Here is a 144179-nt window from a genome sequence, read left to right on the forward strand (position 1 = left end):
CTGGATTCCTGTGTGTTGCTCCCAATTCCAGTTGCTGCAGTTTCTTGTCTCCTATGGTTATTCAGTGATGTACTTCTGTTGAATTTGTAAGAACCTAGAACAGTGCAGCACACATTTAACCAACTTCATGGTCAACTGAAACCTTCCCTCCCACAAAGCCCTACATTTTCTTTCATTCATGTGACTAAGAATCTCTAAAATGTAACTAATGTTTCCCCCTCTACCAATACACCTGGAAGTGCATTCCACGCACTTACCACTCTCTAGCTAAAAAAATCCATCTCTGACCTCCTCCCTACACTTACCTCCAATCACCCTACTCATATTAGCCACTTCTGCCCCACCCACTCTATCTATGCCTTTTATCATCTTGTACACCTCTATTGAGTCACCGCTCATCTTCCATTCCAAAGAAGAAACCCCTAGCTTGCTCAACCTGTCCTCATGAGATATACTCTCTAGTCCAGGCAGCATTTTACAGAGCTGCAACATTACCTCATCACTCTCGCACTCAAATTCCTGTCTAATGAAGCCCAACACATAACCACCCTCTCAAATTGTGTCTGCAACTTTAAGAGTCTATGGATGTGGACTCCAAGATCACTCTGCTCCTCCATACAGCTAACAATTCTGCCATCAGACTTGCTACTCTGCACTCGTATTCAACGTTTCAAAGTGCACCACTTCACACTTAATCCGATTGAACACCATCTGCCATTTCTCAGCCCAGCTTGGCATCCTATCAATGTCCCTTTATAACCCGTGACAACTTTGTACACTCTCCATAGCACCACTAACCATCACGTTATCTGCAAGCATATGAACCCACCCCTCCACTTCCTCATCCAAACCATTTCTAAAAATCACAAAGAGCAGGGCCCTAGAACAGTTCCCCGTGGAACACCACTGGTTACTGACCTCCAGGCAGAATATGCTCCATCCGCGGCTTCTGCACCTTCTGCCTTTGGTGGGCAAGATAATTATGAATCCATGCAGCCAGGGTCCCCTGGATCCCATGATTTTGACCTTACTAAAATTGATATACTGTGCACCCCGCTACTCTACTTCAGCCAATTTGTTTTGTTACTTCCTCATATAATTAATTTAGGCTCATGAGGTATGACCTGTCCCTCAAAAAGCCATGCTGACAATCTCTGATCAGTCTATGTTTCTTAAATCCTATCTCTAAAAATCCTCTTCAATAATTTTCCCACTGGTGATGTATGACTGACAAGTCTATAATTCCCAGGGTTATCCCTATTCATTTTCTTGAACAAAGGAGTAACCTTTGCTACCTTCCAATCTTCTTGTACTGATCTTGTGACCAGTGAGGATGCAAAGATCATCAGCAAAAGTGCAGCAATCTTTTCCCTAATTTCCCATAGAAATCTAGGGTATATCTCACCTTGCCCTGGAGACTTAGCTATCCTATCGTTTTTCAAAAGTTTCAGCACATCTTCTTTCTTAACGTCAATGTGTTCCAGCATATTGCCTGTTCTGTGCTGTTCTCACATTTGTCAATGTGCCTCTCACTGGTGACTATGAAGGACCTCATCCTTCTCCCTGACTTCTGTCTGCTCAGCCTCCCCCTTGAGAATACCGTCGACCCGATCTGTGTCATCCTTTACCCTGGAACCTGGGAGACAACATAACATGCAGGACTCTCTTTCACATCCTCAAAATCTCCTTAGCCATTGAATGTCCTGTCACCTCTTCTCTCCCTTTCCCTCCTAAGCCACAGAGCCAAACACTGTGCCGCAGATCTGGTCGCTGCAGCTTTCCCCTGGTAGGTCATCCCCAAATGGTATCCAAAGAAGTATGGTTGTTATTGAGGGGAAGGGCCACAGGAGCTCTCTGCACTATCTGCCTATTCCTTTTCCCTTTCCTGACAATCACCCATCTACCTCCCTCAGGCAACTTAAGTGTGACTATCTCCCTGTAGCTCCTCTCTATCACCTCCTCGTTCTCCCGAATGAGCTGAAGTTGTTCCAGCTACAGCTCCAGTTTCTTAACATGGCTTGCACGGTGTTTCATGTGTCTTTTGCATGTATCCCTTTAGCAGATAAACAAAAATATTATGAAATTCCTTACTTTGAAATGGTTTCATTAAAGTATGAGGCAATTTCTTTAAATCTTTCTTTACATTATAAAGAACAAATTGAACTTGGTCAGCAGAGTGGAAATGAGGATGGTAACAGGCCTGAAGTAGAAACATAGAAAAAAACTATAGGACAATCCAGGCCCTTCAGCCCACAAAGCTATGCCAAACATGTACTTACTATAGAAATTCTCTAGGGTTACCCATAGCCTTCTATTTTTCTAAGCTCCATGTACCTGTCCAGGAGTCTCTTAAAAGACCCGGTTGTATCCACCTCCACCACCATCGCCAGCAGCCAATTCCACGCACCCACCATTCTCTGCGTAAAAAACCTTACCCTTGACATCTCCTCTGTACCTACTTCCAAGCACTTTAAAACTGTATGTAAATATTTTTGAGGACTGCAAGTTCACTGTTAGATTCTACAGCAAAACCATTCAGCTTTCGTGGTTAGCCTGGAGGCGGTAAGGTGAGACCTCACAATGTGGGAGTAAGTTCTCTTTGAAACACTCTTGCACGCTGCACAGAAAACAAGCGTCCCAGCTTCCCAGCCCTACTGACTGAAGTTAGCCAGCAGACCAACTAATTGGCCTGAAACTCACAGTCATTGTGGAAATAAGGCCTAGCCTTTGAAAATGGATCAGTGTTCTGCCCACGGCTCATCCTATCAGCGGTGACAGCACCTCTCTGGAGATGTGATGTTCAGCTGCTTATTGAAGGTATAGACATTATTTTTACTGAAGTATGAATATACCGTGGGTTAGTCTGAGGCTTCAGGATTGACTCATTTGTGGCTTTTAGCTTTCTAAAGTACTGTCTGATTCTTCTATCCTTCATCTTGTTTATTTTCCAAGAAGCAAGTAAATCTACGCCCACACTGCATGAGGTCAGCTAGTAATTTAGTTTCAATTTAGTGTTCATGTAAGCACAAGTTTGACATTGTGTTCATTCTGCGGGGATACTGTATTCTCAAACAGTGCAGAATTAGCTTTCTAATGATATTCAGCTGCAGTGATTTTGCAGACTATATGGTTTCAGACAATATTAACTAAATATGAACTTCATTGTTAAATGTTAAACTGTTGTGGAACGTTGCAACCTATTTATTTTAATAATTCAATATTAAGAAGTTTATTGTAGGCGCTAAAGAGCTCAGCAGGGAAAAGAGGTAAGGAGAACTCAGGTAAGGAGAGGTGAGGAGTCAGCGATGGAAAAGGTGAGCAGTTTCAAGTTCCTCAGAGGATCTGTCTTGGGCCTGACATATTGCTGTAATGCAAAGAAAGCACATTAGGAGTTTGAGGAGATTTGGAATGACGCCAGAGGCTCCAGCAGATTTGTACAGATGTACCGTGGAGAGCAGTCTGACCGGCTGCATCACCATCCGGAACGGAGGGTCCAATGCACAGGATCACGAGAGGCTGCAGAGTTAACCAGTTCAGTCATGGGCGCAAGCCACCCAGCATCGAGTACATCCTCAAAAGGTGGTCCCTTAAGCAGTCAGCATCCATCTTCAAAGATTCTCGCCAGCCAACACATGCCCGCTTCTCATTACTTCCATCAGGGAGGATGTGAATGAGATGAAGAAACACATTTAGTGCTTTAGGAACAGTTTCTTCTCCTCTGCCATCAGATTTCTGAATGGTCCAAAACACTACCTCACTATTCCTCTTTCACATCACTTATTTATTTATTATTGTAATTAACAACACAAGAATATTTTTATGTCTTGCATTATGCTGCTTCCACAAAACAAATTTAATGACATATGCCATTGATAATAAGCCTGATACAGATTCCCAAGAGTTTGATGAACTAGATCAAAATGGCTATGACTGACAGCTTACAAGTTTGACTGCCTCAAAACAAATGTATGAGAAATCTATGGCTTCAGGCCTTATCATTGTAGGTGGGGGTTGTGGTGAGCAAGCTGAAGGGAGGCTAAGCTCAGCTTTAGTAGTTCTATAAAGCAGACGAGTAACCAGGAAAGAGCTAGGTGGGAAACATATGGAGTTAGTGGTTGGGATTAAATTGGAGGCCATCAGTACTTAGAACATAACTGGTGATTGAGGAAGTTGCTTTCACTGATTGGAGTGGCCTGATGTCATGAACTGGCAGGATGTATATTGGCGTCAGCCACGTGGTCTAACTGGTGGGGCACACAGCGACGTAATATTTTATGTGTGAGTATTAGGGTCACAAAAAGTTTAGTGAGCTCACTCATGTGGTTTGCATCAGGGAATGCATCTTCAGATGCTGAATCCTCTCCAGTGCATATGCCAGGCTTTCACTATGATCATTACACCGTACGCTTTGCATTCATCTGTCAACAATCTCTGTTATTAGGACGTTGATTAATGTTTACATGCTCCACTTTCATGTGGCACTGCACCAAACCTCCCATAGGTGGCAGCTCGTACCCGGATATTCAATCATAGCTCACACATGTCCGAACTATATTTTGTGGCACTGACTGACAATCATTCCACTGACCTACAGAAGAAGTTAATAGAACCAACTGGAGGCAGCAGAAGCTGATGGTAGAGGCTAAGATGGAGGATATCCAAAAGGCCGCTTTAGATGTCTACAGCAGCGTCTACAGCCAGTGGAGGGCAAAAACTAAAGAAAGTGACAATCATCAACCCACCTTTATACAGTTCAATTCTTTATTACCCTGCAATCTCTTTTGATTTACATGTTCTAAATCAGGGGTTCCCAACCTTTTTTATGCCATGGATCAATACCACTAAGCAAGGGGTTCATAGGTCCCAGGTTGAGAACCCCTGCTCCAAATGGTATAAGCATAAACCTCTTCTTTGTCTCCCCATCCAGTCACAATTATCCCCATACCTTTCTTCTTTCAACAGCCAGCAACTGCAACTTGCCCTCTTCTCAGTACTTCCATCAGGGAAACAGTGAAGGTGAAGTTGTCTGCTTTCTTCATTGAGCACTCTCTGTCTCCAGGTAAAGTCAAGGGACTTCATTTAGCCTAAAGGCAGGATCTGCTTGGCGTGAGTTGGTAGGAACAAATGGCCTCATGGTTGCCAGCTCGTTGGAGCACAATGTTGAGCAAGGTGTTCTGAGCAGCACACAAAATGTTGGAGGAACTCAGCAGGTCAGTTGGTATCAACGGAGGGGAATAAACGGTCTAAGTTCTGGGCAGAGACTCTTCAAAAGGACCCTGCTGAGATCCTCCAGTGTTTTCTGTGTTGCTTGGACTTCCTGCATCCGCAGAGTCTCTTGTGTTTATGTCTTTGTGTTCTGTTGAGGAAGTTGAGGGGATAGATGGTAGAACATGGCTGGTATTGTATGAATAACGTAATGCTTGGTGCGTCAGTTGGCTTTCACAGAGTGTGCATTGCGTCAAGGAACATGGAACAACCTGGTGGTAGTGTTGCTTAGGCTTATAGCGCTGACCCTTGGTGCTTAGTTCCAAACAGGCAAAGAGAGGGAATAAAGTGAGCCTTTTCTCTTTGTTTGCTGGTAACTTGTGAGGTCAGAGTTGGGACCACTTCATTTCATATTGTATGTCAATAATTTGTGTACAATGTCCTGGGTATGTTACTCAAAATGGCCTCTTTGGTTTGTTACAAGTAGGAATGTTTCTTTGTCGGATAAGTGTTTCTCTCGCCGTTGTTTCACTTTAGAATGGCTGATATGGTAATTGTATTCATTTGTTAATCAATGGGGAATGTCATTGTGTCTTGTGATGCTGGGAACTTGGGGGAGGGGTTTTCGCGGGTTTTTTTGGCGAGGGCGAGGAAGACGCTGAGGAAGGTGGACGTGTGCTGGACTGCTTGTAAGACCACCGGGGTGGTCCCAGGTGCGACGGCCGGATGGGTCGATTGGTTCGTTGATTGAGCTCCAACGAGTGCACTAAACAGACTGAACTTTGATAAGTTGGCGCCTTTTGTTTTTTTCCTTGTATATATATATATATATATATATATATATATATATATTGTATTGCCTACTATTTTTTTAATTTTAGTAAACTCTTTAAAGTGTATTTCATAACGGTATTTGTTGTGGGTTTGATACTGTTGGCGGGCGCGAGGCATTAACTCGATTCTCACAGCACCTGCGTGTACGGGAGGTGGGTTGGAGAGTGGCTGGATCTCCTTTTTCCCCTAGACATATACCAGCCTGTTGGGTAAGGGTTACATTTGGATGATGGAATTAATGGCTTTGTGGTCTAGATTGTGCATGATATGAAGATATGTGGAGGGGCAGGTAGCATTGAGAAAGCAGGGAATCTGCAGAAGGATTTGGACACGTTAGGAGAATGGGCAAAGGAGTGGCAGAGTGGGAGTGGGAGGTGTATGGTCATACACTTTGGTAGATGAAATAAAGGCATAGACTATTTTCTAAATGGAGAAAATACAAAAATCGGAAGGCACTTGGACGTCCTTGTACAGCATACTCTGAATGTTAACTTGTTAAGGGTTGGTGATAAGAAAGACAAATGCAATGCTTGCATTCATTTAAAAAGAACAAGACTATAACAGCAAGGATGTAATGCTAGGTCTTTATAAGGCATAGCTAGACTTCACTTGCAGTATCATGAGCAATTTTGGGCCCCCTGCCTAAGAAAAGATGTGTTGGCATTGAGACAGTTCAGAGGAAATTCACAAGAATGATAAACAAGAAGCTCTGCAGATGCTGAAAATCAAGGTAACACACTCAAAATGCTGGAGGAACTCATCAGGCCAAGCAGCTTCCATGGAAAAGAGTAATAAGTTGATGTTTTGGGCCAATGAGGTGAGACATCAGAGTAAGAAAGTAGGGGGAGGAGAGGAAGAAATACAAGATAGTAGGTGATAGATGAAACTGGGAGAAAGGGAGGGATGAAGTAAAGAACTGAGAAATTGATTTGTGAAAGAGATAAAAGGCTGGAGAAGGGGGAATCTGCTAGGAGAGGACAGGAGGCCATGGAAGAAAGGGAAGGGGGAGGAGCTCCAGAAGGAGGTGATGTGCAGGCAAGGAGATACAGTGAGAAAGGGAATTGGGATTGGGGAATGGAGAAGGGGAGGGGGCAATTACTGGATGTTCAAGAAATCATGTTCATTCCATCACATTGGAGGCTATCCTGATGGACTGTAAGGTGTTGCTCCTCCAACCTGAGTAAGGCCTCATCGTGGCAATAGAGGAGGCCATGGACTAGCATGTCAGAATGGGAATGGGAAGTAGAGTTATAATGAGAGCACACCGGGAGATCCTGCGTTTTCTGCCGATTGGAGCATAGGTGCTCAGTGAAGCGGTCTCCGAGACTACGTCAGGTCTCGCTGACATGCATGAGGCCACACCAGGAGCACCGGAAACAGTATATGAATCCTAACAGACTCACATGTGAAGCGTCACCTCATCTGAAAGCACTGTTCGGGGCCCTGAATGGTAGAGAGGGAGGAAGTGTGGGGGCAGGTGTGCTGCTTGCAAGATAAGTACCAGGAGGGAGATCAGTGGGAAGGACGAATAGACAAGAGAGTCTTATACTGAGTAATCCCTGTGAAACACAGAAAGCTGAGGGTGGGGAGGGGGAGGGAAAGATAGGCATGGTGGTGGGATCCTGTTGGAAATGGTGGAAGTTGCGGATAATTATGAGCTGGATGTGGAAGCTGGCGGTAATAGGTGAGGACAAGTACGCAGAATTATGCGCTGGACAAGTATGATCCCAGGAACGAAAAGATTGACATGCGAGGAACGTTTGATGGCTCTGGGCCTATAGTTGCTGGAGTTTAGAAAATAAGTGTGTGGGGATCTCACTGAAACCTATCGAATATTGAAAGGCCTACATAGAGTGGGTGTGAAGAGGATGTTTCTGATAGTGAATAAGTGTAGGACTAGAAGGTACAGCCTCAGAATATAGACCATAAGACACAAGACATAGGAGCAGAATTAGGCCATCTGACCCTTTGGATCTGCTCCACCATTCAATCATGGTTGACCCTTTTTTCCCCTGCTCCTCAACCCCAGTTCCCGGCCTTCTCCTTGTAATCTTTGATGCCATGTCCAATCAAGAACCTATCAATCCCTGCCTTAAATACACCCAATGACCTGGCCTTCACAGCTGCATGTGGCAACATATTCCACAAATTCACCACCCTTTGGTTAAAGAAATTTCACTGCATCTCTATTTGAAAGGGTGCCCTGCTATCCTGAGGCTGGGCCCTCTTGTCCTAGACCCTCTCACCATGGGAAACAGCCTTTCCGCATCTACTCTCTCTAGGCCTTTCAACATTTGAAAGGTTTCATTGCGAGCCCCTTAATCCTTCTGAATTCCGGTGAGTAAAGACCCAGAGCCATCAAACGTCCCTTGTATGATAAGCCTTTCATTCCTGGAATCATCCTTTTTAATCTCCTCTGGACCCTCTCTTTTCTAAGACAAGAAGCCCAAAACTATTCACAATTCTCAAGTGAGGCCTCACTAATGCCTTATAAAGTCTTAGGGATGAGGAGGAATTTTTTTAGCCAGACTCCACCATAGATTGCAGTGGAGGTCAAGTATGTGCGATATTTAAGGCGGCAGGTGATCATTTCCTGATCAGTCAGGGCATCAAAGGATATGGTGAGAAGGCAGGTATATGAGGTTATGTGGAATTAGTGAGCCATGGTGCAAGGGTGGAGCAGTCTCGTTGGGCAGAAAGGCCTAATTCTGCTTCTTGGTCTTATAAGACATAGGAGTAGAATTATGATATTCAACCCATCAAGTCTGCTCTACCATTGCATCAGGGCTGATCCAGGAACCCACTCTCTCCCACACACCTGCCTTCTCTACATATCCTTTGATGGGCTGACTGATCAAGAAATTATCAACTTCTGCCTTAAGAATACCCTGGACTTAGCCTCCAACACAGTCTGTGGCAGAGCATTCCACAGATTCACTACTCTCTGGCTAAAAAAAATTTCTCCTTACCTCTGTTGTAAAAGGTCGCCCCCTCAATTTTGAGGCTGTGACCTCTAGTTCTGGATACCCCCACCATAGGAAACATGCTCCCTATCTAGTCCTTTCAACATTTAGTAGGTTTCAATGAGATCCCCTGCATTCTTCTAAATCCCAGTGAGTACAAGTCCAAAGCTGCCAGTGCTCCTCTTATGTTAACCCCTTCATTCCCAGAATCATCATTGTGACTCTCTCCTGGACTTTCTGCAATGACAACAGATCCTTTCTGAGATATGGGGCCCAAAACTGTTGACAATACTCAAGTGCTGCCTGACTAGTGTCTTATAATGGCTCAGCATTATCTCCTTGCTCTAATATTCTATTGCTCTTGAAATAAATTCCAACATTGAATTTGCCTTCTTTACCACAGACTCAACCTGTTAATTAACCTTTTGGGAGTCTTGCACAAGGATTCCAAAGTCCCTCTGCACCTCTGATGTTTGAGCCTTCTCACCATTTAGATAATAGTCTGCACTATAGTTCCTTTTACCAAAATACATTATCATACATTTCACAACACTGTCTTCCAACTGCCTCTTTTTTGCCCATTCTTCCAATTTGTCAAGTCCTGCTGCAATTGCATTGCTTCCTCAGCACTACCTGTCCCTCCACCTATCTTCGTATCATCAGCAAATGTTGCCACAAAGCTATCAATTCCATTATCCAAAACACTGACAAATAATGTGAAAAGCAGTGGTCCTAATACTGACCCCTGAGGAACACCAGTCATGACCAGCAGCTAACCAGAAAAGACCCTTTTTAATCCCCCTTGCTGCCTCCAGCCTGTCACCCATTCTGCTATCCATGCCCGTATCTTTCTTGTAACGCCATAGGATTTAATCTTGTTATGCAACCTCATGTCTGCTACCTTATCAAACACCTTCTGAAAATCCAAGTAAATGATATCCACTGTTTCTCCTTTGTCCACCCTGCTTGTTACTTCCTCAAAGAACTCTAACAGATTTGTCAGGCAGAATTTCCCTTTACAGAAATCATGCTGACTTTGACTTATTTTGTCATTACTCTCCAAGTACCTTGAAACCTCATCTTTAATAATAGACTCCAACACTCTCCCAACCACTGAGGTTAGGCTATCTGGCTTATGATTTCCTTCCTTTTGCATTCCTCCCTTCTTAAAGAGTGGAGTGACATTCGCTATCTTCCAGTTCTCCAGGACCATGCAAGAATCAAATGATTCATGGAAGAGCATGACCAATAAATCCACTACCTCTTCAGCAACCTCTCTCAGGACTCTGGGATGTAGTCCATCTGGCCCAGGCGACTTATCCACCTTAAGACCTTTGAGTTTGCCTAGCACTTTTTCCTTTGTAATACCAATGGCGTTCACTCCTTCTCTCTGGCACTCAGAGATCTCTGGTACACGGCAGTGTCTTCCACAGTGAAGACAGATGCAAAACACATTAAGTTCATCTGCAATTTCTTTGTCCCTATTACTACCTCACCAGCATCGTTTTCCAGTGGTTCAATATCAACTCTCACCTCCCTTGTACTCTTTATATAACTGAAAGAACATTTGATAAGCTGCTTTATATTATTGGCTTGTCTGCCCTCATATTTCATCTTTTCTCTTCTTATAGTTTTTCTAGTTGCCTTTTGTTGGATTTTAAAAGCTTCCCAATCATCCAATTTCCCAATCACCTTGGCTACCTTACATGCCCTTTCCTTGGCTTGTATGCAGTCCTTAACTTCCTTTGTCATTCACAGCTGCCTATCCCTGCCATTTGAGAATTTCTTCCTCTGTGGAACATATCTATCCTGTGCCTTGTGAACTATTCTCAGAAACCATCATCTCTGCTCTGCTGTCATCCCTGCCAGATTCCTCCTCCAAAACACTGACCTGGGCAAGCTCCCCTCTCATGCCTCTGTAATTACCTTCATTCCATTGTGATAGAGATATATGTGTATTATGCTTCTCTCTCTCAAATTGCAGTATGGTCTTACAGTCTATCCAGTAAAGAAATGATAGTTGGCTCCATCAGCAAAATTTGGAACCCAAACACTAGTGGAAAGTCAGCAGCCTTCCACCTACCATGATGGGCAGTGTTTATGCTCATCCCTTTGGAAAAAGATCAGTATAAACACAGCTGCAAAGAAACATATGTGATTGATGACATTTGGCATATCATGTTTAATTTTTTTTTTGGCTTTGGTAAACTTATTTTAACATTGAGGCAATTAGATTCTGTGACCAACAGGAGAGGTGATGAGGAAAAATGTGATTTATTGGTAAATGAGGAAATTGGGGAGTTGCTTTTCATAGTTGAGCATCTACACCAAATACCAGACAAGTAAAAGATGTCAAGGTTTCCTCATCTTCTACTGCGCTGCATAGCTGGGACGTCACCAGGACTTTGGGAGCAATGACTGTTTCCTTTAGAAACTCGCTGCCTGAGAGGATAGTGGAGATGGAACCACTCACCACATTTAACCCTTACATACTGTTCAGGTCAAATTTGACCCGTTTTGACATTTGACTGCAGTAAAAACACCCTAATGCCATTTTTTTTTAGCTAAAATGTGATGACTTTTCCTAGTGATCCTGTTACGAAATTCCTGTAACTGGATCACTTACCAGCAAAGATAGAGAGGTCCGTTGAAGTCTGATGGTACTAGTTTTGAAAGTCTTTATTTATAAAGGGGCACAAAAATAAGATTAATACAGACATTCAGATAATATACATTGTCAATACTCAATCTAAAAAACGCGGGTATAATAATAATCATCAATTAAGCAATAGCTCTATCATTTGTCTAGGGCAGGGGTCAGCAACCCGCAGCTCCGGAGCCGCATGCGAATCTTTCATCTCTGTGCTGCGGCTCCCCATGGTTTGTTAGTTTTTGAAATGTAATTCGAAATTTGAAGATTATGGTGATCTTGTACAATCTAAATAAAACGTTGTGGAGACCCCATTTCCTGGCACATCCGAACCGGCTCACAATTAGCCACTGTTCCAGCTAAGGGAGATAGCCTACGGGGGTTTGTGAGTACATGTCTTTTGGAGCATCCGCGCCCACGGGGATGGGTTGAGGGAGGCTTTAAAGCAAGGCTGATTAGTTCGAATAAAGTTATCTTTGACTGCAGTCTCGTTATTTTAGCGCTGTGTGTAGCACACCGTTACAACGTTTTTTTTTATTGCTATTAATATACATCACCACTGCCAATGCCTGACACCCGCCAGTGCGCGCTTTCTTTTAATTCTTCGATCCAAGGTAGGCTAACTGTGGAGTAACCTTCAACCCAACGTCTTTTTTTTGGAGTTCAAAATGTTTTTGTTGCATGCAGAAATGTAATTTTGTTTTCTCTGCAGGAGTTCATCAATTTCATAAATGCAACACATTATAGTTTGTTTATACATAGCATAAAGGCAAAAAAAAAACCATTGTATGCAGTGTTATTTCATTTTAAACGTCAAATGGGTTTTGTGGCTCCCAGTGTTTTCTTTTCTGTGGGAAATGGGTCCATATTGGCTCTTTCAGTGGTAAACATTGCCAACCCCTGGTCTAGGGGATATTGTATTGTCCGATGGAAAGATAAAAGTCACTGTCCTTTCAAGCTGCAGCTCTTTGGGTTTAAGAGAAACGGTTTTAAACTTGCCCGGGTCTTTTATGAGGCCAATCCATTGCGTCGGGGGAGTTGGTTCCCCGTTGTTAGTTCCAAGTCGTTTTCCGTGGTACCAGCCACCAGCCCCCAGGCAAGGGAACCGAACGCACGTGGCCTCCTTCAAATGGCTTCCCGCTATTATGGGATCGCTAGCGTTTCTTCTGGTGCATCTGAGGGGTTGTCCCTACAGCCCCCCTTTTATCTTAACTCGCCGGGTAGTAGATGTCAATCAGGTTGGGGTGATGCAATCTCTCTCTCAACCAGCCCACTTTGCCCGAGGGCTTGCACGCAGCATAGTCCCCAATCCACAAACGTTGTCTCCAGGAGACAATGGCCATGTCTCTCTCTCATTTCCTGGGTCCTCTGACCCAACCCAATAATGCTCTTACGATTCTCACAAAGGAGGGGGCTACCCCGCACTCTTCAGCCCCTCAGAGCTGGGGTACATTTGTAACAATCTAAAATGCACAAAAATGAAAATATTTTAAAATGTTATACTTTTGTACAGGTGCTACAAATCTTTGTACATTGAGACTGTTCCAGGTCAAATTTGACCCGCATCTATTGAAATGAATTTTAGACACTTGTTACGAGGGCTGGGTCAAAATTGACCTGGACCATATTGTGAAGGTATAGAATATGAACAGGTTGCCTGGGTTAAAAAAAGCCAGAATGTTCACTTGAAGAGTTGTGACTGACAATGTTTCAGACCAGCCACATGGGAAACTTCTGAGACATGCATTTGGATGATCCTTCTTCTCCATTTCCTTCTGCTAATCATTTCACGGCATCTTGAAGCATAGAACTGGTAAGTCCTGTCTTGTTTTAACATTTCATTCAGATGACGGCATTATTTCAACCCTGCACAATTTTTGCTGTAGATCTGATCTGGAACATGAGCTAATAATGCTCGATCCAAAGGTGAAATTTCTACTATCTGAACTAAATTTAATTCAGTCACCTTGCTATCTATAAAATGTAAGTTTAAACGGCCAAATCTTAATTCATTGTATTTTTCTCCACTAAGTCAATAATTTAGTTTTAATGAAGTACATTCACAAAATTAGCTTGGCACGAAATTGACTTAATTTCAGAAATAGCTGAACCTTCTGGGTTCAGTTAGGTAATACAGTGTACTAGTCAGAATTAGAATTTACAAGGCTCAGATTGAAATACTTGAGGAAACTGATTTATACTTCCAAAATTGTTTAAATATTTGGATTAGATAACAGCTAATTTGTGAGTTGCAGTTCAACAATGAGTTTATCCAAAGTTAATTGAAGTGCCTATATTTATCTGCACAATAAAAACATTTTGCTTTAATAGTTATCTAATACTATTAGAAAGTATTTGAGATGAGGAGTGATTTTTGTTTTTGGTAATTTACTTGTCAGAGTGTAACTACCCCTTTTCCTGTGAGACTGCAGTGTTTACCATGTTGTATGACAGCTGAGTCTCTGTGCACCTCTAGGTTTGACTGTTCCTCGACATCACATTATTGCATGCCATCATAAATGTGGTCTGGTTCACCCATTTCCTGAAGCATAAATATAGTTTTCACCATTGTGCAATTCCAAATAAACAGTATCAACTTACTGAAGCGAAGCCAACCATCCATTTCATTTTCCTTGAGCGGATTGGTTGGCCTGCCGTGAGTTTTCATCTTCATGAGTCACATTATGTCATTTAAAGTGATGTACACAAGAGTCAGTACAGATCTGCCAACGTGGCTGCCAAATTAAACTGCTGCTGGCTTTCATTTGACTTACCCATAAACCCCTTTGGAATTTGTTTTCCATTACATGGTCTGTATCAAAAACAACTGCAGCCTGGAGGAAAACCACTGGAAGCACACATTAAATGTTTCTTGCACTTCTTAATGTGCGTTGAAAGCATGGCAGCCTCTCTAAACATGTATTGAATGACTGTTAACAGTTAGACTAAAATGTCTGACCATAGTTAATTTTCGGAGGAATGGTTTTAACAGCAAATACTTGAACAGATAAATTAGCTTGCTGGCAAATGATACAGAGGCCAAAGAACCCAAGTCACGGGGATGATTGATCATCCTTGGAGAATACTCAGATTAAGTTTGCATAATACTTTAACAATGAACAAACAATACAAACATCATAAAGTTTACCTCAAAGTTAATTTCATATTTATGCTTTACAATGTATTTCATTGCAAAACTATAGCAGTAACTGAATTATGAAACATAATAGTGAAAAACAAATGTTACATAGTGATGCCCACAGGAGCCATATCACCCTAAAGTACAAGTGAACCTGATATGTCATACTAAAGCCTGCTAAAATGTTTAACTTGCTAAGTATGTTCAAACAATCAAGAAACAGTGGGCCAAGCCAATATTACTGCAGCTTCAGGAAATCGGAAATAAACATACAAAAAAAAGTGTCGGAAATAGTTTGCAGATCAGGTAGAGGAGAAACAGAAGTAATGTTGAAGGCTGGTGATCTTAAAGACAACTAAACATTGACTTATTTCTGCCCAGTTAAAGTTATGGAAGTAAAAATTATCCTTTACATGAGTAGGTCTGGATCTAATTATGCATTTTAGAGCTCAGCCCTTCCTGCTTAAAGTGATGACTGCTTCATGTTAGCATTTCAGAATCAGAACCAGAATCAGTATTATAATCACTGACATACAGTATATTGTGAAATCTGTTGCTTTGAGGCAGCAGTACAGTGCACTACATAAAAATTACTAGGTTGCAGTAACAAATACATATATAAAAAAAAGTGTAAAAAAAGACCATAACGTCAGGTATTGTTTATGGGACCATGGTCTGTTAAGGAGGAGAAGAAACTGTAGCTAAAATGTTGGGCGTGTGCCTTTAAGCTCCTGTTCCTTTCTGCTGATGGGAATATTGAGAAGAGGGTACGTCCTGATGCGTGAGGGTCCTTAATGATAAAAACCACCATCTTGAAGATGTCTTCGATGGTGGGGAAGCTAGTGCTCATGATGGAGCTGCCGGAGTCTCCAATCCTCTGCAGCTTTCTGCGATGCAGTGCTCCCATACCTGTCAGAAACCTCTCCTTGGTACGTCTATAAAAATTGCTAAAGTCTTTGGTGGCATACTAAGTCTCCTTGAACTTCTAATAGAATCTATCCACTGGCTTGTCTTCTTCATAATTACATCGATATATTGGGCTCAGGATTGATCTTCAGAGGTGTTGACACCCAGGAACTTGAAGCTACTCCCCTTTTCCATTGGTTACGCCTTGACGAGGGCCGAGTGTGTTCTCCTGACTTCCCCTTCCTCAAGTCCACAAACAGTTCTTTGGTCTTACTGACGCTGAGTACAAGTTTGTTGTTGCAACACCACTCAACCAGCCAATCTCCTCATCATGGTGTGTGACATCTGACAACAGGAGTCAGAGTCTAGCAGCCACATAAGTATCAGAGCTGCCGTGTAAGCTCAGTCATTTGCTTATTCCAAGGGGCTACAAACAGGCTAGTTTAAATGACTGAGGACATGGTAAACAGAACATTTGTGAGGAGGTTGTCAGGACTAGAGGACCTGAATTATAGGGAGAGGCTGGCCATTGTACCGTGGAACGTAGGACGTGAGAGGTGGCCTTATAAAAGGTGACCTTTCAAATTAGGAGTGTGAGGAGTAGCGGAGATGGTCATCATTTCCTCAGGTTAGAGGAATCTAAACCAAGAAGGCATAGATGTACGGAGAAAGAGGAAAGAGTTAAAAGGGACCTGAGTGGCAACTGTTCATGCAGGGGTTGGTGAGTATATGTAAGGAGCTGCCTGAGGAAGTGCTTGAGGCAGGTATATGGAGGAGCAGGGCAAAGAAAATAGTAACCGAAGGCAGGAAATTGGAACTTGAAAGGTGGGCACCAGTAGAACATAGAACATAGAAATCTACAGCACATTACAAGCCCTTCAGCCCACAATGTTGTGCTGGCCATGTAACCTATTCTAGAAACTGCCTAGAATTACCCTACCGCATAGCCCTCTATTTTTCTATGCTCCATGTACCTATCCAAGAGTCTCTTAAAAGATCTTATTGTATCCGTCTCCACCACCATCACTGGCAGCGTATTCCACGCACCCACCACTCTCTGTGTGAAAAACCTACCCCTGACATCCCCTCGGCACCTGCTTCCAAGCTCCTTAAAACTATGCCCCCTCGTGTTAGCCATTTCAGCCCTGGGGAGAAGACTCTGGTTATCCACATGATCAACGCCTCTCATCATCTTACACACCTCAGTCAGGTCACCTCTCATCCTCTGTCACTCCACGGAGGAAAGGCCAAGTTCACTCAACCTATTCTCATAAGCCACCCCCTCCCATCCAGGCAACATCCTTGTAAATCTCCTCTGCACTTTCCATAGTATCCATATCCTTCCTGTACTGAGGTGGTCAGAACTGAACACAGTCCTCCAAGTGGGGTCTGGCCAAGGTCTTATATAGCTGTGTAACCCCCTGGGTTGCCTCAGGCTCGCTCAGCTCATTCTCATCTAGGGGGAGCAGTCTCCGGCCCCGCCAAACTGGGTAATCCGCTGGTGTGGATGCCGTGTGACGTCCCCGCCTCGCCCAAAAACAGACAGTACACCATATGCGATTAAATGAGTACAATTTATAAAGGTTAATAGAACTAATTGATTAATAACGATACAGTATATATGAAGGAAAAAAAAATAATGAAAAGGTGCCAAACTTATCGTAGTCCAAAAACACAACCGTTGGAGCTCAATTACTGAAGTCTTCTGGCCACCATTCAATCCCCTCCGAACTCCTCGACTTGCAGCTCAGGACCACCGGAAGTGGTCAACCAAGCACATCTATCTTCATCTCCTCTCCTTGGGGTACCTTGGCCTCGGACCCCCGCTTGGGGTCCGTTCCTCGTCCAGCTTACAGCATCACGACCTTTCTCTCTCACCCCCACGCGCTGACTCCCCCAAAAGCCCGCCAACAATCGCTTACAGACTCAGAAGAAAGAACAACATTAGTCCCAATTGGTTAACAAAGGAATACAATTCTCGTTATCAGTAAATTTGAACCCAAACAAGCTTCCAGCACTCTCTCGCAACAAAGAAGCATTCCTACTTTTAACAAAACAAAGAAGCCATTTTGATTAACATATGCAGTAACAAAGAAAAAGAAAAAACTCCCCTTTACTCTCTCACCCCAGCAAATAATAGTCATGTCCTCATGACTATTAAACAACTTGCCCACTCTTCCTGCCAACACAAACCCTAACCCAGAAACAAACAGTGACATTGCTTCCCAAACAGTAAACCTCACGCGCTGTTCCTCAGGCATTACATAGGCCAACTTCTCTGGGAGTTTCCTAACCCTCAGAGACCTCTGTACCCCTTACCTAAACCCTTCAGGCATGGACACAACTGGGGATACCTCGGGCCCACTACCAACTCCTCTCTCAACCTCTCACTCATGCCCACCACTGCACACAGCTAATCCTCCCCACTACACCTGACTCAATGGGAGAAGGGCCAAAGGTCTCTTCCTCAGTCGAGGGAAAGTCAGCAAAAGGCAGCATGTACCACACATCCAGTACATCATCCTTAGAAGCCGTATTCTTCCTCATTTCTGCGATTGGTAGCTGCTGTTTGATCTTCTCCAAATGGAAACACATGGCCTGCACTGCCCCTGCAGTCTCTTCAGCCTCCTGCAATTGAGATATCAGCTTCTTCTCTGGCCCCTGCAGCTCTCGCCACAAGCTCAGCTGTTCTGATTCATGCACCCTGGCCATCTCAATCTGGGGAGCAGTTACTCCGACAGCTTCTTCCACCCCGACCTGAAAAGCAGCAGTTAAAGATTGGTCAGCCTCCAGTTCAGTATTCACTGCACTTATCTCCAGCTTTTTCTTCCTCATGACTTCTTCCAGATCAGCTTTCAGGTTTTGCACTTCATTTGAACTGTCGATGGTCATCTTCAGGTTCCCTTAAAGCTTCCACTTCCCTCTTCCGAGAATTGTCCGCAATTTCTTCACCTCCGCAAACTCCCCTCTCCAAGCTCTCAGTTGCTGTTGCCCTCAGTCAGACAAATTTCTTCATTTTCTCCAACTTGTAAGTCTTCCCACCGGTTCCAGATCACTCTCCCCAGTCTCTCAGTCATCATTTCAAACTTGATTCCGTAGAGACAGTCACTCATGAGCTGCAACCTTCGCCAGCCCTGGCACGTGTCCAGAAAACACTTTAACTCTGTAGTTTTCAGTCGCTTCTGCAACAACCTCAATTCATATTCTCCCGAGTCAAATCCAAATACCAGGAGATCATCCACATACGCCAAACTCCAAACACCTCCACATCCCCTATGGGCCGAATGGTCTACTTCTGCACCTATTGTCTTCCACATGCCCCGTGGGAAGGTTGCAAGGGCTCCAGATATGCCCTGTGGCATCTTTTCGGACCGGAAGAATCCTAGGGAACTTATAACGGCCGTCTTCTCCTTGTCGGCCCCACTCATCGGGATCTGGCAACATCCACTCCTCAGATCCAGCACCTTAAACCACTTCACATCACTCAGACAGGCCATCGTCTCTTCGGCCCTCAGGGCCATATTCTGGTCACTGACAGTGTGCCTCTTCAACGCAATATAATCCACACACACGCTGCCTACATCTTCCACGGCTTCAAGTGCCAGTCGCCACAACCTCTTTCTCTCCGAGGTGTCTTCAGCAGTCAACTCCCCTCCCTCGTGGTTTTTCGCAGTGTCCGCTAAGAGGGTCTCACCCTCAGATACTTACCCCAGGCTGTACCACCACCGGCTCTTGTTTGAATTTGGTATCGGCCCAATGCTGCTACACACGTCCGCAAAAGCAGCTCGAAACTCTGGGTGCATCGACAATGCCTCCAAACAGCTCTCACCCGTCTCCTCCGGGCAGGTCCCCAAGCACACCAGTAGGGTATTGGCCCTCTCCAGAATCGAAACGCTGCCCGTCTCAACAGTGGCCAGACACATCAGCATTAACGATTCATGACCCTCAGTCACCCCCACATTTGCCTCTAAGAACTCCATTTTCACTGACCAACAACCATCGTCTGGATAATCCCCGGCACTGGTACCCCAAATCTCCAGTGCCCTCAATGTCGTCAAGGGTAAGTGCTTCTAATAACGGTTATAACACAAACTGTACAGCAACATAACCAGCGCCCCGGTGTCGAGGATGGCTTTAACTTGGCTTCCATCCATCCGTAATGACACCTGAGTGCATGGTCCCTCTAAGTCTTCAGGAATAGGGTCTGTTCCTTTCGGGAGTTCCTTGTTACATTGCTGGGAACGTGCTCCCCCAGAGACCCCAAGCCGTTCCCCCACTGGGTCTCCTCTAAGTTTCCCGACACCTCTCGGATCAACTGAACAACTGAGGGAGGAGCTGATCCCCTTGACAGATTTCCCTGGCACTGCAAACAATTTATCTGCCCCCCTAGCCAAAAGAGATACCCTAAAAACTTTCCACCAATCTCCTGCCACGGATGGTAAGCCCCCCAGCTGCGGCATTTGACTTCCAGTCGAACCAAACACATTTTCCCACACTTTCCCAGAACTGGCAGCTGTCACTTTGAGGTAATTGTACCAGACGGTTCTAACAACGTCACCAGCCCGCCTACTCAAACTTTCAACCAATCCCTGTCACTTTCCCTCAGCCAAGCACTGCCACTCACCCAACAACTGAGAGGTCTGTTCCGCCCATGGCTCCGCCCCTTTAGGACTAGACATTATTTCAACAACTGGGCGGAGCCCACCATAGCTGAAACATACCCACCAGTCCTTCCCCGCTCTCTTAACAGCATGGACAGCCCATGGCCCCACCACCATTTCATCAACACTAGTCGGAACTCAAACAATGCCCTCCAGGGCACCAACAGCCACCCCACCCAACACACATGCAGAGATAACCAGCAATCGCACACCCACAAAGGCACACCAGCTCTTTGCTGCAGACATAAATTAAAGAGGGTGATCACACAGTTTCCACAGAAATCAATTCCGGACGAGCCCCCACAATGTAACCCCTGGGGTTGCCTCAGGCTCGCTCAGCTCATTCTTGTCTAGGGGGAGCAGCCTTTGGCCCCGCCAAACTGGGTAATCAGCTGGTGTGGATGCTGTGTGATGCCCCCGCCTCGCCCAAAAACCGACAGTACACCATATGCGATTAAATGAGTACAATTTATAAAGGTTACTAGAACTAATTGATTAATAATGATACAGTATATATGAAGGAAAAGAAAATAATGAAAAGGCGCCAAACTTATTGAAGTCCAAACCACTTCATGCACAACCGTTGGAGCTCAATTACTGAAGTCTTCTGGCCCATTCAATCCCCTCCGAACTCCTCAATTTGCAGCTCAGGACCACCGGAAGTGGTCAACCAAGCACATCTATCTTCATCTCCTCTCCTTGGGGTACCTCCTGGCCTCGGACCCCCGCTTGGGGTCCGTTCCTCACCCAGTTTACAGCATCACGACCTCTCTCTCTCACCCCCTTGCACCGACTCCCCCAAAAGCCCGCCAACAACAGCTTACAGACTCAGAAGAAAGAACAACATTAATCCCAATTGGTTAACAAAGGAATACAATTCTTGTTATCAGTAAATTTTAACCTAAACAAGCTCCCAGCACTCTCTCACAACAAAGAAGCATTCGTACTTTTAACAAAACAAAGAAGCCATTTTGATTAACATACGCAGTAACAAAGAGAAAGAAGAAACGCCCCTTTACATTACCTCACAGCTCTTGAGCACAACATTGTCAATCTGTGTAGCAGCTTTGATTGTCCTATGGACTCGGAGCCCAAGATCCTTCTGATCCTCTGCACTGCCAAGAGTCATATCATTAATACTATATTCTGTCTTCAAATTTGATCTACCAAAATGAACCACTTCACACTTATCTGGGTTGAACTCTATCTCCCACTTCTCAGCCCAGTTCTGTATCCTATCAATGTACTGCTGTAACCTCTGACAACCCTCCAAACTAACCACGACACCCCAACCTTGGTGTCATCAGCAAACTTACTAAACCACCCTTCTACTTCTTTGTCTAGGTTACTTATAAAAATCATAAAGAGGAGGAGTCCAAGAACAGATCACTGTGGAATACCACTGGTCACCAACCTCCATATAGAATACAAACCATCTACAACTACCTTTTGCCTTCTGTGGGCAAGCCAATTCTATATCCACAAAGCAAGGTCTCCTTGCATCCCATGCCTCCTCACTTTCTGAATGAGCCTTGCATGGGGAACCTTATCAAATGCCTTACTGAGACTACATCCATGTCTCTACCTTCATTAATGTGTTTTGTTACATCCTCAAAGAACTCAATCAGGTTCGTAAGGCATGACCTGCCATTGACAAAGGCATGTTGACTATCTCTAATCAGATTATATCTCTCCAAATCCTGCCTTTCAGGAGCTTCTCTTGCCCACCACTGAAGTAAGACTCACTGGATTATAATTTCCTGAGTGATCTCTACTCCCTTTCTTGCACAAGGGAACAACATTTGCAAACCTCCAATCCTCCTGTACTTCTCTCTTCACTATTGATGATGCAAAGATCATCGCCAGAGGCTCAGCAATCTCCTCCATCACCTCCCACAGTAGTTTGGGGTGTATCTCAACCGGTCCTGGCAATTTATATAATTTAATAATTTTCAAATGCTCCAGCACATCCTCTTTCTTAATGTCTATATGCTCAAGCATTTCAGTCATCCCAACAACTGCCAAGGTCCTTTCCCCTGGTGAATACTGAAGCAAAGTATTCATTAAGTAACTCCGCTACCTCCTCCGACTCCATGCACACACGTTTCCACTATGGCAGCTGATTGGTCCTATTCTCACACGGCTCATCCTCTTGCTCATCACATACTTGTAGAATGCCTTGGGGTTTTCCTTAATCCTGCTCGCCAAGGCCTTCTCATGGTCCCTTCTAGCTCTCCTAATTTAATTCTTAAGCTCCTTCCTAGCAACCTTGTAATTTTCTAGAACTCTATCAGTACTTAGTTTCTTTTACCTTTTGTAAGCTTTTATTTTCTTCTTAACTAGATTTTCCATGTTGTTTGTACATCATGGTTCTTTTATCCTACCATCCTTTTCCTGCCTCAATGGAACATATCTATGCAGAATACCGTACAAATGTTCCCTGAACACTTGCCACATTTCTGCCGTGCATTTCCCTGAGAACATTTGTTCCCAATTTATGCTCCCAAGTTCTTGCCTAATAGCATCATATTTCCCCCTACCCCAATTAAATGTTTTCCAAATTGTCTGCTCCTATCTCTCTCCAGCATTATGATAAAGAAGATAGAGTTGTGATCACTACCTCCAAAATGCTCTCTCACTGAGAGATCTGACACCTGACCAGGTTCATTTCCCAATACCAGATCAAGTACAGACTCTCCTCTAGTTGGATAATCTACATATTGATTCAGAAACCTTCCTGTACACATCCAACCATCTCCACCTCATCCAAACTCCTTGCCCTAAGGAGATGCCAGTCAGTATTAGGAAAGTTAAAATCTCCCATCACAACAACCCTATTATTGCACTGTTCCAAATCTTACCTCTGCTCCTCGATGTCTTTGTAACTAGGGGGTTTGTAAAAACACCGGTAAGGTTATTGCCCTCTTCATTTTTCTGACTTCCACCTATACTGACTCAGTAGATAATGCCTCCATGACTTCCTACATATCCATAGCCATGACACTATCCCTTTCAGCAATGGCACCTCTTTTGCCTCCCTCCCTATCCTTTGTGATGCATCTAAAGCCTGGCACACTCAGTAGCCACTCCTGCCCCTGAGACATCTGAGTCTCTGTAATGGCCACAGCATCATAGTTCCACATATTGATCCATGCTCTATGTTCATCTGCCTTGTTCATGATACTCCTTGTATTAAAATAGACACATTTCAAACCATCAGGCTGAGTGTATCTTTGCTCTATCATCTGTCTATCCTTTCTCACAAACTCCTGTTATGAATGTACCACAGCTCTGAGGGGCCGAAGGGTGCGGGGTAGCCCCCTCCTTTGTGAGAATTGCAAGAGCTTTATTGGGTTGGGTCAGAGGACCCAGGAAATGAGAGAGACATGGGCATTGTCTCCTGGAGACAACGTTTGTGGATTGGGGACTATGCTGCGTGCAAGCCCTCGGGCAAAGTGGGCTGGTTGAGAGAGAGATTGCATCACCCCAACCTGATTGACATCTACTACCCTGCGAGTTAAGATAAAAGAGGGGCTGTAGGGACAACCCCTCAGATGCACCAGAAGAAACGCTAGCGATCCCGAAATAGCGGGAAGCCATTTGAAGGAGGCCACGTGCGTTCGGTTCCCTTGCCTGGGGGCTGGTGGCTGGTACCACGGAAAACGACTTGGAACTAACACCGGGGAACCAACTCCCCTGACTCAATGGATTGGCCTCATAAAGACCCGGGCAAGTTTCAAACCGTCTCTCTTAAACCCAAAGAGCTGCAGCTTGAAAGGACAGTGACTTTTATCTTTCCATCGGACAATACAATATCCCCTAGACAAACGATAGAGCTATTGCTTAATTGATGATTATTATTATACCCGCGTTTTTTAGATTGAGTATTGATGATGTATATTATCTGAATGTCTGTATTAATCTTATTTTTGTGCCCCTTTATAAATAAAGACTTTTAAAAATAGTACCATCAGACTTCAACAGGCCTCTCTATCTTTGCTGGTAAGTGACCCAGTTACGGGGTTTCGTAACACTCCCTACAAGCTGTCCCTACTTGTGCTCTAATCTCCCCATCCTCTTTCTCTTCACTTTGGTTTGCACCCCCCTGCAAATCTAGTTTAAACTCTCCCCAATAGTATTAGCAAACCTCCATGCCAAGTTATTGGTCCTCCTTAGATTCAAGCACAACCCGTCCTTTTTGTACAGGTCACACCTGCCCCAGAAGAAGTCCCAATAATCCAGAAATCTGAATTCCTGCCCCTACTCCAATCCTTCAGCCACACATTTATCCACCACCTCAATTTATTCCTATACTCACTGTCGCGTGGCACAGGCAGCGATCCTGAGATTACTACCCAGGAGGTCCTGTTTCTCAGCTTCCTTCCTAACTCCCTGTATTCTGCTTTCAGGACCACCTCCCTTTTTCTACCTATGGCGCTGGTGCCAATATGTAGCACATCTTCCCACTGCTCACCCTCTCATTTCAGAATATTGTGGATGCATTCATGAACATCGCAAAACCTGGCACCTGGGAGGCAAACTACCATCCACATTTCTTTATCATGCCCACAGAATCACCTATCTGACCCCCTAAGTAAAGAGTCCCCTATTACTGCTACCATCCTCTTCTGTTCCCTACCCTTCCGAGCTACAGGGCCAGACTCAGTGCCTGAGACACGGCTACTGTTGCCGCCCAGGTAGGTCCCCCCCCCCCCCCCCAAGCGGTACTCAAAATGGAGTACTTATTGTTAAGGGGGACGGCTACACGAGTGGTCTCCACTACACATGATCTCCCTTCACTCTCCTGACAGTCACTCACTTATCTGTCTCCTGTGCCCCTGGTGTGACCATCCGCCTGTAGCTCCTATCGATCACTTCTACACTTTCCTTTAACAAGCTGAAGGTCATCGAGCTGCAGCTCCAGTCCTTTAACTCAGTCTCTAAGGAGCTGCAGCTCGATGCGCATGGTGCAGGTGTGGACATCAGGGAGGCTGGAAGACTCCTGGATATCCCAGATCTGCTACCCAGAGCAGAAAACTGGCCTTGCAATCATACACACTATTCTTAAGTTAGAGGAAAAAAAGAGATATGAAAGTAACTTACCTCCTTACCTTGCCGAGGCCTGTCCACACCAAAACCCTATTATGACTCACACTCCTTTGATGACTGATCTGTGAGGCAGTATCTCCCTTTTATCCCAGAACCTTCTATGCGGCCTTGTGTGGTGATGAGCTTCTCCCAATCGAATCTCCCACTGATAGAAACTCCTCGCTTTTTAACTCTTTTCAGCAGCCTCGTGCGACAATGAGCTACTGTGTCTGTGCACTTCTCCCAGTGGAATCCCAATGTCGCACGAACATGTTGAGCTGAAGGTCTTGTATTTGTACTGTATTTCTTTATGACTCTATAATATGATGAAATGTGCTGTGATACAATTTGCTGACTTGGAATAAACTATGACATCTATTTCTGGATCTCTGTTTCTCTCTGTGCCTTGAATTTGCCATCAAATTTGATGCCAAACACATACAGTTTCACTGTGTCCCTCACACCAGATCTGGGTTACGTACTTTATCTGGTCTTTTCTCATTGTAAAATCCCATGTATGATGGAGACTTCCTTTGTAATTTCATACACCAATACTGTATTACTTCTGCCTTGAAGACACAGCTAATTGAAACATGGTAAATTTATTTATAATTTTTCTGTTGATGGTTTAGGTTCAGCGGACATAAATAAAGCAAAATTGTAAAATGCATCCTCATAAGTAAATTTAACAAAATTTTTACATTTAGATAACCTCTCTTCAAGAAGAGTCATTAGACTTAATTTAATTTTGTTGTCTACCTACAAAGCGACTTCATTCAGTACAGAATATAATTAAACTATTAAATATACGATAAAAGAATTATCCAGTGGTGAAGTAACGCTTCTGGTGCTCATTGAGTAATTTTTTTCTTCAATATGGCTCAAAAGATGTGCCGTCTGTTAATTAAATACTTTACTTTGCTGGATGGTCTTTTTCCTTAGGGTGCTGTATCTTGCTTCCAGACATGCTTGTATATTATTATGTGGGGATCTCATGTCAAATTTGTTTGATAGACATTTAGCCTCTAGCTCAAATTTGCATTCTTCATATTCTGACAAAATAGAAGATTCTTAGGGGACAGTTCAATTAAGTTATCTTTGAGGCTTAAATGTTGCCGCAATTTAGTGCCAATAGATTCCATTTAATTTGTAGGAAGCGCCACCCACCCCCCACCACTCGCTCTGCATAATAAATGTGCACAGAGAGGATGGTCAGTGGTGTGGATGATGGTGCTGGATCTGGCTTGGTAATTGTTTTAATGAGCTGCTCTGCACTGTTGGTTTGGTTGGCTAATTATTATTGTTGTATCTACTAAGACAAAATCAAAAGCTTATCTTGCATGCTGTTCATACAGATCAAACCTTTTCACAGTGCATTCAGGTAGGATAAGGTTAAAATGTACAATAATGTGTTATTGTTAAAGAGAAGGTACATTGGAGGTGAACAATAAGGTGCAAGAGAATAATGAGGTAAATTGTGAAGTCAAGATTCCATCTTATGGTACTACAGAATAATTTAATTGTTGCTTTACATAGTGGGATAGAAGCTATCATTGACACTCGTGATACACCCTATCCTCATTATATGCATCTTCAGACTATGCGGATTCACAGTTATGTGAGGAGAACTGCTTTCCCGATATCAAGTCCTGGGCCATCAGCCAAGTGGCAGCAAACCACTTTAACACTTGAAGAAAAGTCGGAAATTATAAACAGGGTGGCGTCAGATGAGACCTGGCTTTTTTGGAAGCATATGCTGAAACACACTTACATAAGGAAGGATGAAAAAACGGTGTCAGGCTTCAAGGCAGCAAAGGATAGATTGACTTTGCTTATGTGTTCCTATGTCAAAGGAGACTGTAAGATGAAGCCTCTCTTGGTTTATCATTCACTAAACCCCCGTGCTCTTCAGGGTTTGAGTTAGAATATGCTTCCTGTCCACTGAGCAGCTAACAAGAAAGCATGGGTCACTTTGGAGATTGGTTTGCTAATCATTTTGCTGTTGAGGCTGAATGTTACTGCCAGGAAAAGAATCTTGCCTTTAAAGTTCTTTTGTTGTTTGACAATGCGCCAGCCCATCGTAAACATGTGGACAGCATTCATCCTAACATAACAGTGTAATTCTTGCCACCTAACACCATATCGCTGATTCAACCACTCGACCAAAGTGTGATATCCACATTCAAGGCCTGTTCTTTTACGGCGAACTCTCTCTCAGATACTGCAAGCAACAGACGATTTTGAAAATCCTGGGAGTTTACCAACGGTGAGGGAATGGTGTAAGTCCTTCAACAGCAGACATGCCGTCAACAACATTGATGAATCCTGGAAAGAGGTCAGGTCTGTGAGAGTTCTGTGAGTCTTCCTTCACCCCTTGCTATCCTTGACACAACCATCCACCTTATCCATGTAAAGTTGCCCGTCACCACAACAACCACTCATCTCCCAGAGTGAACACACCTGCCACTGTTGGTGAGTACTGCACACCCTAGTATGTTAACTCTCTATGATTTATTATGTTAAATATTACCTTAAATTGATGAAATATAATACAAATATTGTCTTGTGGTACTACTTTTGTGTCGTATTGGTATGAAAATGTGAATAAATTATAGATAAAGCATATTTAGGAAGCCCTCTGGAATGCATCCCTGTTTCTTCCATTTAAATAATTATTCGCATTATGCGTCGACTGCGAGGAACGTATCCCCTGCATATATCGAAGATAGGGTGTATGTGCTTTGAGGCTTCTGCATTTTCTGCAAAGTGGAAGGGGGAGAAGAGAGAATGTCTGGATGGGCAGGATCTTTGATTATGCTGGCTGCTTTACTGAGGTAGCAAGATGTATAGAAAGAGTCCATAGAGCATAGGGCTAGTTTCCATAATGTACTGAGCTGAGTCCACAGCACTCCACAGTTTGTTACAGTCACATGCAGAGTAGTTGCCATACCAAGTCAACTGACCTCTTGCACTAAGATGGATTTGTTTCTGATTGTGTGTGTGTTTTTTTACATAGTGTCTTATTTTTCTTTCGCTGTCTGTTCGGCACACTCTCTGATCTTCCGTGCCTATGATGCTGCTTCAAGCAAATTTTTCATTGTCCTTGTACCTCATTGCACTTGTGCACATGACAATAAATGAATTATTTTCAAAAAATGTTCCATTTTAATTTAAAAGAATTTGTTTGTTTGAAATGTAATATATTTTGCATTATTGAAGAATATCAGCGTAATTTGTCACCTTACTTTGGATTCTCATTGTCAAAATGGATAATGGACATTTCTCTCTGTGATCTATTGTAAGGAACTCTGCGTACCTTGCTCCATCTGCTGGCTGCTGACTGTGTGGTAAAATAGTCTGAGAAACAGGCAGAGTTCAATGTGGAGGGAGACTTCAATGTGGCAAATTTATACAAATTGGCAGAGCATCTGAAGCACTCAACCAGAGGCCAGAATCACTTTCAGATTTTAGATCTGAAAAGTTGTTTGCAGCAAGAAGTGAGAAGCCTGTGACAGTTCCTCACTGAGCTGAGGACCATGATCTAAGTGGTTGAAAAGGAGCAGATGCCTGTGTGTCAAAAGGGTGGGTTGGCACCAGGATTTAAATGATTTCTAAGCTATGGAAAAGCCCTTTTGCTCAATTTATATATAGATACATATATTTCCTATTAAAGAAAATAAGCAGTGGGAAAGGAGCAGCAATGGCCTCTTTTAGGACTTCACAACCACTGGTGAAAGTGAGCCTGACATGTTCTACTAAAGCTGATTGGTTCAGACACTCATAGGGTGCGTACGAACCTGCCTGATGTTCATCTCTCAGTTGCCTGTTCTTCCGCTGAGAAAGGGGAAGTGAGCAGCTGTGGGTTTCCCTTGCACAGTGCCAGTTGGCATCTATCTCCAGTGTTATTGGAAATAGATGTTATTAACTAATTATAAGACCACATGTGATCCCCATTGGCAGCTGGAACACTGAATATCACTACAGCCGGTTAATGGGCTGGGTAGGATGTTTCGAGAAATTTGTAACTCGACCAACCTCTTTAATGTACCAATGTCAAGAAAATCATATGATATTGCTTAAGATTCCATTCAAGGAAGTGAAGTAGTAGGGCATTTTTTTATCAATAATGTATTATAACAGATTAGCTTTATATTGCACATGTACATTCAACTGTATAGTGAAATGCATTGTTTGTGTCAAATCCAATCAGTGAGGGCTGTGGTGAGCAGCCCACAAGTGTGACAAAGCTTCTGGCCCTAATAGATCATCCCCACAACTGACCAACCCTAACAAATACAGTATGTTTTTTGAATACGGGAGGAAACCAAAGCTCCTGGAGGAAACCTGTGTGGCCATGGGGAGAAGATACAAACTCCTTACAGACAGTGGTGGGAATCGAATCCTAATTTTACAGAGTTCAAAGTAAATTTATTATCAAAGTACTTGTATATTAGATATGCAACTCTGAGATTCATTTTCTTGTAGGCATACTCGATAAATCCAGAATAGAATAATAATGATAGTAGAATCACTGTAAGACTGTACCAACTGGGCATTTAACCAACGTACAAGAGACAACAAGCTGTGTAAATACAAAAAGGAAGAAATAATAACAAATAAATAAGTAATAAATATTAAAAATATGAGATGAAGAGTCCTTGAAAGTGAGTTCATAGACTGCAGCAACATTTCAATAATGGGACAAATGAAGTAGAGCAAGTTTATTCCCTTTGTTCAAGAGCCTGATTATTGAGGGCTAATAACTGTTCCTGAACCTGCTGGAGTCAGTCTTCAAGCTCCAGTCCCTTTTTCCTGATGGTAGCATGAGAAAAGAGCATGACCTGGGTGGTGGGGGTCCCTGATGCTATTTTCCTACGAGAACGCTCCATGTAGATGTGCTCAATGGTGGTGAGGACTGTATCCCTTACTTTTTGTAGGATTTTCCATTCAAGGACATTGGTGTTTCCTCACCAGGCTGTGATACAGCCAGTCAATATACTCTCCACCACACATCTGCAGCAGGTTTTCAAATTTTCAGGTGTCATGCCGAATTGCCAAATCTTCACAAACCCCTGTCATGCTTTCTTCACAATTACACCTAGAGCTGGGCCCAGGACAGGACCTCTGAAATAATTACAGAGAGGAATTTAAAGTTGCTGACCCTCTCCACCTCTAAAGCTCCCATGAGGTCTGGCTCATGAATCTCTGATTTCCTCCTCCTGAAGTCAATAATCAGCTCCTTGGTCTTACAGATACTGAGTAAGAGGTTGTTGCTGTGAATCCCCCCTCCTATCTGCTGATTTGTCACCACCTTAGATTCAGCCTATGACAATGGACGTTGTCTACACGGACTTGGGTGACAAGGCCCTGCATGATAGGTTAGATCTTGCTGGGATTGAGGATAAATTAGCCATTTGAATACAACAATGGCTTTGTAACAGGAGTTAGAAGGTAGTATTTGAGATTTTTTTTTCAGATTGCAGGCCTTTGACTAGATTGTCACTTACTGAATATTAATGATCTGGATGAAAATGCAGGTGGCGTGTTTTATATATATGCAGTTGACACAAAAATTGGTGTAATAGTGTCAGGAAATGTAGGGAAGCTTGAGCCAAAAGCAGAGCAGCAGAGACAACTTAGCAGTGATTGATAATTCTTAATAGGCATCGAGGGCATGAGCCCATGATTGACTCGATTGCTTTTCTTCAATTGAGGTGTAGAGCATAGTACAAGTCAATGAGGACGAAAATGGAGGATGGACAGGTGTTTACCTCTGCCTTCCTGTGTTTGACTGTGGTTCCCCTCTCTTGCTAACTGCTTTAAGAGGAAATTGTGGGAGTCTTGGAATCCATATTGCAACAGTTAATTTGAGGGGCTGTGGCCTTGTTTTGGGGAACTTCAGGGTTCATGTTGCATGAGCTCCTGGATTCTGGTTACTCTATTTTTGCTGTTTTTGAGAGGTTTGATCAACGTGATCGATGTGGTCTGGGGCGCTTCAGCGAAGAATGCTTTGGCCTACAGCCTGCACCAGGGTAACGGCGTGACACTGAACTGAACTAAACTGAATACAATGGGACTCCTGGTATGATGTTTCATATTCTGTGTGTTCTCTGCTTGCTTTTTGCTGTTCGCGCAATTTATTCTTTTTCTGCCTGTTGGGTATTTAATATTTTCTTGAATGGATTCCACGGTATTTCTTTGCTTTGAGGGAGGACAAATCTCCGAATTGTATTCTGTATACGTACTTTGATCATAACTGTACTTTAATAACAAGCCACAAGGGGCCACAAAACAAAGAATAGATCAAGTAAACACAGCAGGCAACAAGGCGAACTTCAGGCTGGGAGAGTGGAAGCTAAGAGCAGCTGGCTGAGGCCAGATGGTTCGATGGAAGAACAAGGATTGTGGATGAGAAATGGGATTAAGTAGGCTGCAGGCAATGAGTCTGGAATGAGTGGCAGGTGAATCCTGTTTGCTAGGTGGAGACTGGGAGGTACCTTCATATGCAAGCCTGACATTGAGTGGGCAGGATCTAGACCAAGGGGGCAAAAGATTGGCAGTTGGAATTAACTCACTCAAGAGTAAAATGGATCTTGGGAAGTTAAATCAGGTCAGGACATAAGTAGTGAATTGCAGGGCCCTGGGAAGAGTTGTAGAACAGAGACCTAGATGTACAGGTTCACTGAAAGTTGTGATATAGGGAGACAGGATGGTAAAGAAGGCACATGGCATAGATTTTCCTTTTTAGGTGGGGACATTAAGTACCAGAGATAGTATGTCATGTTACAGCTGCTCAAGGTGTTTGTGAAAATGCTTCTGGATTATAGTGATCAGTTCTTATTGTCTTGCTGTAGGAGTGATGAGATTAATCTAGAGAGGGTGGCTGAATAATTTACAAGGATGTTGCCTGGCTGGAGGGTTTGAATTATAAGGAGAGGTTGGATAGACTGAAATTGTTTTCCTTGAAATGATGGAGGCAGAAAGGTGGTCTTATTGAAGTTTACAAAATCATGGAAGGCATAGACAGGGTAGATAGTCACAGTCTTTTTCCCAGGCTAGGGGTATTTATATGTAGGGAGCATAGGTTTGAGGTGAGAGGGGAAAGACTTAAAGGGGAGCTGAGGGGCAAAAGTTTTCATGCAGAGCATGGTAAGAATATGGAATGACCTTCCAGAGGTTGGTACAATTATAACATTTTAAAGATACTTGAACAGGTACATGAATGGGAAATGTTTTGAGGGTTATAGGCCAAATACAAACAAATAGGGCAAACTCATTTAGGACAAACTTGGTCAGCATGGATGTATTAGGCTGAAGGGCTGATTTCCGTGTTGTACAACTTTATGACTCTTAAAAGATAGGTATTGACTGTCTATTATCACAGATGGAGTGAGTGACATTAATTACAATGACGATGAGCTAAACAAGGCATTAGGCTTCTTCCGTTTCCAAGGAGAATGCCTGACGGGGTCCTGGACCTGGGCATTCAGATTCCAGATTCCTACATCTCCTACATCAAGACAATTCCCTTTTGCCTTCGCTACCTTTCCTTCCTGCTTCAATATAATGCAGATAATTTATTTCACATCACATTCACTACATTTGGATTGATTACACCATCAAACACCCCATTCCACTCATCTCTACCTCCTTTTCAACATTCCCTTGAAAGGATCCTGCAGTAACTTTCTGGTTCGCCTCTCTCTCATCTCAACAGCCTCTGCTGCTTTCTTTTTAGTGTGAACACAAGAGATACAATACCAGTGATGCACTAACACTTCTTTTAATTCAGTATACTATGTTCACTACATACTGTTAAGATCAAACGTAAGTTGGGAAATGGGAGCAATGGGAGCAAAATATTAATTATCCAGTGGTGTATCACTTTAATTCTCCCAATAAATAAATAAATATCGTACCCTGTTACAATCAAATTGAATGGCCTGGGAGCAGAACCACATCTTGATTCTTCTGGTTAGAAACTTTACAGCATTGTGGATCCAACAATGAATACATTTAAGATCATTCCGGTTCTCCCAGATACAGTGCCTAAAAAAAGTATTCTCCCCACCCCTTAATGTTTTATTATTTTACAACATTGAATCACAGTGGATTTAATTTAGCTTTTTTTTGACACTGATTAACAAAAAAAGACTCTTCTGTGTCAAAGTGAAATCAGATCTCTACAAGGTGACCTAAATTGATTATAAATATAAAGCACAAAATAATTGATTGCACGAGGGTTCATCCCCTTCAATTTGACACACCAAATCATCACTGGTGCAGCCAATTGGTTTTAGAAGTCACATAATTAGTTAAATGGAAATCTATTACTGGAGACCTGTGTGCAGTCAAGGTGTTTCAACTGACTGTAGCACAAATACACTTGTATCAGGAAGGTTCGGTTGTTGGTGAGTCAGTATTCTGGCAAAAACGACACTATGAAGTCAAAAGAACGCTCCAAGCAACTCTGCGAAAAGGTTATTGAAAAGCACAAGTCAGGAGATGGCTACAAGAAAATTTCCAAGTCACTGCATATCCCTTGGAGTACAGATAAGTCGGACTCCTCTGGAGGAATTACAAGCTTCAGTGCTAAGATGGGAGAGACTGCGCATACAACTGTTGCCCAGGTGCTTCACCAGTCACAGCTTTATGAGAGAGTGGCAATGAGAAAGCCACTGTTGAAAGAAACTCACATGAACTCTCAGCTAGAGAGTGCCAGAAGGCATGTGGGAGACTCTGAAGTCAGCTGGAAGGAGGTTCTATGGTCTGATGAAACCAAAATTGAGATTTTTGACCATCAGACTAAACGCTGGGTTTGGCTTAAGCCAAACTCGGGACATCATCAAGATACACCAACGTTACCATGAAGCATGGTGGTGGCTGCATCAAGCTGTGGGGATGTTTCACTGCAGCAGGCCCTGGAAGGCTTGTGAAGGTAGAGGGTAAAATGAATGTACCAAATACAAGGAGATCAAGCAGGAAAATCTGATGCAGTCTGCATGAGAACTGTGATCTGGGAGAAGATTTCTTTTCCTGCAATACAATGACCCCAAGCATAATGCCAAAGCTACACAGGAATGGCTTAAAAACAACAGAGTAAATGTCTTGGAGTGGCCAAGTCAGAGTCCAGACCTCAATCCAATTGAGAATTTGTGGCTGGACTTGAAAAGGGGCTGTTCACTCACAATCCCCATGCAATTTGACAGAGTTTGAGCATCTTTGTAAAGAACAGTGCCCAGATGTACAAAGCTGATAGAGGCCTACCCATACAGACTCAAGGCTGTAATTGCTGCCAAAGGTGCATCTACTAAATACTGATTTGACAGGACAGAGTAATTATGCAATCAATTATTTTGTGTTTAATACTTATAATAATTTTAGACCAATTTGTAGAAATTTGTTTTCACTTTGACACAAAAGGGTCTTTTGTGATGATCAGTGTCAAAAAAGTCAAATTAAATCCACTACGATTCAAATTTGTAACACGAGAAAACGTGAAGACTTCCAAAGGGGTGAATACTTTTTATAGGCACTGAGTATCTCCTCTAAGCTTGTTTTTTCATCTTAGTTCTCCCTGATTCACCACTTGGTGTCTTCTTTGAATGGAGACACAACGTGGTCCTTTTCACCAAACATTCATGCTCCTGGATGAACTTGTTCTCAAATTGAACTTTTCTCCTTCGCCTCAACTCACTTCTTTATCCAGTAAAAGGTGTAGCTCTGGGAACCTTCATGGGCCCAAGCTGTGTCAGTCTTTTTGTGGGATACTTGGAATATTTTTTGTTTCAGTCCTGAAGATGCCTTTCTCTCAACTTTTATTCCAGTACATTAACATTTGTGTGACTTCCCATATTTATGCAGAACACAAAGACTCCACTAATTTTGCTGCAATATTTTTGGATGTTTTTATGTATTCAGTGTAAATATAGTTAAAGAAGCAAGGTTGTTAAAGATTTTCTGGTTTTCTTGATTCCAAGAAGCTATCCTCTTCTTTTCATTTGTGAATAAGATGGAGAAGGTGAATTTAAGTAAATAAACTGGCAAGGTCATCTCTTTATTTTCCACATAAAGGGCTTTACGCTGTCTCAGTGATTGTAGGTTTGTTATGATCAACTAGCTTTGTGGCAAAATTTGTGGAGGATACAAGGGTAGGTGGAGGGGTAGCTAGTGCTGAGGAAGCAATACAATTGCAGCAGGACTTCAGTAAATTGGAAGAATGGGCAAAAAAGTGGCAGATGGAATACAGTTTTGGGAAATGTATAATGATGCATTTTGTTAAAAGGAACAATAGTGCGGATGATTATTTAAATGGGGAGAAGGTTCAAATATCAGAGGTTCAGAGGGACTCAGGACTCCCAGAAGTTTAATTTACAGGTTGAGTCTGTGGTGAAGAAGGCAAATGCAATGTTGGCATTTATTTCAAAGGAATAGAATATAAAATCAAGGAGATAATGTTGAGGCTTTATAAGACTCTTGTCAGGCTGCACTTGGAGTATTGTCAACAGTTTTGGGCCCCAGAGGAGATTCACAAAATTGATTCTGAGAATGAAAGGCTTGGCATATGAGGAGTATTTGGCAGCATTAGGCCTGTACTTACTGGGATTTAGAAGAATGCAGGGGGATCTCATTGAAACCTACCGAAAGTTGGATGTGCAGAGGATGTTTCCTATTGTGGGGATATCCAGAACTAGAGGGCACAGCCTCAAAACTGAGGGGCAACCTTTTACAACAGAGGTAAGGAAGAATTGTTTTAGCCAGAGAGTAGTGAACCTGTGGAATGCTCTGCCACAGACTGTGTTGGATTCCAAGTCTGGAGTATATTTAAGGTGGAAGTTGATAGTTTCCTGATCAGTCAGGTCATCAAAAGATATGTTGAGAAGGCAGGTGTATGGGTTGAGTGGGATCCTGGATCAGCCATGATGGAATAGCGGAGCAGACTTGATGGACTGAATGGCCTAATTCTGCTTCTATGTCTTATGGTAACTCTCCTGCCATCGACATATATCTCAATCATTGTTAGTAAATGGACTGTAAGGCTCTAACCTACAACCATAAGACTGCAGGATCAGATATGATATGATCTTTGTCCAAATGGAACCATTGATGGACTCAGCGGAAAGCCCAGAGGCAAGGCAGAACATCACTACGACACACACACATGGAGGTAAAGGAAAAGCAGGATCTTCCAGTGGTCCCCCATTTTAATTCCACTTCCCATTCCCAATCTGATATACTTATCCATAGCTTTCTCTACTGTTGTAATGAGGCCGCACTCAGGTTGGTGGAGCAACACCTTATGTCCCCTTTAGGTAGTCTCCAACCTGATGGCATGAACAGCGATTTCTCAAACTTCTGGTAATGCCCCCCTCCCTCCTTCACCATTCCCCATCCCCTTTTCCCTCTCTCATCTTCTCTCCTTGCCTGTCCATTGTCTCCCTCTAGTGCTCCTCCCCCCTCTTCTTTCTTCCATGGCCTTCTGTCCTCTCCTATTAGACTCCCCCCTCCCCAGCCCTGTATCCCTTTCACCAAATAACTTGCCAGCTCTTTATCTCATCCCTCCCCCACCTTCTTACTCCAGTCCTGCTGAAGGTTCTCGGCCCGAAACGTCGACTGTACTCTTTTTCATGGACGTCGCCTGGCTTGCTGAGTTCCTCCAGCATTCTGCCTGAGTTTCTTGGAGGTAAAGGATGTTGTGATCAAGAATGAACCATGCCGTGACAAGAGCTGAAAGGGTAAAAGATCTTAATTCAGCTTGAGGTGATAGTCAGGAGGAGATCTAATGGAAGATTCCTTCCTGGGAGAATCTCTGAAGAAAACTCTGAACCCAGACGTAAGTTAAAGCTTTACACTCTAATACAAAAATAAAAGTAAGCGATTAAATACAGCTTCAATAATTAGATTTGCAGTTTACATTAATATTAGGGGTGTAGACATACGGTTCTGTAGAATTACATACTAACAAGTGAAGTGCAGCTGTATATTCTCTGTATATTCACTCTTTGGGAATCTAGAGGTCCAAAACAGACTTCTTTTACCACTGCACTGAGAGATGGCTCTCTGAAGGCAATGGTATGTATTTATGCAGCCACCCTTGTCTTAGTTTGAAGACTAGTTCTTCTTTGCTGTCTGTTATCCTCATTGAGCAGAAAAGCAGCATCCATCATCGAAGATGCTTACCACCCAGGCCATGCTCTTTTCTCGCTGCTGCTATAGTGATAGAAGATACAAGTGCCTCAGGACTCGCACCACTAGGTTCAAGAAAGTTACTACCCCTCAACCATCTGGCTCTTGAACAAAAGGGGATAACTACACTCATTTAAGTACTCACTTATCTTGAAATTTCATGCTTGTTATCTATTGCTATTTATTTATATCTGCATTTGCACAGTTTGTTGTCCATTGATGAATCTCAGGGTTGTATGTGGTGACATGTATGTACAGTACACTGATAATAAATGTTACTTTGACTTATTCCATGGCTCCTGAAAGATGCTGTGCACCTAACAATTCTTCACAAGGGGTAAACTGCTAACTAAGCAGGATGAAGCCAGCTGTTCTCTCACTCGCCAAAGGTAGCATATTGTGACTAAAGATCCAAAATGCAAAGGATTAACTGAATGTAGGGTTTCCAGCACCAACTGCACTTTGTCCTACAGATTATCTGAAGGTCTTACAGATTCCTTCCCCAAGGGATTGAACAGACAGATACATTTTTAAAAATTTAGAGCAGGGTGTTACCTTCAGAAACCTTTGATAATAAACTATCAGCAATAAAGATACATAGATTAATGATTACATTAATGACCAACAAGGCTTTTGTCTGGGTATGCAGCCATTAGAAAGCAGCTTTACTTTGAATGAGTGGCAGCATCTGGGATCAATGTCGGATTTAACACTCCATTATAAGCTGTTTTCAACATGCATAAGATTCTAAGCTAGGCAATAGCCCATCTTACTATGGTCACCTTCTGGAAAGTGAAGGTATTTAACGTTAGAGAGTTCTTTCAAAGGCCTTTCTTTCCTGTTTTATCTAGCAGATCTAGATTCTATCATCACAGCACTGCCACAATTGAAGTTTATTATGTGTTGCATTCTATAACATATAATGAAGGTCTACATTAGTAAAAGCTAGAAGGATTTCCAGAATCATAGCTTGTGGTAGTGAAATAATAGATTCCAATTATAGTTAAAATATTTATAGAATAGCATCTCAATGGGAATTTAAGTTCCTCTAGAGCTTTTAATTTCCTGACATTTTATTTTACAGCATTTCCTGACATTTATTTCATATTCGTCTTCTGATGTTATTATTGGATAAATTTATTGAGATTAAATTGAACTCAATGGTCCTTTATAATGCAGAAACATTATGGCTTACCAAATGCCTGGTTATCAAACCTGGCACAGGTTCTTGGCAAAAGGAGCGGATGAAATTGAAACAATACTGCTCATGTATCCCACGTTACTGCTTATTTTAAAAGGAAGTAGGATTTACAGGGTACTAAATCCAAGGAAATAGCTCTGCTTCAATTTCATACATGATAAGCTATCCATAATTAATATTTTTAAATATTTTGATCGTTTTTCAAAGTTGCAATTTGATGAGATAGTATTATTTGTAATTGTTTAAGGGGAACATGAGGGGGAACTTCTTTACTTTGTGGATATGAGTTTAATTTCAACTTTTAAGGGAAATTTGGATAAGTAAATGAATGGGGGAGGGTGTATGTTCCAGATAAATAGAACTAGGCAGGATAATAGTTCGGCTCAATTAAGACGGGCTGAAGGGCTTGTATCTGTGCTGTAGTATTCTATGGTTCTATGATTCTATCATTTATTTTTGGTGTTTACAAATTAACAGGCTAGCTTAACTGGAAGAATGTGCCTTTCAGTTAATTTTATCAATGCTTCAGAACATACCATGATAGATTTTCATTGTCTCAACCTGGGTGGTAATTCAGTGTGATGAATTACCCATTCTTGGCAAAAATATTCTGGAAATTGTGATTCACTCTCCTTCGCAATTTCACATGACGTGGATTGTGCATTCCCAAGTGGCTACTTTCCTTGTAGAGATACAGCGTCCTAACACATCAGGAACATTTTGTGCTCAGTGGCAACTCCTGACCCATGAGAAAAGTCTTTGTGTGGTCCCGAAGATGGAGCTGAAATCTGTGTTGATGCAGAAGTGATTTCAGTTATTTTGCTGTCAGGGCCTACTTTTGCACCTCGATCTAAGTCAATTGAATCTCTGTCCCTTTGCCACATTCAGCTGGGTTCAGGTCATTGAAACAGGTCTGTCTACACGTGCTGGGGAATTGTAGTTATACTTGACTCTGTTGCTGGAATTATAGAAGAGTCCACTGTCAGAGCACAATAGATCAAGCTACTGCTGAGCAAACCTTAGGATCTCAGTGTTCACGTGGAAATACCCATTTATACAGTGACTGCAAAATCCAGGCCATCGGTGCTCACTGAGGTCAGAAGCATTTTGCTGGCAGATGTAATTTCAGTCTCTGTGGTTCTTCCCTGCTGCTTGCTCTTGTTTATTGACATCTTTTGTCCCTTTTGATCTTCTTTCTTCCTTCATGGAAAAGATTTGGGATTGGTTTAACTCTCCGTTGTGTTGTAAAGCAACACAAATTTGGAACTGTTTAAATGAATGAGAAAGCTGCACTTATTGAAGATTAGGGTGGCCATATTTTTTAAATCAAATCCAGGCACATGTGGAATGGAAGAACAGCCACAGCAGAAAGTGTAGATTGTGCCATGTAGCATAATAAAGTGTTTCAGCAGCCTGTATCTTAGCAGTTGCATGTAAACAGTTCAAGTATAAAACAAATGCTAATGTAGTAACCATTAATATAACAGCAGCATTTAGAAATAATACAAGTCGATGTTTGGGACTTAAACAAAGAGAAAATTGCAGGCAGATCTCAACGCTCAGAGAGTATCTGTGGGGAATGAAACAGTCAAGGTTTCAGTTCTCCATTTTGAAGTTCAGTAACTTTTAACATTTGTTCACTTCAGATAATTTTCACAGAGCAAAATAAACATGTGCCCTTGTACAGAATCTTTTAATATTGCAAAATGTTCCAAAGCTATTCACAGCAGCATTGGAAGGCAAAATTTGACTCCAAGTTAATTGAAGTACTGATCAGTCCTGATGAAGGGTGTTGGCCCAAAACGTCATCTCGTTATTTCGCTCCTTAGATGCTGCCTGACCTGCTGAATTCCTCTGGAACTTTGTGTATATTATTCTAGATATCCAACATCTGCAGAATCTCCTGTGTTTATGGTGTACCCTAATTAATTAGATCTATTTAATGAGCAACTTTGAAGCGGAAAGAAAAGAGGTGGCAGTCAGAGGTTTAGGGAGTGAATTCCAGAGCTAACTATGAAATGAATATAATCAAGATGATCATCAAAAATGTAGAAACAAGAAATCTTAGGTGGTTTTTGGGTTGGAGAAGAATGCAACTATGGAGATGTCTAAATCCATGGAGAGACTGAAAGAAAGATATCAACTATAAAATCAAAATATTGCTTAACATACCAGTTATACGAACAAGTGAGATTTTTTTGTGAGTTAGGCCACAGGTAGAAGAGTTTTGGATATCTCAGGGGTACCATGTGTAGAATTAAGATTTTATCCCTTTTCATCTTAGACAATAGCTCTACATTCAACATATTGGAATCAATCTTCATTGCACAGTATTACGCTGGGATGTCTATTAATGTTTTGGAATTACATTGTACAATTAAAAGTTGAAATGAGTTTAGTAACACATTATTGTTTTCAGGATGCCGATTGTGCTCCTGATACCTCATTACACAAACATTAACCCCAAAGGAATTAACTTAACATTTTTCTCTAAGCACATAAACACTCCAATATAAATTATTTTCTATTTGTGAATAATATTTTGATCTTCTGCACAAATACAATATTAATTTTTGATTTTATTAATGTAACCATCTGGCCAAATTTGTTATGTATAAAGTAAGATTAATCACAGGATAATATTTGAAAGCTAGGCAGGTGTTTTGTGTTAGTACATGTAAGGATGAATGGTTGGGCTGGTATCAAAATATAATCTGAGATTTATTTTTATATTACAGTAATATATCAGGTGATTTTTTTTTCAAAGGGGATAATGTTTGACCTTTCCAAATGATTATGACAAAATAACACAGAATGAAAATTGCACAAGGAATCGGCTACTGGATTTCACTGACGTATGAAATTACTTTCTGTGTTTCAAGATCAGAGTGCTAAATCATTTAAGAAGTGGTACACATTCAAAATGCATCTGTTGACCCATATTCAATCTCTGGGTAACAAGGCAGAAGCGATTATTTTTCCAAGAACCAGCTACATTTTATCTCTCGGTGTTAGCTCATAAGCCAATATAGCTTTTGATCTATGAAATTTTGTCAGAACAAGGTAAACATGAAATGCCTCCCCGTGCAAGCACTTACCATTTCATCTCCAAACTAACATTTTCACCCTGCCCTGCATGAAATGCAGCATAGTTTTCGAGCATTATAGTTTCCTTTCCTTCCAGAATAATACTACATGATTGCATATCTAATAATTTTGAAAATAAGTGAAAACACTTATTGGTGATTTGTTGAAGGTAGTTAGGACTTTCCTTTTAAAATGAAACATTCATGCAGGTCATTTCAACTTGCATATTATTAGCATGTAGTTCCTTTCAGAGGAGTAGAGGCTATCTCAGAAAGTTCAGCTTCAAGATGATGATAGTTTTAACAACAGCAATGCTCTCTTTGTTGGAATGAGGATAACTCAGTCAGAAAATGAAGATGAATTCTTTAAGCTCCAGAAAGGGGGTCATCTTTAATACTGACAGGTTGCGCTCAGGCCGAGTGTATATGTATGCAAAACAATTCTTGTCATATTAGTACGATAATAATATATCTTAGACTTTGCACATACAGCCATTTGTAAACCTATTTTTTAAATGAAGTTCAGGATGTAATCTGGATTGTGTGGTATCTGATTAGACTCAAACCACAACTAACAGTTACTTACTTTTGCCCACATGCACTAGTTTAATTTGAATAAAGAAAACTATGTTTAAAATATGGGGACTATGATTTTATATGGTATCAGTTAAAATATAATACTGGTATTTCAGATTCTATTCATGCTTAAAAGAAGGTACATGTCATTTCAACTTGTTATAATTTGAAGAAATATGCATGACAATGAAATGCAAAATCTACTTCATAATGTTTATGCAATACCCTGCATTGACAGCAGAAAACAATAATATTATGTATAGGTTGAAAAGGAGGACATTTCAGATCTATTTGTCCTGATCTTTGAACATATACTACAGTTTGGTTACTGCTTTATCATTTATTTTTCTCTTTCTTGAATTCGCTTTAACTTTTTCTAAAACAAATCAATTTCATCATCTGATCATTTTCAAAAAATAGAGGTTGTCTCATCAGTTTTGGCAGGTCATTAAGATGATGTATGTCTGGAATTTTTGCACGCTAACACTAATACAGTTTTCTTATATTTACATTAGTTGAATATTACATGCAGCTGTTTTATATTTGTATGATAATACTCCAAATCCTATTCAGGTCTGGCTACAAAGATTTCACTAAACCTCACAATCTGTTCTCCTTTGAGGTAAATACCTTTGCTTATAAATTCATCCCCTGCTTGTAGCTCTAAACATAGTATGTGATAGTGGCTAAATATTCTGTTTCACTTGTAAAATTCATTTCCTTTCAATTAAAGAGCTTGGGACAAAATTTTGGAATCACAAGAGAATGCCATTTCTCTTATCCAATATTTGTAGCACAACTCATTGGACATGAAATGATTTGTAGACAACACGTCTACTTTGCAAGGGGACTTTCAATGCCTCTTGTACATGAATAAATCTATTGTTCACACTTATCTTAAGTCTTGCAATTTAGCAAGAATTTGCATGTTGTTCCTATGTGTCCTTAAAAGAGGCAATGTGATCAGACATTAAACTGGTATTAGTATTGGTTTATGATTGTCATATGCACCAAAATGCAGTGAAGAACTTGATTTGCTGTAACAAAGTTAAAACTCGACAAGAAAGAGTTACACAAATTTGTGGAAAATAGATTTAGGAGGAGGCAATGCGTTACACAGAATGTAGAACATAGAACAATACAGCACAGTACAGGCCCTTCAACTTGTGATGGTGGGCTGACTTTTTAACTTGCTCCATGATCAATCTCACTCTTCCCTTCTACATTTTTCTATCATCCACGTGCCTATCTAGAAGTTTTGTAAATGCCCCTAATGTATCTACCTTTACCACCACCCCTGGCAGGGCTTTCTACACACCCACTGCTCTAAGCATAAAGAATTTACCACCAAATCCCCCCATTCTTTCCTTTAATTACTTTAAAATTATGCCTCCTCGTATTAGCTATTTCCACCCTGCAAAAAAGTCTCTGGTTATCCACTCCATCTTGCCTCTTATAATCATATACTGCTTCAAGGACTTTCGTTGGATAGTGTTCTATTGTAGAAATGGAATCATGCACACCTTTCATAATTGTTCATGATTAAGAATGAGTGCAATGGAGAAAAAGGCTCATTAACAAACGCAGGGCTGAGAACAGATTCTCTGCAAAAAGTGGTGCTGTTAGAACGGCTGCTGCCATGGCATTCCAGTGTTAAATCCCATCTTTCAGTTCTCTCTGTGTGGAGTTTGCACGTTTTCTCGATGGTTGCAAGAGTTTCCTCCCACATCCAAGAGAGATGCAGGTGTGTAGCTTAATTTGCCACCATGATGTTCCATTGCTCTACGGGTGAGTTATAGGACCCTTGGGGAGTTGATGTGAATGTCGTTTGGGATTATATTGGAGGTTGAGATAGAAAGGTCAGGAGACTTTTCATGAGTGAAAAGATGACGGACTCCACACTTAATGATGGATGCCACCTTTTTAGGGCATCATTCCCTGAAGATATCCTTGAAGGTATTGCTCCTTTATCTTGTGCAGTTCCCTCCCCCATAGCAGACAGTGATGCAGCCAGTTAGAATACTCTCCACAGTACATCTGTAGAAATTTGTGAGTGCCTTTGGTGTCACACCAAATCTCCTCAAACTCCTAATGAAGTGTAGCGACTGCCCTGCCTTTTTTGCAATTGCGTCAATATGTTGGCCTCAGGATAGATCCTTTGTGATGCTGACACCCAGGAACTTAAATTGCTCACTCTTTCCACTTCTGATCCCTCTATGAGGACTGGTGTGTGTTCCCTCACCTTACCCTTTCTGAAGTTTACAATCAATTCTTTCATCTTACTGGCATTGAGTGCAAAGTCGTTGCTGCAACACCACTCAACCAGCAGATCTAACTCACTCCAGTATGCCTTCTTGTCACCATCTGAAATTCTGCCAAAGTTGTGCTCTCAGCAAGTTATTAGATGGCATTGAGCTGTACCTCAATCTACATTCTACTAACAATTATGTAATCTGAACTTACAATGTTACAGTGGTATTGCTTTCATTTTAGACAGATAAGCTGAATGGTTCCATTCAGCAACAAGGGAATGCTATGCTGCTAGAGGTGATGCCTTTCAATGACCATTTAACTCAACATCCGCTTGACACTTATTGCTTAGTTAGAACCAAAATGGGCACCACCCAGCAATTATCGACAAACTTGCTGAACTCCTCAAACCTGCCAAACCCAGCGGCTGATTCCACGCCCTTTGTAAGTCCTTGTATCCAATCCCAAAGTCCTTATCTTCACCTGAAAAATAGTTAAGGAATAGGATGACTGTCACAACCAGGGGTTGTTTTTAAAGGAAAGAAAATGTATTTTTTCAGTTAGTACGTAGTTTGTCATTGTAAACTCACGGGTACGCAGTGTCCTTGGTTTGCTTACCTTTAATGTCTAGTTGTTTGTCTTTGAGGGATATTGCTTCCTTTTGACTCTGGGGCTGTCTGATCTGACCCAAGTTCCTACTGAGTTCCATGGTGTACTTCAGGGGGGCTTGATAGCTCCCCTTTGCTTAGACTTTGTGGGTCCTTGTCTGGTGAAACTCTGACCCAGTTCTTCTGTTTATCATTAGTGATTACAGTTCTTCAAGATTCTGCATAGTTTTCTGAGTTCTCATTAGTTTTGCTGGTAATTTCTGTAATAAATCTTTTGTTCTCTTTGAATTACTAATGTCTCTGGGATTCCTGAACCTGAGTTCATTGGTGACTCTGATAATGACATCTATTAATGGTACATTTCTTAACTTCAAATATTGCTGTGTCTTTGCCAATGAGGAAGGGCATAGTTGAATGTATATTCTGATCTGAAAACATTAATGAATAGCCCCCTTCCATGTAGGCATGGCTTGCCTTTTTTCCTTGTATCAAGAACTTCCTCTCTATTAAAGTGAACATTCCACCAACCCTGAGTTTTATCATAAGTGGAATTGCCTGGCTATGCTGAATTTCATTTCCCACATCACTTCAGAAAGGAGAAGCAGCCCTTTCAAACTGGCTGTATATGGCACCTCAATGTACTTTGATGCAGCAAAGTTGGGAATAAATAGTACAAGATTGCCCTTTCTCACATGCAGTTGCAGTTAAGATGTAAGAATTGGAAGTGGGAATCTATTTCCAAACTGCTTTGATCAACGTTTGGCTGAAAGTAAAGGTTGTAAAATTTTGCCTTAAGTTGTTGATTAACAACATGGTAAGAGAACACAGATTCTCCCTTTGGTTTCCCCTTATGAGCTTCTGTTCCTGCCCCAAGTGGTTTTGGTGCTGGTCACTGGATAAAAATCTCCCACAAGCAGTTTCAAAGTTCCAACTTCCCATTCTGTGGCTACTGATCTCCCACAATTTCATTGTTTCTAGCAAAATTTTCATTGTCTCCTACAGTTCTAGTTCTCTTGAGCCCCTGACAGACCACTCATCTCTTTTAGGCCTCTTACAAGTCAATGGTCCAGGTGCAGTGACAGTTTTCCGTGGAACTAGGGATGCTACAAGAGGAAACCATGCACCAACAAACAGGCTTGGAGATTCATCTTCTAAGATTCAATAGTGGATCACCATAAGACAAAATTAACTCCTGAACACAGGGATGGAAGGTCGGTAGTTAGATGAATGCTGAAATATCTAATCCAACCTTCTATCATCTGGCCTGAAAAGATGTGCAGGCAACTCTGGTAGTTGTCTATACACTGCACTGACATAAAAGTATTCATCCAGTTGGAATTTATTCCAGTGCACTTCTCAATAAGGGATGAAGTAAATATTTAGCTTTCATCAACAGCCAAACCACCAAAAACAGAATAGCTAGATTTGCAATCCATTAATGTTTGTGCTCCCAGTTTGTGTATGAATTGATTGCTTTCCACCTTTATATTTCCAGTGTATCTTCACTTCATAAGCAATACATTTGTTGTGTATCACATCAGTAATTACCAAGGGTGAGAATAGTTCTGTTCAATACAAATTTGTTCAAGTGTAATCCTATTAGTTAAAATCTGCACTGAAGTGCTTAATCATCTTCAAAGTAGCCATGATGTTAGTTTATAGAGCAGTACAGCACAGTAGAGGTAATTTGGCTAACTTCATAATCTACCCTATGATCAATCTAACCTTTCCCTACTGAATGACCCCTAACCCTCTATTTTCCTTTAATGCATGTCCCTATCTAAGGGTCTCTTAAATGTCCCTAATGTACCAGCATCAACAGTCCATTCCAGACACTTACCATCCTCTGTGAAGGACCCACCAAAACTTTCCTCTATTCACTTTCCTTTTAGGAAGTCCTCTGGTAGTAACCATCTGGCAAAAAGACAATGGCTGTCCACTCTACCTATGCCTCTGATAATCTTGTATACCTCCATCAATGTACCTCTCATCCTCCTTCAATGGTGCAATAATTTGTAGAATTGAGATTTCATTGGGCACAAAGGCAGATGCCACCTGTTTGCTACTGGAGTCCTGTCAATCTTACTAAAAAAATTAATATCACATGTTTTAATCTCAAAGAGTAGTGTTGCCATATAGAAACTAATGTTAGAAGCAATGTTAATCTCGCCATTTCAATTCACCAGTTTATGAAGTAAGTCTTTGTTTTTACAAACCCCTGTTGGAGAAGACATTCTTTGATTTGCGGCAGCCCTGTGGCTAAATGGTAATATTCTGTGGCATGCAGAACTCAAAATGTACTCGGCGGCTGCAAAAGTCCATTATTGCCACCAAATCATGTAACAATTAAATGGTACACGGTAAAGTAAACATATTCTAGAATAAAGTCTTGTGAGATACAATCGTCTTTAGGATAGGTGCTTTAAAAAACTTGAATGCATCTATCTCTCTAGGTTTCCATGCCAAAGGGTGGAGGTGGTTGTAGTGATGGGTGAGGCTGTGGTGAAGACGGAGGGTGGGGGAGGCATAAAAGGTATGGCAGATTAATTTCCATCACCTGAGTCTATGCTTAATGTCTTAGCCTTCTGTTTGAGTGAACAAACATAACTTGATATGTTTATGAGAATGTAAATCGGGGAAACAAGGTCATTAGATGTATTTAAAGTGGAGATAGATGAATATTTGTAAGATTCTGGAACTGACATTTAGGGAATTGTCAGAGAAGAGTTGAGGCCAGCATGTTGAATGGTGGGCATGCTTAAAGGGCAATGTGACGACCTCCTGCTCTAATTTTTTTCTCTTCTTGTAAAATAAATCTCATGGACACCATGGTTTTCTAGTTACAAACTAGAGAAAACCTGCAGATGCTGAAAATCCAAGAAACACACACAAAACGCTGGAGGAATTCAGCAGGCCAGGCAGCATCAATGGAAAAAAGTACAGTTGACGTTTTGGGCTGAGAACTTTGGCGGGACTGAAGAAAAAAGGCTGAGGAGCAGATTTAAAAGGTGGTGGGAGGGGTGAGAGAAATACCAGGTGATAGGTGAAACCTGGATTGGGAGGGATGAAGTAAGGAGCTGGGAAGTTGATTGATGAGAGAGAGAGAGAGAGAGAGAGAGAAGGTCATGTAAGAGAGATAAAAGGGGGGAGGAACACAAGAGGGAAGCGATGGGCAGGCAAGGACATAAGGTGAGAGAGGGAAAAGAGGATGGGAAATGTTAAAGTGGAGGTGAAGGCATTACTAGAAGTTTGAGAAACCAATGTTCATGCCATCAGGTTGGAGGCTACCCAAAAGGAATATAAGGTGTTGTTCCTCCAGCCTAAGTGTGGCTTCATCACAACAGTGGAGGAAACTATCGATGGGTATATTGAATGGGAAGTGGAATTAAAATGGGCAGCCACTGGGAGATCCCACTTGTCCTGGCGAATGGAGAGTAGATGCTCAGTGAAGCAGTGTCCCAATGTTCCTTCTTGTGAACTCAGGGCATCAGATATTTTAGACACCATAATACTTTGAGCTTGCCGCCTCAAAGTGATTATACCTCACCAGCAAAACATCGCATGTATTTATATTTAGGCAAGCCTAGACAGAAAATAGTATTGCTACCTTAAATTATACAACAAATAAACAGGCACAAGAATGAGAAATGGGATTAGAGAGCCAATTTTGAACAGAAATAAATGACAAAATTATATTTTTTGTAACTGAAAGGCACTTAATTCAAACTTTGGTCTGGTTATTACAATTTTATACGAGAAATTTTACTAAGAAATTCATCACAAGATTTATACCTATGTGTATCAATAATTTAGTATCTATTCTTATTGCAGCAATAAAGTTAAAAGAAAATGCTAAAAAGATTGTGAAGATAGATAGATGGGACTTTTATTATTATGTCATTGATCAATTAAGAAGTCTAAATAATTACCGACTGCAGAAAAATCTAACATGATAATGTGAGTGGAAAATGAAGATGCGGATATAAAATTGAAAGAAAACAAATGCAAATAAAATCCATCAAGAGGCCTACTTCTGGCAGGCCTGGCTAGTTTATTGAACTCTTATACTTTTTCTCAGAAGTAATATCCATGGTGTTCAAAGAAATGTTTCAGAAAATTGCATTGAACTTTGAAGAGATAAAATGAATAAAACATCACACTTCCTCAATATATATAAATATGTTTTTCATTTTGCAATCACTGATCTTTTTTTGGTCCATGAATCATACTTTGGTACCTCTCTCAAGTTTTTAATTTTTGTGGATGAACCTACATCAAGTATTCATGAATCAGCCATATTAAACTCTTGTCTACTGCTTCTGTGTATTTCACTGGTTAGTTGGATTTATTTGGACTCTCAGATGGTTGCCAGCATTAGCACTGCACCTAAGGTGGGTGTTCTCGGTAAGGGTCATGAACTTAAGCTACACTCCATCTTGTAGTCAATTTACATGCAGTAGAACATACAACCATTTCCAAAGCTAACTAATGAGATGGTATTGGCATATAATTTCCACTATGAGATATTATCCCTCATCTGTCTTCAGAAACTCGGTATAGACAAACATGAGGCCATTCATATATATTTAAAAATGGTAATTTGGAGTGCCTGAAGCAAGTGTGACTAACAGAGATATTTTTCCAAAGGACACAGGTTGGTGGAGATGGCAACTTTCACCTTCTCTGGAGAAAATGTGTTGGCTTTACATCGAGCAGCGGTTCCCAACCTGAGGTACTTGGACCCCTCGGTTAATGGGAAGGCTCCATGTAATAAAAAGGTTGGGAACCCCTGATTTAGAGGATCCCTGGTCTATTAGTGAAGACTCAAAAGTTGGTTTCAGTGATGGATTCCTGACAGTGGGTACAGACTCTTTAATTTAAGATTTGATTCTGGTTAGATTTGGAATTGGTAACGATAGAAGCTGCACCCAATTATGGCAGCACCATTGTATGAAGATGATCCAATCCTGGAACAAGTTCCTTCAGCTTCCTGAGCTGCCGTTATACTTCTGCTTGTAAATTCTAGGCTTTCTTCATGGTCTATCCTTTTACACTTCTCAACTCACACACCTTTTCCAGACTTTCACCAGTAAAATATCACTTCTGCTGATCAACACAACTTGCTTTGTAAGAGAGAGAGAGAGAGAGAGTGTGTGTGTGTGTGTGGGGGGGGGGGGTGGGTGTGCAGGGGGATGGTCCATGAGCCTGTCCTCATTGGAGGATCAGAGGTCACGAGGGTCAGCAACTTTAAATTCCTGGTTGTTACTATTTCAGAGGATCTGTCTTGGACCCAGCATATAAGTGTAATTGCAAAAAAAGTACGGCAGTGCTTCGACTCTCTTATGAGTCTGTGGATATTTGACACATCACCTAAAACTTTGAAAAACTTCCGTAGATGTTTAGGGGAGAGTATATTGATTGGCTGCATCATGGCCTGGTATGGGAACACCAATGTTTTTGTGCAGAAAATCCTACAAAAGTTAGTGGATTCAGCCCAGTACATCACTGGTAAAGCCCTCCCAACCACTAAGCATGTTTACATAAAATACTGTCAGAGGAAAGCAGCATCCATTATTAGAGATCTCCACCACTCAAGTCATGCTCTCTCCTCACTGCTGCCATCAGGTAGAAAGTTCCAGAGCTTCAGTACTCACACCACCAAGTTTAAGAACGGTTGCTACCCCTCAACCATCAGACTCTTGAATAAAAGTGGGTAACTACACTCACTTGCCTATCATTGAAATGTCCCTACAACAAATGATCTCACTTTAAGGACTCTCCATCTCATTTTTGCATGTTCTCATTATTTATTTATATTTGTATTTACATAATTTGTTGTATTCAGCACTGCGGCTGATCTTTCATTGATCCTGTTCTAGTTACTACTCTATAGATTTCCTGAGTATGCCCACAAGAAAATTAACCTCAGGATTGTATATAGTGACGTATATGCAATTTGGTAATAAAAATTTACTTTGAACTTTGATGGTAGGAAGGGTACGTAACTTTTGTATGTGACACCCTTAAAATTTACTTTGACATGTACTAAAAGGATCCTCATGTTGAACCAGATTTCTTATAGCCTCCTGAAATGGAGTTTGTTCTCAGGATCATCTGGCTTCCTTATATTCCATCTGGCGTTCTTGCCGTGAGACGAGCCTGAGCTACGGCCAGAATCTTTTACAACTGTTATATTTTGAGTTATATAAATAAGTGGAGCACAAACAACAGCACAACACTGGAATCCTGGAATGCAAAAAGCCTATCTGTGGAATTATCAGGCAATGGGACTTGAGCCAAATGGAAGAGGTACTGCCAAAACACAACATTGCTTCTCAGACACCAAAGGTGCCTTGAGATCTTCTTTGTTACAACGTTTGAGGCATTATATATTTGTAATTTGTTGTTTGAAAGAAACACTCCCAATGATTGCATGATCATAGCCCATGGGAGAGAACAAAACCAGATTAAACTTTGTAAAGTCTCACAATGGCTCCAACCAAGAGGGAACAAAAAATCAGTAGAGGGCTAGTGATAGGTTCATAAAGATCTGCTCAGAATTCTTAGTGTCTTCTGATATTTGGATGCCAGTAAAGCTTAACATATAATTTCATGCACAGATGCTTGACCCTGAATACTTCTGTTGGAAGTTCCTTTATTTGGTATATTACAAGAAGTGCCTACCCTTTCATTTGTGATCAAAGGTACGTTTGTAGTTCAGCTGATATTGTCCTGCAGTATAATCTCCTGAGCACTGACTCTTTTCACTCAGAAAAAGGCTCCTCAAAAGCACTATATTTTTGTGCCATTCTAAGTCATACTGAATTATATTAAAAAAAAACACATATTGAGACATTTAAAGCTCAGCAAACTCTGGGCATCTTTACACATGTGACCGTAGTTTGCTAAATCTGTATTTATTACAATGTTTTTTTGAAACCTGTCTTCCACAGCAACTACCTAAGTTTCCTCTAAGCCTGCCAATCAAGAGCAAATTCCTATGGGGAAAAGAAACATAGAAAAATGGTTATTTAGCTTCAGTAAAGGAAAGAATCCCCTGGGAGCATACAAGTCATTGTGTTTTATTTTTTAGCTAATGCAATAGTTCAAGGATTATGGCCAAAGGCAGCTTCCTTTGAGAGATCAAGTGACACCAATATAATCACTGCCAGTCAAATACTGTAGTAACATGGGAAAAGCTACTGTAGCACATTTAGTTGCCATGAATAAACTAAGCAGGTCCATTGCACAAGTCATTAAGAATTTTATTTCAGTTAGTAGATTATGCTTCCTCTAGTTACATATGCAATTATCACCTGACAGAAAACAAGCTAAGGTACAGAGGCTTGACAATGTGAGCCTGCGACTGGCAGTGTGGCACTCCATACAGATTATTTCCAGCCACACCAGGCAGACATTTACCTTCATTCATAGAAGGGTGCAAAGAAGTCCTTGTAAGCACTTATGCAGCACAGGAGGTGTTGATTTCCTTGGCACCTTTAGTGTCAAAGAACAAACCATTCTTATTTGACATCTGCATCCAATATTGTGGCTTAATTGATAACAGGCTGCAGTAAGGGGGCAAAAGTCTTTTATCATCGCAGAAAAATGTGAGCAGGCTTGAAATGCTTGTTCAAATTTAAAGTGACTTAAAGCAAAGGAAATGGCCCAGACATGTTGAGCTTTAGGCACCACCTGTCCTATTTGCAAGTTAATAACATCCATTATTATGAGGCCAGTTTCTACAGGTAAAGAATTAAATACATTTACACATAATGGTTCCTCTTGACTGATACCTCACAGAAATACATTCATCATTAATGATCATTAGTACCCTCATTTCTCTGAAAAATCTCATTATTTTGTATTTTGTGACTTCAGTGATAATGTAACACATGAAGCTGTATTTAAAATGCACAAAAAGTAAATTTACCTCAGATCTGTTACCTGTTACTGTGCTGTGACTGGGAAAGTTAAAAGCTGAAGCAAGGCCATTTAATCACCCAAACACAAGTCAAAATCTCCTTTGCTGCCGTATTGCAGCTCGCTTCCAACGAGTGGAGGGGCCCTATTCATCCGTTGTCTTCTGCTCCCTACCAGGAGCCTGTTGAGTGTGTGGTGAGGTTGCTGGCTGCTTTCCCTTGCTCCCTCAGCTGAGCTCCTCATGGCTGTCTGATCACATGTATATGGTAAAGATCTCCCATGATGGCATTGACCCTTCAGTGGATGTACATGCAGAACAATGTAATAGTAGTAGCCACCAACATTCTCTGCTACATCTGTTGCATGGAGTAGGATCGGTAATATTCCCACCAGAAATCCTCAAATGTCTCACAGACTCTGCATATAGAGCATCCAAGGGCTTCATTATCCTTGCACAATTAATTCACTGCTTCCCTATCCAACTATTTCCTGCTAATACTTTTGAAATGCACTGCTATCTCACTACTTCCTGGTCTAAATACACCACTGAGCAATGATTTGTTGGGCTTCCTAACCAACAGACCTCAGATAGTCAGGCTGTACATCGGCTCCTCCCCCTTCATCATCTTCCTGCTACCCAGGGCTATGTGCTGAGCCCGCAGTTGTACCCTCTGCTCACACTCGTCAAAGACTCACACTCACATGGCCAAAAACCTGAGTAATCACATTGTCAAGTTCGCTGATGATACAACTGTGGCGAGGCTCATCTGCAACAGCCATGAGATGGCCTACAGAGAGGAGGAGGAAGAGCTTGAGGCCTTGTGCCAGACGAATAGCCTCTTTCTCTATGTCAGCAAGACAAGGGAGATGGATATTGAATTCTGGAGAGCTCACGCCACGCACACTCCTCTGTACATCAATGGCACAGCAGTGGAAACTGCGAGCAGTTTCTAATTCTTGGAAGTGCATCTCTCATGCTCTCAGTGTGCATTCTACACGATCAGGAAAGCTCACCAATCCCTCTATTTTCTGAAGAGATTGAAGAGAGCTGGATTATTCACATCTATGCTCACATTGTTCTACAGATGTGCAGTAGAGAGTATTTTAACAAGCTGCATTACCGCATTGTTGGGGAACCACACTGTGGTTCTACAACGGGTGGTTAAAACTGGCCAATGCACCACTGGAACCAGCCTACCTGCCTTTAGAAACATAGAAACAGAAGGGTGCCAGAAAAGGGCCAGTTACATCATAAAGGATCCCATCCACTCTGCTCATGGATTGTTTGTCACACTCCCATCAGGGATGAAGCTGCATTGCATCTACACCAGGACCACCAGACTCAACACAGTAACTTTCCCCAAGAAGTGAAACTGATCAATAGTGGCACCCACTAACCAGCTCTTCCACGCCCCTAGCCATCATAATGATATTACTTCCTGTCAGTCACCAGACACTCCTGTGCCTAATGTCACTTTATGGACATGCAATTAATTTTTGTATATAAGTTATCTTAAGTATTTATATTTTTTATTATTTTTGAGTTCTTTATCATACTGTGTTTCTTTGTGCTGTGTTGAATCTGGAGTAACAATTATTTTGTTCTCCTTTACATTTGATTATTGGAAATGGCATTAGACAATCTTGAATCTTGAATCTTAAGCCACCAAGGCAGATTCTAAACATCAGCATGTGCACATTGATACAATTACTAGGATGCTGCCTGTATTAAAGTGTATGGAGAGGTTGATAAACTTGTTTTTTTTCCCCGCTCTTTCTCTGGGGGCTGAGGGAAGACCTGATAAATTATGGAAGTTGCAGATGGCTGTGGAGGCCAAGTCACTGGGTATGTTGAAGAAGAGGTGGATAGGTTCTTGGTTAGTAAGGTTGTCAAAGAGTACAGGAAATAGACAAGAGATGGGGATTGAGAAGATAATAAGTCAGCCATGACCAAATGATGGAGCAGTCTCAATGGGCTAAATGGCCTCATTCTGCTCCTACTGTACTTATTGTGGCTTTATTGTCTATCCAGGGTAGGCAGTGAGAACCTTCATCAAAGTCTAGAAATATCAGATAGTGGAAGATATGGGAAAAGGGGAGAGCTTAAGGGAGATGTATGGGCCATTTTTTTTTACACAGAGAAACGGGTGCCTGCAATGGGCTGCTGGGTGGGGTGGTGGAAGCTGATACAGTGGTGGTGATTAAGAGGCTGTTTGAATAGATTCATAAATATGCAGGAAGTGGAGGGAATATGGATCAGGTACAGACAGAAGAGATTTAGTAAAATATGACATTGTGTTTGGCACAGACATCAGTTCCCGTGCTATGCTGTTCAGCTTTCTTTGTTCTATGGTTCGGATGTAGAAGGTTGCAACCTCTTTCTACAGGTGCACATAGAACCATATTCTGTCTTGTAAAAAACTAACACAGAATGGAATAATCACCTCTAATCCCACCAAACTAGAGAAGTTGAGGACAGATGAATAAAGGTTCGCAGGTTATTTACAAAGAGAGTGGTAGACAGCATGGCAATGCCTCTACTTCCCTGGATGTTTGTGTAGATTCAGCATGACATCTGAAACTTTTAAAAACTTCTGTTGATGTGTGGTAGAGAGTAATATTAGCTGGCTGCATCATGGTCTGCTATGGAAACATCGATGCCCTTGAAAAGAAAATCCTACAAAAAGTAATGGATGTATTCTAGACCGTTACGAGCAAAGCCCTCCCAATCATTGAACACATCTACATAAGCAGAACATTGTTGCAGGAAAGCAACAGCTGTCATCAGGGGCCCTCCACTACCCAGGTCATATGCTCTCCTCGCTGCAGCCAACAGAAAGAAGGTACGGAGTCTTAGTACTCACACCAACTAGGTTCAGAAACAGTTATTACCCCTCAACCATCAGACTCTCGAACTAGAGGAATAACTTCACTCACCCCATCACTGAGCTGTTCCCATAGCCTATGGATTCACTTTCAAGGACTCTTCGTCTCATGTTCTCAACATTTATTGCTTATTTATTATTATTATTTTCTTTTTATTATTATTTTTCCTTCTTATTTTTGTATTTGCACAGTTTGCTGTCTTTAGAGCACTGATTATCTTCCCTGTTCAGTGTGGTCTTTCATTAATACTATTGTGGTTATTGAATATGCCAGAAAGAAAATGAATCTTAGGGTTGTGTATGGTGAGATATATGTACTTTGATAATAAATTTTCTCTAACCCTTGGGAAGGAAGGATTAGATTGATCTTGAAGTAAATTGTGAGCTGAAGGGCTTTTTCTCTATTTCTATATGTTCTATGCTCTATATTTCTAGTAATTGTTGACTTCTTTCCCAAACTTGCTCCGGCAAAGCTTACCCAGGGGTGGAAACATTGGGTTCAAGGAGCTAAAGTGAATGATTCACTGAGCACAGATTAGTTAGAACAAATGTATGGGGGAAGATAGGCTGAGGGAAGAGGTGAACAGAAAATGAACTCAATTCCTCGCTTTGACGAAGAAAGTAGGGAAACCAAATGCAAAGGCAGAGTATCTAGAACTGCAAATGTGATTTCCATGTGTTAGTCTTGAACTTAGAATGTCTTCAATAAAAACAAACGCTGAGTCCTCCAAAGAAATACTGTTGCCAAAAGCGTGTGTGAGTTTTCAGGAGAGCTTTCAAAGAGGAAACAGAGGTACAGAGATGGATAGTTTTATGGAGGGGTTTCTTGAGTTGAAGGGTTGGATAAGGTTCTGGAGATGGAGAGATGGCGAAGGTAGCAAAAAATATGGAACTTGAAAATCAGAGATTGGGTGCAGTGTGGAATAAGTGATGAGATCAGGACGTGACACTGTTAAAAACATGGCACACAGAGCGATAATTGACCTAAGGTATATGTAGGAGGCTGGGCAGGCAAGTCTGCGCCTGAGCACTAACTGAGGTGTGCAGGACCAATAGAGCCGTGGAAGCAAAGTTCAAAGTAAATTTATTATCTAAGTGCATACTATGTCACCATGTACTACCTTGAGATTCATTTTCTAGCGGGCATTCACAGTAGGTACAACAGAATCAATGAAACACTATACTCAAAGATGGACAGATAACCAATGTGCATAAAAAGACAAGCTGTACAAGTACAAAAATAAAATTTTTAAAAAACAAACAAATAAATAATATTGAGAAGAATACATAAAATTGAGTCCATGAAGTAGTTCAGTGCTGAGGTGCGGGCGGTTATCCATGCTGGTTTAAGAGTTTGATGGTTGTAGGGTAATAATTGCTCCTGAGCCCTAAGGCTCCTGTGTGTGTAGGCATCTGTTAGTCTTGATAGACCTTGGAAAGTTTCCAAGCCTGGGCAAGGTTGTATGGAAGACTGGCAGCTGTCCATGCTGCAAGTCGCCCCTCTCCACATCACCAATGTTGTCCAAGGGAGGGTCATTAGGACCCATACAGCTTGACATTGGTGTCATCGCAGAACAATGTGCGGTTAAGTGCCTTGCTCAAGGACACACACGCAGCCTCAGCCAAGGCTCGAACTAGCGACCTTCAGATCACCAGACGAACACCTTAACCACTTGGTATGCTCCTGTACCTTCTTTCCAATTACAACAGGAGTGGCCAGGATTGTGGGGGTCCTTGATGATGGATGCTGCTTTCTTGTGTCAATGTGCTCAAAGGTGTATAGGGTTTTTCCTGTGATGTACTGAAATGCACTTTTTGAAGACTTATCTCTTTATGACTATTGGTGTTTCCATACTAGGCTGCAATGAAACTAGTCAGGCACTTTATAATGCTACTGGACATACAGCTTTTGCTAAGATGCGAAGATGACAAACGGTCTTGATGAGTGCCAGATAGCTGTCAGGAAAAGAAATTATGTCAGGAGCTAGAGAAAATGTTATGATTAAAAACAGTTAAAAAAAGGCACTGGTTTCCTGAAAGGCAACAACACTGCACTCTCAGTCAGCAAGATAGGCTTATAATAAGTTAAGTATTTTAATGCGCTGTGGATACAAGGGATTGAAAACACAGGACTCAAGGACAACTTCTCTTCCTCATTAAGGATACCATTACCACAATCATTAGGCATGTGTGCTCAATATTTGATGTCACACTTGTGAGGAGAAATGAGTAACTTTGTGCTTGCTGTTCTTTTTCTAAATTTTCCTACCTGTCTATTTGAGTCAATCAACATACTTATTATAAGCCTGTACATTGCTTGACATCCATAGTAAACGTGATCCCTGGTAAAAGTGATGATTTGACACTTGGCGTATATATTCAGTACCTTTAGGTTCAGCATTTCAAGTTATATAGATCTGATCATTATGCAGGAAGTTATCTGTCACTGAAGCCATTATAATTAATCATGCTTCTCACAGCATATGTAACCATACGTAGGTCAGATATGTCTGAAGGACACATTTGTGCTAAATCTGGATCAAGGTTTCAAAATATATTAAAGAATAATAAAATGTTAAAGAATTTTAAAAAAACCTTTGATATAGAAATTGTAATAAGGGGCATATGCAGCGTTTGAGGTCATTTTCCATTGTTAAAGGCACATTATAAATGTAAGCGATTTCTGTCTTTCATCTAGAATCAGAGTGATGCAGTAGAGAAGGATATGGTTCACCCCATTGTAGCTAGACTTGTTCTTTATTTAAGTTCTTTTAACAATCGTATTACAGTGAAATCCAGTTAACTGGGCCGTCAATTAATTGAGGCTGCCGTTTATTTGGGACAGCACTTAAAAAAGAAAAACAAAATCAAGAAAATAGTTGGGATCCCCTTAGTTTATCTGGGACACTATGCCATTTAATTTGGGCAGGACACCATTGCTGAATAGTTTCCAGATAGTGACAATTGCTTACATGGCAGTTAGACACTACTGCATGCTTAGAGAGATCAACTTTAAAAAGCGTTAGTTGTGTGTGTTTGTGGTCAAAAGGAAGTGATTTTTGTCACAGATAGTTGGTGAGAAATAAGCAGTAAGACAATTTGGAACTCTGCTGCTCTCTGTGGTTTCAAGCATTTAGGCTTGGAGACGCCAGAAACAGCTGGGAATAAAAATTAAACTATTTCACTACTTCATCAAGTTGAGACTTACAAAGGTTTCAACAATCAATTTGAATGGAACAACAATAACAAAGATTTGGAGGATGCAGTGGTCTAAAAGCACTGTATGATTGCAGCCAATTATCTGCACTAGGTGACTGCACTGATTTTGTTCATTTACAGTCAGTCAAAAGAACATGGAAGGTGAGTTCCTCTGTCGATAACTATTACGAGCTAGTACACAGTTTTACAGTACCATGGAGGTATCGGTAGTGTTCTAATTTGTTCTGTACTTTAATTCAATACATAAATTATTATTCAGTTAGATAGTAGTTTGTCTTTACTATACTAAACCTTTTAACTATTTCCATGAAACTTTGGCTAATTGGTACAGCCATTTAGTTGGGCCAAGATGTACTGGTCTCAGTTAACAGGAATTCACTGTACAGTATTTGGTCTACTCCTAGCTCCCTTTGAGGAAGTGCATTTAAGTTCACACATTGCTCATAGACCAATGCTCATAAATCAGTCCTCATAGGGGAATCAGAAGTGGAGAGAGTGAGCAGTTTCAAGTTCCTAGTTGTCAATATCTCTGAGGAACTAACCCTACCCAACATATTGATGCAGTTATAAAGAAGGCAAGACAGTGGCTTTACCTCATTAGGCATTTGAGGAGATTTGTTTTGTCAATGAAAACTCTTGAAAACTTCTACAGATGTACTGTGGAGAGCATTCTGTCCGGGTGCATCACCATCTGGTATGGGAAGTGGGAGAGCGACTGCACAGGATTGAAATAAGTTGAAGAAATTTGTAAAATTAGTCAGCTCCATCATGGGGACTAGCCTCCACAGTATCCAACACATCTCCAAGGAATGGTGCCTTAGGAAGTCGGCGCCCATCAGTAAGGCTCCCCACCACCCAGGACATGTCCTCTTCTCATTGTTATTGTCAGGAAGGAGGTACAGAAGCCTGAAGGCACACACGCAGTGATTCAGGAACAGCTTCTTTTCCTCTGTCATCCAATCTCCAAATGGACTTTGAACACATAAACACTACCTCACTACTTTTTATTTCTATATTTTTTTGCATTACTAATTTTAACTTAACTAATATATATATATACTGTATTTAGATTCTTTTCTCTATATTTATTTATCATGTACTTCATTGTACTGCTTGCCATATAAATTATCAAATTTCATGACATATTTCAATGATATTAAACCTGATGCAATTCTAATGCTGTTGCGTTTTAAAAAAAAGTTGTACATATAAATTCTGGTCATCCTGTCAGCCACTCTAAATTTATGGCCACTCTTCCCATTGAAAACGATCTTCTCTTTCACTCTTATCAAAGCTGTTCGTGATATCCACAACTTTGGAAATATAAAATTTCCTCTAAAACTTTTCTATCCCAAGAACCTTAGTTTCTTCACATAATTGACCCCAATACACCACTGTATTCTTGTATACCTGTATCATCTACAGCGCCTTAGTGTCTATTTTAAAATATTCGCAACCAGCATTGAACTCTGTATTGATGAGCTAAGGCCTAATCAGTATTTTATAAAGGTTTGACATAATTTCCTTGCCTCAACACCTGTGTTGTTATAGTTTTCTTGACAGTGTTCCAATGTGTCTGCCACTTTAAAATATTTATGTCTATATACCCCAGATTGTCTGCCCCAGTAGCTTTGTGGTGAAGCAAACCAATTTAATTTTTTATACATATATTACACATGAAAACAATGGCAAAGTTCCTGTGAAAATGAATTATGTTTCATTGGCTGATAAGAGTTCACTGAAATTTTCTAAATGATTCAAAATATATGATATATATCACACTAATATATATAATGTACATTTACAGAGAATCTTTAAAATAATAAAATACCCCAAGTGGTTTTCACTTAGGGTGAACTATTATCTGCTGTGCAAAGAACTTTGGCACTTTTTTGAATTGCTATATTACTGTCTGATGATCTTCGTTGCTGATACAGCCAGTCTATACGTATAATATGTGCACCAAGTTTTACCATGGGACAACAAAGAAAAGGTTTTCCATTTTCTCAACAAAGAGATTTTGTGATTAACATTTTTCTGAGCGAGATTATGAAGATTTAATAGTAGTAACCTCTGGTCTCCATAACTAATCAATTGAAATTCATGTAATCTCTTGAGTCTTGAATACAGTGCCAAAAATATTATTTGTTATACTAGGCATCTGCCTTCTTCCATGATAAGCTGCTTGCTTTATCTGAAGCCATGTACTTAATTTTTAAAAATTACATTTGGTAGTACAGAGGATTTGCAGAAAAGGTATATTTTCTCCTTTCCAGGAACTAGCCTTCTGCCAACATTTTAAAAAAATATTTCTGAGAAAGATCAACAGAATCTAGAATGGGTATCAGTAAAATTATATAACAAAGTTTCTGAAGCCATTACATCATCTTTAGTATCACAGTTTAAAAAAATGTGACAGAATATGCAATATAATATTTATAAAAATCAAAGTGTGCAGTACATGTTCAATGTCTTCTGTTTATTCTTCATTAGTTGAGCACATAATTCGGAAATGTTCATGTTGTAAATGGGTTCAAGTTCAAAGCACATTGATTGAAATTATTTATTGTTGTATTTGAAACAAGTGTGAATATTGAACATATGTGAAGGTTAGCAGGTCACAGATGATATACATGTACCATGTTTCACGGATTATTACACTGAAATGGTTTAATGGGCATATTAATACTGTAGATGGAATGGATAAAGTGCCCGTTAGTTTTTTTGACAGCTTTCACTCTCTCTCCCAGTCTTTGACCACCATTTTCTCTGATGGTCGAAATGATTATTTTCCCCGTCTCTTCCCAGCACGGAAGGCAACAAACCACCAAATCAAAGAAGGGAGAAATTCCGCAACATTTTGGGGATAGAATCAATGAAAGTCGGATGGATTGTGCTGTTATTTCATGGGCTGGAACACGCCTGTTAGCGCAGCTTTTTATGTTTGTATATTTCTCTGCAGAACAAATATCGGGCACTTTGCAAATGTAATCTACTAAGTACAGGTGCCCCCCCCCCCACCTTTACAAAGCTAGAGCATTGCTATGAAACCTTTCTTAAGATGAAATGGCGTAAAGTGAAGAACCATTAATTTTTATGGGAAAAATTTTCGTAAAAGTGAAAATCCTCTTTGTAATGTGAAAATAGGTTACTAATGTAGGTCTCTTGTAAAAGCGAAGTGGTATAAAGCGAAGATTGGTAAAGCGGGGGACACCTGCACTGAAAGGCCTGGAGCGAGTGGAAATGGAGAGGATGTTTCCAAAGGAGAGACTGGGATTCGAGGGACACAGGGTCAAAGTAAAGGAGTGTTACCTTTAGAGCTGAGATGAGGAGCAATCCCTTCAGCCAGCGGATGGCAAACCTGTGGAATTTGTTGCCACTAAGACTTGAGAAGGCCAAAATATTGGGTGTATTTAAGGCAGAGACTTACAGCTTCTTGAATTGCAAGAGGGTTAAAGGTTACAGAGAGCAGGTGGGGAGAATGAGGTTAAGAAGAAAATGTCAGTCATGATTGAATGTTGGAGCAGACTCAATGGGCCGAATAGCCTAATTACGCTCAAATACCTTACGGTCTGGTGCTCTGATCTGAGTCCTGACAGGACCTCTAGAAGCAATATTACAAATTCATTTACAATTGGCCGGAACATTCAGGTCAGAGCCAGGATGTCCAAGCCAGCAATTCACGAAGGGGCCACTGGAGGCCGCCCTAAAGCCAGGAAAAATGTACTTCTGTGAAGAAGTGTGCTTGGGAGCTTTGCTGGCCCCATAACGCCGTTGTAATGTGGATAATGAAGTTTGTTTGAATTGGATCAGCATTCTGCATGACAGACATTGGGACATTTGATTAGTTCCCATCAGCTTGTCTATCAGGTACTCTATAAATGATGGCTGGGGCCAAATTTTGTTTGTGAAGTCGGACTGGGAGGTATGCATTGCAGTAACATTGTAGACTTCCATTATTTCAAACTGAAACTCAGGCACAGAAAAAAAGGGAAGGACTTGTCCTAGAAATGGTTATGTGATTCAAATTCAATAAAAGGAATCATAAATAAACGTACCTGTGCTCCTTAAATTCTGTGATTATTCTGTGTGCTTTGGGTATCTGATACACTAATCGACACAGATAAAGTGGTGGAAGTGCATGAGCTGAATGCATTTTCCTCTGTGTGTGGAGACTGCTGACAGTGCAAACCTCCTCCAGAATATCACAGACTTTCACAAACCCATCAGACATAATCAAAGTCCATGGTGCTTGGGCTCCCATCGTCAGGAATCTAATGTTGCAGTGACTCTCCCCAAGCTTCTCATCTCCTCATCCAGGGCCCACCTATCTTTCTCTGACATCCAGCCTAACGTCCTTCACAAATGATCTTTCACTTGTCCTGCACCTCTACCCACTCAGGTCTCATATCCCACCTGTGACCTCTAGTCCCAAGCCCTCAATCTCATACCTGTGCCCCTGTTCCTTTAGTGCCCAGATCAATGTACCCCCACACCACATAATTTCAGTCAAGTCCCAGCAACCAGTCATGCAGAAAGCTTCCTTGATCATCTCCATTGATCATTTTCAACCCTCAAGGTGCTGATCTTTTCCTGACAGAAAGGTGACTGAACTCACACCTACTCTCTGTCTCCTCCTTGACACGTTCCGATAGGACCACAAACTCTCATAGACAGCTTGCAGAAACAACAGTGGTTCAGGTTATTCAATCTCATCAATGCACATTGTTTTCTTAAAGGAATAAAAGTTTTAAGCAGTTCATGTTTTCTGACATATAGCTGCTTGTATATGCAAATAAAGCTTAATCAGCCAGTTTTAGCACAGGTTCATTCAGTGTCACATGATAATTACACCCTTCCTGTTTGCCCAATGCTAACATGCTACTGAAATGAGGTAGCATCTTTATCGGGGAAAATTCTACCCAACCAATGGTAGAAGTGAAGGTGCTCTTATTATCTGTGAAATAACCATAATGAACTAAGCAATAAGAATATCAGAAATAGAAGAGAAGGCCATTCCTTCTTGAGCTTTTCAAATTTATGGTCATTAGAGCAAGATGGCAGTGTGCTTAGTTGCAGTGGTCTCTGCGAGTCCAAACAAAGGTGTAATTGTTCATCCTTTGTGTCTTTTGTTTGCAGGGCGCTGCTGGCTATTGAGAACATTAAGTGCTGCAGGTCTGTCCCACTGGCGAGTTGCTCAGTGGAGGTGGAGCCGAACGTGTCGTGCACTGTGTTACCGGCTGCTAAAGACACCCAAGGAGGAAGGTGTCAGAGGCAGCGCACGGTTCAACAAATGGTGTAAATGATTGTCATAGACATTTTTCTTGTAATCGCAAGACCCTGTTGGAAATTGGTAATGTAGAATACTGCGACTCTGGTTCACTGGTTCAGTTGCGCAATTGATGGCGGGGTTGCTGTGGGTTCGGTTGTAATGTGGACTAGACCCTCATGCCGAGGGGTTGCCTGTTACAGCTGCCCAGGGAAGTCTTTACTGGAGCCAGTGTGGAAGAGAGCTGGATTGTGGGGGGGTGGGGTTGACCCCTCCTCTCAGTGCTGCCCTCTAGAGTTTGCTTGTTGGAAGACGAGCTGGATTATGTTTGTCAGCAGCTGTACGAACATGTGATGGGGACTGGTGAACATCAATCTACAGGCCATGACACTCACGGACTTGGGCTTGATATATTTTTTATCTGTAACTGAATGTTTTTTCTGGTATCATAAGTAAATGTACTGTGTGTTGTGTGTGTGATTGTCGGTACTGTGTTTTGCACCTTGGCCCCAGAGGAACACTGTTTCATTTGACTGTGTTCATGGGTATGGCTGAATGACAATTAAACTTGAAACCGAGCTTACACCTCATTCAAAGGAATGCCACTGATCTGGTATTGGGCTCAGCTTCATTTTCCTCTCTGTTTTCAATCAATCTTGACTCCCTTCTCGACTAAAACATATATATTCTGGCCCTGAATAAGTTCAAAGATTCCACATCCGACTTTTTTCTGGCTAGAGAATCCAAAAGTAGCATGACCTTCTGAGAGAAAAAATTCCTTCTTGGTCGCCTTGAAGTGAAGACACTTTCCCAGCATCCACACTGTCAAGCCCTATCAAAAGCATGCTGAGCTGTTTCAATAAAATCTCCTCTTATTCCCCTAAACTCTGATGAGCCTTACCTCATTATTTAATCCTTTACTCAGAACCCAACCTTGTGAATATGTTTTGAATTGCTTCTAATGTAACTATACCCCTTTTAAAAAGAACAGATATCTGGAAGCACTCTAGATGTGTTGTTACCTGCACCTTGTGCAGTTGCAGCTAGACTTCCTTCCTTTTACTCCATTCCATTTGCAATTAAGTGAAATATTCCATTTGCCTTCCTAGTTACTTGAAGCTACTTGATAATGTTCTGTGTTCCATGTGCAAGGACTTCCATATCCTTTCATATCCAGTGGTGGTCTGTTTTTAAACAATTTTCTGTAGTTCTATTTTTCCTACCAAAGCTGGCATGCAGTTTTGTGCATTTTCTCGCATTAAATAATTTTTAAAAATAATGATAATCAAAAGAAGTGCAAATGCTAGAAATCTGAAATGAAAAGAGAACTGAAAAGCTCAACAAGTCAGGCAAGTGATAGAAAAATAGGAGATGTAGGGTTAGATTAATCTTAGAATAAAAAGTTGGCACAAGACTGATGGCTGAAGGGCTTGTAATGTGTTGTATTGCTATTTGTTCTATGTTCTATATTCTATGTTCATGCTGCATTGGGGAGAGAGAAGCAGCTGCCAATTCAGATGAAGATCCTTGAAAGCAGATCAAGCATCTAAGCAACATCCATTCAACTCTTTCTGTAGTTGCTGAGTATTTTCTGTTTTCTCACCTTATGCTCCATTTGCAGAACTTGCCACCTGCTGAACCTTTCCAAATCCCTTCGCAGATTCTCAGTATCCTCCTCACAACTTATCTTCCCACATACCAGGGACCATCACCAAGTTCAGTGACAGTCAACTGGGTCCCTTCATCTGTGCTGTCAACGCAGCTTTTGAGCAGTTTGGGCTCTAAAACTAAACTCTGTGCTACCTCACTAGTTATGGTTTAGAAGACTGAAAATGATCCATTTATCTTTGATTCCTTTGTTTTCTATATCAGCTATTCCCCTCTTCTCCCTGATATATTAACTCCAATGCCAACCTTACTTAGAAACCTTTTGTTTGACACCTCATCAAATACCCCAGGGAAAACAGATACACTCGATCTACTAGCTCCTCTTTATTCATCCTGCTCGTTACCCCCTCAAAGAACTCTAATAAATTTGTCAAACACAATTTTCCTATCATAAAACAAAATTGACTCTACTTGATTTTCTAAATATCTTGCTACAACGTTATTAATTAATGCCTTCCAGCAGTTTCCCTGTGACAGGCGTTCGGGTAACCAGCTATGGTTTCCTGCATTCTGTCTCCTTCCATTATACAAAAGGTTCACTGATGTTACAACCATTGCTGGTAGAATCTCAGAAGGCAACGAAAAGACGTACAGGAGTGAGATAGTTCTGCTGGTTGAGTGGTGTTGATACAACAACCTTGCACTGAGCATCAGTCGGACAAAAGAAATTGTGGACTTCAGAAGTGGTAAGGTGAGGGTTAACACATCCATCTTCATAGAGGGATCAGAGGTGGAGAGAGTGAGCAATTTCAAGTTCCTGGGTGTTAACATCTCTACGGGCCTAACCTGATCCCAACATATTGATGTAGCTATAAAGAAAGCTCATTAGGAGCTTGAAGAAATTTTGTACATCACCTAAAACACTTGAAATTTCTACAGATGTACCATGGGGAACATTCTATCTGGCTGCATCATTGTCTGGTATGGGGCATGGGGGCAATTGTACAAGTACTGTACAGTAGCCCCATGTACCGTAAGCTGCAGAGAGTTGTAAAATTAGTCAGCTCCATCATGGGTACTAGCCTCCACAGAATCCAAAACATCTTCAAGAAGCAGTGCCTCAAAAAGTCCATCATTAAGGACCCTCACTACCCAAACATGCTTTGTTCTCATTGTTACCATCAGGGAGGAGGTACAGAAGCCTAAAGGTGCACAGTCAATGATTCAAGAACAGCTTCTTCCTCTCTGCCATCCGAATGGACATTGAACCCATGAACACTACCTCACTACTTTTTTTATTTCTGTTTTTGCACTACTTATTTAACATGCATATATACTTACTGTAATTCACAAGATTTTTCTATATTTATCATGTATTGAATTGTACTGCTGCTGCAAAGTTGACAAATTTCACAAGCTGATCATTGAAAGGGGACGTTACATTTACCTAATTATAGCACCTGTTGTACAGGGACATTTGACAATATGAGAAAACATAATTCGTAACAGTCATCATTCTAATGAAACTGGAAAAATACTCAGAAATCAACAGCCAAATTCTTTTTTGCTCAAATTTCCCACATATTAAAAAATATACATATCCATACATAGCTGATTTTGTTTTTCAAAGATATTTAAATACACTTATTTAATTATTTAAATCACATTTATAATTGTCTTTGACAGTCGGAGGTAGTCAGTGATGTTTAAACCCTCACAGATTGAGAGCTGACAATGCTTTCAGTGTGTGTTGAGGACGGGGCATCCTTACCATGATGTTGAAGACCCTGTCTCCAATCAGGGTGTAATGTTACAGGCCTGAGTATTGCAGACCAGCAAGGTGGACCCAAGCCATGTGATCAAGTAAGGAGGGGACTTGAGCTTCTTCTGTTCCAGCAACCCAAATGCATTTGAGATCACTGAAATGACAATCAAACATCGAATAGCTCACTTCAATTGAGAAGAAGCTTAGGGATCTGAGCTACACTTGCATTAATCTGGTCTGGATGCAGAAGACATCACAGAAATGTCCAGAACTGCAGGAGAGATAACAGAAGCTGATGCAAGCACTCAGCAGTATCAGTGGAAAGAGGAACTGTTAACATTTCAGTGTTGTTGAACTTTTATCAGACAGAGAAATCAAGTTGTAGAAATGGTGAAGCAATAGTTAGGACAAAGGGAGTATTTCTGATTGGTGGATCGATGCGGCACTTGGAAGCAGATTATGCTTCTTTGTGTTGTGTTATGTGTTGCTAATGGCAGGATTGTGGGATATACCCAGCAGGCCTGGCGGTTCTACCAGAGAGAAAGCAAGCCATGATACACATACCATATAACCATATAACAATCACAGCACGGAAACAGGCCATCTTGGCCCTCCTAGTCCGTGCCGAACCCTTAATCTCACCTAGTCCCACCTACCCGCACTCAGCCCATAACCCTCCACTCCTCTCCTGTCCATATACCTATCCAATTTTACCTTAAATGACACAACTGAACTGGCCTCTACTACTTCTACAGGAAGCTCATTCCACACAGCTATCACTCTTTGAATAAAGAAATACCCCCTCGTGTTTCCCTTAAACTTCTGCCCCCTAACTCTCAAATCATGTCCTCTAGTTTGAATCTCCCCTACTCTCAATGGAAACAGCCTGTTCACGTCAACTCTATCTATCCCTCTCAAAATTTTAAATACCTCGATCAAATCCCCCCTCAACCTTCTACGCTCCAATGAATAGAGACCTAACTTGTTCAACCTTTCTCTGTAACTTAATTGCTGAAACCCAGGTAACATCCTAGTAAATCGTCTCTGCACTCTTTCTAATTTATTGATATCTTTCCTATAATTCGGTGACCAGAACTGCACACAATATTCCAAATTTGGCCTTACCAATGCCTTGTACAACTTTAGCATTACATCCCAACTTCTGTACTCAATGCTTTGATTTATAAAGGCCAGCGTTCCAAAAGCCCTCTTCACCACCCTATCTACATGAGACTCCACCTTCAGGGAACTATGCACAGTTATTCCTAGATCTCTCTGTTCCTCTGCATTCCTCAATGCCCTACCATTTACTCTGTATGTTCTATTTGGATTATTCCTGCCAAAATGTAGAACCTCACACTTCTCAGCATTAAACAGTCATAGGTGACTGCTAGAGATGGCCTGTTCTGAAATCACCAGAATAAAAGACAGAGTTACTTAAAATTAGAGAATTCTGAGTTAGATATCTTCCAGTCCTCATCTGGAGGTTAACACTCTGCGACTGTGGAGTACTACAAAGATTACTCCAGTCAGTCTAGATTACTCATTGACCAGGTGACATTCTCTCAATGTTTGGACAATGCTAGTTCCAGTTTCTAACACAATTGTGAAAATGCATTCTAGTTTGAATGCTAGAATAGAGATCAGTCATGAAATGCCACCTTCCTTGAAAATAATATGGGGATTGATACATAATTAGGATTATCAGGAGTAAATCCTCCACAAAATTCGTTCCCTAGAGAGTAAGAGGGTGATATTTTGATCATTCACCATTTATGATGTATTGGCAGAGCATACATGTTATCCTTAAAGTCATGAAGCAAAATGTACCAAACTATAATACCGTAAGACACAGGAGCAGAATTTACCCTTTGTCTGCTCTGCTGTACCAACATAGCCAATTTGTCATTCCCCTCAACTCCATTCTCTGCCATCTTCCTTTAACCTTTGATGCCAGTACTAATCAGGAACCTTTCAACTTCTGCTTTAAACATACCCAATGACTTGACCGCCACAGCTGTTTGTGGCAATGAATTCCACAGATTCACTACCCTCTGACTAAAGAAATTCCTCCTCATCTCTGTTCAAAAGAGACATCCCTGTATTCTGAGGATGTGTCCTCTGGTCCTACACCCCCCCCCCCCCCACCCACCCACAAATGGAGATATCCTCTCCATGTCTATTCTATCTAGGGCTTCCAATATTCAATAAGTTTCAATGAGATCCCCTGTAATTCTACTAAACTCCAGAGAGTACAGGCCCATATTATCATTAGCATTGAGAAGTCTTACAAAATAGTGAAACAATCAATAGTGTGATTAGAATTTTCTTGGGTCACAGTAACTCAGACTCTTCATTATTTTAGTCAATTGTTGACAATTGTTAACTTTTTTGATATGTCTAATAATTCTAAATACCAAAACTGATGAGTCCTGATGACGGGCCCTGGCCCAAAATCTTTTCCTTAGATGCTGCCTGGCCTGCTGAATTCCTCCAGCATTTTGTGTGTGTGGCTCAGATTTCCAGCATGTACACAGTTTTTCTTTTTGATTCTTTTCTATTTTTTAATGATTAAACCAATGAAATACAATTTGTCATAGAATAAGGAGCAAAAGTTTTGATAGAATGCAGAACATAGAAAACCTGCAGCACAATGCACACCCTTCGGTCCACAATGTTGTGCCGAACATGTACTTATCTTAGAAATTACCCTCGTTACCCATTGCCCTCTGTTTTTCTAAGCTCCATGTACCTATCCAGGAGTCTCTTAAAAGACCCTATCGTATATGCCTCTACCACTGTCACCAGCAGCCCATTCCATGCATTCACCACTGTCTGAGTAAAAAAAATTACCCCTGACATCTCCTCTGTACCTACTCCCCAGCACCTTAAAACCTGGGAAAGCCTCTGACTATCCACATGATCAATGCCTCTCATCATCTTATACACCTCTATCAGGTCACCTCTTATCCTCTGCCACTCCAAGGAGAAAAGACTGAGTTCACTCAACATATTCCCATAAGAAATGTTCCCCAATCCAGACAACATCCTTGTAAATCTCCTCTGCACCCTTTCTGTAGTTTCCACATCCTTCCTGTAGTGAGGTGACCAGAACTGAGCACAGTACTCCGTGGGGTCTGACTAGCTGCAACATTACCTCTCGACTCCTAAACTCAATCCCACAATTGATGAAGGCCAATGCACCATACGCCTTCTTAACCACAGAGTCAACCTGCGGAGCAGCTTTGAGTGTCCTATGGACTTGGACTCCAAGATCCCTCTGATCCTCCACATTGCCAAGAGTCTTGCCATTAATACTATATTCTGCCATCATATTTGACCTACCAAAGTGAACCACCTCACACTTATCTGGGTTGAACTCCATCTGCCACTTCTCAGCCCAGATTTGCATCCTATCAATGTCCCACTGTAACCCTGACAGCCTTCCATACTATCCACAACACCGCAACATTTGTGTCAATATCAAATTTACTAACCCATTCCTCCACTTGCTCATCCAGGTCATTTATAAATATTATGAAGAGAAAGGGTCCCAGAACAGATTGCTGAGGCATGCCACTGGTCACCGACCTCCAATGTGACCCATCTACAATCACTCTTTTCCTTCTGTGGGCAAGCCAGTTCTGTATCCACAAAGCAAGGTCTCCTTGGATCCCATGCCTCCTTACTTTCTCAATAAGCCTTGCATGGGGTAACTTATCAAATGTCTTGTTGAAATCCATACACACTACATCTACTATTCTACTTTCATCAACGTGCTTAGTCACATCCTCAAAAAATTCAATCAGCCCACTCTGTCACAATGGTTCTCTCAGGTGATGTTATGACTTAGTTTGGAGAAAATTAGAAGTCGAACCTTCGATCTATGTTTGATTTTGAGAAAAGATGGGGTTCATTTGATTGTTACTACTATTTGAGTTAATTGATAGATTTTCTCCACAATTTAATTGTAAAATTTGGTATAAACCTTTTGTTGGCGGTTTGATGCTTATCTTCAGAAGCTTTTTGTATGACGTATAGCTCCGGGGTTGAGCACCTAATGGGTTATTTTTTTCCCTCACTTTTATCTCTTTAGAATTTTATATGTTTCAATAAGATCCCCCCTCAATCTTCTAAATTCCAGTGAGTATAAGCCTAGTCGATCCAGTCTTTCTTCATTTGAATGTCCTGCCATCCCAGGAATCAATCTGGTGAACCTTCTTTGTACTACCTCTATAGCAAGAATGTCTTTCCTCGGATTAGGGGAACAAAACTGCACACAATATTCTAGGTGCAGTCTCACCGAGGCCTTGTACAACTGCAGTAGAACCTCCCTGCTGCTGTACTCAAATCCTTTTGCTATGAATGCCAACATACCATTTGCCTTTTTCACTGCCTGCTGTACCTGCATGCCCACCTTCAAAGACTGGTGTACAATGACACCCAGGTCTCGTTGCATCTCCCCTTTTCCTAATCGGCCACTGTTCAGATAATAATCTGTTTTCCTGTTCTTGCAACCAAAGTGGATTACCTCACATTTATCCACATTAAATTGCATCTGCCATGAATTTGTCCACTCATCTAACCTATCCAAGTCACCCTGCATCCTCTTAGCATCCTCCTCACAGCTAACACCACCGCCCAGCTTCATGTCATCCGCAAACTTGGAGATGCTGCATTTAATTCCCTCGTCTAAATCATTAATATATATTGTAACAACTGGGGTCCCAGCACTGAGTCTTGCGGTACCCCACTAGTCACTGCCTGTCATTCTGAAAAGGTCCTGTTTACTCCCACTCTTGGCTTCCTGTCTGCCAACTAATTCTCTATCCACATTAATACCATACGCCCAATACCGTGTACTTTAAGTTTGCACACTAATCTCCTGTGTGGGACCTTGTCAAAAGCCTTTTGAAAATCTAAATATACCACATCCACTGGCTCTCCCCTATCCACTCTACTAGTTACATCTTCAAAAAATTCTATAAGATTCGTCAGATGTGATTTTCCTTTCACAAATCCATGCTGACTTTGTCCGATGATTTCACCTCTTTCCAAATGTGCTGTTATCACATCTTTGATAACTGACTCTAGCATTTTCCCCACTACCGATGTCAGATTAACCAGTCTTTAATTTCCCGGTTTCTGTCTCCCTCCTTTTTTAAAAAGTGGGGTTACATTAGCCACCCTCCAATCCTCAGGAACTAATCCAGAATCTAAGGAGTTTTGAAAAATTATCACTAATGCATCCACTATTTCTTGGGCTACTTCCTTAAGCACTCTGGGATGCAGATCATCTGGCCCTGGGGATTTATCTGCCTTTAATCCCTTCAATTTACCTAACACCACTTCCCTACTAACATGTATTTCCCTCAGTTCCTCCATTTCACTAGACCCTCAGTCCCTTACTATTTCTGGAAGATTATTTATGTCTTCCTTAGTGAAGACAGAACCAAAGTAGTTATTCAATTGGTCTGCCATGTCTTTGTTCCCTATGATCAATTCACCTTTCTGACTGTAAAGGACCTACATTTGTCTTGATCAATCTTTTTCTTTTCACGTATCTATAAAAGCTTTTACAGTCAGTTTTTATGTTCCCTGCCAGCTTTCTCTCATAATCTTTTTTCCCTTTCCTAGTTAAGCCCTTTGTCCTCCTCTGCTTCTTAACTTGTCTAAACGCTTTCTAACTTGTCTGTTCCTATCCCTCTCCAATGCTATGGTAAAGGAGATAGAATTGTGATCACTATCTCCAAAATGCTCTCCCACTGAGAGACCTGACACCTGACCAGGTTCATTTCCCAATTGCAGATCAAGTACAGCCTCTCCTCTTGTAGGCTTATCTACATATTGTGTCAGGAAACATTTCTGAACACACTTAACAAACTCCACCCCACCTAAACCTCTTGCTCTAGGGAGATGCCAATCAATATTTGAGAAATTAAAATCTCCCACCATGATAACCCTGTTATTATTACATCTTTTCTAAATCTGTCTCTCTATTTGTTCCTCGCTGTCCCTGTTACTGTTAGGTGGTTTATAAAAAACACCCAGTAGAGTTATTGACCCCTTCCTGTTTCTAACTTCCACCCACAGAGACTCAGTAGACAATCGCTCCATGAATTCCTCCTTTTTTGTAGGTGTGACACCAAGTCTGAACAGCAGTTCCACACCCCCACCTCTTTTGCCTCCCTCCCTGTCTTTTCTGAAACATCTAAAGCCTGGCACTCTAAGTAACCATTCCTGCCCCTGAGCCAACCAAGTCTCTGTAATGGCTGCAACATCATAGCTCCAAGTACTGATCCACACTCTAAACTCATCCACTTTGTTCTTGATGCTTCTTGCATTTAAATAGACACATCTCAAACCATCAGTCTGAGTGTATCCTTTCTCTATCACCTGTCTATCTTCCCTCTTGCACTGTCTCCAAGCTTGTTTCTTTTGTGAGCCAACAGCCCCTTCCTCTGTCTCTTCAGTTCAGCTCCCATCCCCCAGCAATTCTAGTTTAAACTCTCCCCAATAGCCTTAACAAACCTCCCTGTCAGGATATTGGTCCCCCTCGGATTCAATGCAACCCATCCTTTGTGTATAGGTCATGCCTGTCTCAAAAGTAGTCCCAATGATCCAGAAGTATGAATCCCTGTCCCATGCTCCAATCCTTGAGCCATGCATTTATCTTCCACCTCACTCTATTCCTATACTCACTGCTGCACGGCACAGGCAGTAATCCTGAGATTACTACCCTTGGAGGTCCTGCTCCTCAACTTCCTTCCAAACTCCCTGTAGTCTGTTTTCAGGACCTCCTCCCTTTTCCTACCTATGTCGTTGGTACCAATATGTACCACGACTTCTGGCTGTTCACCTTCCCACTTCAGGATATCATGGACGTGATCAGAAACATCCTGGACCCTGGCACCTGGGAGGCAAACTACCATCCGAGTTTCTTTCCTGCATCCACAGTATTCCCTGTCTGACCCCCTAACTATAGAATCCCCTATCACTACTGCCTTCCTCTTCCTTTCCCTACCCTTCTGAGCCACAGGGCCGGACTCTGTGCCAGAGGCACGGTCACTGTCACTTCCCCCAGGTAGGTCACTCCCCCCCCCCCCCCCCCGCACAACAGTACTACAGTACTCAAACAGAAGTACTTATTGTTAAGGGGGACATCCACAGGGGTATTCTCTAGTACCGCATGGCTGTCCCCCTCTAATATTTTTAAAGAGATTTGTATAGTCCTAGGATTAATGAAATCAAGGGCTATATAATGCTCAGGAAGAATTTCCAAACAATACTTGATATGATATGTTCCTTTGACTTTCAATGTGCCTCAGGTTTAATGGTTCCTCACAACTCAGATCCAGTTCTTCAGGCAGTCCAAGCTAGGTTTTGCTCTGATTGTTTTATCTTAATTAGAAATTAATTGGCTGAAATTAATTGATTTAGGGTTTGCTGACAAGCAAGCAAGAGAAATAGGCTGTGGGAATTAACAAATGGGAAGTTAATAAAAGTGCTGTTAAAGGTTATATAGTTAGGAAATGCCTGAGCCATTTTGTTACTTCTGACTTGTTGCATGATTTTAGAGGAACAGAAAACAGTATATTTTTATTTATGTATTCAGTTTTCAGGATCTAAGCATCACGGCGTTTATTGTTCATCCTCGCTGGCTCTGAAGAGAACAACCTGACAGGCTATTTCAGAGAAATTCTGAAGTTCAAAGTTCAAGGTAAATGTTATTTTCAAAGTACTTACGTGTCATCACATACAGCCCTGAGATTCATTTTCCTGCGGGCATACTCAGTAAACTAAGAGCCAGCTTCATTGTGATGGGACTGGAGTCACATAAAAGGCAGAGATCAATGAATAACAACACACACAAAATGCTGGTAGAACACAGCAGGCCAGGCAGCATCAATAGGGAGAAGCGCTGTCGACGTTTCGGGTCGAGGGTCTCGGCCTGAAACATCGACAGTGCTTCTCCCTATAGATGCTACCTGGCCTGCTGTGTTCTACCAGCATTTTGTGTGTGTTATTGTTTGAATTTCCAGCATCTGCAGATTTCCTCATCTCTGATCAATGAATAAGAAGGGTTTTGACAACAATCCTGGCATTTTATGGTCAGCTTTATTTGGGATTTGATGGTGGATTGGAACTCAAATTCTGAATAGTTTAAAAATCAAAGACCTGCTGGTGCTGGAAATCTGAAATTAAAATAAAAAATAATTGATATGCTCAGCAGATTAGGTAGCATCTGTTAAATGAGAAATATAATCACGTTTAATTTTTTTTCCATTGCTATTGTCTAACTTAGTAAACCTTCACAGTATTTTCCGCTTTTATCTCAGATTGATTCTCCTGGCCCTGGGATTGCAAGTCCTGTAATTTAACAGCTGAACCACTGTCGTTATACAACTGAAAATTATGGGGTAAACATTAATCATATGGAAGTCATGCAATATTATGACTAATGCAGTAATTTCTTTTCCATTTTTACATCAACAGAAATCTGTGATAGTTCAGCAATCTCTTAGAGAACAACATCTTGTGGATTCTAAAGATTGTTGGCAATGGTTTCCAAACCAGAAGCCTGTATTTCTGGCCTTAATGCTTCAGTGCTACTCAGTTAGGATTAATTCTCCCTAGTCACATATCCTAGCCACAGATATTTCCTGATATTTTATTGTAATGCATAATCTAAAATGGTGAGACCAGGATTTGGTTTGGATCATAATTTCCTTTTAGTTTGTTGCGGAAGTTTTGTTTTACATGTTCGTGACTGTTGGTAAATTATATAATCAAAGTTGGATTGAGTTTGGAACCTCTCACGGATGTTAGAACATTGAGCATGTTGCCCTTGTGTAGAATCAGGACTCTTATATCGCACAGGCAGAAATTGTAAACTTTATCTTGTCACTCTTCAAAGCACTGTAAACAGGTGATGCTTAGGTAAGGCATATGGTTATGTTATATAATGAAAATAAGATCTCTCTCCCTATTATAACCATCCACACTCATGCACCAGGTGTAAAAATTGAGTTTTCCAGGCAGTGTGGAGACTGGATGGAGCTTAGTGGGACTTGTACTACTTCCATTATCCAATAGAGGGCAGCATGAAGCTCTCCCTATGAATAATATATTGAACATACTGTATATCTTAGAAAATAAGAGTAAAATAATTATTTTGCCATTTACTTTCCTTGAATAGGATTTCTGGGATTTGATCACACCATATTGAATGCAAATGAAAATGTGCAATAGATATTTAAAGTCAAAGTAAAATTTATTATCAGGATGCATACAAACTGAGATTCTTTTTTTGCGGGCATACTTAGCAAATCTATAGATCAGTAACTGTGAACAGGATCAATGGACAACAAACTATGCAACTGCAGATATAAATAAAAGGCAATAAGTAAGGAGCATGAATTAAAACATTAAAGTATCCTTAAATGAGGGTAGTTATCTCCTTTTGTTCAAGAGCCTGATGGTTGAGGGGTGGTAACTGTTCTGGAACCTGGTGGTGCAAGACCTGAGTCTCTCGTACCTTCTACCTGATGACAGCGATGGGAAAAGAGTCAACTATACATAATATCATATTCTTGATGATCCTGACAGAATGTCTATTTTAAATTTACTTGTGAGAGACTAGGAAAGCTTGTTTTAAGAATAATTTACAACAAATTATGGTGCTATTTATCACCCTTTGTTAAAAAGAGCTGCTGAAATGCTACTGGCTTCCCTATTGCTGCACTTAATTATTTGGTGCTTATCAATGGCTCTTGGCTCATTCCCTGCGGCTCCACGCCCTAGCTTTCCTATTGACATAATTTACTTGTGAAATGGCTGGGGTATAAACAAATTGCTAACCAATTTAAAAGGCTGTTTTCGGTTTCCCCATGACTGTTTTAGTATTTAATTAATAACACTACTTTTGCAATTTCCAAGTAATGCTTCAGTGATACATTTAACTTCTCCATGTATTCATAATATGTAAAACCACTTGCACTTGGAACATGAAAGTGTGTGGTCAAATAATAAAGCCAGTGCATACCTCACAAAAGCCCTTTCTTATTTGAAGCTTTTGAGGCCGAAATACTCTTCAACAAATTATCTTCTGTGGAAGTACTGTATTACATTATTTCTTTACCTAGAGTATCATGGAGAAATGGTATCATGTCTCTTGCAGACTAATCTTGTCGCAAATATACTGCTGATTATTATAATGATTATTTTTGTCCTATTTATTTATTTGGGGATACAGAGCAGTAACAGGCCCAATGAGGGCATGCCGGCCTATTGCACCCATGTGAGCAATTAACCTACTAATTTCTACATTTTTGGAATATGGGGAGAAACCAGAGCACCCTGAGGAAACCCACACAATCTCGGGGCGAATGTACAAGCTCGCTACAGACAGCAGCAGGAATTGAACCTGAGTCGCTGGTGCTGTAATAGCATTATGCGAATTACTGCATACCATTCCTCCTGCCACACCCTGAGACAGAAGTTGGCGGTTGTGATTTGTGAATGCACATTAAGTGTCTAAAAAAAATTAAGTTTCTCTGCCTGATGATGAAGAGGGCAAGGGAAAGAATCAGCAGAGAGATATCAAATCTAAGCACTTCTGTTACATGGAGAAGTTGAGGTTAAGAGGATATACTTAGAAGGTGATCTATATTGTAAGACACATTCGGAGAGTATGAGTTTTCACGGCTGAGGCCATGTAATGGATACAGATTTTAAGACTGTGTGTAGAAATACCAAAGGGGGTTGAGCAAAGTTTGTCATGCTTGAGGAGTGGTCAGTTTGACAATAGGGGCAATGGGACAATGGAGAACCACAAGGACACTTCTTTCGAAGATCACGCATCAGCAGGCTGAGGTGGATGGCATCTTTCAGTGCTGTACCATTAAATGAAAATGCAGAATACGCAAGTATCTCAACACAATGAAAGTTGCCATCAAAACTTCAGTAAGCGTACCTACTAGGCGCAGCGCATTAGCCATTCTGAACTGGACTGGCCTCAAAATATATCAAAATTAAAGGAAATACTACAACATTAATCAAAAGTTACATCTTATTACAGGAGCTGGATTGCCACGCAAATCTCGACACTTGTCAAGGTGCAGATGATGGTTCCACAGCCTCTAACGATAGTGCGTGTGGTTTACTGAAGAATGGATGAAAAATATTTGAGAGTAGATGACCCCAGCAGGAAGAGTGAGCAGCTGCCTGCTACATCAGTTCAAAGCCCTCCTTCTGTGCTGTAATTTCTATGTTTCAATGAATACTGGATGTTGTATTTCAATTTTGTTGTTCTGATGACATCATCAACCATGAGAGCACAGCTTGAGTAGTTTATGAATATAAGCACAGTCGAGATTAAATTACATTCCTTATATCTTTTCACAGCATGCTATTTTATGAAACTATATAACAAAAACCACTAACTAATACCATTATGACTGCGCTGTGACCGCATCAGCAGTTGGGACATTAATAGCAGTGAATTACTATTCAAATACTCACAGCTAAACTAGCAAATGATAAAGATGCTTTAAAAATCAGAAGAACATGAACTACTCTGATGAATGGTTAGACTGCAGTTTACAAAATGGTTGATAGGACTTCAGTGTAGTTATCATTAGAAATGCCTAACATTTAAATATGAAATGTTAGTTTTTGAAAAGATAAACATTAAAAGAGAGCAAAGCAGACTTAGTATGTGGTGGTTCTTTTGAGTGATCGATGTTTCTCTCTCATACATGCTGCATGACTTGATAAATATTTCCAGCAGTTTTTGATTTAGACTTTTTACATCTGTGTTTGAAACATTTTCACAAGATGTTTCACTCTATAGCTCTAGGAATGTTCTATTTTTAAGTTTAATTGCCTATAGTTCGCTGAGCTACATACATACCTTACTTTGCCTCTTTTTTAAATCACAGTTTTTAAAAAAAAAATACCGCTTTTTAGTGAATATTTCTGATGATTATGCAATTTATGGCTTGTATTTATTTAAGCAAGGGATTATTTTATAATAAATGATTTGAAAGCTTTGTGCGATCAGAAACGTGAGTCCTTTTCCATCTATAATTTTGAATAACGCACCTGATTGCTGCCAAAAAGATTGTACTGTTTCTTCTTTAAAAACAATATAGGAGAGAGGTGAAGGCGAATGGAAACACCAGTGAGCTGTAAAGGTACACAAACGTGTTATTGACACAAAAGGTAATGGACAGGTATGTAATAGGATGGAGCCAGCCTCTGGAAAAAACATGAAATATGAAAATTAAAGATAAAGAAAGTAACAAGCATCTTAGAACCATATGTAGTCAGATCTGTGGTTCCATTGTATAATATTGCTCAGCCAAAAAATTAGAATTGTAATCTCACATAATATTAGAATACACTAAAGTCTATAAGTGATATGCAGTGTGAGAAAATAGTGAATTGTATGAAAATTGAGAAAAATTAATTTGACGGGATGTCACAGAGAAAAGTTGTTGCAGGGACACGCTGTGGCTGCATTTCTGCCAGTGAACAAATGAATAAGATTAATAAATAAATTCAGTGAGCAGTGGGTAGTGGTACAGAAGTCTGAGAATCATCATTATACAACTTTGCCTCTCCTGCACGTATATGTTTTGTATCAATTAGAGAGTTGCTCATGTCTAATACAGTATATGTTACAAATAGTTCTTTTCCTAATTTAAAAACACACTTATTGACAATTTCCCATATCATTTTGGGTGAATTCCACCAATACAGTTTGTGATAACAAAAGCTGAAATAGTATTTAATTCCTGCCTAACAGTACATTAAATTCATCCAATGAAATATCATTAACTGAAGTATAATTCATGCAGATTTCTGGAAGTGCACCATAAATGGAAACATCTGTTAGTACTTTTTCAAAATCGAACATAAACATGTAAGCTTGATAAACTATTAACAATTTGTTATCCATGTTGCATATTGCTTGCAGGGGTAATCTCTCCCTGAATTAAACTTACAAAAATGCGCCTACAATAAATCACTGAGACAGGAGTATTCGTGGTGTATATGTTTCAGCTTTTTTTTCTAAAACCACAAATGATATTGGGCAACAAAGGCCAAAGGGCTTAATCATTTTTTGTTGCTGCTCTCCTACAGAATCCAGAGTACTGAGAACAAGAGTTAAACAGCTGTCGATGTAGAAGTATAATGTTCTTGTACCTAACAATTCCTCAGTGATATTCTTCCCTAATCCATGCAAAAGTACCAACCTTGGTAAGAACAGGGTTTTTGCTATTTGCATATAAAGTATTTGAGAGCAGCTGATGCTCTATAATGTAGAACTAATAAATAAAGTCAAAGTTTATCAGTATTTCCAACAGAAAGAACATGCGTTAATTCGGGACGTAAGACGTCGAGTGGAGGATGTTGTTCCAAGTTCTGAGAACTTGATATGAATATCAACGTCTGTAAAATAAATTGATGATCATGGTATTCTCAAGCTTATGCAATATACGTAAGTTATTTTCCAAAAGGAGATTGTAATGCAATTTGTAATGTCAGATTATACAGTAATTAGCAAGTGTATTGCTATATTTTTAATTTCCTGTTTCTTCTCCCCAGTCAATATTTTTCTCTCTTTCCTTTTCTTGAAGGCATTATGTGTTACCTGGAGTTGTGAATCAAATTCTACCACTGAACCCAAGTGGCTTTACATTACGGTGAAACAGATCATGGGAATTAGCTGTGGCAAGAATTTTAATCTCAGGTAAGCGAATAACAATGGCTTTTAAAACAATGTAAAATGGACTATAACTTTCAGGTTGATCAAGAAGCTTACTGTCAGTGATACCCAGTTCTTTCACAGTGTGAAAGAGAGTATCTTTTTTTTAAAAGAAATAGAATTGACACCTTCAAGAAAATGTCTTTTTTTTGTCCTTTTTTTTATTTTGTGGAATCTATCCCTCTTGATCTTTATTTGACTTTTTGTAAAAGGAATAAACTATTAGACAACATCTTAAATGTCTTCTACAAGCCAAAATATACTACAACAGATGGATCATTATATGCTTCATCTGAAGTATTCTGAGTCATTTTCCTGTACTAAAGGGACTTCATAAATGCAACTTATTATTATTATTATTACTATTATTGTTATAAATGGTCATGATAGAATGTAGGGGAAGTTGTGTTCAACACTCATTTTAAAGTAAACCTTATGCTCATCAGAGTCAACAAATTCACTAGAGAGAGACCAAGTAATTGATACAAAATCTTATGTCTGCATAGATTTCCTATGTATAAAATCTAAAAAAATGTTGTCATAATTTGTGTCCAGTTATGTTCTAATAATAAAAATTGGCCATGCAATGCTTTCCTGTAATAATTATACTCCCTTCTATTACTGATGCTCCAGGTTTCAAGTTTTACTTTTCCTATATCCTCAGCATCAGCAAAACCTGTATTACGTCCACTGGGTTTCTCCAAATTCTTGAAAGTGTTGATAACTCTATATTTATATGCACTGTGTATGATATGAAAATAGAGCATGCAACTTCATAACTATTTACACCTCCCCATTGTCCTTCATCTCTTCAACCCTCTATGTTTCCATTGCCTTTGCTGTTGGTTGACCGTCGACAGAGAAGATACACAAGCTACACTATAGAGCAGGATGATATGAGAAAATGCTAGTAGATTTGCATTTAACTGGCAACACTTCCCCACTTTAAAGTCAAGAAGTTCAGGATTCCTATGCAAATATTTGAGTGGAAAGAAATGTCTCAAGCTCCTGGCTGGCAGTTCTATGGCATGGCTCCACAGCCGAAGCCTTTACGGAGGCCAGCAGTGAGCACAACTTTGCAGCATCTCTCCAGCCTTTCCCCAGCAATCTGCATGACTTATCTGGACCAAATCAGAGTGAGTGCAGGCAGTTCTCCGCTCGTTTCAATAGAACATGGCTACTAGTGTACCTATTTTTAAAAAAATAGATAATTTTGAATTGTTGAGATTATTTAAAACTTCAAAATGCAATTTTTAGATTTTAATTTTAATTTATTAATGTAATGTTTGGATTTAGATGTTTTGATTTTTTTAAAACTATTTTAATGTTTTGAAATCATTATCCTTCAACCATCAGGCTCCTGAAACATAATGGATGGACTCACTTTCAAGGACGCTGCAGCTCAAATTCTAAATCTTATATATTTATCTAATTATTTATTTAATATTTTTATCTTTTTGTATTTACAAAAAAGTTTGCCTTCTTTTGAATATTGGTTATTTGTCAGTATTTATGTGCAGTTTTTCATTGATTCTATTGTATTTCTTTGTTCTTATATGAATACTTGCAAGAAAACGAGTCTCAGGATAGTATATAGTGACATATATGTACTTTGATAATAAATTTGCTTTGCACATTGAAGTTTGAATGTGTCTGAATCTTCATAATACTTTGCCAACACTGAAGACGAATGAAGCTGGGCAATGGTTCAGCAATGACCAAATGTCATGCAGCAGTTCCATGGCCTGGTCTTATTCTAGCCAATACATCCCAAAGCCCCATATCTCCCCCTCCACTCCTGCTATTGCCTTCCCCTTCCAGTGAGGAGGGGTTATGGTCAGGAGACCCCATCATTACCAGCTTCAACCGATTGTTCTCACTGGTAAAATCAAAATAAATGGGACTTGGGTTAGATGAGTACAACCTGAATGGGCAGCTTACTGCTGACTGCAAAATATGGGACAAGAATGTCTCAAGTAGCTGGAAAGAGAAAGAGGGAACCATAATGGTATACTACCTCTCAAGAGTCCAAGGCATTCCATGATACTGATGATGAACTACTCTGGTAATGTAGGAAACTGCAAGCTCTGACTAGTTGCAATTAAGTAAAGAACCAAACTTTCAGTTGGAACTAAATTTAAGATTCCTGAAACTACTTTGATTTCTTGTATCTTTCTTTTACAGAAGGAAAAAATATTTTATCCATTTTCATAAACTACGGGACGTATCACTCAGGGACTTGGACTATATACTCTACATATATTTTTTGTGTTACTGTTTATTTAATTACTATCTTATATGTGCTAAAGGTGCCCTGTGCTGTGTATGACTATTATGCTTTGCACCCTGGCCCTGGAGGAACACTGTTTCATTTGATTGCGTTCATGGGTATTCATGTATGGTTGAATTACAATTAAAACTTGAACTTGAACTTGATAAAAGGAGTCCATAATCTAAATAAGGCTTTGTGTCATTGCTTTTATACAGAAATTGATTATTTGCTGCTGACAGTATAAACTGTGGATGTCATCATTGCATTTACTGTGTAATTACCTCATCTTTAACATAAACCCAGCATTTGACATGATATTCATCATACCCGACAGTTTTGGTATAAAGACTAGGGCACAAAATGGACACATTCCCTCATAGTAATTATAATACATTATCAATTGTGATGAAATCACCCAGTGCTTCCTCTGACAAAGGTGAGCCTTGATTCAGTTCTGCAGCAAAGTCTACACCTTTCAAAAATTGGAGGTGGCTCAGAAGGGGTGCAGAAAAACCTTATTTCAATAAATTCAGCGTTTCTGTCACTCGCTGCGATTGGCAAGATATTCTGTCGTAATTATGTGGATCACATATAATTTGTAAAAGGAAATCAGCATTATATCTCTGAAGAAGAAGGAATTTGGTTAAAATATGTTAAACATTTTAAAGCATTTCCAAGATTTAGTTGTTGCATGGTAGTTGAGATCAAAACAAGAAGGCAGATAACCATTTTAATTTTGGTAGTTGATGTCTATTTTTCATTAGTTTTATAACTGGTAATGGATGATGTATTATAATGTAGGTAGTGAATTTTGCAAGGAGCATCATCAAATCATAATGATGCTATGATTATGCTACACATACTCTGCTCATACGTGACCCTAGAAAATGTATCAGATCTGGTTATTTTTTTTACTGACTAACACCATTTTATGCTCCACAACACAATATTTTCTAAATGTAGAGAAAATACAAAGAAACAGAGACACAAAAGGACTTGGGATTTCCTAAAGCGCAGGATGTCCTAAAGGTTAATTTGCAGGTTGAGTCTGTGGTGAGGAAGGCAAATGCAATGTTAGCATTCATTTCAAGAGGATTAAAATATAGAAGCAAGGATGTAATGTTGAGACTTTATAAAGCACTGGTGAGATTGAATGACAAACGAGAGAAAATCTGCAGAAGCTGTAAATCCAAGTAACACACACAAAATGCTGGAAGAAGAAAGCAGTCCAGGTAGCATCTATGAAAAAGAATGTAGGATTGGATATCTAGTCAGATGAAGAGCATTTGATGACTCTGGGCCTGTATTCACTAGAATTCAGAAAAATCAGGGGTGACTTCATTGAAACCTATCAAATGGTGTAAGGCCTTAACAGAGTGGACGTGGAGAGGATGTTTCCTATGATGGGAGGTTCTAAGACCAGAGGACACCATCTCAGAATAGATGGGTGTCCTTTTAGAACGGAGATGAGGAGGAATTTATTTTGTCAGAGAATGGTGAATCTGTGGGATTCTTGTCAGAGGCAGCTGTGGAGGCAAAGTATGTATATTTAAGGCAGAGGTTAATAGATTCATCATTGATCAGGGCTTGAAGACATACAGAGAGAAGGCAGGAGATTGGGGCTGAGAGGAAAGTTGGATCAGTCATGATGAAATGATAGAGCAGACTCGATGGACCAAATGGCCTAAATCTGCTCCTACATCTTATGGGTTTATAGTCTTATGGAGTACACAATGAAAGGTGATAGGTGAAGGCAGGTGATGGGAAAGCTGAGTGGGTGGGGATGGGATGAAGTAAGAAGCTGGGAGGTGATTGGTGGGAATGGTGAAGGTTTGAAGAAGAAAGAATATGTTAAGAGAAGGGATGGAGGAGGGTACCAGAGGGAAATGGTGGGCAGCTGAAGAGAAAAGAAAGGGTGAGACAGGAACCAGAATGACGAATGGAAAAAGAGAAAGGGGGGAGGGATTCCTAGAATTTAGAGAAATCGGTGTTTGCCATCAAGTTAGAAACTATCCAGAAGGTATATAAGATGTTGCTCCTAGATAGTGAGGCTGGCCTCATCATGTCAATAGAGGAGGTCATGGACTGACATAAGATCATAAGACCTAGGAGCAGAATTAGACAATTCAGCCCCTTGAGCCTACTCTGCCATTCTATCATGGCTGATTATTATCCCTCTTAACCCCATACTCCTGCCTTCTTCCCATTACCTTTGATGCCCTGATTCATCCAGACCCATCAACTTCCACCTTGGCTTGGCCTGCACAGTCATATGTGGCAAAGAATTTCACTAATTCCATGCCCTCTGGCTAAATATTTTTTTTCTCATCCCTTCTAATGGATGTCCCTCAATCCTGAGGCTGTCACCTCTTGGTCCTAGACTCACCCACTGTCACTCCACATCCACCATATCCAAACCTTTCAATATTTGATAAATTTCAATGAGATCCCCTTTCATTCTTCTCAATTCCAGCGAGCACAAGCCCTGGCCCAAAGCTGCTAACAGTACTTCAAATGTGCCTGACCAATGCCTTATGAAGACAGCATTACATCCTTGCTTTTATATTCTAGTCTTTGCATAATGAATTCTAACATTGCATTTCCCTTCCTTACACCGAGTCAACCTGCAAGTTAACCTTTGGGGAATCCTGAACAAGGGCTCCCAAGTCTCTTTGGTTTTTGAATCTTCTCCCCATTTACAAAATAGTCCACACCTTTATTCTTTCTGCCAAAGTGCATGGCCATGGAGCTCCCTACATCATATTCCATTGGCCATATCTTTGCCCATTCCCCCAATCTGTCTAAGTCCTTCTGCAGACACCCTGCTTCCTCAACACTACCAGTCCCTCTGCCTATCTTCATCCACAAATTTGTCCACAAAGCCATCAATTCCTTCATCCAAATCATTGATAAACAACATGAAAAGAAGTGAGACCAATACTGACCCTGTAGAACACCACTAGTCACTGGCAGCCAACCAGGAAAGTCCCCCCTTTATTCTCACTCTTTGTCTCCAAACTCCAGTCAGCCAATCTTCTATCTTCTATCTTTCTCGTAATACCATGGGTTATTATTTTGTTAAATAATAACATGATGGGCACCCTGTCAAAGAGCTTTTGAAAATCTAAACAATATTCTCTGGTTGTTCCTTGTCTATCCTCCCAATTATTTCCTCAAGGTATTCTAACAGATCTGGCAGGCAAGGTTTCCCCTTTAGAAAACCATGATGACTTTGGCTTACTTTATCATGTGCCTCCAAGTACCCCGAAACCTCATCCTTAATAATCTAGTGCTCCTGGTGCAGTATCCTCTACGTTGGAAAGACCCAGTATACAAGGTAGATTGGGGGACTGTTTTGTTGACCCCCTTCACTCTGTCTGCCACAAAAGGTGATCTCCTACAAGTGAAGACTTGCAACAGAAGGGCTGCCTCACATGGAAGGACTGTTCGGGGCCCTGGATGATGGTGAGAGAAGAGGTTTAGGGGCAGGTGTAGAACTTGCCCCATTTGCAGTGATATATGCCAAGAGGGAAATCAGTGGAGACGGACAAATGGGCAAGGGAGCCAGGGAGCGTGCAACCCTACAGAAAGTGGAGGTTGTGGGGGGAGGACGAGATTTCCAGCATCTGCAGAATCGCTTACATTTATGATTTTGTGTTGCTTTCAAGCCATTTGATAGCCAGAGAGCCAGAGAGCAGTGTAATATTTATGTTACTCTGTTGTATAACTTTATACAAATGGACATAACTCTGTTCTTGAGACAATGCATCTGTTTTCTAACAAAAATGAAAATGAAAGTTTGTACAATACCTAAGAGGGCAGTGATAGCAATTTAAAAGAAACCTTGTAGTATAGCATGTCAGGACAGAAGTAGCTTTGCAGTCACAAATAATACATTACTCTAAGCAATCTGGCTCTTGGATTCCCCCCTGTCCAAGTTTGAACAAATCTAGTGATACAGTAATGGCATAAGACTTGTGCTGCTGTCGAATGAAGAAATGTCACCCTGTGGCAATAAATTCACCCCTCCGGGCTGGAGTGCATTCCCTTTCTCTTTTGTTCCAACCGGCACATTGTCAGACCTCTGGTGACCACGGGAAGTAATGTGTCGGTGAGCTGAGATTTGTTTCTTTGCACTCGTGGGATAGCTTATGCCAAAATGAAACTAGTGCTCAGCCATTTCATCGTAAGTGAACCATTCAGAGAGGAAATATTGTTTTGGAAGTAGCATATGGAACAGCACTCACGTTAGAAGACTCTGAATAATAAGAAATGTAACGAGGGATTTCCACAAGTGGAACAAAGTTAGGCAGCAGGAAATTGCAAAAATGTGGAATACGAAAAAAACTTCAAACATTCACTTCAGTGACATTCCTCCTGTTTATCCAATTTCATTTCTTTAAAATGGGGACTTCTTGGCACACTTTTGTAAACATGGTTATTTCTGTGTTCCAGAGCATGACCCCAAAAGCTGAGAGCATAGGCACAAAATCAATATAATGAAAAATTCATTTTAAATTATGTGTCCTTATCGCATGGCCATAATTGTGCTTTTCATTATCTTTGCCTTCATTTTACATATTCTGTGACATGGGTTTTGTAAAGAACTTAAAATACTTCCCCCCTTAGCATTAACCATTTAGCACCTCTGTCAGTGAATGGTTGGCAGCCTTGATTGTGGATCAAATGTCCCTGTGTTTTCACAAGCTTCTCAATGGTAGAAAATTAAGATGTGACTTCATTCTGTAAATGTGTGTAAGGAAATACAGATTCCGAAGGTACTTGCGACAAGCTGTCCCTTGAATTAGAGTTCCAGTTTTTGGGAAATTATTCAGACCTAAATCCTTTCAACTGATAGCTGATCTTTCCAGACTAGAAAATATATTTTCAGCTGAAGAAACAAACATACCTGTTAGTCTTAGACCTTAGTTATGTGTATTATTCCTTGTTGGTTTGGAATACTTTAATTAGTTCATAATTTTCAGATTTAGTAAGTCATATTTTTTTCATTTTCACAGAGACAGAACATTCATTCCTGTTTGTGGAATGACATCGTTTGTCAAGGCATGCTAAAGCCTTTTGGACACAACAGTTAATTATCTCGTCGGAGGTAACCCACTTTTTCCTGTCTGTATCAGAACTGGTCCTTTCTGCCTGTTATCATTTTGACATGATTTTCCTTTTTCTACAGTTGTTGCCTGGTCTGTTGGGCTTGTCCTGCAGCTTTGCTATTTGCACATATTACATAGGCAGAAAACCATAATGCTACGTTAACACATTTGGTTTCACTAAGAAATATCTTCTTTGTTCTATCCACCCCTCCTTCTGCAGCTAAAAACAATCTCTCTTTCCCAGATGTGACAAAGGGTCTCAGAGCTGAAATATTAACAGTTCTCTTTCCACGGTTGCTGCCAGTTGTGCTGACTTTTTTCCAGCATATTATGGAAGGAAGATATCTGTATGAGCTTTGCCATTTTAGCATATCAATGAATGTTCATGGGCTGGAAGCGGGAATGCAGCAGAGTGGAACAAAGTCACTGACCAACCCAAGCAAGGCAATGAACTGAGAATTCTTGTAAACTGCTACACATATCCTGCAACATTTAAGAATGCCATGTTTAAATAAAAGTTATTAAATATTACCTATGAGGGGCCAGCTTTAAGCGACTGAATATGCAGTCCAAGGGGATTATAAATCTGTTGCACATGCATGTGGATTATGAAATAAATCAATATATCTACAGCGCTGTGAATTGAGAATCAATGCATTCACAATCAATGGTGCAGGGCTTCAGACAGGCATTTAAAGGAATATAATATTACTGGTTCTATCACGCTGCAATGCAATTTTTTTATATTGTATCAATACAACTTGTAGCTTTAGCAATTCTAAGTTAATTAAATTAAATCTGGTTGGTCAGAAAGTCAGCTCTGTAAGTTGCAGGAGTATGAGACTCTGAAAGACAGATATATTTTCTCCTGTAAACAATCATACACACCCTAGATTTACATATTAATTGACATAAGAATATAAAAATAGAAGGTGAGTAACAGTGTATGCCTACTAGGTTTGCTCCATCATTCAGTGCGGTCACGGTGGATCCTGTGCCCAGTCCACTATGCCATTCCATTCGGGAATTTCACCGTCTCCGACCGCAAGACCCTGCAGCGGATACCGAGGTCAGCTGAGGAGATAATCGGGGTCTCTCTTCCTGCTACCACAGACATTTACGCCACACGCTGCACCTGCAAAGCTAACAGCATTGTGAAGGACCCCACGCATCCCTCACACAAATTCTTCTTCCTCCTGCCATCTGGCAAAAGGTACCGAAGCATTTGGGCTCTCACGACCAGACTGTGCAACAGTTTCTTCCCCCAAGCCATCAGAGTCTAGACTGATATCTACATCATTTATTATTATATTGTAATTTGTCCTCTACTGTGCCTAGTGTCTTGTTTATTAGTTATTGTACTGCCCTGCACTGTTTGGTGCACTTTATGTAGCCCTGTGAGGTCTGTAGTCTAGTGTAATTTTTATGTTGTTTTGTGTAGTCTAGTTGTAGCCTTGTGCTGCCTCACATAGTTTAGTGTAGTTTTCTGTTGTTTCATGTAGCATCAGGTTCCTGGAGGAATGTTGTTTAGTTTTTACTGTGTACTGTACCAGCAATCCATGGTCGAAATGACAATAAATCTGACTTCACTTGACTGAAGAAAGGAGGGAAGCAAAAGACGGGAAATCATAGGCGTGTTGAACTGACTTCAGTGGTTGGCAGGATGTTATAGTCCATTATTAAAGGTGAATTTACAGGTTTACAGGTTTCTTGGAGGCAGACAATAAGGTGGGCTGAAGTCACTAGGGTTTCCTTAAGATGAAATCATGGCCTGACAAATCTGTTGGAATTCACCAAGGAAATGATAGCCAGGATAGACAAAGGAGAGCCAGTAGAGCCAGATGTTGCTTACATGGATTCTCAGAAAGCCTTTAAAATGGTGCCACATGTGAGGCTGCTAAACAAAGAAAGACCCCATTTAGCATGGACAGACATGGCCAACTGGCAGAAAGCAAAGAATGCGAATGTCATGGCCCTGTCATGTTCCATCTGAAGGAAACCACCTCTCATCATCTGCTCTGATAATATGTTAACTTCAGATGTTTAAATGAGATTAGCTCCTATTCTTCTAACTTCAGTCAATATAGAGACACTTTGTTCAACCTTTCTATAAAGGGCAGTCACCTCATTCCAGGTATCAATACAGTGGATCTCCAAAGTTACATTTTCATTCTTCAGTTATGGAGCTGATAGTTGCACAAAGCTCCACTAAAGTTTTAAACCTACAACATAGAACATTACAACACAGTACAGGCCCTTCATTCCACAATGTTGTACCGACCTTTTAACCTACTCTAAGATCAATTTAACCATTTTCTCCTACACAGCCCTTCATTTTTCTATCATCCATGTGCCCATCTAAGTGTTTCTTAAATACTCCTAATGTATCTGCTTCTACCACCACTCTTGGCAGGGCATTCCATACATTCATCTCTCTCTCTGTAAAAGATCTACCTCTGACATCCCTCCTATAATTTCTCCAATTACCTTAAAATGATGTTCCCTGCTATTAGCCATTTTACCCTGGGATCTATGCTGTACATCTGTGTATTTGGAGTACAAACTCAGCCAAGGCTTCTTTTTGTACTCAAAACACCTCGCATAAAAGTCAATTGCACCACTTGTAATTGTAATTGCTTGCTTTACCTCATGAACCCGTTTTCCAAGATCCCTCATTACAAAAATACGTTGTGTATCATTATTTCATTTCTCAGACTGAAGCGTATATGTATAATTCATCTGCCATCTATTTGTCTCTCAATTGACTCTCTTTGACTCTATTAGGAAAGATTTAGAGGGAGGCAAATGGGACTAGATTGGATGGAAATCTTGGTCAGCATAATGCAGTTGGGTTGAGTGACCGGCTTCCACACTATGACTCAATTACTTAATTGATCATTATGCCACCTAGATTTACATCATCAGCAAACTTAGAAACATTACATTTTCGGCATAGTTTTTGTAATGCTATTGCACCAGCAGCGATCACTGATCAAGGCTCAATTCCTGTCCCGTGACTGCTTGGGCTTCCTCTGGGCTCTCTCGTCTCCTCCCACATTCCAAAGACGTATGATTTGGGTTACTGAGCGGTGGGCATGCTTTGTTGGCGCCAGTACCGTGGCAACACTTGCAGGCTGCCCAGCACAATCCTCGCTGATTTGATTTGCCACAAACAACATATTTCACCTTGTTTCGATGTTTCAATATGTATATGACAAATAAAGCTATCTTTTTTTTTCTATTTTGTCTTTTGACCTATAAATTGAAATTTGCTGCACTGATTCCTTTGCCACTCTCATTTGAACAAGCCTACTAACCTAATAGTGTAGTGCTGTTCCAGAATAATATGAAATTTCAGTATAGACCATGTATTTACATGTTGTTTGAAGTCACGCATTTTTTACTCAGAGTGAGAAAGCTGTTGTACAGTATATGTTCATGATTTTAACAAGGCAAATTTAAGCAAAGAGAGGAGTTACTAGGCCATCCTTGCTGCAAGTTTCCTTCATCTATTTGTTCCTCCTTTTTCTCAATTATCTTCTTTCAGTACTCTAGTAGCCTTGAGTTCACTCTTCTCTCCTCTTTATTGTGCTCCTTGGAATAAAGCAACAAAGAACTGTAGTATTGAAGAGATTTGTGCAACAAAATGACATCTTAATTGATTCAAGAGTCTGGTTTTTTTCGCTCTGGCATACTGGTGTTTTAAGTTTTAATCCTGCTTGAAGGAATTGTTTAGTTGTATCTGTGGTCAATGGATGTTTGAAGAGTTCCTTGGGGAACTCATCAGTTAGGTTCAAAGAGGCGGTGCTGGCCTCTTTGGAGCCATTTACACAAGATCCCTATTTATTCAAATAATTCTAAAATAGCGGGTTGTCGTTAAATTAAGGTAAGTAGCAGGACTCACTACTGGTACTTGCCAAGGTAGAATAGCAGTTAGAGTGACACTATTACAGCTCGAAGTGTTTTAGAGTTCAAAGTTCAGTTCTGGTGCTGTCTGTAAGGAGTTAGTACGTTCTCCCCATAAGCTGCATGGGTATCCTCTGAGCTGCTCCCAAAGTCCAAATTTGTAGGTTAATTGGTCATTGTAAATTGTCCTGTGATTAGGCTTGTGTCAAATAGGTGGGATGCTGGGCTGTGTGGCTCGTTGGGCTGGAAAGAGCTGTTGTGTGCTTTATCTCTAAAAAACTAAAAAGAAATAAAAGAAACCATGATGATGACTTATTGAATCAATAATACTGCTAAAATTAAAGTTATTTTAGCCTTCAAAGGTCCAAGTGACCACATGGAGGTGTAGATGGTGCCCACACTCTTGACAACCCTAGCTCCGTACTTATTTCCACAAGAATAGTGATGGACACAATGCTTCTTACAATTCTTACGTGATACATCCATGAGCATTTGATTCACGGTCATGTTACGTGTGATCACTGATAGCATGGATCTCATGCCTTAAGCCTTTAATACAATGAAGATCTTAATCACTAATGCAAGACTGATATTTGTCTCCTCATTAATCAGGCAGATGTGACCAGATGATTTTCTGTGACTAGCTGAAATGGTTGTTTGTGATTGATGGCCCTGCATTTAAGGTAGAGCAGGTAGATTCATAATTTCTAAGGTGTAATCTCCCCTAAATTTCTATTGTCCCATGAAATGATACTCCTCCTCTAAACATTGGAAGCCCGTGAGAATTCAATTAATACCGCATTCTTGCCAGAAAAAAAAGGACAGAGTTAAATGAAAACAGAAAGTGTTAGAAATATTCAACACATCAAAGTGGCTGTGAAGAGAAAACAGAGGTAACATTTCAGGTTGATGACCTTTCATCGGAGCTAAATGTTTCTCTGTTGACATACGCTGCCCAAGTATTTCCAGCATTTTTTGTTTTTAACTTCAGAATTCCAGTATCTACAGCATTTTGAAAAATAAAGTAACAAAACTAAATTGCATCATGTGCAGTTGAAGTTGATTAGTGGGCTGGATGGATCCATGTGGGAACTATTGTCCACATTGGGAAATTGTGTCACTACACAATAGAATGGTAACTGGATGTCAGTCCTTCAGTGCCTTGGAAATATATTCTATAGAGTGCCAGGATATGCTTCATATCTGGCCCCTCATTTGAAGAGGGTCTTTGAAACTAAATACTATATGTGACTTCAGGTTAAGATACATTTTTTAAAAAAATTTTCTTTCATTTGATTTATATCTTTTCAGAATTAATTCACAGTAGTTCAATGTACATTTAAATTATTTTCTATAAACAGAAGTTCTTGGCAAATTGTTTGTCTATTTAAACTCTTTTTAAATGTCTGTGATTACCAGCATCATTTAAAAACAGAGAAAACGTCACTGTCAATGATGAGTTATGAAAGGCAGTTAGATGTGGCTTGGGGCAACCCTTGGGTAAGGCCACCTGCCACAGGCACAAGTTCTTTGACAGTTTACTACTGGCAAAGGTAATATATTTGTTTTAAACTAGCTGAAAAGTTAATTTAACCACTTGAAGCCTGTTCACTTCCTGTGGCTTGCTTTACCTCATGAAGGTCAAGGGATGGGCGTCTCTTATACAGCCCATTCTGTGAGTACCACTGCAGATCGAGGAAGCAGCTGGTGTATTACAAGGGCTGATTACAAGTCATTTGTACAACCCAACCAATAAGCCAAGATTTGAAAGTTTTGGAGTAAAAATCTATAAAGCTTGTAAATCCAACTCTGAGGTCAGGTTATCAAAATGGTGATGCATCAATTTATATGAATAATCAGAAGAGAACTGTCCAAAATTATGACCTGCTGCAAGGAATCGGCTACTAAAATGCCTTTGCATGAAAACTAGAATGGAGTGAAGCTTGTGTGGGATGACAAAAGACTGCAGAAATGTTTCAAACCTTTGCTCAATATTAAAATGAGCAAATGCTTACAGATAACCAAGTATTTTAATGCGCAGGAAGGATGGAGGTATAGGGAGTTCCAAAGGTAATATCTGTGATTGGATAGATTTAAAGTAGAGATGAATTAACAAAAAGGAATGATAGTTCATGGTGCAAGTGAGTGATAAAGAGAAAAGTAAACAAAGTTTTCTCAATTCTAATGAAAGTTCCAGAACTTTAATCATGTTTCTGTCTTCACAGATGCTGCCTGACCAGGTACATATTTCTTGTCTTTATATGAGGTTTCTACTATCAGCAGTGTTTTGGTTTGAATTACAGAAATGGTTTCCAGATTGACGTGAGTGCTTAATGCCTGGGCTGCAATGTGATAATCCAAACCTTTTGTCATATTGAGTGATATGCCATTAGACTCTGTTGCCTGGTTATTGCAGATGGACAACATTGTAGAGGCAAAAATCTACGACTGAGCAGAACATGCTGGAAATACTCAGGAAGTCAGAAGGGAGAAACATCTCACATTAATGATCTTCATTTTAATGACTGTGTACCCAGGAGCTAACAGAAGCAGAAGACAGTACACTTTAACCAGCCAGCGGTAATTCTATTAAATAGAGCCATATACTGAATGAGAATCTGGAATGCACTGCGCTATGTCACTCATCAGAGTGCTACACACACACTACTTACTCCCAAGAACAAAACCAAAATTGCATGAATTGTATGATTTCAAGAACAATGAGGATTCAGGGAAGCTATCATTTAGATCTTCAGCTCATTAGTTATCTTTTGAAGAAAGCAATTATGAAAATCTGAAAAGGATTGTGTTATGATCATCACTTGTGGAATCCTTTAAGGATCTGAATAGGATGAGAAAGCTATCTGCTGAAATTATTTCCTCAAAGTGATGATTCTTACTGATCTTGTAAACAGTCTGATCCTTTGGTTGTAGTCGTTGATACTCTTGACATTTTCACCAATGTGCAGTGTTGTTTACATACCTGCTGGCTGAGTATGAAGATAGGCCTTTAATGTATGCTGATAGTCAAAGAGAATATTCCTCAAGCACAAAAGTTGATCGTTTCTTTTGTTAACAGTACAAAAAATAACTGTTCAACTTACGTAAGAGCTTCTTCTTTGTTCCTAATTAGAACTGTAATCTATCATGCCACAAAGTTTCTATTCATTTTGGTGATTGCAGTCATGACAAATGGATCTAAGAATAAATGGGATGTCAGCTCGGTGCATGAGATGGATGTGTTCTGCATGGGATGAGTGTAATAAGTACAGTTAACATTGGCAGCCAGCCAACCATCTAACCCATGCTGTGTGAGCTCTCCCTCAGGTCCTCAACAAAGGTACTACACCAATAACCGGTTTCCCTTCGCCTTGCATTCATTAAAAAACTAATAATATATATGTTGTCATGGATAATTAGGTATTTTAAGTGTTTTCAGCTGTCAGTTTGTCTCTTAACACACAAATATATTGGATTGAGCCAAATATCTCTCTTGCAAAATCCTGGTCATAACTCATGCATTTTGTTCACTGGCAGAATTTTCTAAAATAGCACCTCCAAATATCCTCATTGCTCCAGCCTGCTAACTGTAAAGCATTAAAAGTGAAAATTGCCTCAACCTGACTCCAATATTGTCCCTCTGGGCAAGTGTCAAACTGTAATCATAATTTCTTTTGAGAAAATAGAACATAAATCAGATAATTTATGACTTCATAGAGCATTCAAAGTGATCTTCCACTGTCAGCTGAGACAGACAGTAATTATTAACTGTTCAGCTTGAGTAAAGTGACCTTTAGAGATTACAGTTTTGTTGAGGCTGTGACCGTTATGAACTAGTGCTCATATATTGTTCCCAATCTCATAAATGTCTAAAAATATAACCTATTCTGCTATATCCAAGATACATTTCCAACAAGCACAGCTGTTATAAATGATCCAACTGATCTACAAATTACAGCAATTGAGATGTATTGACCGATTCTATTTCACTGGGAAGACACAGTGAATTCTACCCTTGACAAAAGCACACTCTTACAATTTCATATGCAGGTGTTCATACAGCCATGTATTCACCTGTCAAAAATAACTTTCAGTAGGTTTTTGGTCATTCATTAAAATGAAGCACAGCAGAACAGGGTAGCAATTATAGTTTGTGGTATTAGGAGAATGGACACTTAGCATGTTTATATGATATGCCTTTGGTATTTTAGCGGAAGTAATCAGAATCAGAATCAAGTTTATTATCACCGGCATGTGACATGAAATTAGTTAACTTAGCAGCAGCAGTTCAATGCAATACATAATCTAGTAGAGAAAAAACATAATACTAATAATAAATAAAGTAAAATAATAATAATAAATAAACAAGTAAATCAATTGCATATATTGAATAGATTTTTAAAAAGTGCAAAAACAGAAATACTGTATAGTAAAAAAAAGTGAGGTAGTGCCCAAAGATTCAATGTCCATATAGGAATCGGATGGCAGAGGGGAAGAAACTGTTCCTGAATCGCTGAGTGTGCATCTTCAGGCTTCTGTACCTCCTACCTGATGGTAACAGTGAGAGAAGGGCAAGTTCTGGGTGCTGGAGGTCCTTAATAATGGACGCTGCCTTTCTGACTCACCGCTCCCTGAAGATGTCCTGGGTATTTTGTGCCCAAGATGGAGCTGACTAGTTTACAACCTTCTGCAGCTTCTTTTGGTTCTGTGCAGTAGCGCTTCCATACCAGACAGTGATGCAGCCTGTCAGAATGCTCTCCACAGTACAACTATACAAGTTTGTGAGTGTATTTTTTGACATGACAAATCCCTTCAAACCCCTAATAAAGTATGGTGGTTTGCCTTCTTTATAACTACATGGGTATGTCGGGACCAGGTTAGATCCTCAGAGATCTTGACACCCAGGAACTTGAAGCTGCTCACTCTCTTCACTTCTGATCCCTCTTTGAGGATTAGTATGTGCTCCTTCATCTTACACTTCCTGAAATCCACAATCAGCTCTTTTATCTTACTGATGTTGAGTGCCAGGTTGTTTCTGCAGCTCTACTCCACTAGTTGGCATATCTCACTCCTGTACGCCATCTCATCACCACCTGAGATTCTACCAACAATGGTTGTTGAGTTATGCCTAGCCACACAATTATGTGTTTATAGAGAGTAGAGCAGTGGGCTGAGCTGTGCCAGTGTTGATTGTCAGCAAGGAGGATATGCTATCACCAATCCACACAGATTATGGTCTTCTGGTTAGGAAGTCAAGGATCTAATTGCAGAGGGAGATACAGAGGCCCAGGTTCTGCAATTTCTCATTCAGGATGGTGGGAATGATGGTATTAAATGCTGAACTGTAGTGGATGAACAGCATCCTGACGTAGGTGTTTGTGTTGTCCAGGTGGTCTAAAGCCGTGTGGAGAGCAATTGAGAATGCGTCTTCCATTGACCTATTGCGGTGATAGGCAAATTGCAGTGGGTCCAGATCCTTGCTGAGGCAAAGGTTCAGTCTAGTTATGACCAGCCTCTCAAAGCATTTCATCACTGTCGATGTGAATGCTACCGGGCGATAGCCATTAAGGCAGCCTACATTATTCTTCTTTGGCACTGGTATAATTGTTGCCTTTTTGAAGCAAGTGGAAACTTCCACAGTGAGAGGTTGAAAATGTCCTTGAATGCGTCCACTAGTTAGTTGGCACAGGTTTTCACAGTCTTACCAGGTACCCCATTGGGACCTTCCGCCTTGCGAGGATTCACTCTCTTTAAAGACAACCTAACATTGGCCTCTGAGACAGAGATCACAGGGTCATCAGGTGCAGCAGGGATCTTCACAGCTGTAGTTGTGTTCTCACTTTCAAAGCTTGCATAGAAGGTGTTGAATTCATCTGGTAGTGAAGCATCGCTGCCATTCATACTATTGGGTTTCCCTTTGTGGGAAGTAATGTCTTGCAGACCTTGCCAGAGTTGCTGTGCATCTGATGTCACCTCCATCTTAATCAAGTTAATCTTATCAGTAAAATAACTGAGCTGCAGGATGGCATAAGAACCGGACAAGTATCTATTGGCTAATATTGCAGGCCAGGAGTGGTTATTTCTGATTCCTGAACATTAAGTCCATTTTAATGACAGAATTTCAAATTCACAGGAACATCCTTTAATTACTCTATGTTGATACTTGGCTTCCTTGCTCCTCTTTAAGTTGCCATTGCTGCTGTCAGTCAGACTTGGCTCACACCTCATGCTTACGTTGTGTGGGGTAACAGCTGCCCTTATGCTGTGGCTACTCCACAATGCAGTCATTTGACAGCAACTAAGCAACAGGTAGACCCTGTCCAAGGCCCATCCCAGAACTGTCCTGATGTCCTTCTGATAGCACAGGCTCCCAGTAGGCAGTTTTCACTCTTTCTATGTGTCTGAAGACATATTTCAACAGTTGAGATACAGTTAAAAAATAAAATCATTCTATAAAATTGAAACAATCAATTCATTTACAATCACACTCAAACTCTAGGATTTCAACCAACTCTTTATTATGGAGATGCCCATATTATCCATTTTATATGGTTTCATACAAATCAAAATTTCAATAAGTGAATAGTCAATGAAGTTTTTCAACCATCTTGACCCTATTGGCTATTCAGTGCAGATTTTCATTTCAAAGTAGAAAACTTCTTGATAGGATTAAATGCAAAATTTTCCTTAACTTCAATGAACATTTCAGTAACAAAGACGTCATACGTTTATGAGTCCTGATGAAGGATCTCAGCCTGAAACGTTAACTGTTTATTCCTTTTCATAGATGCAGCCTGACCTGCTGAGTTCCTCCAGCATCTTGTCTGTGTTACTCTGGATATCCAGCATCTGAAGAATCTCTTGTGTTCACCATACATTAAGCAGTCTGCAGCAGGTAACTTTTTTTTTGCATTTTACAATTAAGTAACAACCTTCTTCCTCCGTGTAAAAGATTTCTATGCATTACTCCTTTATAGCTCTCCACCCCCCCTTGTAAAGTTACCCTGGCACGTTCACCCTTATGGTGAGGAGTCCAGTTCTGCAGTACTTTTATGTACAGTAGCTCTAGTTGCCAACCTCAGCACCACTGAGCAGCAATGTAACATTGCAGGGGATGCTCATAGCTCCAAGGACCCAGATTTGACTCAGATTTCTGTTGCTATCTGTTTGTACAAACCTCTCTGTGACTGTAATGTCTTTCCCATTGGCCAATGATTTCCTCCCACATCCCAAGGATACTCTAATCGTTTATTGACAACTACCCTAGTGTGTTTGGCTGGCAGGAGTATCAATGGGCTTCAATGGGCGCATGAGAGAAAACTGGTTGCAGGTAAATAAGTGGGAGAGTGCAATTGATGGGGATATCCTGAAACTGGATGGAATAAAGCATTTCCTTTTGTGTCTGAAGTGAGTATGGATATCTACTGTATTGAACATGGTCAGATCAGAAAATTCACATCTTCTCAATAGCTTTGAAAGTCTTCCTAAGGCACAGTGCCTTTATTGGACATGATATTTGTGACTGAGTCCAAACAATGACTAAGAGCTCAATTCTTCCTCCTGTTTTCTGGTTTAAGATAGTGCTGGTGATGTCTGGCGACTACTTACAGATGGAAAAAACCAAGACAAAGAAAACTAATAAATAGCATATTAATTACACTTCATTAATAATGATCAACACTAGCAATGGTGAGATGAGCAGTGATAGTGGTGGAGGCAGAGGCGCAAGTGAGAAATGGTTGAGGAAAATGGAGACAAGTGGAGGTGGAGGCGGAGGCACAGGGAAGGAATAGTCGAGGCAAGTGAAGGTGGAGGTGGGGTCAAAGCAGAGCCAAGGCAGAGTCGTGGCATCCCTGAGAACGAGGAAAGTACCAGCCGAAATGGAAAAGTCTGGTATGGACCAAATCGTGGTGGCAGTGTTCAGGCCCTAGAGTGGTCCGAGAGCGAGGAATAGCCCAATGTTTGAAGGAGTTAATCACTGGATCAGATTGAAAATGTCAGGGTGTTGGGATCAGAGGCGATGCGAGAGCCGTTTCTGCATGGTTCTGCTCTCTGCTCTGCGGTATTTACTCAGCTCTCTGCTGAACTGAGCCTGTGGCCTGGTCTAGCTGCAATGATGCCTGGCTTCACGTCTTTCATAACACCAGATTTCTGAAGCTATTTCTTTACATTTATTGTCTACATAATTTGTTTTTTTTTAACCTCTCTGCATTGAGTGTTTGAAAGTCTTTTTTTTTAATGGGTTCTATTGAGTTTCTTTGTTTTATGGCTGCCTGTAAGGAGACAAATCTCAGGTTTATATAATGTATATATACTTCGATAATAAACATACTTTGAACTGATTACTATTACTAAATTCTATTGGAATTAACCCCAGTTCTTTGTCTTGTTCCTGTTTATACAGCGATATCTTCCCCTTAGGCAGTCCTCCACTCCAGTTCTGCACTTACTGAGGTGGCTGATGGAGTCGATGTGGAAACGCTATTTATATGGCAGGCAGGACATAAGAACATTGTTGGTAATTGAGGTGGCTTGTTTGGGAGGTGGTGCATTCCAGCTATGCATGATTCTGTGTGCTCTTACCACATGGATATGACCTTCTCAATGCTGTCCTGAAACCCCTTCTTCATTTTGACTGGTCACTGTCCACAGATGCCCTCAGATCATTGGGAATGTTACACTATTTACCCATGAATCTTCTCCATTGTGTTAGTCTCTTTCAATAATGGAGCTCACAATAGTGTATGTGTTTTGAGAATTTGGTATAGGGCATATAGTGGACATGGCCTACGCATTGAAGTCAATGGGGTATAATTAAGCCTGGGGAGAACACTGAAAATTTTTAATTCTACTTAGCATTTTCATTCTGACATACTAGTCCATGGCCTCGTCTACTGCCACAAAGAGGCCACTCCCAGGATGGAGGAGCAACACTTCATATTCTGACTGGTTAGTCTCCAACCTGACAGCATGAATATGGATTTTTGTAACATTCATTAATTTCTCACTCTTCCCCCTTCCAACTTTTTCTTTTCCCTATTCTGTCTCTTTGCTTACCCCTTCTCTTCTCCTCACCTGACCATCACTTCCCTCTGGTGCCACGCCTCCTTTCTGTTATCCCATGGTCCACTCTTCTCTCCTGTAGATTCCTTCTTCTTCTTCAGCCCATTAACTTTTCCACCTCTCACCTCACAGCTTCTCACTTCATTCCCCTCCCCACCCACCCACCTGAAGTCTCACCTGCCAACTTGTTCTGCTTCTCTCACCCCTACCCCCACACCAGCTTCTTATTCTGGCTTCTTCCCCCTTTTTGGCCTGTCCTGATGAAGGGTCTTGGCCCAAAACGTCAACAGTTTATTCTCCTCCATAGATGCTGCCTGGCTTGCTGAGCCCCTCCAGCTTGTGCACGTGTGTTGCACTGATTTTTTTTGCTAAAGATGCCTCTAGGTATGGAGCATGTTGTGGAGATTTTGTATCAATTTGTGATTTGTGGCACTTGGTGTGGGCTGTCCACATTACTACCAGGACCAAGTAACTCCTTTAATGTACTATCAAAGATGTGCATTTGCACACACCAAAAAATCACACTCCGCAATTCAGGAATATTAGTAATTTAAACTATGCTGCCCTATTACTTGAATAACATGCAAAAGATAGAGATGGATAGAGTTTTTAGGCTAGTGCAATCAAGGCTAGTGGGTTAATGTAGGTAAGTGTCACTGATGGTAAAGTCAACCATGATCTTATGAACTACTAGCACAGGCACTCCAACTGAAAAGCCTCCTTCTGGCTCTATCTCATATGTTTCTGTGCTATGTTCTAGTCTTTTATTATTGGGTCCTCTATTTCTTCCCTCAAAAAAAAAGGTAACCTGTTTTCTGATTAAAAGTTAATGTACGGGGGGGGGGGAGGAGATTGATAAGTTTGTGGTGTTATGAATGAGGAGCAAATCTGATGGACAGAAGAGTCCAGAATCGCCAATGCCCACCCCCCCCCCCTTTGAGAATCGCAAGATCGCTATTATTTCGGGTCTGAGACCCAGGAAATGAGAGAGATACACATCATGTCAGTAATGAGAGAGAGAGAGATGCAGAAGTACACAAAAAGTGGAATGTCTTCTAACAAACAGCGGAACGGAACCACTGATTACTGCTATTGTCTCTTGGAGAAGGAATTGTGTATTGAGTACTGTACTATTCATTGAAACCCCTCAGGGGGCAGCCAGAGTGGTCTGGTTCAGGGATTGCATTATCCCAACCTGATTGACATCTGAGACCCCGTGAGTGAGGATATAAGTCGGGTCTGGGGAACACCCCTCAGATGCACCAGGAGAAACGCTAGAAATCCAGGGACAGCATTTTATAGCGAAAGCCGGTGAGAGCTCGTGTGTGTCCTCCCTTGCCTGGATGGCGAGCTCATCACGGAAGAACGGTTTAGCTAAAGGAGAGGTCATACTTGAACGGCCACAACAACGAGACACCGACGGATCGAAATCATAAAGGAAGGTTGGCAAAACACTTAGCGGTAACTGTTACCATTCTTCTATCTCTCTCTCTCTCCAACAATTGCAACACAGCGACAAACAAACACCACAGCCTGTGTGAACTGAAACAAACTTTATATTTCCATCGGACAATTCATTATCCCCTAGACAACGATAGAGCTTATTTCTTATTGATTATTATTATACCCGCACTTTTAGGTTTAGTATTGACGACGTATATTATCTGTATATTTGCATTGATATTATTTTTGTGTATTTTTACTAATAAATACTGTTAAAAATAGTATCACCAGACTCCAACTGATGTCTCTATCTTTGCTGGTAAGTAACCCAGTTACAGGGTTCGTAACAGTGGCCTAAGGGAGAAGGTGATGAGTGATTAACTTCAAACTTTCTGTGTAATCACTCAAAGAGTTGAACTACATGTGCATGTAATGAGAGCTGTATAACTCATCTCCTTCTACCTTAGACCATGAACTTATCCATCACCCATCTGTGGACACTTTCTGGAGGTCCAAGATCCGTATGCTCCACGACTGCTGGCTAAGTGTGTAAATGTAGGAGGGGACCATGTTGAAAAATAAATGTGCTTGTTTTTCTAAAATTGACTCCTCCTACCTTAGGCCACGAACATATAAATCACCCCTCATATAATGATATGAGGTATACCGCCATTGTAAAATTCTGTGCTTCATTACTTACAATGCACAAACTTAGTTGTGTTTAGTGCAAATAAAAATACAATAGGTTGTGCATGATTTTGTTAAGAAATACACAAAGCTATGTACATTCCTTTCTGCTTCATTTATTACTTGTCAAATAATTCTGTCTGTGAGAGGGTTCTCCAGACTTGTGCTTGGATTGCTTCTGTAATTTTACATTTGGTTTTGGATACACCACTTACTCTTGCCTACACTGCACCAAATTATGTGGATCCCACATCAGCCTCTACAGCCACCAGAGGATCCACCAACAGACAACCCCCTGGTAGAACATCTGACTTCATTCAGGGGGTCATACTTCTGCTACTCCCACCTCATTTCCAGAATGATATATTGGTCTTAACATGTGCACTGCATAAACTCATAAGGGAGATTTTAGGGATAAATTATGAGAGAAGAACAAACATGTTAATTCTTTTAGTTTAGAAAATTGTAGGTGATAACTGATGCTTTAAGCACTAGAAGTGATTCAAGACAATGAAAGTTAAGAAATTGCGTGGTTTCAACAAAGTCAAAGAAACTGAACTTCAGACATACAGCTTCACACACTTTGTCCCTGTGACTGAGAAAATAATTTGTAATCTTTAAGCTAGGGATTTGCCAATCAGGAGAAATGTCAGGGGAAATTTAGTGCAAATATGGGTTGGAGTTTCATGTAAGTGTCACCTTAAAATGTCAATGATAAATTTCTTGTTTTATTGGCTGGCCATTGACAGGCATCATAAAGGTGAGGTGGAAGAATAACTGGAATTTTCAAAACAAAAACAGACAAATTTTGTTTAGTATTAAAGGGATAGAACAACTATGGTTAGATAGAATTGAGGTGTGGATCAATCATATGCTAACTGAATTGTAGACCAAATATGAGGAGCTGAATGATGAATTCTTGTTTCTAATCTTCCAATAATTTCATTAAAATAGAATAATCATTTGAGATTATTTAATATACCTGCATTAATGTATTTTACTATATTGTATCATGTTCAAAATATATCAAGACTTAACAATAAATCTGTTGACTATATGCTATCAAATGATTCATAACATACAGACAGCCTATTCGGTTAACAGAAAGTGACAGAGGCATTCTGTCAATCAACTTGCATAATATTAGTTGTAAGCACAACACAGCTGTGTACAGGCACTTTGCTAAAGTTCAGGCAGGTTAAAGAGATGCAAAAATATTCACATGGTGTAATGAGTTCAGCAGTTGGACAGTTCCCATGACAAAACTAAGTAAATAAAACCACCAGGGTGAAAATATTTCTTTCCATTTGTATTGTTTACTTAGATTCTCTTTTGCATTACTTATTATTTCAAAGAAATGCTTATCAGAGTAAACTTCAATCAGTTCCTGTGATTAAACTGGAAACCTATTTATCAGATAAGTACTATCGAAAGTGAGGAAAAGGTGGAACATTGCATTTCTGTGATATTTTTCTTACGGAGATGGAAGAGCTTTGTTAAGAGGTTTTGCAGAAATATGTGCTGTGATCCAAGAATTATTTATTGTAGGTAAATCAAATCCTATTTGGGATGGCATATGCAGTAATTGTTTGTAAAATGGAACTAAACATCATACCAAGAGGTAGAACAGAGTTTAGAGCAGCCTCAGAAGTTGCTAATAGTTTACCAATTTTGCAAAATGATGAAAGCTTTAGCATTTCTTTCCAAGAAACACCTGCTTTGAGATAATTTCCAATAGTATATACTTAATCTTTTGCTAATTTCACATTCCTTATGCAAATATCCAATCAGTCTATTAGTGGTGGGCTTAGACACCTTCATCAGTTTCTGCTTCTTCATTGTTTCTGATAAGAACTCCAACAAACCTAAGGGCAGATGCCATCTTTTTGGCTCACTTCATCTGAAATGTACTTTACTGAAAAATACTACAGTCTGCATATTAAAATATAGACTAAATTCCCTCTAGTGTTTTGCTACTTAAAGCTTCTGCAATTGAGTTCAATATTAATTGAACTGTTAAAAATCCAATGAATAGTTTGAGAAGATTTAATAATATCTGAGATTTTCTGAAATGGTTTTAATATACCAAAAGATAAATCTTCAAGAGCAGTTACAGTAGTTAGTGTAATGCATAAAGCATTAGGCATAATAATTTGTTCAGCTAAAATGTGTCTGTAGAAAAGAACTGCAATTTAAAAAATTAGCTTTAAATTGTTTTAAGATTATCCACCATTTATCTTTATTTGAGTCATAAACTGCAACATTCAGTTGCATCGTGCTTGTGGATGACGATTTATGCCCAATCTCTGTGTATTTGTAACCTGTCTCATTGTCCTTATTATTGGGTAGGCGGCTAAAAGGTGTGACACCTTTGCCTATCACAAGCATGCATGGCAAGCAAATTGTGATGTTAATCAGCAAACAAATGTTAAATTTAACTCCTGCAGTGCCAATTTACACCTCAATGATGCAGCTAATGCCACGCATTCAACAGTCAGTTTAACACTCAGCAGTTTAGCACTCACCACCTGAACATGTCCCACCACCTGAGTTATTTAAAAGAATTGTCAATTACTGGCAGCCTAGTGGCCAGTTGATTTCCTCAGTGTTTGCGTATGAGTAATACATGCTGGTGGTGTAGTGGCATCAGCTCTGGACTTCAAGGCAGATGGTCCTGAGTTCAAACCCAGCTAGGTCCGAACCTGGGCAGCAGCAGTATCTGTGTGGAAGAAATCCATATCTTTCCACAAAAACCCTATGGTCCACGAAGTCATGAAGAGTCAGAATCAACTTAATATGGAGCCCAAAATAATATGGAGCAACAAAATAAGACACACAGCGTGTGAGTCTCCCTCAGATTTCACAGGATCTTGTGTTAACTTAAAAGCTTTATCTAATTGCTCATAAGCAAAGGTAATTTAGTGCAGTGCCAGGGATATATAATGGCAGGGGAAATGAAAAAAAAAGGACAACAATATAGGGAGCAGTTCTTCTCCCTCACATCTCAGTAAGGAAAAATATCTGAGGTAAGAGAGATTCAGCAAAGGGGCAACTAAAAGAAGGCACAACTGCAGGTAAAGCTCAGGATATGAAATGTTTGCTAAGTGTTTGCTAAGTTAAGGCCACATCTGGCACCATGATATTATTGCATTAGGTGGATCATGTTGACATTGATATTTAGTAAGGTGATAACAAGTGTGATATTCCTGCTGCCAAGAAACAAGGAGGGGAGGGAGCTTGTGATGTTTCAACACACAAAATGTTGGAGGAACTCAGCAATTCAGGCAACTTCAATGAAGAGAAATGAACAGATGATGTTTTGGGTTGAGACCCTGAGTTTATCCAGCAGTTTGCGTGTTGCTCCAGATTCCAGCATCTGCTGTCTCTCATGTTTTGAGCTTGTGATATTAACTGGAATGTCTTGCTAACTTAATCCTAGCAGAGACAAATTCCACTTCAGTGGTGTAGCTGACACTATGTATTTAACAGTAAGTATAATGTTCAGCAAACACTTACTATTCTAAAAGGGCTGACTAAGAGCAAAGGGGAGAGTGAACATACTTCTTCACGAAGATTGTGGACCTCCTGATGTTACAGGATGCTGTCGACTACATTCAAGTTGGATTGGAAGCAGCAGCTGTGAATTTGGGAATGTTCCACCTGCAGAATGACTCACTGATTTGTGTGATCATCCAGAATGCATCATTCAAGTCAGTGTGCTGTACCTAGGCAGTTACATTCATTATAAACAGCTTTCCACAGTACCATCAATAACTGATCCACAATGATAAAACAAAAGGATGTCCACTAGGTTGCAAAGACTGAACATCAACCACATAATTTTTAATTCAAATGTACAACACATGTACAAGTGGGCTGGAAGTAAAGTAAGTAACATCTGCTATTGAGTGGAGTAGATGCTGGTGTGCTTAAAGCATTGTTTCTCCTACTCTGAACTGAACTAGAGGAGCCTGTAGTAATCAGCAATACATGTCTCGATACAAAGGGCAGTCTGTGGTACACAATGTAAATCTACAAGGATGAGGACTAAACCTGCCCCAGCTAAGTGGAATGATCTCGCAGTGCATGAAGAAGAGGAAGAGGTGGTTCAAAAAGAAGAGAGAGAGGAATCTGGACTTTGTCATCCATATGATTCGATTATGGTACAGATAAATACAGTTAATTGCTCATTCATCAGTACTTTATTTTCTGATCTCACTTCTGTTGCTGACCATTTTAATGATCCACAGTACTGACATAAAGTCCATCATGAAACTAACATTCCAAACATGAAATTAACATTCTAAAAAGCAAATTAACATTCCAAAAACCAAATCAATATTCCAAAAACTAAAATTAACATTCAAAATCAAAGCATGCCCATTACCTTGCAAGCACCACCTAACCACCTTTGTGCATTCCTTCTGTACTTTTTATCTTCAGTTCCCATGATCCTCTGCATGGTACTCCAGCAATTACATTTTCATTCATAGAAAGTTGCAAATTTTCATTAAGAGAAAGGTAAACTTCCAAAAAACTCTGGGTCGATAGGGTCCATCCTTGGACTGCACAATACACCATGAGCAGGTTTGGGAACCCAGATAAAAAGTATCAGCATCATCATCATTATGTGCCGTGTTGTATGACATGGGTGATTGTGGTCAATGCTCATGACTGTTCTAGGCAAACTTTTTTACATAAGTGATTTGACATTTGCAAAGAGCAGGTCCTGTTTGACACAATTACTGGAGTTCGGAGATACAATGAGTGCGGTGGATAGGGGGAATAGGTGGGTGATGTACATTGAATTGCTGGAAAGTGTTCAATAAGGTGATGCATAAAAGTCAAATGCATGGGAGAACGATGCATGGAGTTGGGGATAATAGAGGATTGGTTAAGCAATAGAAGGTAGAGGATTGGGATAAGTGAATGTTTCTCTACTTGGCAAACAGTAGAAAGCCAGTTGCCACAGGGGTCAGTGCTGAGCCCACAATTGTTCATGATATTTATCAACAGTTTTGAAGAGGGCACTGAGTGCAGTGTAACCAAAGATACCGATGACTCTAAAATTAATGGAAAGCAAATTGTGCTGGGAATGTGAAGAGTCTGAAGAGAGATATAGATCAGTTAAGTAAATGAAAAAGGGTCTTGAGGATGAAGTACAACATTGATAAATGTGAGGTCATCCACTTTGTAAGGAAAAATGGAAGATCAAATTATTATTTAGATGGAGAAAGATTGCAGCATGCTGTTGTGCAGAGGGACTTGGGGATGCTTGTACATGAATTGCAAAATGTTGCTTTGCAGGTGCTACAGGTTATCAAGAAGGCAAATGGAATGTTGGCCTTCATTCCTAAATGAATTGGATTTAAAGGCGGGTGGGGGGCATCATGTTGCAAATGTATGAGGGATTGGTGATGTTGCACCTTCGAATACTGCTTACAGTTCTGGTCTCCTTACCTGAAGATAGATATATTGGCTTTGAAGATGGTACAGTGGAGGTACACCAGGTTGGTTCTGGAAATGGAGACTTTAGCGTAAGAGGAAAGATTGAGTCACTTGGTACTATACCTATTGGAATTCAGAAAAATGGGAGGGGATCTTATAAAAGCATATTCAGTTTTGAGACAGATATGTAAATTAAAGGCAGGAAGTTGTTTCCACTGCTAGGAGAGCCTTGAACTAGGGGACATAGTCTCAAAATTCAGTGGAATAATTTAAGATGAAGATGAGGTGAAACAGCTTTTCCAAGAGAGTAATGAATCTGTGGAATTCTCTGCCCAGGGAAATAGTAGAGGCTAACTCATAAAATACAGTTAAGACACAGATGTCTTGCATAGCAGGGAAATTAAGGGTTATGGGAAAAAGCAAGGCATATGTGGATGAGCTTACGACCAGATCAGCCACGATCTGATTGAATGGCAGAGCAGGCTTGATGGATCAGATGGCTGACTTTTGCTTCTATTTCTTATGTTATTTATGTAATTTCATTTTTTATTATGTCATTCATATTTACCACCCACTTTGCATTCTCCCTTCCATTTTACCCATTCCATAAAGCCTTTTTGATCTTTTATCTGACACTCCTCTTCCCCTGTGCTCCTTGTTCTCCAATGTGTGAACCTCAGCTCCTGCTGCCTCTCAGTTTCCTAATATTTCTAGGTCCTCACACCCTTCTCCAGTTTCCTTGATTTCTTCTTTAGACTCCTATAGTCCTAACTGGAGCATGTAATCTCCTCCCTGGACCTCCTCACCATCATTTCCTATCTTCTCCCTGGTGAGCTTCCCAGAATGACTTTGTTCCTTGTTCTCCTATCTAGCTGCCCAATCACCTTCCTATGCCAAATCCCTCTTAACAGCATGTTGCCCATCTCCATGGAATCCCATAATCCTCAATGGCTTCTTGCTCACCTTCTTGACACCCATATCTCTCGTTCGCCACTCTGATCACTTCACTGCTTCTCACTAGAATCATTGATCTTCCCTCTAATTGTCTGCATCCACTACCTCCTAGTCTCCTCAACTGAACCTATCCTCATCACCCCCATTTTTAATGATTCCCTTGATCCCTTCCCATCTAACCAGGCCTATTTAGACAATAGACAATAGACAAAAGGTGCAGAAGTAGACCATTTGGCCCTTCGAGCCTGCACCACCATTTTGAGATCATGGCTGATCATCTACTATCAATACCTGGTTCCTGCCTTGTCCCCATATCTCTTGATTCCCCTATCCATAAGATACCTATCTAGCTCCTCCTTGAAAGCATCCAGAGAATTGGCCTCCACTACCTTCTGAGGCAGTGCATTCCAGACCCCCACAGCTCTCTGGGAGAAGGAGTTTTCCCTTAACTCTGTCCTAAATGACCTACCCCTTATTCTCAAACCATGCCCTCTGGTACTGGACTGTCCCAGCATCTGGAACATATTTCCTGCCTCTATCTTGTCCAATCCCTTAATAATCTTATATGTTTCAATCAGATCCCCTCTCAATCTCTTTAATTCCAGTGTGTACAAGCCCAGTCTCCCTAACCTCTCTGCGTATGACAGTCCAGACATCCCAGGAATTAATCTTGTGAATCTACGCTGCACTTCCTCTACAGCCAGAATGTCCTTCCTTAACCCTGGAGACCAAAACTGTACACAATACTCCAGGTGTGGTCTCACCAGGGCTCTGTACAAATGCAAGAGGATTTCCTTGCTCTTGTACTCAATTCCCTTTGTAATAAAGGCCAACATTCCATTAGCCTTCTTCACTGCCTGCTGCACTTGCTCATTCACCTTCATTGACTGATGAACTAGGACTCCTAGATCTCTTTGTATTTCTCCCTTACCTAACTCTACACAGTTCAGATAATAATCTGCCTTCCTGTTCCTACTCCCAAATTAATTACAAGTTTAATTACAAGTTCTACCATGGGCTTCAGGCACTGTAAATAATGGAACCCCCAAACCAAACCTGCACAAACCCACTAGCCTTGTTCATTACTTGAAAATGTGAATTACAGATTATCTTGCATAAGGTGTATGAAATAATAAATTCCTGTGCCGATGAGTCAGGAGCAGTTGGAATATTTTTGTTCCATCTTGAATCATAAAGCAATAAAATAATAATGGAGGTTGAAGAAGTTTAGTTTTCATGATCTGTCTGTGACAGCTTTTGAGTCTGTCCTGCTTGACTTGACCAATGAAGAAAAAAGGATAGTTGATGTTGCCCACCCTTCAGCAGAAGTCTTGACAGAAATATTTGTAAGTATATTCTTTGAGAGATTATCAAAGGATATTTTTATAAGCTGAAGGTTGCTGCTTGCATCATACTCCAAGGAAAAATGATTTTGGGCAAACTTATGAACAAAATCAATAACAACTGCTGTACTGAATCACAGAATTTCAGTTATTGAGATGAAAACAGATTCCATATATTAGGTAGCTGAAAACTCTCATTAGGTTATAAAATCAAGCTTTTCATAATTATGTTTTTTCCCTGAAGACATTTTTCCATAATATGTAAACTGTGAAGAAACTGTTCTGAATATCAACTCATATCTCCAAGATCAATGAATAGAAAATACACTGGCCATAATCTGCTATTCCTTAGCCAAAATGTGTGATCTTTAAGTATCTAGGCCTTTGGATTAACACCATATCAGTTGAGGGTTGCAATATATACATTTTACCATCAGATTACTCAAATATGGTCTATTGGGTATGGACCTATATGCTAACAGGACATAACATCCCATAACAAATCTCACAAAGGTTTACACTTACTGCAGTAACATTTTGTTTTGTCTGAGTGCAAAACAATTTTGTACAAAAAATCCCAATGGGATTAAAACTCTCAATTCTCCGAATAAATCTAAAAGATAAATTGCTTGATGTAATAAGTCATCAGTCCTTTATTAAGACTGTCTTAATAATTAACTGATACAGGATACTAGAACCTTATTTTAACGAGTGCCCTTGCTAGTATCCAGTTAGGCTTTTTTGATTATCATGCCCCCACACCTCCTAATCATATCCAGACCTATCCTCCCTTCCTCTAACCATCATTTCTTTTGTAGCCTCATGGCATAGTCAGTCAGACACTGGTTGCTAAAAGAAAATCCTACCAGAATGTTGCCTTACCTGGGAAATGTCTCCAGTCCATGAAAATGGACCAGGTTGTGGAAATTACTCTAAGAAATAGGTTTAAGCATTTTAATGGCTACATTCTACAGATATTGCCAGATGCTCGAACCCTACTTCATGTATTTCCCACATCAATCCATCCTGTTAAAGTACAACTCATCGGCAGGTTCACTGGTTGCACTGGCTTTCCTAATAATGCTCCCCTCTCACACTTTGTTGGTCAAGTTCATGTGACCATTAAAGATAAAAGCCTTGGGAGATCCATCAAGCTTTAAGCAAGCAGAACTTCAGTTATTGCTTTGACAGAAATGGGCCAAACCTGTCTGAAGTCAACTGGTGGAAATTGAGTTTACACTATCTTTTGGATTGTCAAACATATCTGTTCACAGGGTAATTGTTGGGAGGAGAACTGGAGAGTGCTTAGAAAGGGAATGCTTAGGATTGTTTGTGAGGGGCGTGGCAACACTCTGAAGGAAACTGGGGCTTTCTGGGGCTTTCTGGGGCTTTCTGGGGCTTCATCAGAATTCAGTCTCTGGACTTCCTTGTGCTTTGAGTTCCTCTACAGGCAAGACCCAGATTAATTTTGAGATTAACTTGCCTCTCTCCATCACCAACTTTATCATCTCTATATTACACTCTCCACCAGTCCGTGCAGTTCAATATTCCGATCATTCTGATTGCAGGCTTTTTCCCTCAACCCTTTACCAGATTTTTTAGTGACTATCTTTTATTTAAGTTCTTAGTTTTAGATTGCATACTATGAAAATATCTTTTGAAGGACTTCGTTATTAATTCTCTGTTATCACTTGTGGTCTTCCATTTACTGGTGAAAAGAAATCCAATGTTTTCAGTCTTTCACAAAAGCCATCAGTGTCCTAATAATATTAGTAGTATTGAAGTTCTTTATGATTAATAAAGTGCATTTGAAATGCAGTTATAAGAATGTAGGATAACTCAACATTTGGCCATTAATTTGATTGACCATCGAGGATCATCACTGATCTTCTAGTGCAACACTATTTTCAGCCACCATCTCCATTTACCTTAGTTCCTTTATATTAAAAAATCTATTTAAATTTATTTAATCTCTGTTACGGATACAATTAATGCTTGAGCTTTAATGGCACCCCCAGCAGTGGTTAAAAACACATACAGGTCACTGTACTTTATAGATGGTATAAAAGTATAGGAGTAAGGATGTCATGATGAGCCTTTATGAAACAATACTTGAATACTGGAGAACTCAGTCCAGTTATGGACCCTGCAACTGAACGAAGAGGTGAATGTGATGGAGTAGGTGCGGATTGACCAAAGTGATTTGAGATGGAAGAAGTGACCATGCTGTCATCGGGACAGAAGAGGCAGCAGGAACATTCGGTGAGGATATGTAAAAACATTGGACTAACAGAGAGAAATTCTCATTGTAGAGTTTGCAATTTCACCTTGAATGTTTAGTGTCTGAAATGCTCTACCAGGAGCAGCAACGGGAGCAAACTCAATATTGTATAGAGAACTGGTTGAGTGTCTGAAAGGAAAGACTTTGGGGAGAAGGCTGGAATGTGGATCTAAGTGGATTGCTCTTTAATAGAGATAGCATAAATGGCCCAAATGGTCTGCTACTAATTCTGTGTTTCTGTGAGTCATACCACAAAAATGTGAATCACTTTATTATTCTTCACTTTCAGGCAGTATCTCAGTTGGAAGAGATCGTTGGTGAGTTCATAAAGATAATATATGAAAATGACATCAAAATCCCAAGCAAACACACTCCAATAACATCTGGAAATATTTCAGGTGAATTATTTCTGGAATGATTTTTTTTTCAATTCACTTGAAGTCTTAACGGTGACATTTTCCTGTACATCAAAGCATGAAGAACATTTTACTCTCTATACAGCTCAATTTAAAAAGCACGGGACAACTCCCATATTTAAAAAAAATAAGAATAAATATAATTTAAATGTATTTTACATTCATCTATTTTCACACAGAGGTTTGGAATATATTTGCATTTCATTGAAAAACACAACTGGAATATAATTTTCTAATTCTTCTGAGACTACTGATAATGAAGAGTTATTTATCTGTTGTTTGCTTCAGTCGTGCAATACTTTAAAATTAAACAGTGTTTTTAATTGGGGATTTGAGTATTTAATGTGATTACTTAATTATTTATGTGATGCACCATTTTTATCCTTTTATTTTCTTCATACTTCGACACAATCTCAGATGTTTGGAATTACAGCATGTTTCTTCAAACACTCATCTCAATTCCTCCGCTTAGCCTCCTTTAGGGCATTTTTCTCCTTTATGTAATGTGTTTTTTAAGAACTCCTGAATCCTGTACCAAATTTCTAAAACTGAATCACCATATTTCACAGAAGCAGAAGGATATTTTTATGTGAATGTCTATTAAATTTAAGCTCATTCAGGACACCTGTGACTTTTGTGAAATGCTTTTATTTCATTTATGTGTGAAAGTCAGATTCCAAAATTTGGACTGTAATTGCAAATACAACAGTAAGTAAAAATTTCAACAAACAGCCTTTTGTATATCATGATTGTGGAATAATTGATATTTGCTTGCTGCTTACAATAGTGGCCATCTACCAACATAGGTAAAACCTGACTGCATCGTGCACAAGCTTGAGGTTCTGGTTCAATGTTACCTTCAACCCATTCAACTTGACATCTAATGACACATCCTGAATTATTATATTCCTATTGCTATTGAGGGAGTGCAGCGTAGGTTCACAAGGTTAATTCCCGGAATGGGGGCACTTTCATATGTTGAAAGATTGGAGCGGCTGGGCTTGTATACACTGGAATGAGAGGGGATCTGGTTGAAACATATAAGATTATTAAGGGATTGGACACACTGGAGGCAGGAAGCATGTTCCCGCTGATGGGTGAGTCCAGAACTAGAGGCCACAGTTTAAGAATAAGGGGTAGGCCAGTTAGAAGAGTGATGTGGAAAAACTTTGTCACCCAGAGAGTGGTGGATATGTGGAATGTTCTGCCCCAGAAGGCAGTGGAGGCCAAGTCTCTGGATGCATTCAAGAGAGAGTTAGATAGAGCTCTTACAGATAGTGGAGTCAAGGGATATGGGGAGAGGGCAGGAACAGGGTACTGATTGTGTATGATCAGCCATGATCACAGTGAATGGTGGTGCTGGCTAGAAGGGCTGAATGGCCTACTCCTGCACCTACTGTCTATTGTCTATTGTCTATTCCATCTTCTGCCTGCAGATTACAATGTATGAGCACCCCCCCACAACCCCAAACCTCATCCTACAACTGCTAGTTACTTTTGAAAATCTCATTAGATAGGGGACTTATTTATAAGGGCCAATGTACACAGTCTTTTTGCCCAGGGTTGGGGAATCTACCAACGTAGATACTGCCTGCAATCCAGAACATAGGTTTAGAGTGAAAAGCTTTAATAGGAAACAGAGGGGCAACCTTTTCATCCAGTGAGTGGTCAGTGTATGGAATAAACTGCCAGAGGAAGTGGCTAAAGCTGGTAGGTTAACAATTTTAGACTGTACTTGGACAGGTATATGGATAGGAAAGGTTTAGAGAGACTAGCTGAGATGGGATGCTCAGTCAGGATGGACCAGATGGACTGAAGGGCCCATCTTAATGTTGTATATGAATCAATGACTCTAAAATCTCTGATAATGTTATACTAAATTATATAAATGTGAGTGGAATTGCTATTGACAGCAAATTGGTCAGCATCTCTAAAAGTGTGTAAAACTGTTTCTGCACAGCAGACTGCTTGGAAACAGAGTCACCCAAGAACCCTACAATCCCATGTGCTAATGGATCACCCTTGCATTCAAAAAGGCCTTTCGTTCTAGGGGAGAGGTCCAAGCAGGTGGTGGCAGGAATGGGGACTGTTGAGTTGATCAGAAAATGAAGGGTTTAGTCGGAAAGTGAAAAGAAATAGTGTCAGGGGCTGCTGCCTGGACTCATACAGCAATCAGGTTCGAGAGTCTGATCACCATTTGGGAGATGCAGATTGACACAGAGGGGCAATGGGTCTGAGATTCAGAATCAGATGCAAGACTGGCTGTGGTGCACTGGGAATTGATTGTTTGCAGTCAGAAGGTGGAGTTTAATAGTTGAGGATGTTTTGGGAGGTACCAGGTCAGGTAGGTTAACAACGGAGGAAGGAAGAGGGTAGAATCAGGGTCTCAAGCTGCAGAGGAGTGAAGGTGGTATTCTGTACTGGGTGGGATGTCGGGATGGTGTCTGGCTGAGTCAGCAAGTTAGTTAGAGTATCTAACTAGAGTGACAGTCTGGACCATGGTCAAATAGTTGCTCTGCCAGCCTTGCAGGCTTTATAGGCTCTGGGAAATCCTGCTTCTCCATGACTGCATGTGCAGCCTGTCGTCAGATGCCCTGCATTGTCAGATTCCTCCGCGCAGAGCTCTTCAAGCAAAAATCATACTTTATCGTCCTTACAGTAAGCCCCTGAGTTTCATAGAAATTGACTCATAAGGCAAACCAAAGTATGGTTCTATATAATCTCATTTCTAGCCAAACATATTCCAATAGCAAATGGTTATAGTTTGTTGCCTAAGTTACCTTACAGACTGATTAACTTCCCAAAGCACTTTAAGATTAAAAGTTTTGGTAAACTACATTTGTCAAGAACCTAATCCATTAAAAAAATATTTAACTCCTTCTATCCTGGTCTAAAATAAAGGAGTACTTACTCTGTACTCTGTCAGAAGTATGAGAAATTCTGCGGATGCTGGAAATCCAAAGCAACACACTCAAAATGCTGGAAGAACTGTGTAGGTCAGGCTGCATCTATGGAAATTAATAAATAGTCAATATTTTGGGCCAATGAACACCATCACCAGGCAGGCATTAACATGGAATCCCCAAGGAAAGAGGAAAAAACGCATTGGAGGAGTGATATAGAGGCCAAAAAGGGATGATGAGGACACTCCTGGACTACCATCGAGGAACTGTCTCCGAACAGAAGACAATCAAGATGGGAGGTCTTCGATGGCGTATGCTCCACTGGGAGCTAAGGTGTGGAAGAATTTAAGACTCTTTGGATATGTAAGGGTTAACCTAATCGCTTGTGAATGCTCTTAAAATTTAGCTCAGGCCTGAGTTGCAAGTCTTAGAATCTAGTTCTTGCTAAGGTCTAAACAAGAATGTTATGGCATTTACATCATGCTCTTGTTTGTTGAAAATTAGTCCAAAGCTCAAAGTCACGCTGTTCGTCGAAATCCAATGTTAAGTTCACAGTCAAGCAATGTTATTGCTAAGTACTTTTAGTCAAGTACGCTGTACATATATAATGAAATGGGTCTGCAAGATAAGCAGAGCCTCGAAGCACTGCTTTTAGGTATGGGGTTCTCCATGATATCATGAGATAAAGTCCTGTAGTCTGAAACAGTTCTCTGAGTTGGCCTGATCTATTCTGTCTGCTGCTCCTAAGATTTTATCTGCAATAGGGCTCAAGAAGAAGTACTTTTGGGCAGAGATCCTTCTTCAGGACTGTCAAAAAACAGGGTTGGTCATTGAAGAATTGATTTGGGATGGACATGTTTGCATATTTCTTAATGACATTAAGTCTGCCCCAGCTCACAGAATCATCGTATTGGTCCCATTCCCCTGTAACCTCTTCTCCCTACTTTTCCATACGCCCCCCCCCCCCCCAGATTCTACCACTCATCTACACATTAGGTATGTTTTAATACATTGACCAATTGACATCCCAACCCGCAACATCACTGAGTATGGGAGGAAACCAGGGTGAGTTGTTACGTGCTAGATGGTGTAGCTTTATGGTGAGAGTTTTAAGGAGATCCATGGGAAAAGTTTTTTACACAGAGAGTGTGAGGTGTCTGGGTTGAGCTGTCAGGGGTGGTAGAGGAAGCAGATACAAACAGTGGCATTCAAGAAGCTTTGACATGGAGGAATATGGATCACGTGGTTGAGAATAGGTTATCCATTCTACCACAGACCATGAGAATTCCCTACAGGTGCCCTAGTTTCTTGCTATGTGCTGAAACTATGCTAGTAGTTTAATTTGGCATCAGGCTTGTAACAGGCATTGGATGCAAAAGGCTTGTTACTCTGTTTTACTGTTCTATAGTCTGTGAAGCCAGACTATCTGGAGGAAACCTGGATGGGCATAGGGAAAACATGCAGACTCCACATTGTCAGCATCAGCCGCTAGGACTGAACCTGGACTTTTGGAGTTGTGTGGCAGCAGCTCTCCAGGACGTGCCATCTTATCATCACACTCAAAAAATGTTTGAGACTCTGTATAAAACAAGTAGCTATGGCTACCAGCAATCTGAGTCCAAGTAGGTGTCACAAAACCCATGCTCATTGCCAAAGCTTTGTGTCACTCAGGATGGCAGCTGAATGGAAAATTGTGATTATACCAACCCCCAAAATTCAAATTTACAAATTCATTGAATGATGTGCTTTCAATCTATTCCAAGAAATGTGGTAGAATAGACTTTAAATAATATATGCCAAGTAAATGAAAATCAGACTCAATAGACATCGAGCTCCCAGGTGTCTGACCCCACCAGATCTCCTAGGTTTATGCCTAATCATATATGTTTAAAGAGTTGCTCTTTTGAGGTTTCTGTTGTACAACGCTGCTTCAGAAACTTCAGGGCCTACAGTGGTAGTTTAAATTAAAATTATTTTGATTGTTAATCACTTGATTAGAATATAATGTCTCTAATGGAGGAGAGTTTTGATGGTCTAGTATACACTGATAATTGGAAGGGAAGATAATGAGGCAGAAGCCCTGCTTTCTCCTTTGAAGTACTTGCAACATGAATGAATGGTGCAGAGTGTATTGTAGGCTGGCAGTGTGTCACAGTGGTTTGTGCCACTGCCTCATAGCTCCAGAAATCTATTTGATCCTGACCTTGGGTTTTGTCTCTACAGGGGTTGTACATTCTATCAGAGACCATGCGAATTTCCTGTCGGTGCCCTGGTTTCTTGCCATGTGCCAATGATATTCTGGTAGGTTATTAGGTGTTATAAATGCACCACCGGGTGCAGGAGAGCATAAGAAGTAGTCTAAAGGAAGTGTGAGAAAGAATTAGCTGCAATGGTAGAGGAAATGGGGGTAGGTATACTCTCCTGGATTCTCCATAATGGGCTAAATGGTTTGTCTGTTTTGAGATAAGATAAGGAGCTATTTGTGTTCCATTCTGGGCTGCTTGGACAATATCAGATTTGATGAGCTGTCCATCAGAGTTGTCTCCACACCCCCACTGAGAAAGGAGGACGAGCAAAGTGATGAGAAGGAAGTACTGAAAGGCTAGGATGAATACGGGGACAAGTGGGTCTTCAGAAGCATGAAACTGGGGAAGAACAGGAGCCAGTTAATTTCTCTGTTCTGTTAATTATACATCATATCAGACAAGGAAGCTATACTTCCCATGATTGTATGAAGTAATGGAAGCATCTAAGAACTTTGTCAAGATTAACTGGCTCCTGTGAATGTTACACATTGCAATATGAAAGCAGGTGTGCATAAGCCCCCCTATAGGATATTCTCCTCTGCTCCATTAGAAAATCTATTTTGATTGGGTGTGTTGTGTCTGTGAATGAGCTACATTGAGATCATAACAGTAGAAGTAAAAGATCTTTATTCAGCACAAGCAGGCATTCAGGAGGAAATGTGATGGAAGACCCTCTCCTAGAAGAAACTCTCAGTAAGATCCCCCTAAACTCAAACCACACTGAGTACTCAAAAACAGAAATAACAATGGGTGTTGGAATACAATTTAGAAAGTTTCAATTTTGAGTTCTACTGAATTATATATTTATAACGGAAGCATATCACAACTAACAAGACATGTATGAATGTTCAAAGACCGTTGCTGGGATAAAGAAATTCACACGGGTAGTCTCAAAGTTTCTGAGGACAGAAACTCCAGACACTTGAAGTCACTAATAGGGGCTCACTCTCTGGAAAAACAAGCTTCCACAAATGATTAACTGGAGGAACAAAATTTGATGTGATAACTGACTGCTGAAAGTGAGGAGCTTTCCTTTCTCTCTGTCACAATGGTGCAAGATAATTCAACTGAAGATTTCTGACACCTGGTTTTAAAGGACAATTAACATAAAGGCATGGTCTTACGTTTGCCCAATGATGCTTATGAGGATGTCTCATAGTCATATCACTTTACAAACCGTTGGCACATCCCTTTTGCCTCTACGGATGCTGCTTGGTCCAATAAGTCTTCCGGCAGTTTATTTTTTGCTCCAGATTCCTGTCCTGAGCAGCCACCTGCTGTGATCACCAGACAGAATTGTTTACTTACAAACAGCTTCCCTTTTAATTACAGTGTTGATTACTGCTTGTACTAGACACTTTTAAACACAGGCTACCCATGTGTTTTATTCCTGAATAAATCCTTCAACCGGTTTCCTTGTAAGTCAAACATCAGCTTTTGCATGGAAGACGTAACTCATGTTATGTCACTCCACACTTGTTATAAGTCTTCCACTTAATTAAATATTCACCCCAATGTTACCTACAGTTAAAATAATTGAATATATACCGTACCCATTCATTAATGAAATACCGTGAAACATTTCACTTCATAATATCTTGAAGATGTTTTAAAACTATATGGGAGAATTTGTGCAAAGTTGGATTTCCATTAGCCAGATCATTCATAACCCAGGAAGATACTGTATTTCATGGAGACTGGTAGCTATTTGGATCAGTTGCTACTATATCTTAAACTTTCGCCATTGCTGCTTTGCCCTAACAAGATGGTTGCAATTTAGCCTTGCTCTACTTAAATGGAGCTGCCGGCTTTTAAGAGCCATGTTCTCATAATTACCTGTACCTTGCCATTCAATTTGCTTCCTGCGGAAAATATGCTGGAAGTTAATTTTCAATTATTATAATGAACATGGTGATTCAGGAGAGGTTAGTGATTCTCTCCACAGCATAATGTGAGTGCAGTGCTGAATTGCCTTTTGATGGGTTTGCTGAATCAGCCCTATGTGCTTTCTGTTTCAGTCTCTTACAAAATTAACATTTGCTAATTGGAAAGGTTTCATAAATCCTTCAAGATCCAGTGGAAAGCAAGCAAACAAAATGTAATAAAAGGTACAAACAAGAGTGATATCAATGAAACATTCAGGCCAATGGAAGTGAGCATGCCAGGTGAGAACACAACTGACCCTTATCTTTGGAAAAGTGCCCATTTCTCCAACATTGGATTCCTGTCTCTGATCATTGCAACTTAAAAACTAGGAGCAGCGGTAGGCCATTTGGCCCCTTGAGTTGTTTAGCTAATCAATATGATCATGACTGATCTGTGATTGGCATCAATTCCACTTGCCTGTTCCTCATAACCTGTGATTTCTATATGGTCCATGCCTGCCAACAGCACAACCCAGACAAGGTAAAGGCTTGAGTTGATAAAGTGCAGTCAATGAGCATTCCCAATAAGAGAGAGTCTAACCTAACAGCACAGATCTTCACTGACAATCACAATGGCTCTGAGTTCAAAACAGAAGCTGAGGAAATGGCTGAAAAAAGTGATTATTCAACCAGATCTCTCTTTAAGTAGCCTTCACCCTGTGATTTCCTCAGCATGCTAGCCTGTGGTCAGAAATACCTTTTTGGCTATTAGTTTCCTCCTGGCCTAACAGCCACGGTCCTTCCATGAAATGGAGCAATCAGGTCACAGGAGTCCCTACCCATTGACTGTCCAAATGGCAAACTGGCAACAAGCTTTGTCAAAGACTTTTTCCAATAAAACAAATAAAAAATGGTAACTGAAGTAAGGAAACAAGCCATTTCCCTCCACTTGCCACTTTAGTGAAGGGCGATAAGCCCATTTCAATGAGTGCTGCATGTGCCACAGAGGGAGGGGTGAAGTTGAGAAGCCAGGTGCAAACAGCAACTGTCTCTCCAGCTCAGGACATTATAGATAGCCTTGGGGTGACAGAGGAGATCAGCAACAGTACACACTAGTGCTTCTGTGCTGCAGTTCACAGGCGCAGAAGTCTGTAATGTGCTAAAGTGGGCAATGCAGTTGCCTACCTCTTCCTTTCTGGCCATCTGGCAGAGCAACCCAGCCCATTGCCTCTCCCACTGAAATGTAGCTGAAACCCACTTCTGGACTTCGGCCAAAGTGATGGGGGCAGCATAGGAGCAGCTCAAAAGAATTTCTTCTGCATTCTCATCCATTTTAAAAGTTATTTACAAGACTAAACTGTGCAATGCCTTTTATTCTTACATTCATAGTCAACACTTTACATTGTAGTCTATTACATTCCTTAAAACAAATTAATGACTAAAATAGTCATCTAGTGTGAGCACCAGTAATTCCTTTCCTCTCTACACTTTGAGGCTATTGACCTAAAGGTGTCACAGGTAGGTTAAAGTTCAGGTGAGGTCCAGCTGGAGGCTGTAGAGGTGGACAATAATTTTGCAGACGTCAGGGTAAGCAGTTTTGATGATAAATCATGTCTGGGATTCAACCTTTTTAACAGAATGGGCAGTAATTGCTTAAATTAGTGAGTAAATTCTAAAGACTGAAGATTAGCTTTATTTATCACATGCACATGGAAACACAGAGTGAAACGCATCATTTGCTTTGAATTAAGTCAGGAAGCATTGTGCCTACAAACGTCACCACACTTCCGGCACCAACGTAGCAAGTGCTCAACCCACTAACCCGAACGCACATGTCTTTGGACTGTGGGAGGAAACTGGAGAACCTGGAGGAAACCCATGCATTCACGGGGAGTTTGTACAAACTCCTTACAGACAGTCGTGAGAACTGACCTCCAGTTCTGATCACTAGGTGGCGCTGCAGATCCGTGCGCTAACCAGCACGCTACCCTGCTGACTCTGCAAGGATTCTGGGAGGATGGTGGCTTTTGATCGTCCTGACCTTTACAAAGTCATTCAGTTATACAGCATAGCAACAGGCCCTCCATACCTATGCTGAGCTCCATACCTATTTATACTGATCCTCTTTCCAGATACCAACTACTCTTTACCCCTTTGTTTTCATTTAAACTTACCTCCTTTTATTTTAAACTTGCTCCTTCTAGTTTCAGTCACCCCACTACCAGGAGCAACAGACACTGGCCCTCTACCTCTCATAATTTTACATACCTCTGTCATACTTCCTCCTAGCCTCTCATCCCCACCCCCATTCCAGGGAAACAGACCCAGCCTATCCAATTTCTCCTCCTAACTCAAACTCTCCCATCGAGGAAATATCCTTGTGAATCTTTTCTGCACCCTCTCTAGCTCAAGTACACCTTTCCTGCCATACGATGACTAAAGCTGCACACAAGACTCTAGGTGCAGCCTAGCCAATCCCAAGTAAGATCTGCAACATGACATACCAACTAATGTACTATCAGTACCTCAGCTGATAAAGGGAAACTTGCCATACACCCTTATCGTCACCCTACTCAACTGTGTTGCCATTTTTGGGGAATTATATTTCTTGCCATAGGTAACTATTCAACAATACTCCCCAGGACCCTACCCTTCATTGTTTACGTCCCATTTAGGTTTAATTTCCCAAATTCAAAAACGTCCGAGTAAAATTTTATCTTCCATTCCCTTGTCCACTTTCCCAGTTGATCTAAATCCTACAGTCACCTTAGGTAACCTTCTTTGCCACCCACTACACTAATAAATTCGGTGCCATGTGGAAGCTTACCTTAGTTGGGGAAAGTTTGACTTGTCCTCACGTTAATTTCAGACTGGAGGTCAAGCAGGTGTACAGTGTCATGAGCTCCAGGAAGGTATTAGTGAGTGTTACAAATTTACTTTTGTGTAATCAGTGCATGTTGGAAGGTCAAACCTCCGCCGCCATGAACATAAGTTAATCAAAAAAGAGGAAGGGGCCTCACAGGTTCCTGATGTTTGTTAAAATAATATTTTAACAGTTTTAATTATTATAAGTCATGAATCGAATATCTTACTGGGTATTACCCCCATATCTCTGCAAGTGATGTACTGCAATACTGATCATAGAAAATGGACAATTTGGAGTGTAATGTGTGGAAAGGCTGACAAATGAAATTATGCATCAGGTTGCAAAAAAACATGTCATTTGTAACCTACAGAAAATGGCTTACATAAGCCACTACCTCCCCTGCAATATCCTCATATGATTTATCAATCAAGCATTTGGCAAGTTGATAATAATGTGAAAAGTATGGTGTGAGCCATACTGTTCTCCACCAATTGCCAGGACAATGGTGAAACATTAGCTGATGTTGGCTTAGTCATTTATAATAACACTTTGCAAGATGCCATAATTAACTTCCTCTACTAGGACTTGTCAGGCCTGTTTTATTGATGAGAGCACTAATGCACTCTTTTGCTGACCCCCTCATTTGTCTGATAGTTTTTAACTTAATTTAGTACTTGGGAGCTTTCAATTAACAGAAACAGCTGTGCCCTGGCATCAACTGGGCTGTTCCTCACTAGTTCTGCATTGCTTAGCTGTAAAATAGGATAAAATGTTATGTGCTTTGATCTCTCACTCTGGGAACAGTGGTAAGGGAAAATTCATTACATTTTCCATCAGCTTCCAGTGAATACATGGTGTTAGTTAATGTCTTTTGGGCTATTATATATGAGCTGTTTAAATAAAAAGAAGCTTAGCAGATGTTTTGGGTTTAATGTGTTGTATTTGCAATAAGATTTACATATTTAGTTCTCATAGAGTTCCAAGGGTTTCCTAAAGATTCGGCACTTCTCCTGTCCGCACACAAGTTAAGAGTAAGTGGTGCCCTGAGCATTGTTCCTGTAATCTACTTGTATGCAATTTATTCCTGATGTTTTTAATTTGCATACTCTGTCTACTTATGCAAGCTCCAGTCCACACAGTCAGATAGCTAATGGAGCATTAGCACAAGGTCAGCAGCTGGGGTTGATTCGAATTACTTCTAGCAACTATTTAAGCTTTTCCATTTCTCACCTAAAACAGAAGGAAAGTGACCTGCCTCTAGAAATTCTTTAAGTCTGTTAGCCAAGTAGCAGTGCCTGTGGAACGGCTGCAAGTGGTGATGATGCGCAGAGCCAAGAGTTCTGACAAATCAACTTTATTCTCCATATACATTTACATGTATTAAGAAATTACCATGGTGTGTTGGCAAGACATGCAACAAAAAATGACAGCATTTGGCAATCACACAGAATAAAGAGTTATCTAATAAATAAAATTAGAAGAGCAAATAAATGCGTAAATACATAAATATTGGCATGTATTTACAATGCTGTCAGCATCATTTAAAGTGCTTACAATGCAGTACAGTGGCTGAGGTAATAGATAGAGGGGATCGGGGGGACCAGGAATGGTTGATCAGATTAACTGCCTGGGGGAAGAAACTTTTCAAATGGCATGTCTTTTATTTTAGTCGCTTTGTTTTAAAAGCCCTATAGTGCTTTACAGAGGAGAGCATTTGGGAAAGACAGTTGGCAGGGTGGGTAATCACCGCAATGAATTTTCCTGCACATTTCTTGGTGCTGGACATATACAAGTCCTGCAGAGATGATAGTTGGCAGCCAATGCTTTTCTGCCACCCTAACAGTTCACTGCAGTTTTTGTATATTGTGAGAGGATGCTGCATCAAACCGGTCGACCTTCACTAATCTGGGATCTGAGGGGTGCCGGATTAGTGAAAATGCCGAATTACAGAAGGATCACATTAAGCAATAGCTCCTCATCATACCTTTAAAATATCATGTAAATCAGTATAAGTTAGATAATAATGAAACAGATATATTAGATGAGTAGCAAGTGAAATTTTAAGAAAATAATATACTGTACAGGCACAGATAAAATAAAGGGTACAGGTAAATGTACAGGAATTAACTTATACAGAACAGTTGAGCACTTCTGCTTCTAAAGTGAGATGCTTAATATACCTTCAGGCAAAGTTACATGACTGCAAATGTGGAGTTGTCAGGATCATCAACATCTTCATCTTGAAAAATGAGTGAAGCATCAGGAACTGGTGCTGAAACTGGCACAATAGTTTCTTAAAAAGCTGTTGATATTGGTGGCAGCACATCTGGGTGAGCAAAAGTTGATGGCACTGGATTTTGAAGTGTTAGCTCCCCTGTTGCACTTTTTCTAGCAATTTTTTAAAACATATCTTCCAAGGTAAGCTGTTTCATATATTTTGATCTCTCTCTGATTAGCTTATCCTGCAGCATATAAAGACTCATTATTTCTTGCTCAGTTATAAAACATTGTTGCTCTAATCCATTTAGCAATTCACCTGTCAACTTAATTAGTCTGTCAATGGAAAGTCTCTCTGCTACAACTTCCTCATCTTCATCACTGCTTTCTCCTCCAATATCTTCCTTCTCTGGATGTACAACCATCCGCACAATTTCCGAGTCAGTATAATGATGAACAGTGGGCTTATCCTCATCTATATTCATCCATTCTTCAATATTGTCATCATTGAACCTTGATGCAAGATCCTTGGCAGCAGGATTACTTAGCTCTTGAGCAAAAGAAAGCAGTTCGCGTATCATCTGTTTTTCCTTGGAAACTCTAAAGCCTGTAAAGTCATTTCTAGTGTCTTCACCAGGTGCAGACTCAAATATTGAACCTGGCTAGAATTTATGCCAACCATTCTTCAGTGTGGATAGCTCTACAGACCTCCAAGCATTAGCAGCACAGTAAATCATCGCTTTCATATTAAAATCCTTTATAAATTCCTTTACGGGTCTGCCAGCATTAACTGCATTCAAGAGGCACCTCATAAACAAGGAATGATACTTCGATACATCTGCAGTTGTTAGCATTCTTCTTGGTGTACATCTCCAATACAAGGCAGTCTCATCAGCATTGTACACCTGCTCGGGGCTTAATTTTTCATCGGAGACTAACTTGGCGAACTTGTCAACAAACTCTGCTGCTGCTTCCTTGTCTGTTGAACGTTTTTCACCACACACTGCACGAAACTGTAAGCCATGACGCTGCTGGAACCGATGAAGCCAGCCTTCACGATAGTCACACTCATAATCTAGTCCCAGTTCTTCACGAAACACTTTTGCTTGTTCCTTCACCCTCTCTCCAGTTTGTTCAACATCTTCACTTACACGAAGAATAAACCACGTTATCAGCACTTTATCTAGTTCCAAACTTCTTCCACCTTTCATTGTTTTTCTTACGCACATCTGTTTCTTTGAGCCACTATCAGCAAGAAAATGTAGCAGTTTTTCTTTCTGTTTCTTTATATCGTACACTGTGGACGAGTCAATGTTGTAACACTTGCACAAGCTTTTCACCGATACACCACTGTCCAGTTTTTTCAGGAGTTCAACCTTCTCTTTAATGGATAATGTGCAGTGTTTTCGCTTCACAGCACGAGGTGCATTTCCTTTACTCACTGAGGCCATAATTGAGGCCAGATAAGAGCAAATGACATTAATAAAATAAAACAAACAGGAATCGCCTGTCTGTGCTTACAAGAGTGCATCAGCACGTGAACAGATCTAGCGCAACCAAAATAATGCACAGCAGATTGGTATGGTGTCCCGTGAAAAATTTGAAATCAGTGCCAGATTATCGAAGGAACCAGATTACAGGTAATCGGATTAGTGAAGGTCGACAGTAATGCCTGATGTGATCTTTTAGATGTGGCAGCTGTGCTGGAAGAGCCTGTTCTAAGGATATGTCCTGTGGCAGCAATTCAGAACATAATTCTTCCGCTACCCGGCTTGGCCAGAACTAAACCTGCAACCCAAGCAGATTCCCTGCTTGCGACCATTGAGCCAACTAAAAATCTGTTAATCATTACAAAGTAGGAAAGTGAACTGGGATAAAATTAACATTGCTAGAATCCCACCAAACTGGAGTTCCATTTGGTTTCCATGAAACCAAAAGATTGGTGGCTATCTCCAAAAATGTGTATATCACTTCCCAGAAAGAAAGAACTATGGCTGTGTTTACTCTTATTTCATCTTTTAATTAATGTATTCATTCCCTCAACATTCAACCAGCATGCAGCAAAGAGCACACAGTAGTACTACTGTGGTGATATTTGATCTGCCATGGTAAACCAGATGGTCTATTGAGGCAGGAGAACTGGATGGCTATTGAATTCATGTGCTCTTGCATAGGCCAAATAGAACATAGAATAGTATGGTGCAGGAACAGGCTATTCAGCCCATAATGTTGTGCCAAACCAGCTGAAAATCAAATACCGCTGCATTGAGCAATGCTGTAAAATTTGGCAAAGACACAAGAGGGACTGATAAAAGGGTGCAGCCCGAAACATTCACTGTTCATTTTCTTCTTTCGATGCTGCTTGGCCTGCGGGGTTTCCTCTAACATTTTGTGAGTGTTGATCCAAAATTCAACAGAAGTTCTCACTTCTTGCTGTTCCGGGTCCAACACATAAATATCATTACAAAGAATGCACAGCAGCTCTTCTAAGTTTCCAAAGATTCAGCACGTCATCTAGAACTTTGACAAACTTCTATATGAGTAGTGGAGAATATATTCACAGGTTGCCTCATGGCCTGGTGTTGAAGCATCAATGCCTTTGAATAGAAAAGTCTACAAGAAGTATTGGATACAGTCCAGTCCATATTGGATAAGGCCTCCCTACACTGAGCACATCTACATGGAGCACTGTCAAGGGAAAGCAGCATCCATTATTGAGGACCCCTACTATCAAGCCAATACAAAAACACACACAAAATGCTGGTGGAACACAGCAGGCCAGGCAGCATCTATAGGAGAAGCACTGTCAACGTTTCGGGCCGAGACCCTTCGTCAGGACTAACCAAAAGGAAAGATAGTGAGAGATTTGAAAGTAGTGGGGGGAGGGGGAAATGCGAAATGATAGGAGTAGATCAGAGGGGGTGGGATGAAGCTAAGAGCTGGAAAGGTGATTGGCGAAAGTGATAAAGAGCTGGAGAAGGGAAAGGATCATGGGACGGGAGGCCTAGGGAGAAAGAAAGTGGGGGGAAGCACCAGAGGGAGATGGAGAACAGGCAAACAACTAAATATGTCAGGGATGGGGTAAGAAGGGGAGGAGGGGCATTAACGGAAGTTAGAGAAGTCAATGTTCATGCCATCAGGTTGGAGGCTACCCAGCCGGTATATAAGGTGTTGTTCCTCCAACCTGAGTTTGGATTCATTTTGACAGTCGAGGCATTGGATAGACATATCAGAATGGGAACGGGACGTGGAATTAAAATGTGTGGCCACTGGGAGATCCTGCTTTCTCTGGCGGACCGAGTGTAGGTGTTCAGCGAAACGGTCTCCCAGTCTGTGTCGGGTCTCACCAATATATAAAAGGCCACACCGGGAGCACTGGACGCAGTATACCACACCAGCTGACTCACAGGTGAAGTGTCACCTCACCTGAAAGGACTGTCTGGGGCCCTGAATGGTGGTGAGGGAGGAAGTGTAAGGGCAGGTGTAGCACTTGTTCTGTTTACAAGGATAAGTGCCAGGAGGGAGATCGGTGGGAAGGGATTGGGGGGGGACGAGTGGACAAGGGAGTCACGTAGGGAGCGATCCCTGCGAAAAGCAGAAAGGGGGGGTGAGGGAAAGATGTGCTTGGTAGTGGGATCCCATTGGAGGTGGCGGAAGTTACAGAGAATTATACGTTGGACCCGAAGGCTGGGGGGGTTGTAGGTGAGGACAAGGGGAACCCTATCCCAAGTGGGGTGGCGGGTGGATGGGGTAAGGGCAGATGTGCGGGAAATGGGAGAGATGCGTTTGAGAGCAGAGTTGATGGTGGATGAAGGGAAGCCCCTTTGTTTAAAAAAGGAAAACATCTCCTTCATCTTGGAATGAAAAGCCTCATCCTGAGAGCAGATGCGGTGGAGACGGAGGAATTGTGAGAAGGGGATAGCATTTTTGCAACAGACAGCGTGGGAAGAGGAATAGTCCAGGTAGCTGTGCGAGTCTGTAGGCTTATAGTAGATATCAGTAGATAGGCCGTCTCCAGAGATGGAGACAGAAAGATCAAGCAAGGGGAGGGAGGTGTCAGAAATGGACCAGGTAAATTTGAGGGCAGGGTGAAAGTTGGAGGCAAAGTTAATGAAGTCAATGAGCTCAGCAAGTGTGCAGGAGGCAGCACCAATGCAGTCCAATGGTGTGGTATACTGTGTCCGGTGCTCCCGGTGTGGCCTTTTATAAATTGGTGAGACCTGACGCAGACTGGGAGACCGTTTCGCTGAACACCTACGCTCGGTCCGCCAGAGAAAGCAGGATCTCCCAGTGGCCACACATTTTAATTCCACGTCCCATTCCCATTCTGATATGTCTATCCAATGCCTCGACTGTCAAAATGAATCCAAACTCAGGTTGGAGGAACAACACCTTATATACCGGCTGGGTAGCCTCCAACCTGATGGCATGAACATTGACTTCTCTAACTTCCGTTAATGCCCCTCCTCCCCTTCTTACCCCATCCCTGACATATTTAGTTGTTTGCCTGTTCTCCATCTCCCTCTGGTGCTTCCCCCCACCTTTCTTTCTCCCGAGGCCTCCCGTCCCATGATCCTTTCCCTTCTGCAGCTCTGTATCATTTTCGCCTTTCCAGCTCTTAGCTTCATCCCACCCCCTCCGGTCTTCTCCTATCATTTCGCATTTCCCCCTCTCCCCCACTACTTTCAAATCTCTTACTATCTTTCCTTTTGATTAGTCCTGACGAAGGGTCTTGGCCCAAAATGTCGACAGTCCTTCTCTCTATAGATGCTGCCTGGCCTGCTGTGTTCCACCAGCATTTTGTGTGTGTTGTTGTTTGAATTTCCAGCATCTGCAGATTTGCTCATGTTTATCCAGGCCACACTCTCTTTTTTGTTGCTACCATCAGGAAAGCGGTATAGGAGCCTCAGGACTTGCACTACCAGGTTCAGGAACAATTATTACTCCTCAGCCATTAGGCTCTTGTACTGGAGGGGATAACTTCACTCAACTTCACTCATCCCAACACTGAACTGCTTCCACAACCTTTGAGCTCACTTTTAAGGACCCTTCATCTCATGTTCTCTATATTTGTTTCTTATTTCTTCTTATTATTTTATTTTATTTTTGTAATTGCAATGAATGTTGTCTTGCACGTTGGTTTATTACTCATCTTGTCGTGTATGGTCTTTCATCTATTCTATAGTGTTTCTTTATATTTACTGTCAACGCCCACTACAAAATGAATCTCAGGGTTGCATATGTGTAATTTGATAATAAATTTACCTTGAACTTTGAGCCACTCACAATGAGAGGACAACCTCTGGAAACAGCCAAATTGTTAGGATTGGAAGAACCGGAGGAAGACTATGTAGTTACCGGTGAATTGACCAAGAGAGCTCCTTACTGCCCCCACTATGAAGAACTCATCCAAACGGAAATTCTATTATTATAACCCTAATTCCTTTATACTGCCCTCGCAGTGCCAATCTGAAAAGCTGAGGAGTGAGTTAAACACTTACTCAAAAATCATCCGAGATGGAAGCTTTCTTCAGAGATTTTAATGAGATCTTACCTGCTAAAAGGTATTGCTGTTTCAAGGGCAAATAAACAAAGGATGGAGATAGATGTCTTTCTGCTGGGTGCTTCAAACTGAAATCCATATTCACCCATGCAGGAAATGATATTAAAAAAACAGCTTATGTACAAGAGTCTTCAAACCTTTTAAGATCCTGAAGGGACTAACACCACTTTTGCCACTGCTCATGTTTCTTTGTAGGGAGAGAGCCCTAAAGTGTCCAAGGTCAACTCTCATAACACAAAGCCACCTGGATACTCACTAAAGCACCAAACCCAAGAGGGTCAGTTAGGCTTTTGATAGTCGATAGCTCCCCATGACACATAAAGGGTCTTTCAATTTCAACAACCTGGAAAGTAAGCACGTTTGCAACAGGGTCCCATCCAAGGCCCATAGGAGCGAGGTCCTGTTCAGGATCAAGATTCTGTAGACCTTAAGCCGGATCTTCAGATGGGAAACATTGCATTACCTCAGGTCTGAGGTCTCAAGTCTTACATTGTTTTTAGCACCCTGACTGATTCTCATGCACTAGAAAATTATTTAAGACCATAATCAACATAGGAAATGCATTTCTACATACCTCAGTGCTTCAGTTCCGAATGTCTTCTCTCCACCGATAGCTGTCCTCAAACTGATGCATAGATTGCCACTGCTGGTGAAGGGAAGTTACCAAATACATGCAATCTCATGCAGTACTCCAGAATCTCATTGTGCAGCTGGTGGTCACAAAACCACAAGAATCTGAGGTAGTCTCAATGATCCTCTCTCACTAGGAAGCTGTGGTCTTTGATGTCTGCCATCACCGTGATGGACTCAGTTCTGAAGCGCATGAGGATCCCGCGCAGACTGTTGCTGAGGTCTGGATCCCACAAAAGCACGATGTTTAGTGATACGCTCTTGAACAGTGCACCAGAATCAAAGACAATTTGTATTTGCGCAGGTTTCTGGGGTAGTAAACAGCAAAGTCGGGCAAAAACCGATTTCAAGTTTTCAAGTGTGTTGCATTGTCCCTTTATTTTCCAATGTAGTAGTACAATCACTTGAGTCGAGTATGATGTTATCCTAGATTGGTGGGTTCTCAGGGGGCGGCGGATGCTGATCAGGGATCCACATATTCCGTTAGGGTGGATTTCCTTAATGGAGAACTTTGTTTGATGTGGGGAGGCTGAAGCACAGGCTGTCACCACACAGTCCTTGATAAATGGGTTCAGGGTACAATGACTGGGGACCCTTCACTGTCACAGCCTTCATCTGCCTTCACTGCCATTGTGATGTGTCATCATCTTCTGCCAGCTTCATTGTTGAGGTCTTGGTTGGATTGCATTGTCTGGGACCTCCCCCTTGACCTTACCACAATGGGTGACCCTATCAGGAGCTGAAATCCAGATGGCATCTCTCTTGGGATCTCGGGAACTCAGCAGTCTTTCCACTATGGCAAGGTGATGATCCTTGAGGGAGTATCCAATTTCCAAACATTTCTAATGTAGAAATAATTGACTAAATTTTAATTCTCTGAAGCACTAAGAATGTGTTGAGGTTGCGGATGAGGGATGGCAATAGTGACCCCAGCAAGCAGCAGATCTGAAATTTTCTGCAGTTGGTTTACCAGAGCATTTATAAAACAGTCATGGCATTAACGTTTTAATTCTGGGTTTCAAGAACCACTAGTCCGAGCGAGCGCAACAATGACATCCACAATGCAGCTTGGCTTATTGCAAGCATGAAATTTGCTGGATTCTAGCAGATCTGGCTGCGCAGCCAAGAAAGTTGGGCTTGCCAAGGCTCCAGTAAGATTAAGTGACTCCTCACTGAATGTCATTCTGGAGACTATAATAATCCACAGAGTTCATGTTGCCTCTTGTGGTGAGGGATTACCTGCCAGCAACAGTGAGATGTCTTGGCAGGAGGTTGCCACTGAATTGAAGCAAAATGTTCTTCTCATTCCTAGATTTGAGTCATAAGCAATTTAATTACTTCATCAGGTCAGTAACAGGGAATACAATGGAATGTTCACCTGGGTCATCATGTGCACATTACGTCAGCCCTTTAAACTCGCCCCCAATTATACTCTGGCATGTCACTATTTCACATTGCAGGCACATCACTGTCTTGCTCACATCCCCATCCGAGCAATCATTGCTGTGATTTGACCTTCCCATCTTTCTGCATCATCATGCCTCTCCCTCATGGTCACCACGGATAAAAGTCCACAGTCCATCCATTCAATGTAGATCCTTCACTCTCAATCTTAGGACCTTGGTTCCCTTGTTGCAGAAGGGAGTGCAGAGCTCAAGGGAAAGAGAGCGAACTGGAGAGGTGGGGGTTGGTTGTCCTCCAACCTTCCCATCACTGACACCTGGGAAAAAAGCAGCAGGGCAGAGCATCAGAAACAGGTGAAGGGGACCTGTTAACTCTTTGGCTTTAGAATTCTGCCTCATCCAGCCACCCTGCTGCACAACTCATGTGGAAAATTTAACACAGTGAGTGAACTATATTACTGTGGATAATGATAATCTTATTGATCAGATGATAATCTTTCATCACCCATAGTGCTTTCACCCTCTGAAGACAATGCAGAAGCAGAGTGGCACAGCTAGTGTAGCTATTGCTTCCTAGTTTCAGTGACCCAGGTTCAATCCTGGCCTCTGGTGCTCTCTGTGATGATGTAAATTTCCTCTGGCATATTGGTAGATTAATTGAACGCTGTAAATTGCTCAAAGTGTAGATGAGTGGTAGAATCTGGTGAAGGAGATTGTATTCCCTGCCACCGACCTAATGAAGAAATTAAATTGCTTATGACTTAAATCTAGGAATGAGAAGAACATTTTGCTTCAATTCAGTGGTGAGGGAGGAGTGGATGGGAATGCGGGGGGAGAATAAAATGGGATTAGCGTATGATTAGTGTCAGTAGGGGTTTGATAGTCACCACAGTTTTGATGGGCTGAAGAGCTTGTTTCTATTCAGTATGACCGTAATAATGGTGACACCCCTTTCTTACAGACAGTCACACAGTCTAAGGTTACATAATCACATTTCTTATGAATCGCTTACACTTGCTCGCCCTTCAGTGCGTCCTGTAAGAAATGTACAGTTAAATCAGAGCAGATGACGGAGAAAGGTACTGTAAAGGAAATTCTACTTCAAAGGGTGCAGAATGTAAAGGGCTGGGCATCTGGAAACAATTGTCACACCTTGTAGGCCCTGTACTAATCAGAAACTTCTGAATCGTAACAAAGACCATGAGATGCAACATTTGACATCTAGCCTTGCAGAGAGATTGAAGGACATGACTGAGGTCTACAGTAGGAATGACATCCTTGGAGATACAATAACTGAGCCATGGCCATTCAGGCCCTATTTTCTGCAGAGAGGTGTATACGCACTCTCTGCTCATACATAAAGATAAGAGGAAGAGGGCTTTGTGAGGCATTCGTGAGTCAGGGTCTAATCAAAACACTTTTACTTATAGCAGTACTTACCACGATCTGTGCTGACTTGATTCCTCATGTCCCAAAAGCCAAATCTGTCCAGCAGGGGCACAAGTTGAGTAATCTGTAAGCGGGGTAATCATGGTTCTACAGGACAGGGTCTCAGAAACCCTGCAAAAAACTGGGAGGTTTGGACTGAACAGTAGTTTTAGATAACAAAGATTGAAGATACATAAGATCATAATACAATAAGATACAGGAGCAGAATTAGACCATTTGGCCCATCGAGTCTGCTCCACCATTTCATCATCTCACAGTCCCAATCTCTTGCCTTCACCCTGTATCCTTTGATACTCTGATAGATCAAGAATCTATCAACTTTTGTCTTAAATATACCCAATCACTTGGCCTCCACAGCCAAATCTATGGGAAGGGATTCCACAGATTCACCACTCTCTGTCTAAAGAAATTCCTTCTCATTTCCATTCTAAATAGATGTCCCTCTATTCGAAGGCTGTGTCTTCTGGTTCGAGGCTCTCCCACCATAGGAAACATCATCTCCACATCCACTCCATTGAGACCTTTCATCATTTGATAGGATTCGATGAGATTTGCTCCCCCCTCCACATTTCTGAATTCTAGTGAATAAAGGCCCAGAACCACCAAACCTGAAAGATAATCGTTTCAATCTGGGAATTATTTTCATGAACCTCCTTTTAACCTTCTCCAATGTCAACGCATCTTTTCTTAGATAAGGGGCCTAAAACTGCACACAAAATTCCAAGAGAGGTCTCACCAGTGCCTCATATTGCCTCAACATTACATCCTTGCTTTTATATTCTAGTAATCTTGAAATAAATGCTAACATTGCATTTGTCTTTCTTACCACAGACCTGGCCTGCAAATTAACCTTTAGGGAATGCTGCATGAGGACTGCCAAGACCTGCTGAACCTCAGAGTTTTGAATTTTCTCTCCATTTAGTAAATAATCTACACTTTTATTTCTTCTACCGAAGTGCAGGATCATATACTTCCCGACACTGAATTCCATCTGCCACTTCTTTGCCCATTCTCCTAATCTGTCTGTCTGTAGCCTTTCTACTTCCTCAACACTACCTGTCCCTCCACCTATCTTTGTATCGTCTGCAAACATGGGCATGAATCCATCAATTTTGTTATCCAAATCATTGATGTATAACTTAAAAAAAATCATTCCCAACACAGACCTCTGTGGAACACCTTTGGTTAGTGGCAGCCATCCAGAAAAGGGTCCCTTTATTTCCACTCTTTGCCTCCTTCCAATCAGCCAATGCTCTATCCATGCTAGTATCTTTCCTGGAATACCATGGTCTCTTAGCTTATTAAGCAGCCTCATGTGTGGCACCTTGACGAAGGCCTTCTGAAAATCCAAGTACACAACATCAACTGATTCTCCTTTGTCTATCCTGCTTGTTATTTCTTCAAAGAATTCCAACAGATTTGTCAGGTAAGATTTTCCCTTAAGGAAACTGTGCTGACTTCGGCTTATTTTTATCATGTGCCTCTGTACCCCAAAACTAACAATCCTTAACAATGGACTCCATCATCTTTACAACCCCTTAGGGCAGACTAACTGGCCAATAATTTCCTTTTTTCTGCCTCTTTCTTCCTTGGAGTGACACTTGCAGTTTTCTAGTCCTCCAAAACCATTCCAGAATCTATTTAATCTTGAAAGATTGTTACTAATGCCTCCACAATCTGTTCACCTACCTCTTTTACAGCTCTGGGGTGAAGACCAACTGGTCAAGTTGATTTATTACCTTCAGACCTTTCAGCTTCCCAAGCACTGCATTACAGTCATTTAGATGTGCATAAAGATTATCTGTTGGCACTACTTTCTGCTCTGGAGCATTTTAAGTTAAAGCCTAGCTAGCTGTTGAGACTGGAATAATGCTGAATATTGCTGGGTAGACAAGCTGGGTGTGGCTATCTTTTGCACTGATTTGCATGATGTAAGTGGTTTGCATGTTAGGTCTATAGATATTGAATAGATGGAGAAATTGAAGAAGGTAGGCACTCCAATCAACTGAGTTCAATGCTTAGCCTGCAATATCTGCATCATGCTTTACATCTTTCTCCTCGTCCTTCTCACTTGGTGTATGTCTGCACAGGGTGCAGTGGATGGCTTTGTCTGCACCAGTCCTGGGCCTCACTGCTGAATATCTTCAGCCAGGCTTGAAGATAGATATTTGCAAAGCAAAGGAAGTGCAGGTGCTCCGAAACTGAAATAAGAATAGAAACTGCTGGAAGTACCCCATCAGGTGAGACCGCATCAGAGGAGAAGCAGAAGTAATTCAACAATGACTGGGACTTATTGCCAGGTCTGTCTGTTGGTTCTCTAGTCCCTGTACAAGCAATCTTCCCAAACCCCAGTTTTAAAGCAAGCTCCAGGTGCCTTGTAAAACTTGCAGGCGCACTGCTGAAGTCCCAACTTCATGATGATACAGCTCTTAATGAATGTTCCTGCATTGCAAATATCAGGCCCTTTTAGGTTTTCTGCGTGACTAGCTTAAACAGAAGACAGTGGATTATCTACATTCAATCTCTAACCCAGTCCCTCAGCAGAGGTAAAATTCAGCCCTAACTCATCGGCATCAAGGAAGGTCTACATGTCGTTTCTGATTGTTAAGCTGCTTAATTTGGATTGCATACTATGTTCTGTTGAATGATTTAATTTACCATTAGTGGCAGGTTGCCATACAAAAAGCAAGAAAGTAACACACAAAAGGTTTGGCAGTAACTACATGCGGTTACCACATAGTTACTGTCAAAATATCCCTAATGCGTGCAGACAGGAGATTTTGGCCTTTATTTACAATGAACACATTCGCTGCCAAAGCTGTCTGATACTCAGTCCTCTCATTTACACTGTATCCTTGTTATACAACACTATTTGACTGGCTTCCAGGTAACATGCTATAATACATCTTGTTTTCCCTTTCCAATGATCCTCTTAATCTCCCCCTTTGTTTTCTTTTCATTTTTGTGTGCTTTTAATTCTATCAGCTTTCAGCTGCGCTGGCCCTTTTCACTCCAATTATCAAGTGTACAGTTACTATTATATCGCTTTTGCTTCTTCTGGATGTTAGCCACAAAACCATCTCTCCTGGATAGTTACTAAAATAACTTGGTTCAGCAACGGGCCTGAAAAAGCCTTTTGAAGTTTTTCCATGGGCTTTGAAAGAAAAGTAGAATTTAATTAAAATAACAGAATCTTCATACTGCTGTTGGCGTGCAAAATGGCTAAAGCAATATGTGAGGACCTGGATTAAAATGTTTGTCTGCTCTTTCATATCAACTTTATACTCAGTCAAACCTTTGCTAAATATTTATTCACATTTCACAAACCTTTATTCGTTTTGGTACAGCTCATGTTTTATTGTTGAGATTGCGCTTATCATTAGCTACCTTTTAGTCACCAAATCATTGTGAAACCAGGTCACAATTTTAAAAGAAAATGCCCAAGAGTGATAATTTAATGTTAGATCATGAAGAAAAATAAACCTTTTCTTGTTTCTCTGCCTTATAGCAAATATTAGTGTGGCCATTAGTGGATAGTGTACTAGTAATATTAGGTTCTAATCTTTGGTTTCTATGGTTTAGACGATTCCTCCCACATTTTCAGTAAATTAGTATTTCTGAAAGCAAATGAACTAAAATCAGGAGAGACTGAGATTAGAATTTTTAAGCTGCCAACTGAACCATGTCCACTGCAATCAAAAAGCTAATTGTTGTGAATGTTCCAAGACTGTAGCGCTTGTTATGTGCTTCACATTTTATCAATTTTCTGGCATTAATGTGATAAATTTGCATCCATAAGTATTACAGTGGCAGCCTTATCTCTTAAAGTCGAGTGTTTGAATCGTGACTGCTTTGTTCTGACTGCCTTTCAACATATTGGATCAAATACCAGGGCAAAAGATAAGTTTACTTTCAATTATTTTTTTTTGGTGCTCAGAAGTAATCCCTTGGACAACTTTTTTTTCTTCAGATAAAATCCTGCTCAGGCATGCATTAAAATGCAGCTTGTAAGGTACCTGGTGTTGCTGAAGACGAGATAAAGGAATCATGTTTTCAGGCAAAGCAGTGCTCAGGCTGTCTTGCTGCAAAGAAAGACTCTGGTTGGCCTAAGGCAAGTGCGTGCACAGGAGACACTCCACATCTTTCATAAAGTGCTGGGTTCTGTGTGAGCACAGATGCATTTTGTTCTCCTATGAGGAAATGATGACTACATTATCAGAAACAAAGCTAAAATAACAGGGCTTCCTGAATAGTTTCTTTTGTCCCTTGTCCCTCTGCTATTCCAACCACTTATCAAAGTTACAGATTTTTTGCTTTGGAAGCTGTAACTCAGAAATCAAGTGCAGCTTATTAATATGAAAGTAACAGGCTTCTGTTTATTACATGTAACAATGTAGAATATAACTGTTTAATATAAATCTGACATTTAAATTCCACTTAGTCTTCAGATATGAATGATTTAAATGAATAATAATTTACCCCAGAGTAAAGCTTCCTTCAGCCTGCATTTGAATGTATTGAAGCTTTTCAGGTAATCATTTTTTTTTTCAGAGGAACCAAATTGTGAAGACATCTGTTATGTTATTAATTTCACATAAATCTTAAGCTCCTCGAGGCCCGAAATGGGGCTTCATTCAAGCCGAATTAATGAAACATGATTGTAAGTCCCTTGCATGGAAATGCTGTCATACAATATTGAGTTGCCTATAATCACTGAGTAATCTTATGGGCTGTCGAGGGAGCATTAGTTCAAATCCCTCCATAAAACAATCTCAGAAAATATCCAAATCAAAATCTTAACTATATCCTGAAAGATTAATATCAGATAAAATTCTGTGAAATAAATCATAGATTCCTGGTAAAGGATTCTGATATTTCCTGTAAAAGTATATTGTTCTGTGTAATGGATGATAAGATATCTCCACTCAGAACTAGTAACCATAAATGCATACTGTAGATGTGCTTGATTAATTGAAATCTGTAGGCTTATAAGATTTTAATTACTAATTTTAATATCATCATTTTGTTAATGACAGCATATTACACGGAAAAAGTAAATTTCACTCACTCTTGTAATAAAATGAATGACTTTCAAACTTCAGGTGATGCACACGCCAAATCAAATAGATTACAACACATAAAATATAAAATTTCCTGCCTATATGCTTGAGTTGTAATGGTGCTAATATTACAGTTCTCATGTCGCACTGTGTGATATGCAAATATGTTAATGATGACAATGGCAATTATTTTCTGGAAGAGTTAATGCCACAAATTTTCCCTGGACATTGCTTCAAAGGTTAATTTTGATCTGTATTTAGTTATAGCCAATCAGACGTAGTCACTAGAGAGTCCACAAACTGTAATAAAAACTATCTATGTGTATCCTCACTTTAGCTAATCCCTGCTCCCACAGGCATTATTGAATTTACAGAGGATAGAGTGGTTCTTTAGTGTTGGTTTCGGATGCTTGATTCTCATTCACCTCTGCAAATCCAAGTCAAAGTAAACCCAGATCTTTCAAGACAGGACCCTTCGGTAGGCATGCTGAAGATCTGCTATAGTTAGAGTGATAGAAATTACCTTCTCTTTTATGTAGTGATAGTGAAGTTAAAGGTAGGGTTGGGTTAGGGGATGTGTTAAGTAGTGTATTCTTCCGATTTTATTCTAAAAGGAGTTATTTATTTTATTACTTATGCAGCACATTATTTGTTACAATGTAAAACTTCGATCCATGTCACTTAAGATAAAAGTGACAGGTGTTTCACTCAGATTAACATGCTGGAATGTATCTTTGAATGTAATCTTTATTGCAATATATGAAGCTATGTTTTTTTCTCTTTGATCATTTTAATTACTCCATCCTGATTGCTAATATACTATTCTTAAGAGTATATTTAGGTAATTCTAACCCAGGTTTACCAACAGTGGCCTGACAAGGGAGATGAGGAGTTGTTGCTTCCCCTGTCTGGGTGGTCCAGAACTAGGCTTCAGTCCTGTAATAAGGGTTTAGTTATTCAGGACTGAGATAGGAGGACATTTCTTAAAATAGAACTTGGTGTATCTTTGAAATTCACTGAACCAACAGGCTGTGAAGGCCTAGTTGTTGAGACAATGAACATTAGATATTTGGGTCTGGGAGAAATCAAGGGATTTGGAATTAGTTCAAAGAAGAGCACTTGGTAAAAGATAACCCATAATCTTATTGAATAGCAGAGCATTTACAGGAGGTTGAATGGCTTATTCTTGTTTCTTTTTCTTACCTATTCACACACTTCATATCTCACTCGAGAGATTAATTTGTTATTTTTTTTGCAGATTTACTTTCAATTATTGAATCACTACATTCTCCACTGTCTCCATGAAGACACGATTTCTGGTGGAGGAGAGTGAACTGGGTGTATGTGAGCAATCTTCTGGGTAGAGAGGTTGAAATGTTCTATTCTGATCTATCGAAGCAAACCTCCAGCCATTTTTCTAGCTGACATTGAGAGAGATCATTTTCAGCAAATGCAAATAAAAAATTCAGTTCTCCCATTGCAAAGGCACACCTATTATTCCTAAAGTGTTTTTTTCTGTGATCTTACTTTGAATGAAGGCAATCCCAATAACAATTCTGGTATAGATTATGTCAGGATCGAAAAGGCTACACATCCAATTTTAGCAGGCATCTGAAAATATTGTTTGTTTTTAGCTTTGTGACTCAAATTTATTTTTGGCATTTTGCTTTTGCTCAAAGGTTTTGATGGCCATGTACCAAATTGTTTTTGAAGATGGCCAATCCATTCAAAATTCTTCATATCTTAACAGTAGGAAAAAGCAGGTACATAATGTTAATCAAGTTGCATGTTAACTTTGAACTTCACTCATTAAATAAAATGGACAGGCTGAGGCACATCTACGAGAACTTAAACACCCCAGCCCACAAACTTAGCACCTAAAACTTTCTATAGTGAATAACTACTACTATTTTGACCATTTGATATTCCCGTACTTAGTTTGATTCCCACCTAATTAATAACAAAAATTTTATTGTTAAAAAATAGATCTTTTTGCTAAATAGGGTGAGATGTATATTTTTTGTTCAGTAAAACAGTTAGTTAAATCCAGGCAAAATCATAAAAAGTATTGATCTAATTTAGTTTGGTCATAAATATAAAAGGCAATTAAGTTGCCTTATTGGGTTAGTACTAGCTTAATGCAGACTATGATTTTACTCTTAGGTTTCAGGAATTGCTGAGGTCCAATCTGCAACTTGACCACAAATACCTTCCATTTAATAACCAATTATTATTCACTCATTTCCAGTTTGAATTTCATCAAAACCACTTGGTTCCAGATCTCACATAGCTCTGCTCCAATCATGGACTAGACACGATTCCAGTGCACAAGAGAAAGTGACTGTATTTGTCATCAAGGCAGAATTTGACCAAGAGGAGCACCAAGATCCCTGGCAAAACAGAAGGCAATGGGGTCAAGGGGGAATCAGTCCAGAGCCTGGAGATATTCCACACACAATAGAAAATGGTAATGGTGCAAGAGATCAGTCACTCCACCCCAGGACATCACCTTCAGGAGTTCCTTGGGGCACAATCTCAGCCCAATCATCTTCAACAGCTCCATCAACTTTTCTCCTTCTATTAGGAACATGGGTGGACAATTCCACTCACAAAGTCACACATTTTGAAGTGGTTCACTTTGGGAGGTCAAATTGGAGGACAGAATATAATATTAATGGTAAGACTCTTGGCAGTGTGGAGGATCAGAGAGATCTTGGGGTCCATTTCTATAGGACATTCAAAGCTGCTGTGCAGGTTGACAGTGTTGTTAAGAAGGTGTATGGTGTGTTGGCATCCATTAACCGTGGGATTGTGTTCAAGTGAGTGAGGTAATGTTACAGCTATATAAGACCTTAGTTAGACCCACATGGAGTAGCGTGTTCAGTTCTGGTCACCTCATTACAGGAAAGGTGAGAATACTATAGAGAGAGCAGAAAGGAAAATTACAAGGATTGGAGAGCATGCCTTAAGAAAATAGGTTGTGTGAACTTGTCCTTTTCCCTTGAGCTGACGCAGGATGAGAGGTGATCTGATAGAGGTGTATAAGATGATGAGGGGCATTTATTGTGCTTTTTTTCCCCCCAGAGCTGAAATGGTAAACATGAGAGGGCTTAGTTTTATGGTGCTTGGAAGTAGGTATGGGGGGATGTCAAAGTTAGGTTTTTCACAGAGAGCGCGGCGGATGCATGGAATGCACT

General features: G+C 40.7%; 1 long non-coding RNA gene across 1 annotated transcript; it reads left to right on the forward strand.

Annotated features, from left to right (window-relative positions):
- The first annotated feature begins 2628 nt into the window (after positions 1-2628).
- On the forward strand, positions 2629-80999 carry LOC132407172 (uncharacterized). The gene is made up of 3 exons (XR_009516391.1): positions 2629-2817; positions 75638-75742; positions 79103-80999. It is a non-coding gene; the product is annotated as an uncharacterized LOC132407172 (long non-coding RNA).
- Positions 81000-144179: the final 63180 nt, after the last annotated feature.

This window comes from Hypanus sabinus, chromosome 17, assembly GCF_030144855.1.
Source record: "Hypanus sabinus isolate sHypSab1 chromosome 17, sHypSab1.hap1, whole genome shotgun sequence".
Taxonomy (NCBI): Eukaryota; Metazoa; Chordata; class Chondrichthyes; order Myliobatiformes; family Dasyatidae; genus Hypanus; species Hypanus sabinus.